Source organism: Corvus cornix, unplaced genomic scaffold (genome assembly GCF_000738735.6).
Source record: "Corvus cornix cornix isolate S_Up_H32 unplaced genomic scaffold, ASM73873v5 scaffold7, whole genome shotgun sequence".
Classification (NCBI taxonomy): Eukaryota; Metazoa; Chordata; class Aves; order Passeriformes; family Corvidae; genus Corvus; species Corvus cornix.
The window spans coordinates 1-137,309 of NW_024108692.1; the positions used below are offsets into that span (position 1 = coordinate 1).

A 137,309-nucleotide genomic window follows, 5' to 3' on the forward strand; every position below is an offset into this window, starting at 1 on the left:
CCAGACCCACTGGCATATTGCATTGGAGGCACCACATTGGAACAGTTGGTCCATGGTGTCACGTTAACAAGCATACTGGGAAAAAGGGACCCATAAAGCTGTAGCTCTTGAAGAGGCAAGGTTGCATTTTTTGTTAAATTGGCAATAATACAGGTTTGCTGCAAGGAGTGCCAATAACTAGACCAACAACCTAAGCACTCACCCCAGTTTCTTTTGCTTTGCATTTGTTGCTCCACTTCCTCATTGATTTTCCCTAGATCTGTCTCCCATTTTTGAAACGTGTCCTCGAGTGAGATCCATGGCACACCAATTAGACATGTGCGAAATGGATCTGCTGCCGACGCCATGGCCAGACAGAAATCTGTCTGGTTCGCCTGGTGAGCCCATGTTACCCACATGTTTTCTCTTTCTGACACTGAAGTTATCACAGCTTTACTCAGGGTGAAAGTACTTGAGAGGAGGAGCCACATGTAGGGCACCATGCCTGGGTTACAGTGGTCTTTTTACTCACTTGCAGACGTCTGATGGCTTCCTTCCCTGTCCACACTTCCAAGTTTTGCACAAACTCATGTGGATCCCTGAATGAGCTAACTCTTATCTGTTGTGGTGGAATTCCGAACACAATAGACGCACACTGCCTAAAACTTCTTGTCTCAGGCCCTTGATAACATTCTCGGCATAAACTACCTCGCTCGTCTACATTCCAAGTTCCCCTAGTAAGCTCTTCCCCACAGCCCCCACAGCACAAGCACAAGCACAAGCTATTATAACAGCATAAACAATTTCTGCGGCGATTAGCATGCACACTCAGTGACTGTTCCCAGACTCCGAGTGGTCATCTAAATGTGAGGTCACTGGCCACCAAGCGAAGGTTCACTTCCCAAAGGTTGGGAACATCCGCTGTACGTGCCATGTCCTGGCTCAGTCGGTCACGCACTCACTGGAGCCGCTTTTGTCAACAGCGGGACTGGGAGCAGGCTTGGTCCATCTGCTAGGAACCCATATTGATCCGGTATCTGTAGAAACACAGCTATAACCTCGACCATTAAATAACAATGGAGCTGGCCTCCCCCATTGTCCCGTCCGTGGGTCTTTATAACAAATTTGTACCCCTGGGGTGGCTTGTAACTTTATATGGCTGTTATGTGTGACTACGGGGGTGGAGCGGAGGGCTCGACTTGAGCCCATTCCTGTAGTTGCAGGGCCGTCTGGACCACACCCTTTCGGGACTCAGTGGGACCCTGTTGTGGCTCGTGCTTCTGATGGAGCTTTTCTTCCATAGAAGACAGAGCACAATCAAAGTGTCATTTCATTTGATGCATTGCCTCTTCTACTTGACAAGCCCATCTTTCCAATGCTTGTGGGTTCACACAAGATCCTGGGGGATGAGCACGTAGCTCATTTGTCACCTCTGTCATTGGTATGTCATCATCTGGCAGAGGAACAGTCTGTGGCTCCAGCCAAAAAGCAGTCTGTGGCAGAGAAGCAGTCTGTGGCAGAGGAACAGTCTGTGGCAGAGAAAGAGTCTGTGGTCCAGGATGAATCTCTGCTGGCAGCGGAGGTGGAGGGGGCAGGCAAGCAGGGTAGAGGCGCGGTTGACAAGAAGGACCGCCTGTTTCACCGCCCATTGACTGGTCGACTGTAACTTCCGCGTTTGCCTTCAGTTTGCTCTGAGGCGCGGTGGCGGTAACTTCCTCTTTTGGCTCTGATTGCAAGAGCTCTTTCTCCTGCTCCTGCAGGAGCTCACTGAGAGTCTCAAAGTGTTTTTCTGCTTTCTGCCCTTTTATCGTGCTCGGGCTTTTAAACAGTTCTCTCAGCCCCCCGTGCTGTGTAGTTTGGGCAGGAGCGACAACCCCAGCCGGTGTTGCAATTGCCTCCACCTCAGCCGCAGCTACTTTTGACTCGGCTTGCATATTTTTCAAGGCATTTATAACAGTTCTCCAGGTGGGCCCTAAGTTTGTCATTTCTTTCCCTTTTCCCTGGATAGTACAGTCCCAGAGGTGATCCCCTACTTCCCTCCACTCGGCTGCATAGAAGAGGAGGAGGGGAACTCACAAATGCCCATGCTCCTGCGCCCATAAAACGAGCTTATTTAGATCCTTTTCCTTGACCTCCTCCCCTCGCTTAGCGAGGAGACTGAGGAGTAATTTCTGTGCTGCCGCAAACTCTAAATCCATGCTAGCAGGGTATCATGGAGGGAAGGTAGCGACCTGTGGAAGGTATCTTTTCAGCTTTATACCAGCTAGGCTAGTAGTTTAATGCCTTAGAAAGTCTCGAGCAGCCTAGAGAGGTAGCACGGGCGATCTAGCACTTTAGTAGCTCTAAAATCGGTACCTATATCAGATGCAAAGCAAATACCATCAGCAGAAGCAAAGAGGGAGAAATATATCTCTCTGCTCGCTCAATTTCCTGCAGTTAGAAGCTTTCAAATGGGACAGACAACAAGAGATGTTCACAGGAAGATAGCTGAGCCAAGAGAGGGCAGGGCCTCCCTCGACTGTCTCTTTTATTAGGAGAAGGGGAAAGGGGAGGACTGGGGGCGGACCCGGGGTGACCGGCCAATCAGACACTGCTGAAGAGTTTGAGTTACATTTGGTTTTGCCCGAGCTTAGAACAAAGGAGTTCGGAGCACATGGCAGGAGCAAGTGTCTTTGGGAGGGGGAGGGGAAGCTCAGAACAGGCAGCAACAGCGACCCTTCTTACCGGCCTGACCGATGTCCTTTGACTCGCAGTCAACACTCTCCGCCAGCAGTGTCTCTGTCGCTCGTTGTCGTCACCCTCCTTTTGGTGATCAGCCAGCGTATCTTCCTCTGAGGAACGGTCCCTGGTCGGGCACCAGAAATAGCCAGAGATCTGCCGGGATGAACCACGCTTCTCATAGAGATATGATGGAACTCCGTTTATTCTATTGCCAGACCCATAGTTATACTCTAATTCCTCAAGCACGCATAAGCAAGCTCCATACTATTGGGTTACAGCTACTGTTCACGCGGCCTTTAATAGCAAGCGATTGGTTACAGATTAATATGCACACGACTAACTAACATAAGTTTTTCTCTTTCTATGGTCAGCATCCCCCTCCCCAGCATCCTGTTGGCTTGCCACATCAGCATTGCTCCTCTCTTTTTTCCCTAGTCAAGGACAGTTCATTAATATAGCTTTGATTGTGCACGTACACATGTCCCTGTTCACTCAGCCATTTCTCTACACTTGCGCTTATGTCTACGCTGCTTGACAAGCAAGGCAAATCTTTGCCTGCGCACGATTTAAAAACTATACTTTGATGGACTGCTTCTAAAATAGAAGGAGTAACTCAGTCCACGATTTTTACGGCAGATTTACGGGATAAAGTAGGAGTGGAACTTTGGAATGCTGCGGCTAACGGTGATAAAAATGCTCCACAAATTATTTCCTCCTGGAAAATAATTTTTGAAGCTTTAAAAGCTCACGAAAAATCTCTTGCTAAAGATAATGAGGGTGCCCTTTGCTCCCCCTCCGCAGAAGTGGAGCCTCAGAACTCTTTACAATTTGAAGAGACTGTGCCTCCTTCACCAAAGGCTTCAGCTCCCCTTGCAACAAAAAGGGAGGAGGGCTCCTCACGATCTATAAAAGCATTTACTGCTGGCTATGGTCCAGCTGACAGCAGCGAGGATGAAGGAGAGGATCCCTTTGACCCCGGATCTATTGATCCTGAAAAAGAGCCAGATTTATTTCCCCCCGATCCTCACGAGACCTGGGTCCACTTGAAACAACAAGCATTAAAAGAAGGGGACTTAGATTTTGCAGACAAGATTGTGGCACCAGTCTTGTATACGGGACCGAGAAAACGGAATGCCCATTGCTTTCTCAGAGATCGAAGAGCTTCGGTGGGCAGCCACAGAGCATGGCATCAGTTCACCGTATTTTGTGACTTTGCTAGATTCTGTGCTTGCAGCTCATGTTATGACACCATATGATTTAAAAACTCTGGCACGGCTGCTGCTATCTCCCGCTCAAAATGCTTTATGGGAAAAGGAGTGGAAAAAAGGTCTACAGGATCTGATTCTAAGTTATGTGGGTCATGCTAATCAGACCCTGGCGGCCCTCACAGTTAGACAGCTTATGGGAGCAGGACCATATATCGACCCTAATGTCCAAGCCCGAGAGATTCCTCAGGAAGCTCTTGAAGGAGTCCGAAACGCGGCTCGCCAAGCCTTCCTGAAGGTCCCTGATGCAAAGACGCCTCAGAAATCATTTACAATCGTTGTCCAGGGGCCCCAAGAATCCTATATGCAGTTTATCGACCGACTTAAACAGGCCCTCAAACGCCAAACTGATAATGCAGCAGCTCATGAAATTTTGCTTCTGAAGCTTGCTGTTGAGAATGCCAGCGCAGACTGTAAAATCTCCTTAAGTCTCTGCCTAACCAGAATCCGACTCTGGTCGAAATGATCGAAGCATGCAATCGTGTTGGCACCCTAGGAACACCAATATCCAGCCATGGCTGCAGCCCTTGCAGCCATGAGAGGGCCCCCTGCAACTTCAGGAGTCTGTTTCAGCTGCGGCAAACCCGGTCATTTGAGAAAGGACTGTTCTGCTCCAAAAAGAGATAAACCTAAAGCCACTCCTGTGTGCTCACAGTGCCACAGAGGCCCACATTCTCCTAACCAATGTCGCTTTAAGTATGATTCTAAGCCTGCTCCAAGGATACCAGGGAAACTGGAACCAGAGTGTGGGACGGTGGCACCACACTCTGACACGGATGCCTCAGCCGCCCCTGCAGATGCCTGCTCCTCAGATGCCTGCCCTGCAGGATGCCTGCTCCTCAGATGCCTGCTCCTCAGATGCCAGCCTCGCAGATGTCCAGAGGCAGCTTCCCTCAAGTTTTCACCCAGCAACTGCAGGGAATGCCAGATTGGACCTACACACCTCAACCACAGTAACGTTAAACAATTCTTCTGTTCATTTGCTCCCTACAGGAATTTTTTGACTGCTAGGGCCCCAAAAGAGCGCCCTACTCTTAGGGAAGTCCTCAAACAGCCTTCCAGGACTTTCTGTTCTCCCTGTAGTTATGGACTTAAATTTTAAAGATGAACTTAAGATCATAGTTTGGACCTCTAACCCTCCATGTTTTATCCCACAAGGTACCTGCATTGCTAAATTAATTCCTCTTCCACATGATTCACCATCCTTTGTAGAAAAATATGGTACCAAGGTGGGAGAATTTGGTTTTGTAAGGACCCCACAAATACTATGGGCACAATCAATTTCTGATAAGCGTCCTACCTGTCAGTGCACCCTGTCATTGCAGGGACAGCGAATAACACTCACTGGTATTTTAGATACCGGAGCTGACGTTACTGTCGTTTCTCAAGATAAGTGGCCCTCTAACTGGGCCCTTATGGAGGTGCCTATGGCCCTCACCGGAATAGGAGAGAGTAGTCGCAGTTATCAAAGTTGCCATTTGATTCAAGTGACAGGACCAGAAAACCACACAGCCTCTGTAAGGCCATTTGTTCTACCTGTGCCCATAGTGTTATGGGGATGGGATGTACTCTCACAACGGGGTTTCAGAATTCAATCGGATTTTTAATAGGGACCATTGAGGCACGCAACACCCTGAAATTAACCTGGAAAACAGAGACACCCATTTGGGTGGATCAGTGGTCCCTACCATTGCTTAAACTGCGTGCACTCACTGAATTGGTCCAGGAACAGCTTCAAAAGGACATATAGTCCCCTCTACCAGTCCTTGGAATTCGCCTGTGTTTGTTATTAAAAAACAATCTGGCAAATGGCGTTTGCTCCATGATCTCCTGCAAAATTAATGCTGTTATGGAGGACATGGGAGCCCTCCAGCCTGGTCTCCCATCTCCTACCATGATTCCCCAAAATTGGCACTTGACAGTCATTGATTTAAAAGACTGCTTTTTTGACATTCCCTTGCATCCTGATGATGCACCAAAATTTGCCTTTTCTGTCCCGAGCACCAATATGCAGGCACCCTTGCAAAGGTATCACTGGGTTGTCCTGCCCCAAGGCATGAAAAATAGCCCCACTATCTGCCAGTGGTTTGTTGCAAAAATTCTCAGTCCCATTCGCTTAGACATGCCTGATACTCTTTTGTATCACTATATGGATGACATTTTAATTGCTGCAGAAAAACAAGAAGTCATGGAGAAAGCCTTAGCCCTTGTCAGTAAGGCTGTAACTCAAGCAGGACTTTGTGTTGCTCCTGAAAAAATTCAGCGTCAACCCCCTTGGAAATACCTGGGCTGGTGAATTAGGACCCAGAGTATTTCTCCTCAACCTTTACAAATTCAAACTAACATTTCTACTTTGCATGATGCTCAGAAACTTTTGGGGACAATTAATTGGGTTCGTCCCCTGCTAGGAATCTCAAACGCAGACTTGAGCCCTCTGTTCGCTCTGTTAAAAGGAGAGCCTGATTTACTATCACCTTGGCAGCTTACACTGGAAGCTCGCCAAGCATTGCAAAAGGTAGCTGATGCTATCTCAAATCGGCAAGCAGCTCGTTGGGCTCCAGAGTTGCCCTTTTCTTTAATCATTTTTAAATCCAGCTAAACAGCCTCATGCTTTAATTTTTCAGTGGGACCCTAACTTGCCAGACCCTTTATTAATTATTGAATGAATTTTTCTGCCACACCACATGTCTAAAACTGTCAGTACCCAACATGAAATGTTTGCTTTGCTCTTTGTAAAAGCTAGACAGAGACTTGTTACACTTGCAGGTGTTGATTTCTGTTTGATTTGTTTGCCTGTTACTGTGTTTATTTACAGTGGCTTTATCAACAGTCCGAAGTGTTTCAGATGGCTCTCACCGATTTCTCTGGACAGCTTTCCACATACCCCCCGAAACACAAGCTCATGGCAGCAGGATTCAATCTCCTGACACAACCCAAAAGAAGCGAGGTTCCCTTGCAAGCATTAACTGTTTTTACAGATGGGTCTGGTCGCAGCCACAGATCTATGATGCCGTGGTGGGATTCTAATCTCAACCGATGGGACTCAGATGTCGCCACTGTTTCAGGATCTCCTCAAATTGCTGAGTTAGCGGCCGTTGTACGAGCCTTTGAATGCTGGTCTATCCCTTTTAACCTAATAACTGACTCTGCTTATGTATGTGGAAAGAGCTGAAGCTGCGGTGTTGAAAGATGTGCCAAATGCAGATTTGTTTTATTGGTTACAACAGCTTGTTTTCCTTTTAGATAACAGACAAGAATCATATTTTGTAATGCATGTTAGATCTCACCCTACCTTACCCAGTTTCATTGCAGAAGGGAACCGCCAACCACCTGCGCAAGTAGTACCTGATCGCTTTTCCCAAGCAAAAATCAGCCACTCATTTTTTCATCAAAATGCTGCTGCACTTGCCAGAACTTTTGCTTTGCCCTCTCAGCAAGCCTCTAACATTGTGGCTGTGTGCCCAGACTGCCAAAGACACTCCTTTCCTTCTCTAGCTGGAGGTGTTAACCCTAGAGGACTCCAGAGCCTCGAAATTTGGCAAACAGATGTTACTCATTTTTCCAAATTTGGCAGGCTTAAATATATACACTCCTCTATAGACACCTTTTCAGGTGCCCTGTTTGCATCCTGTCATACAGGAGAATCAACAAAAGATGTTTGCCATCATTTCGCAAGTGCCTTTGCAGTCTTGGGAATTCCTTCACAGATTAAAACTGATAATGGTCCAGCGTATATTTCCCAGAGAGTTGCAAATTTTCTTGCCCTTTGGGGAGTTATACACAAAACGGGGATTCCTCATTCCTCCACGGGCCAAGCTATTATTGAGCGAGCCCACTGTTCACTAAAACGTCTTTTATTACAACAGAAAGGGGGAATGGGGAATGCTACCCCAGCTGAACGCTTACAGAAAGCATTGTATGTGTTTAACTTTTTAAATTGTTCCCTGATGGATCCCAATCCCCCAGTTGTAAGGCACTTCGGCAGTAACCGACAGTTGGAAGTCAAACAGAAGGCCCCGGTCCCTGTTAAAGACCCAGAGACAGGTAAGATCCTGGGACCTTATCCCCTCATCACATGGGGAAGGGGTTTTGCCTGTGTTTCTACAGAGAATGGCCCGAGGTGGATCCCAGCCAGAGCGTGAGACCCTTCAGAGAATCCTTAAAAGCTTCTCCTGAGGACTTTGAAGATCTCGGTCACCCTGGCACACTATCAGCAGAGACCCCGGCCATCCCAGCCTCTGCCTCAGCTCCAGAGACCACAGAGGACACCTCGCCCTGATCATCAGCTCGGCCAGCTTCTACTTGACTACAGGGGACTTACTGACTTTACACCACTTTTTAATTTCCAGGGACGACCCACTCCAGCAGAAGTACAAAATATAATTGCAGGTCAAGTCTCTCTTCGTGAACAGTACTGGAAACGGTTTAAAGAGAAACTTGGACTTGAGAGCAACCCTATTCCTTGTTTTATTTGCAAAAATTATTCTCATCAAGTGTGGGTTTTGTGTCGGTGTCGAAAGTGTCAGAAGCAGTATCGCATCGCGCTGTGGCCACTGTCTGCAGCGTGATCCTTTGTGATATTCTTATGATAATTGTGTAGCACAAAGGATCACACTGTGGAAAGAGTATGGCTGGCTCCACAATGGTATCTTTGGGAGCCAGACCTGCCTTCTCAGACTAGTTCTCTAAGCAGGGCTCCTTCTCGGCCATGGAGAGGTGGCCGCAATGCCACCCCTCCCAGAACGTAATGTTTGGCTTACGCTTGCTGAATCCTTAAATGAGTCTACGCTGTGCCTGTTCATGACCTCCCCTGGTGACCCTTTCCAAACCTGTTTGGTAGCTATGTCCTTAGTGAAAAGTGAATGGGATACCTTATTCAATTTGACAGTTTGAAGGGAGTGTACTGCCATGGGCCGAATTGAGCCAACCTGGTGGTGCCAGGAAAGTTGGCGAAAAAGGGCTGGTGAATCAGCCGGATGGTACTTTTCTAACGACAGGGGTTTAGGAGGAAATAAGGTCCTTAATTTTTCCCCTCTCCCTATGCAGCCCCAAGAATTGGATATTTTTGGGTCCACACAGTCTTTTGCATGTTTTTATTTAAACTATACTAACCACCCCAGCAGAAAATTTGGCTTAGATGTTTCAGGAACAGGAATTTACACCAGTGCTTCTGCCTGGTGTAATCATACTTTGCCCCAGCCAGTCACTCCTAGAAGTGATGCTATTGGACTGCTGGACAATATACTTTTGATATGTGGGAACAGAGCATGGAAAGGAATACCAGGCAAAGCTATAGGAGGTCCTTGCACTTTCAGGCCACTAACTATGTTTCACTCGTTTTGAGAAAATTTGCCATCTCTGCATAAACTGGTGTGAGCAAAACGCAGCACGCACACATATAGCCAAGATTGTGATGATAATGTTCAATCTTGGAACCTGGGAGCCCGAGTGTTTGCATCTATCATTCCATCTATTGGAACAGCTCATGCTCTGAAAACCTTGAATAACCTTGGCTGCTGGCTTGCAAAACAAACTAATGCTACTAGCTCTGCCTCAACACGCTTGTTAACAGACATAGATAGCGTGAGACGTGCTACACTGCAGAATAGAGCTGCAATTGACTTTTTGCTTTTAGCGCATGGACACGGCTGTGATGAATTTGAAGGCTTATGCTGCATGAACCTGTCTGATCATTCCCTGTCTATTCATGCTAACATCCAAGCCCTTCGGAATAGTGTTAGCAAACTGAGAGTTGTAAATGATAACGACTGGCTTGGAAGCATACTTGGAGGATGGGGACTCACTGGCTGGCTTAAGCATTTAGCTAAAGCAGGAATTTATATTTTAACCATGCTGTTGCTTATGATGTTTTGTCTGCCATGTGTTTTGCAATGTGTTCAGAGACTGATCGATAAGTCAACAAAGAAAATTCTACTCATGGATAAGAAAGGGGGAGATGTGGAGATACAGCTAGAGAGCAGAAGTGAGAGCACTGATAAACTCATGTCAGAAGTGGACGCGCTAACGCTGCTAGGCCGTGAACCATGGCAGGCAGTAAGGCCTATAATGAAACAGTCAGCATAAAAGGCAGTGATAGTTAGTGTGATAGTTAGTGCTAGCTTGTAGTTTTGCAATGTTATTAAGAAACATAGATATGGTTGTTATAGTGATTGCTGCTTATATAACTGCTTATATAACTGCTAAAAAGGTATAAATACTCAGCTCTGTATCAATAAAATTGGCTTATTGCATCCAAGCAATCTGCCCCGTCTCTTTCATTGCCAACCATCTCGCAATACAGCTTTTATATAGCTTTTATGTATCCTCAGTGCTCTTAGCATGCATACTTCAGTTCCTTAAGTCCGATAACTTAGCATAGTCCTAGTATTCTGTTAAGCCAGGAGACCAAACATTCTGGAGGCCTCGCAGTTGGAGGCCACAAAGCCCTACGCTATCCTGAGAAACCAAGGTCCTCTCTACAACACATCCTGTAAACTAAGATTAGGCCCATCCAGGGGAGAATTCCTCAAGATGGGGGAATATCACGCTATTCATTCAAGCCTCTCATTGAAGAATCTTTGTTAGATATGCTAATTTGCAATGTCTATAAATTGTATACATGATCTATCGTGTGTGGGCATTTTGGCACATTCTACCTTGGCAAAGTGGTGCACCATAAGGATCCTTATTAAATACTGAGGTAGAAACCCTTTTTTCCCTTAACCGTGTCTGGCTCTTAAGTTTTTAGACCAGGAAAAGGCATCACAGAGGTGTTTCAGTTGCTTAACACTGCCATGGCCACAGCAAGTCCTTGCACCATTGCTTTGGTGGTCCCCGTCTTTGCCTACTACCCTCAGAATTGGTTCCTGCCCCAGTTATCAGCTCCTGTGCTGCCTTTGCCACCCCGCTGGAAATCTCCGTGTCCAATCGTGTGTTCCTGGAAGTCCAGCTGCTCTCCCCATGCAGTTCTCGGGTGGTGCCAGCACGCAGAGGCTTCGCTTGTGCGCTGTTGGCTCTGCGGTCCACACCACTGACCAGATGGTGGAAGGATCTCGGACGAGTTCCCCGTTTGTACAGCAAATCACACTATGAAAAGCCAGTGTGCATAAAGGAGACAGAAGAGTCCTGCAACTTTATTCAAATAAAGGGAGAGAATCCACTGAAGCACATGCCCATAGGATTTTCTCTCTCAAGGTTTTGGAGAATGCAGCCTCCTTTTATTCTAAACTCCCGGCTGCATGTTGCCCTCTTCTTTTCCCCACTGGCTGGGGTACTGGAAGGTACAACCTTCCTGAACTGCCTACTGCATGCCACCCCTTGAACCTGTCATTTTCTCCCAAAGTTCAGAAACTCAGGCTTGTGCGGTCCCATTTGTCTGTTTCAGGAGTCAAACTGTCTGGGTTCTGTAACAAACCTGCGGCTTGAAGTTGGTAGAGACATCAGGACTCATTTAAAAGACACTGACACCCATACCTTCACCCATGAAATTGCTTGTAAAGACATTAGCACACATCTTTCCTGTCAATAACAACCATTAAACACATATAAACAAACATTACATTCTAGTCCTATTATTTTTGTGAACTTCTGTCTGTGCTGAGCTTACAGGAATAAGTTTAGGCCTATTCCAAAGTTTTAAGTCCTGGTTTCCTGCTGAAGTCCATAGCGTTGCTCTAGCTTGTGTAAGATAAATTGTAAGTTGTCTTCTTGTTTCTTTCTTTTCCAATCTCACCTGCTTAATCATGATCTTCTGGGCTCCTATTCTTTGACTAGCAGCTGCCAGGTTTGGGTTCACTGGCAGGCTGCTCACCTGCATTCTCTCTGCTCCCAATAACCTGATAAAACAGGGACTAAGACAAGGTACAAGCAATAGTTCCGCAAAAGCACAGTTACTAGGACCAAAATTATAATCCAGGCAGTGGAATTTAAACTCTTTTTTTTTTTTCGTCCTTCTCTTTCTTTTTTCTTCTCTGGCCACAAGCACGCCCTCTACCCCTCCTTTTCCATCAAGGTCTGGTATGACGTATTTCTACCACTCAACACCTGATGGTTTTTTCCTCCTCCTCTGTAAACAGCAGGATTTTTATATCTTTTACTTCATTGCTAGGTATTAAAGCAAGCATTCTGTTTTCTTTTTCCATGGTGGCCTCCTTATCTAGTTCCTCAGCCAACTGACAATGTCAGCCAGGGATGGCCTGGATGCCTGCAAGCTGCAGCAATGTTATAAATGTATTGTGATGTTGGCTTTTCGCATGCTACATAATTGTTAGGAATGTATTGTGATCTTGGCTTTTTTTTCATGTTCCTTAATGTTAGAAAAACTTTACCTGGGTTCTGTAATGTAATACATGATACAGAATGTCTGTTGTTTCTGTAGTCAATTTAGAAAAGATAGGCAGAGAAAGCCTTCACATTCCTGGAGTATCTTATCAGAGAAGAAACAAAACCAGAAACCAGAGATCGAAGAATTTATGGAGGGAGCAGAGACGGAATGGAGCCAAGGAGGAAGATAAGGCAGATGAGATGATACACAGAAACTCCAAAGGATTTATGAATCATGCATGATTGTGCTGAATATGCAATAAGAGATGTACTTTTAAAGACGATCTTTTGGATGTAGAGGTGTGCCTTTGGCTTTCTGCCAAAGCACTTGGCCATAATACCCTTTTTGCTGTTGTTTCCTAATTGTCCCTTTTATTAAACTTTCCTTAAAATTTTACTAAGATGCAAGAAGCCAGGAAATTGACTTTGGGACGAAAGATAATAGTGTATACTCCACATGCTGTAAGCACTGTGTTAGGCCAAAAAGGGGGGCATTGGCTTTCCCTGAGCCATATGCTGAAATACCTGACTGTTCTAATGGAGCAAGAAGATGTGGAGTTGAAAGTCACCACACCAGTAAACCCAGCCCAATTCCTGAACAGCCCGATGCAAGGAGAAGAGCACCTAAATTGAGCAAGTTTATGCAAACTGACCAGACCTGCAAGATGCCCCCACTGAAGATCCAGAGACAGAAGTAGCTTTGTGCAAGATGGAAAGCAAAGAGCCGGCTATGCCAATGTCACGTCAACCGAGGTAAGAGAAGCTGCACCGCTGCCTGTGGACACAGCGCAAAGGGTAAAACTCATAGCATTACAAAGAGACAATTAGCAGCAGGAAAATGAGTAAAAACATATAGACTGACTTGAAATGTGCTTTTAGCATTGAGCCATAAGGTTAGAGAGAGGTCTATTAACAGCACAGGGATTTCCAATTGTATATAAACAAGAAATATTATCCCTCCTTGTTGCTATCCAACTGCCCAGAGAAGTGGCCCTACTACACTGCAAAGCACACCAACAAGGGGATTCCCAAATGCATGCAGGGAACAGATTTGCAGATAAAGCTGCACAAGAGGCTGCACAACGAGGCATCCTGTGTTAATACCTGAGAAATCTATTTCACTTCCAGAAGTTAGACCTGGTCATAGCCAGGCAGATTTAAAATTAGCTACTTATCTAAAAGCCCAGAATAAAGAGGGTGGATGGCTAGTAACTCCTAGTAACCAGGTCATAGTCCCACCACAGCTAATATTAGAAATTGTTCAGGAGAAACACCAGCAAACCCACTGGGATTTCGATGCTATGGTGACAAGTCTATGGACTCAGATACTCAGTGTCCATATGACAAATACCAAGTCTGTTACAGAAAAATGCCTGATATGTCTTAAAAATAATCCTTTCAATTAAAAAAAACTGCATCCAGGGATCACTAAAAGAGGAAACACTCCTGGAGATTACTGGCAAATTGATTTTTCTGAGCTACCACGCCGACAAGGATACAGGTATCTCCTAGTATTAGTGGATACCTTTTCTGGGTGGCCAGAAGCTTTCCCCTGCTGCACCAACAAGGCTAAGGGAAGTAACCAAGATACTTCTCAAAGAGATCATACCCAGGTTTGGGGTGCCTTTAGGGATGTCATCTGATAGAGGATCTCATTTAGTATTTAAAATGCTATAGCCACTCCATAAGCAATTTCATTGGGGAAATCCTAAAATGAATTAGAAGGTTTATCTTTCTCTCAGAAGTTCTTACCCTCGACCCCCGTTCATTCATTTCAGCCCAGAGATCAAGTACACATCAGAAACAGTGGACCTTATCTAGTTCTGATGATTACAAGAATGGCAATGAAAGTGAAAAGACTTAATTCCTGGATTCATTGCACCAGAATTAAGAAAGCTCTAAACTCCAGGAGAAACACTGGACAGTGAAAAACATCGGAGTCCTGAGGCTGAAAATTTAGAATATATCTGTAGACAAGTCCCCACACTCCTGCATTCCCTGAGCTCTGCTGCTGAGGAACACATCTGGTGCAGGAGCTGGGTTTGCAGCTGCAGTTCCAGAGGCAGACGGACATGCAGGTTGAGATGCAGGCTGAGCTCTGGCTGGGAGCCCGGAGAGACCAGAAGCCGTGCGCTGCCAACCTTTGTAACAAAGGACAGAAACCCAGTGACCGCAGCAAGGTGGACGGACACTGAGAGACAAAGCAAGAGCCCTGAGCTGCCAAACCTTATGGATGACAAAGGAGAGCAAGGCCTGTGATGACAGCCAGGTGGATGGACACGGAGACACCCAGCATGAGTGGACAACTCAAGAGGAAAGGGAGACTTGCCAGAGGGAAATGTGAGGGGACAAAATGGCAGGAAACAGGAGAGGATAAATGGTGGGAAACGTGAGGGGAAAAGGGTGGGAAACATGAGGGGGGCAAAGGGTGGAAAATGTGAGGTAAAAAATGGGAAACATGAGGGGGGAAGTGGCAGGAAACGTGAGGGGGAAATGGCAGGAAACGTGAGGGGGGAATGGCAGGAAACGTGAGGGGGGAAGTGGCAGGAAACGTGAGGTGGAAATGGCAGGAAACGTGAGGGGGGAAGTGGCAGGAAACGTGAGGGGGGAAATGGCAAGAAACATGAGGGGGAAGTGGCAGGAAACGTGAGGGGGAAATGGCAAGAAACGTGAGGGGGAAGTGGCAGGAAACGTGAGGGGGGAAGTGGCAGGAAATGTGAGGGGGGAAATGGCAGGAAACGTGAGGAGGAAATGGCAGGAAACGTGAGGAGGAAATGGCAGGAAACGTGAGGGGGAAATGGCAGGAAATGTGAGGGGGAATGGCAGGAAATGTGAGGGGGAAGTGGCAGGAAACGTGAGGGGGGAAGTGGCAGGAAATGTGAGGGGGGAAATGGCAGGAAACGTGAGGAGGAAATGGCAGGAAACGTGAGGAGGAAATGGCAGGAAACGTGAGGGGGGAAATGGCAGGAAACGTGAGGGGGAAATGGCAGGAAACGTGAGGGGGAAATGGCAGGAAACGTGAGGAGAAGTGGCAGGAAACGTGAGGGGGAAGTGGCAGGAAACATGAGCAGTCCATGCTGAGGGGCCTCTGGCTAGGGCCTATCCACTAATGCAGCCCCTGTGGGGAATAAAGATGAGGCAGAAGCTGGGCCGTGGCTTCAGGGCTGGGCTTTGTTGAGATCGTGGAGATGTTGTGGAATGGCTCCCGTGCCTGGAGGAGCCACACGGGGTTTTTAGGGAGGCCAGGCTGGGAAGATGCAGAGGGGGATTTTCCCACTGTGTGAGAGAGCAGCTGGAGTCCCTGGAGCTCCCTGGGGGTGGCTGAGGAGCCCAGGGAGCCTCTGCAGACACAGGATCAGCTCCACATTCACAGGACCTGGTCCTCGTGGGGGACTTCAACAGCTCCAGTATCTGCTGCAGGGACAGCCTGGCAGGATATCTCCTTCTTCCAGGACAGGGAGAGTCAGCATGTCTGACTTATTATTCAAGTCTGACATTAATAATATTATTTATATTATTGTCACCTATTTATATTATATTTATATTATTTATATTATAATATTATTTATATTAATGTCACCTATAATTTATAACAATAATAAAAGAGACATAAAATCATTATTGTAACAAATATCACTACTATTTTAATTTATTCCAGTATATTTATATATATTATTATATGGCTACATTATTGCATATTGTATTTTATTTATATTATATCCATATTGTCATATTACTAATATAATACAATAATACAATAATACAATAATACAATAATACAATAAAATAATACAATAATAATGATGATGTTAATAATAATAGTAGTAGTAGTAGTAGTAGTAGTAGTAGAAGTAGTAGTAGTAAAAAAATATTTTGGAGTAAAGCCCGGAAATCCCTCGCTCAGGGGCAGGAAGGCAACAAGCAGCTCTCAGGACAGCCGGAGGAAATCAGTAGCCACGGAAAAACCCAGGTAATTTCTGTCTCTTTCGCTGCCCGGAAATGGGCTTGTGGAGAAAACTTTTGAGGACTTTTGGGATTAAATGAGCCCAAAAAGCTCCAATTCCACATTCCGGGCGGCCGCTCTCGCTCGGGCCCGCCCTGTCTGGGGCAGCCCCGCCCCGCTCTGCTTCCTCCCTGCCCCGAGCCGGGCGGCTTTTTCACTTAAAATCACCGAAAACTTCGGGTTTCTCCGTAAAATCATCAGGTTTTCCCCCAAAACCCAATGAATTCCACGTTGTGGGAAGCCTTGGCAGGAGCCCGGATAGCTCAGTCGGTAGAGCATCAGACTTTTAATCTGAGGGTCCAGGGTTCAAGTCCCTGTTCGGGCGGGCCTTCCTCTCTTTTTCCCAGCCCAATCCCGGGGGTTTCTTTGCTCCCCCCGCCCCTCCCCCCCCCCCCCCCCCCCCCCCCCCCCACGGGGGCGCCCCGGGGTCTCTTTTTCCTGGCGGAGGGAGCGGCGCGGAGGGGTCTGGGACGGGCGCGGGGCGCAGCGCGAGCCGGTCCCATGGTGTAATGGTGAGCACTCTGGACTCTGAATCCAGCGATCCGAGTTCGAATCTCGGTGGGACCTGTGCCTCCTTTTGCGGTCCCCCCTCCCCTGTCCTGCCGTGGACGGGAACGGGGGGTCCCTGCTTGTCATGGGGACCGCAGGGGACACTCGCGTGAGGGCTCTGTGCCCCGGGTCTGCCTATACAGGGGTGGGACATCCCCGCTTCTCCCCTCTTTGGGGACCGTGTGGGACACCCCACCGGGGACTTCCTGTGACCTCCGACAGATGACACCTCACTGGCGAGCTCGTGACATCCCCTCGCCGCGGTGGCACTTTTGACCGCGGTAACCCCAAACACGCATGATCTCAGAATTGCGAAACGGCCATGAGCAAAGGACGGTACCCCGGCAACTGCGAAAAAAATCCTCGGGATGGTTTGGCAGCAAATCGGAGGCGAAGGTGAGGCCGTGCCCAACCTGCTTTTTCTTGGGAAAGGAACGGGAAGATTAATGATCCAGTGATTATGCCCAGGCTGGGCGTTCCGGCATTCCTCAGCTTTTCTGTCGGCAGGGAGGGAAAAGTCCTGTTTGTGTGGCAGGGAAGTGGCAAAAGGCTCCGGTGTGAGGCTGGTCCCACTCGGAGAGGCGTGACGATTCTCCATGGAAACGGGAGAGGAAGGGTTGGAGTGGGGTTTCCACGTGGGAGAGCCAATAAAGTAAAAGGGGGCTGAATTCCTGGTTTTTATAAAGGAAGGAGAAATGCTAGGGATGTTCAGGGTCAGCTGGAGAAATCTGGGGTCAGCTGGGGAATTTGGGGTCCAATGGAGACGGGAGGGGGGGGCCCCACCTGCCCCTCAGGTGTGCCTGGAGCTCCTCCTGGTGCTGACGGAGCTGGGGCTGCTCCCAGAGCCCCCAGTCCACAGCCCAGAGCTGCGGGGGGGTGGGAGGAGGGAGAGAGGGCTAGAGGGGGATGGACAAGGTTGTCTGGGTGTCAGTGGAAGGATGGGCACACAGCTATGTCCCACCTGGACACAGGGACACACAGACACGGGGACACACAGACAGGCGGAGCCCAGTCTGTAGCTGGATGGCAACTGTCCAGTCCTGCTGAGCAGCTAGAAGGATACGAATGGCCAGGCTGGATGGCCGGACAGAGGGACAGCTGGGGTGGCAGGGGCCAGAGAGCCACCCTCAAGTCGGAGATGCTGGGTGCAGAGCCACGCCCGGGGGTTGGGAAGGGAAAACGAAAAAAAAGAAGGAAGGAAAGTAAATAAACACCGAAGCACCAAAGAGCAACGAACTCCGGACCCCGGCAACGCCGCAATCTCGGCACGGCCGGGGCAAAGGTTGGCCGGGCGGGACCTTGGCCACCGGCACCGCGGGTGCCACCGGCGCCCCGTGGCCATGGCGGTGCTGGCGACCCTCGCGGCGGCCCTGGCCGGGCTGCTCCTGCTGCTGGTGCTGGTGCCGGCAGCCACAGCCCAGCTGGTGCCCTTCCTCTGGGACGACCTGGTGGCCTTCGGCACCATGGTGAGGTCAGCGCTGCGCTGCCGCCGCCGCCTGTCCCGCCGTCCCGCCGTCACCCTGCTCGACGTGTTCCAGCTGCACGCCCGGCGCCGGCCCCACCAGCCCCTGCTGCGCTTCCAGGATGAGATTTACACCTACGAGGACATGGACCGGCGCAGCAACCGCGCGGCCTGGGCCCTGTCCCGGCACCTAGGGCTGGAGAGCGGCCGCACGGTCGCCGTGTTCCTGCCCAACGAGCCCACCTACGTGTGGACATGGCTGGCGCTGGCCAAGCTGGGCTGTCCCATGGCCTGTCTCAACTGCAACGTGCGGGGCCGGGCGCTGCGGCACGCGCTGGAGGCCGCCCAGGCCACCCTGGTCCTCGCCAGCCCTGGTGAGAGAGGGACAAGGGGGCTTCCGGGGGGCTTTGGGAACATGGCAGGGTTGTGGTCACCAAGGTCACTGTCGTCCTCAGCAGCCCCAGTGAGAGGGGACTGGGGAAACCTGCCCTGGACAGGGTGGTCAGGGGGCTGTGGGGACGTAGGAGGTGCAAGCCACCGAGGCCACCTTTGTCCTTGCCAGCCCTGTTGACAGGGAATGGATGGGGTGGTTGGTCGGGGGGGCCGTGGGGACAGGGCTGTTTAGGGGGTGCAGCCACCAAGGCCACCACCATCCTTGCCAGTCCCGGTGAGTGCACCTGTGGTGGGGGGTTTGCACGTGTGCGTGTCTGTGGGCCTGGACATGGGTGTGCATGTGTCAGTCCCTGGGGGCACCCATGGGACTGGGGCTCCCTTAGGGGTGATCAGGAACCCCATTTAGGATGACTGTGGGGGCCTGACTGGTTGGGATCCCCCTTTCGGGGTGCTCAGGGCACTCCTTGGGCAGTTTTAGGGGATCTGGGGGATCAGGGAACCCTGTTTGGGGTGCTCAGAGTGCCTCTCAGGGTGTGTGGGGTGTCTGGGGGGATCACAGGACCCCCTTTTGGGGTGCTCAGTGTGATCTTCAAGGTGTGAGGGGTGTTTGGGCAATCAGGGTCCCACATTTCGGGTCCTCAGGGTGCCCCTCGGGGAAGTTTGGAGTACTTGGGGGATCAGGGAGCCCTTTCAGGGTGCTTTGAGTGCCTACCTGGGATCTTGGGGCTCCTGCATGGAATACGCTGGGTTCCTGGGATCCTGGATCTTTGGGGTGCCCACACGATCAAGGTTTGTATTTGGGATGTGTCTGGTGCCCGTTTGGGATGTCTGGGGTGCCCACCTGACCAGGTGCCCATTTGGGGTACCTTGGGGTGTCCACCTGGGGCCCTTGGCCCCCCATCCATGATTCCCAGAATGCCCACCCAACTGACATCCCTATTTGGGATACACTGGGTGCCCATTCAGGATACCCGGGGTGCCCACCTGGGAGCCTCAGCCCACCTATCCATGACTCCGAGGGTGCCCAGCTGACCAGGTGCCCATTTAGGGCTCCCTTAGGCGCCCCCCCAACCCTTTGTGTCCCCTCCAGACTCTCATCCCTGTGGGACCTTCCCCATGTCCAACTGTCCCCACAGAGCTCCGGGAGGCCGTGGAGGAGGTGCTGCCGGACCTGGAGCGTGACGGCGTCCGCGTGTTCTACCTGAGCTCGGCGTCACCCACGCCAGGGGTCGAGGCGCTGCTCCCCACCATCGAGGCGGCCCCCGACGAGCCCCTGCCCGCCCGGCACCGCGCCAGTGTCACCGCCAACTCCAAGGCCATGTACATCTACACCTCCGGCACCACCGGTGAGCTGGGGAATCTCCCAGGCTCTGCACTGGGAGGAGCCAGGAGGAGCTTGCATGGGTGGGTGAGGATGGGCAGCTTGGAGGGGTCTTGGGGGGTCTTCCTCCAACCCTGACCATTGCGGATCCACCTGGACCAGGTGTGTCCTGTGTCCATGGGAGGGTCACTCACCATGTGCCTGGATTTGTCCTCGTTGGGGTGGGGTGGGACCTCCCTCATCAACCCTCAACCCAAACCAGTCCCAGCTCCTGACCATCGTGGGTCCACCTGGGCCAGGTGTGTCCTGTGTCCATGGGAGGGTTGGGCATCACTCACTGGATGACGACCTGGACGAGGTTCCTCGTGGCTCCTCCCAACAAGGGACAAAGATCCCCAACCGCAGTTGAGGGCTTTGCCCTCCCACTCTCCACCCCAGGACCCCCCATCCCACCGAGCACCGTTTCCCACCCTCCGTTCTCCCCCTCAGGGCTGCCCAAGGCCGCGGTGATCACGGAGCTGAAGATGATGATGGTGGCCAGCCTGGGCTGGATGTGTGGCCTGCGGCCCGACGATGTCGTCTACACGACGCTGCCGCTCTACCACTCGGCTGGGCTGCTCGTCGGGGTTGGGGGGTGCCTCGAGGTCGGTACGTACCCCCCGCCCCACACGGACAGGGCGCAGGCAAGGGCCGGGAGGGATGGATGGGGAGGGATGGAGGGATGGATGGATGGATGGATGGATGGATGGATGGATGGATGGATGGATGGATGGATGGACAGCTGGGTGGAAGGACAGCTGTTTTACAGAGATGGATGGATGGATGGATGGATGGATGGATGGATGGATGGATGGATGGATGGATGGATGGATGGATGCAGAGATGGATGGAAGGACAGCTGTTTTACAGAGATAGAAGGATGGATGGATGGATGGATGGACGGATGGATGGATGGATGGAGGGATGGAGGGATGGATGGACGGACGGACGGACGGAGGGATGGATGGACGGACGGATGGATGGAGGGATGGATGGATGGATGGATGGATGGATGGATGGATGGATGGATGGGAGACAACGGCAAAAGAGAAGAAGGGTGGGGTCACCGTCCCTGTGCCATGTCCCCCAGGAGCCACCTGCGTCCTGCGGGCCAAGTTCTCGGCATCCCAGTTCTGGGCCGACTGCCGGCGCTACAACGTCTCTGTCATCCAGTACGTGGGCGAGCTCATGCGCTACCTGTGCAACACGCCCAAGGTGAGGCCCTGCCTGCCCCAAAACCACCCCGGGGGGTCAGCAGTGCTCTGGTCACACCCTGAGGTGGCCCCTCTCATGTGTCACCCCTCAGCGCGCCGATGACCGGGAGCACGGTGTGCGCATGGCTCTGGGTAATGGCATGAGGGCAGAGGTGTGGAAGGAGTTCCTGCGGCGCTTTGGGCCCGTGGCCGTCTGGGAGTTCTATGGGGCCACCGAGGGCAACGCCGGTTTCATCAACTACACTGGGAAGGTCGGGGCCGTGGGCAGGGCCAACACATTCATCAAGGTGAGAATGTGCTCCTCGGGATGAGACACCAGGGATGATGCTGGTGACGAGGGGAGCAAACACCGAGTGCCTTCTGGGGCCCAACGCGGCACCTCAAGTTGGGTTTCAGGCAAGGGAAGGGGTCTTGGATGCACCTCTTGGTGGTGGAGCAAACTGTGACATCCCCGAGGGAAGTCAACACCATCCATCAGATTGGGCTGACACAAAAGCAGAGTCCCCAGAACCCCCTTTTCACACCCAAAATGAGTCCACTCCACCTGGGTGGCCAACACTGACTCAACAGTGTTAACTTGGAGCCTGGTTTTGGGGTGTCCATGGGGACCTGGAGATCTCAGTGCCCCTTTGGTGCCACGTCTCAGTCCCCACCCAGCTGTTAAGCAAAAGCTGCAAAAACCAGGTATTTTCCCCCCTTTTTCCCCACCATGTTGTCCCACAGCTCCTGGATTTGGAAGATGTCACTATGAGTTCATTCAGTGTTTGAATTGATCCGACTAAACCTTATTTAAATAGATTTAAATAAGATTTAATTTTAATGATTTCAACTAAAAGATTTAAAATTAAGGACAATTAAATAGATTTAAATAAGATTTAATTTTAATGATTTCAACTAAAAGATTTAAAATTAAGGACAATTAAAAACAAATGGTTTTTAATCCCCACCCAGGTGTGTTCCCGTGGGTTGGAACAGACCCCAGCTGGCACTGGAAGGAAGTTCTCCTCCCTGTTTTTAATCCCAGGTTTCTCCCTTCCCTCCAGCTCTTCGCTCCCTTCGAGCTGATCAGGTACAACGTGGAGGAGGACGAGCCCGTGCGCGATGAGCGAGGTCTCTGCATCCCTGTCAAAGCCGGTAAGGGATGAACCTCGCCAGGGCCTTATCAGGGGGGTAGACAGGGTTGAGATGCACCAAAACCACCTGTCAGTCCTGATCACCACCATCCTGGGGACTGGAAGCCACCAGAAACCCCTGGAAGAAGCCAAGGCAGGGGTTGAGCAGCCTCCAACCCTCCTCTGCCTCCCCGAAGGTGAGACGGGGCTGCTGGTGGTCAAAATCACCAAGAACACCCCGTTCCATGGCTACGCTGGCGACTCCCAGAAGACAGAGAAGAAGATCCTGAGAGACGTCTTGGCCAAAGGCGATGTCTTCTTCAACAGCGGCGACCTCCTCATGATGGACCACGAGAAGTTCATCTACTTCCAGGACCGCGTCGGGGATACTTTCCGGTAACTCTGACACTCCTCCGTGTGTCTGAGTGGCTGGTGCCAGCCCGAATCCCCCCTCACAGCTCCGTCCCTTCTCCTCCCCAGTTGGAAAGGGGAGAACGTGGCCACAACAGAGGTGGAGGCCACGCTGGCCTTGGTGAGCTTCATCCAGGAGGTCAACGTCTACGGTGTGGCTGTGCCAGGTGAGTCCCACCAAAATAAGGACCTGGGGGTGTTTGAGGTGGGTGACGCGTCCCCAGGTGGTTTGAGCGGCCACCAGGAAGGTTAAAAAGGGACTTTTAACATCCAGAGTTGTTTTGAGCACAAAACATCCCCCATGACAGCCCAAGGATCCCCAAAAAAAGTTAAAATGTGACTTGGTTGCCCAAAGCAAGTGTCAGCTGCTGAGGTGGGTCCACGTGGCCACAAAGGAGGCAAAAATAGGAAGCATTCACCCAAAATGAGCACCCAGCATCATCCACCACCATCCCAGTGGCCTCTACAGTGCCAAAATTGGGACAGACCCACCCAAAACAAGTTTGGCCACACAACAGCCTCCCCAAGAGCCACGGGGGCCTCAAGAAGACTCCAAGGAGATGTGGTTGCCCCAAGTGACCCCAGGCAATGTTTGCAGGGTGTGAGGGACGCTGTGGCATGGCCGCCGTGCGCCTCAAGGATGGGGCCACCTTCAATGGTGACAAACTCTACACCTTCACGCGGGACACGCTGCCCGCCTACGCCGCCCCCCAATTCATCCGGATCCAGGTCAGTGGGACCCACCCAGCCTGGGGGGCTCCAGGGGTCTTTGGGGTGCTGGGGTTGGCCCTCGGATGAGGGTGATCCAGCACGGTAGCGCCCAGTCACGGCAGGGTGAAATCATGGAATGGTTTGGGTTGGAGTGGGCCGTAGAGCTCACCCAGTTGCAATCACGGCATTGGTGTCCCCCCGGTTTCCCATGATGGCGCCGGTCCCCCCGTGCCAGTAACGGCGCTGGGGCTCCCCTGGTGACAGTGGGGGCGAGTCACCCTGTTGTTGGTGGCACCATCCATCCATTCCTGGTGACGGTCACTCGCTATCAACACCGGGGTCACCCTGTGCCAATGATGGCATCATTCCACTCTCCCGATGACAGTGTCGAGGTCCCCCCTTTCCCATGACAGTGGTGGCCACCCTGTGCCAACGGAGGCCACTCCATGCCAAAGACACCCACGCATCCCCCAGTTCTGATGACACCACCTGCAATTCTGCGCTAGCAATGCCAAGGTCGCCACTTCCCACAGTGGCACCTGGGCATGGCCTCGAGGTCCCCCAGTCCCAAAATCCCTGTCCCCAGGACGCTCTGGAGATCACGGGGACATTCAAGCAGTGCAAGAGCAACCTGGTCAAGGAAGGCTTTGACCCCAGTGTCATCCGGGACCGCCTGTTCTTCCGCGACAACGCCCGGAAATCCTACGTGCCGCTGACCCCCGACACCTTCGCCGCCATCCGGGACATGAAGCTCAGTCTGTAGCGGCTCTTCTGGGGGCTCCACAGTGGCCCCAGGGCACTGACAGCCTCGGGGTAATTAGCAAAGGCTAATTTGGGGCTAATCAAGCACTTTGGGTTTCCTTCAGGGAGGTTTTAACCAGGTCGGAGCATGAGGAGGGCAATGGGTTGCTGTTATCCCGCCCCAGCGCCTCCATGCTGTGGAAATTAAACCCTTAATTCCCATTCTTTGGGTGCCGGGCCATTTTTGGGGATTGGACTCCCTCATTTTCCCTTCTGGAAGGGGCAGATGATGCCCCAAATCCCTGGTGTGGGGATAAAGATGTCTGTCCTTGTTTGATCTGGAGTCCCCACAACCTTGTCCTACTCCTGCCCTGGGCTCTGATATGGAACAAATCCCATTTATTCCTCCCCAAACCGACCCAGGGAGCGGCTGGGATCCCCCACATCTCACACCCTCACGACAGCATCGGCTTCTCCTGCCCTTCCCAGCTCCCACCGGGGCTTCACCGACACCGACAGAGCCGATTTGTGCCGGATACGTGACAGGGACACCGTCCCAGCTGCCCGCCCCACACACGAGCCACCTCCTCGATTTATGAAATCACTGAATGGTTTGGGTTGGAAGGACCTTAGAGCCCATCCAGTCCCACCCCCTGCCACCTTCCACTATTCCAGGTTGCTCCGAGCTCCATCCAGCCGGGCCTTGGACACTTCCAGGGATGGGGCAGCCACAGCTTCCCTGGGAATTCCATCCCAGCTCCTCACCAACCTCACAGGGAAGAATTTCTTCCCAATATCCCACCTAAATCTCCCCACTTCCAGGGTGATGCCACTTTTCCTTATCCCGTCCCTCCTTGTCTAAAGTCTGGGCCCGACCCGGAATTCTATTCCAGCCCCTCACTGGAGAATTTCTCCCTAAAACTTCTAGAAATTCCACGAATTCCCACAGATTCCCACAAGTTCCGCATAGAAAAGGCGAAATCTTTATTTACAAACCTTCCTGCCGTGGCCAAGCCTCGGAGAACCAGGAATTCCTCAGTGCCCTCCGTCTCCGAGCAGCTCCACCTCCACCGGCCCCGGGGGATCCTTGGGGCTCCGCCGCGGCTCCGGGACGCCCCTTCTCTCCCTCTGGAGCTCGGCCAGGCGCAGCCGGAGCCGCTGCTCCCGCCGTTTTCCCGCCTGCAGCTGCCGCTGGGCCTTGTCCAGGGCGTCGAGCGCGGCCTCGGCGCGGCGCTTCCAGAGCAGGGCGCTTCCCACCTGGTAGCTGTGCTCGCTCTGGATGTAGGATCCGGCGCGGGGCGGCAGCCGCAGCATGAACAGCGACGGGGACGGGGGTCCCGGGGGTCCCGCGGGGGCTGCGGGGGCTGGGGGGGCTCCCTCGGGCAGAGCCGGAGTGGTCGTGGCTTCCTCGTCGCCCGTGGCCACCAAAAGGGTCTCTGGGATGGCGCCCGAGGGGCCGGGAAGCGCCGGGACACCGCCGTGGTCACCGGCCGGGGGGGGGCCGGGGTCTTTGGTGTCCCGCGGGAAGCAGGAGACGTCGGAGGGGAACGGGGGGGCCGGCGGGGATGGGAGGGGGTCCCGTCTGTGGGGAGAGGAAAGAGGGGAGAGCTGTCATCCTGCAGTGCCCCCCAACATGCCTCCAGAGCATCAGAAGGTACCGGAGAGCCCCGAGGGGTGGGAGAGGCCAGGAGGGAATGGGGGGTCCTGGGGGTGGCAAATGTGGGGGGCAACAGGGAATCCAGAGGGGATGTGGGTGTCCCAGAGTTGGGAGAGGTCTGGGGAAAACGGGGGTCTGACAGGGATGCTGGGGGGAACAGGGAATCCAGAAGGGATGGGTGGGGAGGTTCCCACCTATTCCAAGAAAAAGCAGGGAAGCTCTCTTATCCTGCAGAGCCCCCCAAAGCTCCCCCCAGAGCAGCCAGAGGTGCAGGAAAGTCCCCGGGGTGGGAGAGGTCGGGGGGGAATTGGGTGTCCTGGGGAGTGGGAGAGGTTGGGGAGGAAAGGGGTCCAGCAGGGATGGGGGGGGGTCCCATCCACGTGGAGAATAAATTGGGGAGCCCCATTACCCTGTGAGGCCCCCAAAAGCCCCCAGGACCACCCAGAGGTCAAGGAGAGTCCTGGGGGTGGGAAAGGTCAGGGGACAATGGGGGGTCCGGTGGGGAACGGGGGGTCCCAGGGGTGGGAGAGGTCTGGGGGTCCCGCAGGGTCCAGCGGGGAAGAGCAAAGGGTTCTGCCGGTGCTGGGAATAAACCAGGGAGCCCCGTTCTCCCCTGAACCCCCCAAAGCCCCCCCAGGACTCACTTCCACTTCCGGGCGTTCCGGAGGGGCTTCGGGGGGTCGCTGTCGGCCGGGGGGGCTTCGGCCTGGGGGTCCGGGGGGGCCGCGAGGGGCCCACGGCGAAGACGGTGGGAACAGCCCCTTCCTTGAGGCGGTGGTAGCCACTGGGGGGGGGAAAACGGGGTTCAGGGGGGACCCCAAAACCTGGGGGTGATCCCCAGGAGGTCCTTTAAGTCAAGAGTCTTCAGGGTGAAGCCTCCCAATGTCCTGGGAGCCCCCCAAGCTCCAGGGAAGATCTTGGGGCACCTAAAAATCCCTGAGGGGATTCCTGAAATACCTGGGGGGTCTGTGGCCTGCAAGGGGAAATGGGGAGGGGGCTCTGGGGGGGGGTCCCTCAGGGTGCTCCAGCACCCCCAGGGCCCTGGGGTGTCCCCAACCCCTCACGAGGCACCTCTGGGGTCAGAGGAGGGTCCCTGGCTTGTCCCCAATACTTCACAGGGGGGTCTTTGGGACACCCTGAGGTGTCCCCAGTTCCCTGGCATGTCCGTGACACATCACAGGGGCTCCCCTGGGGTGTCACCAACTCCTTGCTGGGGGTCCCTGAGGTGTCCCCATCCCTTGCTGGGAGTCCCTGGGTGGCCCCAAACACCTTGGGGCATGTGCTTGGGGTGCCCCCAAACTCCAGGGAAGGTTCAAGGGTCTGGGGGGGGGGGGGGAGGGGATGAGCCCCAAAACCCTTCACAGGAGAAGGTCGGGGGGATCCATAGCCCCTGGAGCCTCACCCGGAGCCTGGATCTCACCTGGAGCCCCACCTGCAGCCCCCTGGCCTCACCTGTAGCCCACTACCTCGAAGCAGGAGCTCTCGAAGTGCTGGGAGCAGAAGTAGATGTATTTGGAGGTGGGGTCCCAGCGGCCCTCGCCCGAGGGGTCCCGGCGCCGGCTGTTCTCCAGCCACTGCACCCGGCGGGGATCGTCCTTCCGGGGCAGCCTGGGGGACACGGGGACATGGGAGGGACAGAGGGACACAGGGGGACAGCGGGACACAGGAGTGGGAGGGGACATGGGGAGAAAGAGAGAGATATGGGGGGAAGTGGGACGTGGGGCACACAGGTCATGAGAGGACACGAGAAGATGGGGACATGAGGGGACACAGGTCATACAGAGGGGACACGGGGGGCACCCAGGTCACAGGGGAGGACGTGGGTTATGGGAGGGACAAGGGGTATGGAGGGACAACGGGGGGACAGAGGTCACAGGGGGTCGTGGCAGGCATGGGGGGACGCAGGGAAGACACAGGATGGGGGAACACAGGTCACACAGGTGACACAGGTCACACAAGTGACACAGGTGAGCTGCGAGGCTGCAGTTCCCCCCGCACACCTGACCCCATTTCTGCGGAGCTGAATGACACCTTCCTCCCCCCACACACCTGGAAATGGAACAGTCCAGGCAGGTCCTGTTAAAGGGCACAGGGCTGAGCCATCCCACAAATGGGGGGGGGGGGGAATAGACACACCTGGGACAGCCCATTGCTAAGGGAGGGGGACACGCCTGGGACAGCCCGTTCTAAGGTGGGGGTGACAGCTGGGACAGCCCATTGCTAAAAAACGGGGGGAGAGCGGGAACTCGCACACCTGGGAGAGCCCATTGTTGAAGGGGGAACACACACCTGGAACAGTCCATTGCTAAGGGGGGATGCACACCTGTGACAGCTGGGACAGCCCATTGCTAAGGGAGGGGACGCGCACCCCTGTGACAGCCCAGTGCTAAGCGGGGGGTGACAGGAGGGACAGCCCATTGCTCGGAGGGGGTGGTGTCCCTGCCCCGGGGGTCTCGGGGGGCACCCACCGGTGGAAGGAGATGCCTCGGCCGCGGGTGTCGCGGGTGTCCCGGGTGCAGCAGCCGGCGGCGGAGCAGTGACGGGGCATCTGGGGGAAGGGAGGGTGTCAAAGGGCCGAGACGCCCCCTCCCCAAAATTCCACGCTTCCTCCGCGCCACCCAACCAGCCCAGACACCCTGCAAACCCCCGTGGCGTCAGCCCCAAAATCCGCCCGGGGCCCCCGCCCTTGGTCGGATCTCACTCGCCGTGCCCCCCCACCCCCCCCACACCCTTCTCCGAGGCCGGACCCCCCTCCAACAGCCGGACCCCTCCCCACCACGGCTGGACCCCTCCCCGCCGTGTCGTCGTCCCCCTCCCACGGGGGGACACCATCCCCGTGTGTGTCCCCCCATTTCCCCCCACCCGGGGCCTGTCTCCCCTCTCTCCCACCACCGCCCCTCCCGGGACCTGACATCTCCCCCCAATAGTCGGAACCCCCTCCCCGTGTTCTCTCCCGATCCCAGGCCGCCCCTTTTCCCACCTTTTCCCCATTTTTCCCCCTTTTCCACCCCCCGCCCCGTTCCGGCCCCACCTCGTCGCTCCCATCCCGCTGCCGCCGCGGCCTCCCCTGAACTCTCGCGAGACTCTGCAACTCCGCGAGAACAACCCCCGCACACCCACCCCACACCCGCCCGCCCCGCCCCTTCTCCTCATTGGCTGCCACTCCGATGTGGGCGGGGAGCCACGCCCCCGAGCCGCGCCTCATTTACATCCCGCACTGCTATTGGCCGACGGGGTCGCGCCCTCACCTCATTAACCATTCAAGCCCCGCCCCCCACCGCGGGCGTTCCGCGGCCCCTCCCCACGGCCTTGGGGGCTTTTGGGGGCTTTTGGGGGCTTTCACCGCCCCCAGTTGAGGTAAAAAGGGTTTTTTCCCCCCCGCCGGCCAGACTGTGGGGGGTTTGGAGGGATTGTGGGGGTTTATTAGGGGGTTTCAACCCCCCCAATCGGGGTAAAGAGGGTTTTGGGATCCCCCCCAGCGGGCTTTGGGGGGTCTCGGGGGGTTTTGAGGGGTTTCAGCACCCCCTAATTGGTATAAAGATGGTTTTGAGGCCCCCCCCGACAGCTTCTGGGGGATTTGAGGGCTTTCAAGCTCCCCCCAACCTGTGACTCCAGAATATTTTCAAGCAGCCCCAAACTGTGGCAGGGGAAGGGGGGATCCCCCAAAAGGGATCCCCAGACTGTGTTTTGGGGCGTGGTTCGATCCCGGCCCAGATGGGCTCGGGGGATTTTGGGACCCCCCCCCAAGTCCTCCAGGGCCACTCAAGAGCGAGACCCTCTCGAAGGCACTTTAATGAGTTGGGGACCCTCCCCCCAACAAAAAACAGCCCCTCCAAAAACCCCCCACGAGAGGGGGGGCCCTGGGCGGGCTTTGGGGTCCCGGGGGATTCAAGGGGTTCCCCCAGTGCTGGGGGCTGGGCCGAGCCCCCCCCAGGCGCCGGGGGCAGGTTTGAGGGGGTGGCAGGGGGCGTCCCGCTGTCCTCGCTGTCCCCACTGTCCTCGGAGTCGTCGTCCCCATCCCGCAGCATCCGCCGGACCGTGCGGGACAGGTTCATGGGGTCACACCTGGGGGGCACCGAGGGGTGGTGAGACCCCCAGACACCCCCAACATCCCATAAATCCCATAGAGCCCCCAATAGCCCATAAACCCCACAGAGACCCCCAACACCCCATAAACTCCATGGAGCCCTCCTGGGGACCCCCAATATCCCAGACAGCCCTCATGGAGCCCCCCATTCCATAAACCCCATAGAACCCTCCAGGGGAATCCCAGGATCCCAGAACCCCCACAGAGCCCTCCCCCATCCCGTAACCCCACAGAGAGCTCCTATAGAGATTCCCAATCCCATAACCTCCCTGGAGAACCCCAACATCCCATAAACCCATAGAGCTCCCCTGGGGACCCCCAGCATCCCAGAACCTTCATGGAACTCCCCAATATCCCATAAACCCCGTAGAGCCCCATAGAATCCCGCAATATCCCATTAACCCCATAGAACCCCTAGAGAGCCCCCCCCACCCCATAACAAGCCCATGGGGTCTATAGGGGCCCATAGGGGACTGTCCCCACCTGAGGCGTGTCCTGAGCACGGCCACGTGTCGGGCGGTGGCCGCGGCCCCATCCCCGATGTCCTCGAGCTCCCGGCGCAGGTGGTGGCCCTGGGCCAGCGCTTGGGCCGTCCCCGCGGCCACCGCGGCCACCTGGTCAGCCAGGAGCCGGCCTGCGGCCTCGCTGGCACGGGCCTGAAGGGGACAGAGAGACACTGGGGACACTGGGGACATGGGGACAGGGGGATATGGGACATGGGGCCCAGGTGACACAGGGACGTGGTGCCATCGGGTGTTGGGACGTGGGCACGTGGGGGCACAGGGAAGCTGCAGGGTGACAGCGTGATGGGGGTGACATGAGATAATGGGGGTGAGAGGTGACAGAGGGGGACAGAGGGGGACAGAGAGGGTGACAGAGAGGGTGACAGGGGTGACAGGAGGTGACACGAGATAATGGGGGTGACAGGTGACAGAGGGGGACAGAGGGAGACAGAGAGGGTGACAGAGAGGGTGACAGGGGTGACAGGAGGTGACACGAGATAATGGGGGTGACAGGTGACAGAGGGGGACAGAGGGGGACAGAGAGGGTGACAGAGAGGGTGACAGGGGTGACAGGAGGTGACACGAGATAATGGGGGTGACAGGTGACAGAGGGGGACAGAGAGGGTGACAGGGTGACAGAGGAGGACAGGGCGACAGAGAGTGACATGAAGTAACGGGGGTGACAAGTGACAGAGGATGCCAGAAGGGGGCAGAGGGTGACAGTAGGTGACAGCAGGTGACGTGGGCTGCTGACAGGGGCTGACAGGAGGTGACAGGAGGTGACAGAGGGTGACAGGTGATGACAGGAGGTGACACATGGTGACAGAGGGTGACAGGCGGTGACAGGAGGTGACAGTGGGTGACAGAAGGGGACACACGGTGGCAGCAGGTGACAATGGGTGACAGTGGGTGCTGTCCCCACCTGCAGCCGGTAGCGCTCCCCCAGCAGCCGCTGCTCCTCCGCCTCGGCCACCAACACCCGCAGGCGCCGGCTGGTGACACGCGCGGCCCGGGACAGGGCCACCCGCGCCCTGCAACCAGGGGACACCTGTGTCACCCATGGAGTGACCCACAGAGGGACCCACAGAGGGACCCTCGGCCACCCAGGACAGGGTCACCCACACCTTGTCACCAGGGGACACCCATGTCACCCCACGTCACTCACAGAGTGACCCATGGCCGGTGACACATGTGGGACAGGGCTGTCCTGGGATATCTGGGGACCACCCCGGGACCACCCAAGACCACCCTTGGGTCACCCTGAATCAACCTGGACCACCCAAGGTCACCTGAACCACGATGGGAAATCCCTGGGTCACCTTGGACCATCTGGGGACCACCTTGGACTCCCCTGAGCCACCCTGGGCCACCTTGGTGCCACCCCAAGATCCCCCTGGACCACCCTGGGTCACCCCAGGACTCTCTGGGACCACCCTGGCACCACCCAAGACCACCCTTGATCACACTGGGACCATCTGGGGACCACCTTGGGGCCCTCCGGGTGCCCCCCGTGCCCCCCGTGCCCGCTGACCCCGCCTCACGCTGCAGCAGCTCCTGCAGGTGGGCGCAGCGGGCGCGCAGGGCGGGCTCGGGGGGCGCGGGGGGGTCCCGGGGGTGCTGCAGCCGCTCCCGCAGCAGCCGCTGCTCCTGTGCCAGCCGGGCCCACGCCCCCTGCGCCTCCCGTGCCCGCATGCCCGCGGCCACCAGCGCCCGCCGCAGCTCCTCCACCTGCGGGAAAGGGGGGTCAGAGCCCGAACCTGTCCCCATGGCACCCGCATGGCACCCACACGGTCCCTATGGACCCAAAGGTGCACCCACGGCACCCTCACCTGCCCACCTCCCCCCGCAGGTGCCCCCCTGCCCCCACAGGTGCCTGCTTGTCACCACCCCCCAGACACTCCATGGGCGCCTCTCGTCACCCACCCGCCCCCCGCCGCTGCTCCCCGTGCCCCCCCATGTCCCCATAGGTGTCCCCCGTGTCCCCACCTGGCCCAGCCGCTGGTTCAGGTGCTCCCGCAGGCCCCGGTTGTGCTCCCGCAGCTCCTCCAGCGCCGCCTGCAGCCCCCCGGGGTCCCCAGCATGGGGGCTGTAGGGGACATGGGGGCTGTAGGGGACACGTGGGGACAGTAGGGACATATAGGGGCTACAGGGGACACATCCATAGGGGACTTACAGGGGCCACAGGGACATATAGGGGCTATAGGGGAGAGATGGGGGCTACAGGGACACATGGGAGCTATAGGGGACACACTGGAAGGAGACGTGGCCAGGGAGGGGGCGCGGCCATGCTCACCTGGGGCGGGGGGCGTGGCCCACCTTTGCAGCCACGTGGTCGCGCTCCTGCTCCGCCCGGCGCCGGGAATGCTGGGCCGCCCGCACCGCCTGTGGGCAGGGCCAGCATGGACACACCCCCGAGCCACGCCCGCTGTCCTAGCCCCACCCACCACCATAGCCACGCCCACAGGCTGCTTTAGCCCCACCCCATTGGTCCTTAGCCCCACCCACAGCTGCAATAGCCCCACCCCCATTGGTCTTTAGCCCCACCCCCAGCTGCAATAGCCCCACCCCATTGGTCTTAGCCCCACCCCCAGCTGCAATAGCCCCACCCCATTGGTCCTTAGCCCCACCCACAGCTGCAATAGCCCCACCCCCTTGGTCCTTAGCCCCACCCCCAGCTGCAATAGCCCCACCCCCTTGGTCTTTAGCCCCCACCCACAGCTGCAATAGCCCCACCCCTTGGTCCTTAGCCCCACCCGCAACTGCATAGCCCCACGCCATTGGTCCTTAGCCCCACCCCCAGCTGCAATAGCCCCCACCCTTGGTCTTTAGCCCCACCCACAGCTGCAATAGCCCCACCCCATTGGTCCTTAGCCCACCCACAGCTGCAATAGCCCCACCCCCTTGGTCCTTAGCCCCACCCCCAGCTTGCAATAGCCCCACCCCTTTGCGTCCTTAGCCCCACCCCCAGCTGCAATAGCCCCACCCACAGCTGCAATAGCCCCACCCCTTTGGTCCTAGCCCCACCCCCAGCTGCAATAGCCCCACCCCTTGGTCCTTAGCCCCCACCCACAGCTGCAATAGCCCCACCCCCTTGGTCCTTAGCCCCACCCCCTTGGTCCTTAGCCCCACCCGCAGCTGCAATAGCCCACCCCCTTGGTCTTTAGCCCACCCACAGCTGCAATAGCCCCACCCACAGCTGCAATAGCCCCACCCCCTTGGTCCTTAGCCCCACCCACAGCTGCAATAGCCCCACCTGCAGCTGCAATAGCCCCACCCCCTCGGTCCTTAGCCCCACCTGCAGCTGCAATAGCCCCACCCCCTTGGTCCTTAGCCCCACCTGCAGCTGCAATAGCCCCCCCCTGTCCTTAGCCCCACCCCACCCACAGCTGCAATAGCCCCACCCCTTGCACTAAGCTCCGCCCCTCGTCTTCGCCCCGCCCACCTGCCGCAGCTGCTCCAGCTCCACCCCTCGGGCCAGGCACTGAGACTCCGCCTCCTGTGCCCGGAGCTCTGCCCCCGCCTTGGCAGCACGAGCAGCCTCCAGCTCCGCCCACAGCAGCTGCCCCGCCTCCTGCGGAGGGGAGGGCTCTGGGACAGGCCACGCCCACACACCTGGCCCTGCCCACTGCTCCACCACTCATTCACAGCCACACAACCCTCAGACCACGCCCCCTTTAGCCCCATCATGGCCCACCACCCTGACTCCGCCCATGATGGGACTCCACCCCCTCAGGCCCCTCCCCCCCACAACCCCCCCACCCTCCAAAAAGCTCTGCCTGTTCTCATAAGCCCCACCTCCTTCACAGACCACACCCCTGACCACACCCTCTTTGCCCCACCTCAGCCACACCCCCTGCCAGAGGCTCCTCCCCCTCCCAGGCCACACCCCTGCCCATGTCCCACCCACCCTTTTAAGCCCTGCCTCCCCCACAGGCCACGCCCCCTCTAACCACACCCCTGTCCGAGGCTCCGCCCCCTCAGACCCCCGGCCCCGCCCACCTGCTGCAGGCGCAGCGCTCATTGGCCCTGTCCAGTGCCCGACAGGCTCCGCCCACCCGTGCCTGGGCTCCGCCCACCGCGATCTCCAACGCCCTCAGGGCCCCGCCCTCCATCAGGCTCCGCCCACGTTCTGCCGCCAGGCTCCGCCCCAGTGCCGCCACCTGGTTGGGCAGGGGGTGATTGACAGCCCCAGACCACGCCTCTGGGTGGAAGGCCCCGCCCCCAGATGATGGACAGCTCCAAGCTCTGCCCCCATAGTTACAAGTGGGCCCGTGCCCCGCCCACCTGGATGATTGACAGTCATATGCCCCACCCCCTCCTCAGCAAGAGGCGGGGGCATTCTGTGACTGACAGATGCTGGCCCCGCCCCTCCCAGCAAGCCCCGCCCACCTGGCTGCTGAGGTCCTGCAGCTCCTCCTCCAGCTCCCGGCGGTGCTGGGCCTGCAGGGGGGAGGGGGGGGCAAATTTTGGGGGGACCCAAAATCCAGGGGGTCGCAGGGGACCGGAGGAGTCCTAAAGTCTGAGGGGTCCCAGGTGCTGGGGGTGCCAGGGGTCCGAGGGACTCCCAAAGTCTGGGGTGTCCCAAGAGTTCGAGGTTCCCAGGAATCAGAGGAGTCCCAGGTGTCCAGGGGTTCCCAGATGTCCGGGGTTTCCTGGGGGTCCAGAGAATCCCAGGGGTCTGAGGGACCCCACGTGTCCAGGGGGTGTCACAGGAATTCTGGGACTCCCAGGTGTCCGGAGGGTCCCAAATACCCAGGGAGTCCCAAAGTTTGGGGGGGTGGGGCAGATGTCTGGGGGGTCCCAGGTGTTTGAGGGGTCTCAGAGTCCAGGAGGGTCCCAGGTCCTTGGGGGGGTCCCAGGTGTTGGGGGTCCTGGGAGTCCGAGGTGGTCCCAAAGTCTGGGGGATCCCCAGAGTTCGAGGGGCCCAGGGGTCCAGGAGGTTCCCAGGAATCCGGGGTGTCCTGTAGGTTTGGGGGGATCCCAAAGTCCAGGGGAGAATGAGGTGCTTGGGGGGCCCCAGGGGTCTGGAAAGTCCCAGATGTTTGGGGGTCCCAGGAGTCCGGAGGGACCCAGATGTCCAGGGGGTCCCAGGAATCCGGGGACCCCCTCAGAGCGCTTGGGGGGAATGAACATTCACAGGTCCCCTCGGGGGAGCAGTTTGGGGGTCGGGGGGAGCGGGGGCGGGATGGGGGGGATGTGTCCGTTCCCACGGGGGGGGAGGGGCGCCAAGGGCTCGCGGCCGCTGTGTCCCTGTCCCCGCCCCGTGTCCCAGTTCCAGGCCGGGGGCTGGCGGGGGGCCAGGGGGGCCGTGGATGGGGCGCCGGGGCTCCCCAGCCAAAGGCGGGGCCGGGAGCCCACAAACGCCTGGACCCCTCCACTCCTCCACCCCCTGGGACCCTCCCAGTTGGGGTCGAGGCTTCCCCGGGTGCCTGGGGGTCCCCACCATCACCCGAGCCCCCCCACCCCATCCCTGCGTCCTCCCCACCGCACCACCTGCGTTCCCTCCACTCCATCCCTGTGTCTCCCGCCCTCATCTGGGGGTCCCCGCACTCACCTGGGGGTCCCCCACTCACCTGTGCCAGCCGGGGGGCGCCGCGTCGTCCCCTGTCCCCCGTGTCCATCATGGCACAAACCGGGGGGGCTCTGGAGCAACAGAGACCTTGGAGAGACCCTACAATAACCCCCTCCCCCCCAAAACCGCATCAGCCCCAGGCTGGGACCCCCCCCCCTCCACCCCACCCCCAGCTCCGGGTGGGCTCGGGTCCCTTTGTTGTAGGGGGAAGGTCGGGGGTGCCCGGACTCCGGGGTCCCCTGCCCACCCTGGGAAGGGGGGTTGGGTCCCCTGCCCACCCTGAGGTGGGGGGGGTCCCCTGCCCACCCTGGTTGGTTCCGGACCCTGCGTCCCTCACCTGTGGCCGCCGAGCCCGTGGGACGCGGGGCCGGGGCGCTCCCGGTGCCACCCCCGCCGCGGGCACGGGAGGACCCGCGTGTGGCACCGCGTCCCTCCCCCGGGCTGTACCCGCGGGGAGGGGACAGAGCCCGCCCACCCCCCGGGCCCGATGTCCGGGCGGGTCCGTTCGGCTCCATCGGCTCCAAGAGCCGGTGTCACCCCCGCCCTCGCCCGGGGGGACACAGGTTTCGGGGCACCGCCCCAGGGCACCCGGAATTCGGGTGTCACCGCTGTCCTCGCCCAGGGGACGCAGGTTTCCCAGGGCATCCCGGAATTTCGGTGTCATCCCTGCTGGGGACGTGTCCCAGGGCACAGCGGTATTTGGGTGTCACCCTCACCCTTACTCAGGGGACAGGTGTCCCGGGGCACAGCAGAATTCAGGTGTTACTCTCACCAAGGGGACACAGGTGTCCCAGGGCACCCGAATTTGGGTGCCACCCCCGTCCTCGCACAGGGAACAGGTGTCCCAGGGCACAGTGAAATTAGGGTGTCACCTCTGCCCCAGGGGACACAGTGTCCTAGGACACCCTGGAATTCCAGTGTCACCCTTGCCCAGGGGACATGGGTGTCCCTGGACAGCCTGGAATTCAGGTGTCACCCCCACCCAAGGGGACACAGTTGTCCCAGACCACCCCAAAATTCTGTTGTTGCCCTCACCTGAGGGGACACAGGTGTCCTAGGGCACCCGGAATTTGGGTGTCACCGCTGTTCTCGCCCAGGGGACAGGTGTCCCAGGGCACAGTGGAATTAGGGTGTCACCCCTGCCCGAGGGCATGCAGGTTTTGGGACACCAACCCAGGGCCCCCAGAATTCAGGAGCCACCCAAGGGAGGGATGTTGGGCTAGTGGGAACCACAGTGATGTCGTCTGTGATGTCACCTGTGATTTCATGGTGCTGGCTGTGATGGGAGCAGGGCATGGGACCAGCGGTGATGTCACAGTGCTGCGTGTGATGTCATGGTGGGGATGGCACTCGGTGACGTCACGTGAGTGACTGACCCCCTGTGTGGGCTGGGGTTGGATGGGACAGAGGGGGCAGCAGCTGCACCCGGGGGACCATGGAGTCGTACAAGGGGTCATTGCTGGGGTCACCTGTACAGTGGGGTCAACATGGAGAGACATAGAGTTACACTGGTCAACATGGGTCAGGTCAACCTCCATCACCATGGAGAGACATGGAGTGACACTGGTCCACATGGCTCAACATGGGTCAACACAGGTCAACACGGGTCAACATGGGTCAGGTCAACAACAGTCAACATGGAGAGAACATGCAGTGACACGGGTCAACACAGATCAGCCTGGAGAGACACAGAGTGACACAGGTCAACACGGGTCAACATGGCTCAGCATGGGTCAAGTCAATATAAGACAACGGGGATCGATGTGGATCACCGTGAGTCAGCATGGGTCAACACTGGTCAACAGAGGTCAACAAGGAGAGACATGGAGTGACATGGGTCAACACTGGTCCACACGGGGCACCAGGGATCAACATGGGCCAGCATGGATCAACGTGGGTTAACACAGGTCACCATGGGTCAACGCTGCCCAACAGCCTGGACCAGCAGAGGTCAGCATGGGTCAACACAGGTTAATCCACGGTGATGTGGGTCAAATCAGCTCAACAGGAACACGGCCACCATGGATCAACATGGATCAATGAGGGATCAACATGGATCAATATGGGTCAACTCATGGATCAACGTGGATCAATGTGGGTCAACTCATGGATCAACGTGGATCAATATGGGTCAACATGGATGAGTGTGGGTCAACACAGGGATCAGCATGGATCAATGTGGGTCAACATGGATCAATGTGGGTCAGCACAAGGATCAACATGGATCAACATGGATCAACATGGATTGATGTAGGTCAGCACAGGGATCAACATGCATCAATGTGGGTTAGCATGGATCAACATGGATTGATGTAGATCAACGTGGATTGATGTAGGTCAGCACACAGGGATCAACATGGATCAATGTGGGTCAACTCATGGATCAACATGGATCAATGTGGGTCAACATGGATCAACATGGATTGATGTAGGTCAGCACAGGGATCAACATGCATCAATGTGGGTCAGCATGGATCAATGTGGGTCAACATGGATCAATGTGGGTCAGCACAAGGATCAACATGGATCAACATGGATCAACATGGATTGATGTAGGTCAGCACAGGGATCAACATGCATCAATGTGGGTCAGCATGGATCAACATGGATTGATGTAGATCAACATGGATTGATGTAGGTCAGCACAGGGATCAACATGCATCAATGTGGGTCAACAGACAGATCAATATGGATTGATGTGGGTCAACGTGGGTCAACTCATGGATCAACATGGATCAATGTGAGTCAACACAAGGGTCAACACATCCCAACAAACGTGGGTCAGTATGGAATGACACAGGTCCACACAGAGGGACAGAAGTCAACATGGAGTGACACTGGTCAGCACAGGCCAACACAGCTCAAACCCCACAGTTCCCCAGATCAACACTGGACCAACGTGAGTCAACACGGAGTGACACGGATCAACCTGGATGGACAAAGGTCGGTCTACGTGGGTCAAAATGGAGCAGAGCAGAGTGACAGGGGCCAACATGGATCAACATGGATCCACAGGAGTCAACAGGAATCAGTGTGGGTCAACACGGATCAGCAGGGATCAACACGGATCGACATGGACCAAGAGGAGTCAACGTGGGTCAACATGGATCAACATGGACTGACCATCATGGGCCAACACGGCTCAAGGAACATGGGGGAGCACAGACTAACACTGGCCAACAGGGGCCAGTTTGACCCTATGGGGTCTATATGGATCCCTGGGGGGTCTGTAGGGGATGCCAGCTCTACAGGGATCCCTGAATGGTCTACAGGGGATCCCTGGGGGGTATATCTGGATCCCTGAGGGGGTCTATCAGGCATACCAGCCCTACAGGGATACCTACAGGATCCATGCCTATGGAATCTATAGGGAGTCCAGACCTTATGGGCATCCCTGTAGACATTGACGGGAGGTCTCCAACCCCACTGAGGTCCCCATGGGGGTCCCTGTGGGGGGTCTGTAGGGGTCCTATATAGCTCTATTGGAATCCCCATGGGGGTCCCTATAAGGCTCTCCAGACATTTTGGCGTCCCCAGGGGGATCTGCAGGGGATCCAGGCCCTATGGGGATCCCCTGGGGGACATGTGGGGGGCTCCAGGCCCCATGGGAGTACCTGGGAGGGTCATTAGGGGTCTCCAGCTCTGTTGGGGCCCCTGTGTGGGTCTATAGGGGTCTGTAGGGGGAGGTCCCTATGAGGGTCTGTAGGGTGGTCCTGCTCCGTGGGGGTCCCTGTGGGGGTCTATAGGGGTCTCTAGCCTTATTGAGGTCTCTGTGGGGGTCGCCAAAAGGTCCTGACCCTGCAGGTCCCTATGGGGGTTTATAAGGGTCTGCAGCCCTATTGGGGTCTGTAGTGCAGGCCCTATTGGGGTCTGTAATGAAGCCCCATAAGGGTCTGTAGGAGTCTCGAGACCTCTTGGAGTCCCTATGGGGATCCCTGTGGGGGTCTATGGGGCCACTGCGGTCCCTAGGAGGATCCCGCTCCCGGGGGTCCCTATGGATGATCCCGCTCCCGGGGGTCCCTATGGATGAGCCATAAGGAACCGCGACCCTGCGGAATCCCCCGTCCGCCAGGGGGCGATATCCGCCCCGGCCGCTCCTCCCCGTCTCTATGGCGGGGAGGGGGGCGCGCTGGGGGCGCGCTGCGCCACTCTCTATGGTCCACAGTCGCTTTCCGGTCCGGTCTGGCGGAAGTGACGTCAGAGAGCGGCGGCGGCGGCGGGAGCAGGAGCGAGGTGTGGGGGAGGGGCCGGGGGGTCCCAGGGTTTGGGGGTGGGGGGGAAAGGGTCGGGTCGGGAGATCCCGAGAGGTCCAGGGAGGGGGAGGAATTGGGTTGGGTGGTTCCGGCTGTCGTGACAGGTCGGGAACATTCCGCCCGGTGTCCCTAGGTCCCCCGTGATGTCATCGGCGCTGTCCACGGCGCGTGGTGACGTCACACGCGGTGTCCCCCGTCTCCGCCCGTGTCCCCATCAATGTCCCCACGCCCTGGTGACGTCACAGGGGCTGTCCCCGGCCCCCGGCGATGTCCCCCGCCCCCGGTGACACCCCGTGGAACGTCCCCAGCCCCGCCTCTGTTTCCCCAGGTACTGCCAGCCTCGCCGCCGTCCCGGTGTCCCCACCGGCCTCGTGTCCCCGTGTCCTCACCATCCCAGCGTTCCCGCCATCCCGGTGTCCCTGCTGTCCCTGTCGTCCCAGTGTCCCTGTTGTTCCTGCTATCCCGGTGTCCCCACTGTCCCCGTGTCCACGCCGTCCCTGTGTCCCCATTGTCCCTGCTACCCCCACCACCTCTGGCCATTCCCGTGTCCCAGCTGTCACTGCCATCTCCGTGTCCCCTCTATCCCCACCATCCCCACCATCCCCGTGTCCCCCTCTCTCCCCTCTATTCCCACCATCCCCGTGTCCCCTCTCTCCCCACCATCCCCGTGTCCCTCTCTCCCCACCATCCCCGTGTCCCCGCGGCCATGCCGGAGGCCGTGCACTACATCCACCTGCAGAACTTCAGCCGCTCCCTGCTGGAGACGCTCAACGGGCAGCGCGTGGCCGGGCAGTTCTGCGACGTCACCGTGCGGATCCGCGAGGCCTCGCTGCGCGCCCACCGCTGCGTCCTGGCCGCCGGCAGCCCCTTCTTCCACGACAAGCTGCTGCTGGGCCACTCGGCCATCGAGGTGCCGCCCGTGGTGCCCTCGGCGGCCGTGCGCCAGCTCGTGGAGTTCCTGTACAGCGGCAGCCTCGTGGTGGCCCAGTCGGAGGCGCTGCACATCCTCACGGCCGCCTCGGTGCTGCAGATCAAGACGGTCATCGACGAGTGCACCCAGATCATCTCGCAGAGCCGCGGCCCCGCCGTGCTGCCCCCGCCCCACAAGGTGCCAGGGCCACCGCTGGTGTCACCCCCGGGGCCACCTCCAGAGCTCGAGAGCCTCTCGGAGCCGGTGCCGAGCGGCCACAGCCGCAAACAGCGGCAGCCGCTGCGCCTGGCGCCGGCACTCAAGGAGGAGCAGGAGGAGTTGGAGGAGGAGGAGGCAGAGGATGAAGGGGGCGCCCAGGAAGGTGTTGTCCCCCCAGGTGTGGCCCCCCCACCCTTCCCTGCTCCGGACCCCCCATTTTTTGGAGCCTCCGAGGTTTTTCCCGACGCTTTTCTGCCACCCTGGCCCAGCGACGACGGCAGCGGCGCCTTTGGGCCCGAGCGTGGCCGGGAGGCGCTGGGGGGAGACAGCTTCGGGTTTGGGCCCCCCCCACCTTTGCCACCGCCCTACGAGGTGGGTGTGGAGGGGGGCACTGTCCCCACGGCCCCCCCAGCGCCCCCGGCCGGGCCCCCCGCGGCCCCCAGCCCCCCTACCAGTGCGGCCACTGCCAGAAGAGCTTCAGCTCCCGCAAGAACTACACCAAGCACATGTTCATCCACTCAGGTGAGCAGGGGGCTCACGGGGGCCGTGATGGGGAGGGGAGGGCAGGGCAGGGGTTTTGGTGACACACATGAATCTCGTATGACTCGTGCTGGTGTCCTGCGCCGATCCGTGATGACCTGGATCAGTCCCTTCTGGTCGTGTCAATGCGTGTCGCTCGCTTGAGCCCCATTGACCCACGTTGGCATGTGCTGACCAATGTTGACCCATGTTGGCTTGTACTGACCAGGGCTGGCCTGTGCTGACCCATGTTGGCCTGTCCTCACCAGTGTTGACCCACGTTGGCCTGTACTGACCTGTGCTGGCTTATACTGACTCACATTGGCCTATACGGACCAATGTTGACTCACTTTGGCCTGAACAGACCCATGTTGGCCTGTGCTGACCCATGTTGGCCTGTACAGACCCACACGGGCCTGCGCTGACCCATGTTGGATTGTTCCAACCCGTGCTGGTCTGTGCTGACCCATGTTGGATTGTTCCAACCCATGCTGGTCTGTGCTGACCCATGTTGACCTGTGCTGACCAATGTTGGCCCACACTGATCTGTACAGACCCATACTGGCCTCTGCTGGAGGCTTCACTGGACCAATGGTGACCCACGTTCGCCCCTGTTGATCCACATTGACCCTTGTTGATCCATTTTGACTCACATCTCTTCATGTTGATCCATTTTGGCCCACGCAGACCTGGGTGGATCCATGATGTCCCAGGTCACTCTGTGCTGACCCACTGCTCACCTGTGTTCACCCACATTGACCCATGTTGGTCCATGGTGCTCCATGTTGACCCATCTTGGTTTGTTGACCCATGGTGACCCTCCCCAATACGCGTTGTTCCCTTTTGATCCATGTTGATCCATTAACTCTCATCACTCTGTGTTAATCCGTGCTGACCCTGGTCAACTTGTGTTGCTCCATGTTGACCTACGATGATCCATGGTGGCCCATATCAATCCATGGTGACTTACACTGATCGATCCACGTTGACACACGTTGATCCATGTTGATCTGTATCAATCCACATTGACTCATCTTGACTCTGTTAACCCGTGTTGACTTCTGTTGATCCTTGTTGACCCATGTTGATCTGTGTTGGCCCATATTGACCTGTATTGATCCATGTTGGCCTGTACTGATCCATGTTGACCCATCTTGATCCATGTTTGCCCATATCAATCCTTGTTGACCTGTTGACCATCTTGACACACGTTGACCCATGTTGGCCCACTTTGATCTATGTTGACCCATGCTGATCCACATTGACCCCTGTGGACCTGTTCCAATCCATGTTGACCCCTGGTGACCCACATGGACCTGTATCAATCCATGCTGACCCGTATCAATCCACACTGACCCCTTTTGATCTATGTTGACCTGTGTTGACCGTTGTCAATCTATGTTTATCTGCGTTGATCCATGCTGATCCGTATGGATCCGTGTTGATCCACACTGACCCATATTGACCCGTATCGATCCGTGCTGACCTGTATTGATCCCTGTTGACCCACATTGATCCATTTTGGCCCATGTTGACCTGCATTGATCCATGCTGACCCCTTTTGACCCACATTGACCCACGTTAACTCATATCAATCCACGTTGACCCCTTTTGACCCACACTGACCCATGTTGACCCGTATCGATCCACGTTGACCTGTATTGATGTACATTGACCGCTATTGATCCATGCTGACCCACATTGATCCATTTGGGCCCATGTTGACCTGCATCGATCCACGTTGACCCCTTTTGACCCACATTGACCCACGTTAACTCATATCAATCCACGTTGACCCCTTTTGACCCACACTGACCCATGTTGACCCGTATTGATCTATGTTGACCTGTATTGATGTACATTGACCCCTATTGATCCATGTTGACGCACATTGATCCCTGTTTGACCAACATTGATCCCTGTTGACCTGTATTAATCCACGCTGACCTGTACTCACCCCTGTTGACCCACACTGACCTGTACCAATCCATGCTGACCCATACTGACTCCAGTTGCCCCACGTTTGTGTGTCCACAGGCGAGAAGCCCCACCAGTGCTCCATCTGCTGGCGCTCCTTCTCTCTCCGGGACTACCTGCTCAAGCACATGGTGACCCACACGGGCGTCCGTGCCTTCCAGTGCGGCGTCTGCTGCAAACGCTTCACCCAGAAGAGCTCCCTCAACGTCCACATGCGCACGCACCGCCCCGAGCGCTTCCAGTGCCGCCTCTGCACCAAGGGCTTCTCCCACCGCACCCTCCTGGAGCGCCACGCCGCCGCCTCCCACCCCGTGCCCCCACCGGGGCCGCCACCAGGGCCACCACCGCCACCACCGGAACCTGGACTGAGCACATGGCCGGGTCCGGACACTGCAGGTGCCGGCTCCACTCACACGGCGTGAGGGAGGGTCCCTGCCCCTCGAAGGGCCTTGAGGGTGGGCCTGGGGGCTCCTCTGTGCCCGTGGGTCTGTTGGAGCATCCAGGGTGAGACCTGGAGGAAGCGGCTGAGACGCTCTCCATCAGATTCGGGAAGTTTTGGGGACGTTCCCAGTGACAGGAGAAGGGTAACAGAACACCCCCTTTGGAACATGTGGAACACCCAGGGCTCCGAGCAGTGCCAGAATCACGGAGAAAATCCTCTGGAAACTGTGCTGAGACACGTGGGAGTCCAGGAGGAGGCTGGTGATGGCCAGCGCGGTGTCACGGAGGGTGAACGGAGCCCGGGAAGTTCGGTGGCTCTTTGGGATGCCCACGGTGGGGGGTGACGATATCATGGACCTGCTGCCACCCCCAGAACATCCTGGAACTGAGCTGGGCATGGGGATTGGACAGATGGACCACGCCATGAGTCCAGAGGAGGCCACAGAGGTGCTCAGAGGGCTGGACAGAGTTGAGGTGGCCCACATGGAGAAGGGAACAATCCTGGGACACCTCAGAGCCCCTTCCAGTGCCTGAAGGGGTTCCAAGAGCTGGGGAGGGACTTTGGACAAGGGCCTGGAGCGCCAGGACATGGGGAGTGGCTTCAGGCTGGAAAAAGGGAGATTGAGGTGGAATTTCAGGGAGAAATTCCTGCCTGTGAGGGTCTGGAATGGCATTCCATAGAAGCTGGGCGTGCCCCATGCCGGGAAGTGTCTGTGGAAGGTCCCTTCCCCCCAGACCATTCCATGGTGACTGTGACCCCACCCCAGCCATGGATGGACACCGGGAGGGACGTGGGGTCCCTCCCCTGGCCCCTCCCCACCACGTGGCTCCTGCCCCCCCCAAACAGTGACAATGAACGTGGGGGGTTCAATGGCCCTTCTGGTGCTGTTATTGCCATTTTTTACCCTAAAATCTGCCCCCCACTGATGGCCCCCGTGATGTGTCCCCTGCTCAACGGTGGCATGTGGCCACCAGGAAGGGCCATGGCAACTCGTGGCCAGGTCAAGGGACCAAACTCATCCCTGTGGCCACTGGCCATGTCCTCCCTGGGTCATTTACACTGGCCGTGGGTGCCAGTGGCCACTCCATGTCCCTGTGGCCACCGTGGAGAGGTCACTGCCCACATCATGGGTTGTCCCCAGGTCATTTCCATTGTCTGTGGGTGCCAGTGGTCACCCCACATCCCCGTGGCCACCCCACAGGAGTGGCAGTAGCCACAGGCCGTGTCAGGGTTCCTTCAGAAATCCCCCTGTGGACCCCGGCAGGGCCCCCTGTGTCACCAAGGCCAGCAGGGCAGCACTGTCCTCTGTCCCCCCTGGGTGCCACCCCGATCCTCAGGGACCCCAAAGCCCCCAGGGCACAGCTGGGGACAAGGGGGACACTGGGGACGTGGAAGGGGACAGGAGGGGACTTGGGATGACATGAGGGGACACTGGGTGGAGGTGGGGGGACACTGGGGACACCGTTCCGGGGCCACCAGTGCCCAGGGCCCCTCAGCCATTGGTCCCAGTGCTGCCCAGGGCCCTCCCAGTAACACCCCCAGCAGCCACCAGTGTCCTCCAAGCATTCTCAGCCATCCTCCGTGCTCTCCCAGTAACTCCCAGTGACCCCAGTAACCCCCTTGCTATACTCCCCAGTGCTCCCAGTTCAACCCTGCAGCTCTCCCAGTCCCTTCTTAGTGCCCCCTGTCCCTGCCCAGTTCTGCTGCCCAGCACTCCCAGTCTCTCTTCAGTGCTCCCAGTAACCTCCAGTGCTCCCAATAATCCCCTGTGCCTGCCCAGTGCTCCCTGAGCTCCCAGTGACCCACAGTGATGCCAGTGACCTGCAGTGATCCCAGTAATTCCCAGTGATCCCAGTAATCCCCAGTGATCCCATCAATCCCCCGTCACCCCAGTAACTCCCAGCATTCCCAGTCCCTCCCCCCTCCTGCTTCCTATTGGTTTATCCAGCCGTCGATCGGGGCCTTGGCTCCGCCTGCCCGCGGAACGCCGATGCCGATTGGCCGGTCCATCCAAGAAGTCCCCGCCTTCCCCGGGCTCTTCGGCCGCTGATTGGTTCCTCTCCGAGCGCTGTGCGCGCTGATTGGTCCGTTCCCACTCACGTGCAGGAGGCGTCTTCCCGCCCTTTCTATCCCCGCTCCCCCTCTCCCATTGCTGCCGAGAGCTGTCAATCTTCTCTACTCCCCGCCCTCCAGCTCTTTTATTGGTTTTCCGCGTTGTCAATCGTGCGCAGCGGGCGATGATTGGCTGTGCGCCAGGGCGGGGGCGGGAGGAGGAGGCCGTGCGGCGTTTGAGTGGGACGGGGCAGCCATGTCGGTGCCGCTGCCGGTGGCGGTCGGGAACGGCCCCGGGGCGACGGGAGCGGAGCCGCCGGAGCCCCTGGAGCTGCTGGAGCTCTGCGGCGCCTGCCGGGAGCGGCTCAGCCCCCAGCGGGAACCGCGGTTGCTGCCTTGCCTGCACTCCGTGTGCCGGGGTTGCCTCGGGGCCGCGCCGGGAGCCGCCGGCAGCGACGGGCAGGGTGAGGGGGAGGCGTGAAATGGGAGCGCTGGTGGTTACTGGGGACACTGAGGACCACTGGGAGTTACCGGGATCACTGGAGCTTACTGGGATCACTGGGGCTTACTGGGGGCTCAGAGAGCACTGGGGAGGCACTTGGGTTTACTGGGATCACTGGTGGTCAGTGGGATTGCTGGGGTTTGTTGGGAATGCTGGGGGTTACTGGCATCTCTGGTTTATGGAGGACACTGAGCGTTCCTGGGAGCTCAGGGAGCACTGAGGAGGCACTTGGAACTATTGGGATCGCTGGGAGTTACTGGGTTGCTGCAGGAATTACTGGGAGCTCTATGGGGAGGGGATGACCCCAGTATCCAACCTGGGGGACAGTGTGACCCCATTTGGCAGGTGTCCCACCCCAGGGGACACTGTGACCCCACCGTGGGAGTGTCCTGTCCTGGGGGACGCTCTGACCCCATTGGTGACTCCTTGTCACCATCCCTGTCTCCCTCTCTGGGAAGGGGACGGGGACCTCTCTGGTGACATCAGTGGTCATGGTGGCCCTGGGGCTCCGTTTTGGAGGTCCCCAGCCCCCACCCCACTAATGAGCCAGCATTTGCTGACAAATGGAGGTGACAGAGGAGGGTGTGGGGTGACTGTGTCCTCTTTCTGTCCCCCCCAGTGTTTGGCTGCCCTGTGTGCCACCAGCAGTGTCCCCTCGGTGACATCATGGAGAACTTCTTCCTGCAGGACAGCGGGGCTGGGCCAGCCCTCGGCCAGGGCAGCAGGCAGGTAGTGCCTCGTTAGCGCTAATTAGCGCTGACTGGGGGGAGGGAGGTCCCCCAGTGTGTCCCTTGTCCCCAGAGCTGCACCAGCTGTGAGGACAACGCAGCGGCCACCAGCTTCTGCCTGGAGTGCGCGGAGCCGCTGTGTGAGACCTGCGTGGAGGCCCATCAGAGGGTCAGGTACACCCGGGACCACACCGTGCGGGCCTTGGGTGAGTCTCTGGCACCTCCTGGCACCTCCTGGCCCCTGTCTGTCCCTGTTCCCATCACTGTGTGACACCTACGTGCAGGCCCATCAGAGGGTCAGGTACACCCGGCACCTCGCTGTCACTGTCCATGGCCCCAGTCCCATCCTTCTCACCCTCTGCGGCTGCTCGGTCTGTGCCACCTCCTGTCCCTGTGCTTGTGTTTGTCCTTGTGACTCCAGTCCTTGTCACTGTCCCTGTCCCGCTCTTAACAAGGCGCTGACTCCATCAGCGGATCCATCCTGGTGTCATTCCAGGTGCCAGTCCCAGTGCCATTCCCAGTACCACCCCAGTGCCATTCCTGTGTTCTCTCAGTGCCATCCTGGTGCCATTCCCAGTCCTATCCCAGTTCTGTTCCAATGCCATTTCTGGTGCCTTCCCACCACCATTCCCAGTGCCGTTCATGGTCCCATCCCAGTTCCATTCCCCGTGCCATCCCAGCACCATTCCCAGCCCTGTCCCAGTTCCATCCCAGTACCATTCCTGGTGGCATTCAGGGCCCTCTCCTGGTTCCATCTCGGTGCTGTTCTGATTCTATCCCAACACCATCCCCAGTACCATCCCCAGTGCCATTCCAGCCCCATTCCCACCCCATTCCCAGCGCCATCCCAGGGCTGTTCTTGGTGCCATTCCCAGCCCCATTCCCACCCCATTCCCAGCACCATCCCAGGGCTGTTCTTGGTGCCATCCCCAGTGCCATTCCAGCACCATTCCCAGCCCCATTCCCAGTGCCATCCCAGCCCCATTCCCAGTGCCATTCCTGGTCCTATCTCAGTCCCATTCCTACCCTGTTCCCAGTCCCATTCCTACCCCGTTCCCAGCTCCATTCTTGGTGCCATTCCTGGTCCTATCTCAGTTCCATCCCAGTGCCATTCCTGATCCCATTCCCAGTACCATTCCCAGCCTATTCCACTGCATTCCCATTCCCGGTCCTATCTCAGTTGCATCCCAGTCCCATTCCCACCCCATTCCCAGCTCCATTCTTGGTGCCATCCCAGCAGCATTCCCACCCCATTCCCAGTGCCACTCTCTTCCCATTCCTGCTCCTGTCTCAGTTCCATGCCGGTGCCATTCCCATTCCCACCCCATTCCCATTCCTATCTCAGTTCCATCCCAGCACCATCCCCATTCCCGCTCCTGTCTCATTTCCATCCTGGTGCCATTCCCCGTGCCACTCTATGCTCATTCCAGCTCCTGTCTCAGTTCGATCCCGGTGCCATTCCCGGTGTCACCCCATTCCCATTCCCACTCCTATCTCAGTCCCATCCCAGTCCCATCCCCATTCCCACCCCATTCTATTCCCACTCCTATCTCAGTCCCATCCCGGTCCCATTCCCACCCCATTCCCATTCCTGCTCCTATCTCAGTTCCATCCCAGTCCCATCCCCATTCCCACCCCGTTCCCATTCCTGCTCCTATCTCAATTCCATCCCAGTCCCATCCCCATTCCTGGTGTCACCCCATTCCCATTCCCGCTCCTGTCTCAGTTCCATCCTGGTGCCATTCCTGGTGCCACTCTATTCCCATTCCCACTCCTATCTCAGTTCCATCCCGGTGCCATTCCCATTCCCACCCCATTCCCAGCTCCATTCCTGGTGCCATCCCAGCACCATCCCCGTTCCCAGTGTCACCCCATTCCCACTCCTATCTCAGTCCCATCCCGGTCCCATTCCCACCCCGTTCCCATTCCCACTCCTATCTCAGTTCCATCCCATTCCCATTCCCACTCCATTCCCATTCCCACCCCATTCCCATTCCCATTCCCATCCCGTTCCCATTCCCATTCCCATTCCCAGCCCCTTCCCACCGGTTCCGGTCTCTCGGCAGGCGGGGCGGTGCCGCGGGCCGGGGCCGCGCAGTGCCCGGTGCACCCTGCGGAGCCGCTGGAGCTGTTCTGCAGCACGTGTGACACCCTCACGTGCCGGGACTGTCACCTGGGCACCCACCGCGACCACCAGTGAGTCCCGCCCCCCTCATTTGCATGCCTAATTAGCGCGGCAGTCACCCAGCCCTGGAAAACGAGGAATCGGTTTGATGAGTGAAAGGGCACCTGCTCAGCAAGGCCACCCTTAAAGGTGGCTTTAATTAATTGATTGAGCTGATTAGTTACTGAAAAACACCTGGAGTTGGCCTGCAGGTTAATTGCTCTTGTTAGTTAATTACTGATTTTATAAACAGAACTCGTTAGTTGGGTGGGTACTGAAGGGTTGAGAAAGGTGAGAGTTAATTAGCAGAGGGAGTGTTGGAGTGGCTTGAGCTGGAGAGACCTAATTAATGACTAATCAATTAATTATGTTGTTGGTTGTTTAAATTAGTTTTTAATCAATTAGTTGGGCTTTGTTTATGATTTTGCCAAGTTTTGCTGTTTTTTAAATGGTTTTTTATTGGTTTTTGCTCTCAGACTGATCAAACTTCTGGGGGAATCAATAACTAATTTGATTACTTATCTAAGCATATATCTCATTAGCTTGCTTACCTTATTAATTAGCTCACTTACTTGATCGTTAATGGTGTCAAAAGCATTTTTGTTAGATAAGATCTAATTGCATAAGGTAATGAGGGATTAAATGACAGAGTGGTACCTGGTGCATCTCCTTAATTAAAAACCCTTAATCCACTAACCAAGTGAATTAGATAACTGATGCCTAATGAAGATTAATTAGCTTATTAAAGGTTAATGAGCTAATAAGATTATTTCTCCTTTTCTCTCCCACCTTTTCCCATCCCTTTTCCCCCCCTTTTTCTGCCCCCCCTTCCCCTTTTCCCCCTCCTTTTTCCTCCTTCCCCCTCCTTTTCTCTCCGCTTTTTGTCCTCCCTTCGCTGCCCCTTCACCTCCTTCCCTCCCCCTTTTCCCCTCTTGCCCCCCTTTTTCCCTCCTTTTCTCCCCCTTTTTCCCCTTTTTCCTTTCCCCTGCTTTTCCCTCTTCTTCTTTTCTCCCCCTTTTTGTCCTCCCTTTCCTGCCCCATTCCTCTCTTTTCCTCCCCTCCTTTTCCTCCCCTCCTTTTCCTCCCCTCCTTTTCCTCCCCTCCTTTTCCTCCCCTCCTTTTCCTCCCCTCCTTTTCCTCCCCTCCTTTTCCTCCCCTCCTTTTCCTCCCCTCCTTTTCCTCCCCTCCTTTTCCTCCCCTCCTTTCCCCCCTCCTTTCCCCCTGTTCCAGGTCTCAGTTCCTGGAGGACGCGGTGCGGGAGCAGCGCTCGGTGCTGGCGGCGCTGGTGCAGCGCCTGGGGGACAAACACGCCGTGCTGCAGCGCTCCACCAAGGAGCTGCGTGGCTTGTGGGTGTCCCCCGTGTCCCCCTCCCCGTCCCCCCGCGTGCCCCGCGTCCCCCTGACCCCCCCGTTCCCGGCAGCATCCGGCGGGTGACGGACGTGCAGAAGCGGGTGCAGGTGGAGGTGAAGATGGCCATCCTGCAGATCATGAAGGAGCTCAACAAGCGCGGCAAGGTGCTGGTCAGCGACGCCCAGGTGAGCCCGGGGCCGTCCCCAGCTCGTCCCCGCGTGGCCCGGCCCGGTGACAGCGGTGTCCCCTCCCTGTGCCTGGCAGCGGGTGACCGAGGGGCAGCAGGAGAAGCTGGAGCAGCAGCACCAGGCCATGAGCAAAGTGCAGCGGCAGCAGGAGCACGTCCTGCGCTTCGCGGCGCGCGCCCTCGGCAGCCCCCACAGCACCGCCCTGCTGCTCTCCAGGAGGCTGGTGAGGGGCTGAACCCCCCCAAAAACCCCCCAGATTCCTCTCAGAATCCCTCCTCCACTTCCCCCAAACAGCTCCTGCGGCAGGGGGTGGCACTTGGGGACAGTCGTGTCCCTTGTCACCGGGATGCTGCACTCTCAGAGCAAAGCCACCCCCAGGCAGTGCAGAGCAGCTGGTGAGGAGCCAAACCCCCTCAGAGCCCCCTGGAGCCCCCCAGATTTCCCTCAGAGCCCCCCAGAGCAGCGTGTCGGGCCGGGACTCCCAGGGGTGGCACCTGGGGACAGCTGTGTCCCCCTGTGCCTGGGACTCTGTGCCCTTGGAGTGAAGCCACCCCCAGGATGTGCCACCTCTCACCTGGGCTCAGGTGTCCCCCGTGTCTCCTGTTTTGGGGCTCAGGGGGTCACAGGACAGTACCCAAGGGACAGTTTGTCCCCAGGGTGCCCTGTGTCCCCTGCTGCCACCCCACTGGTGGTGTCCCCCGGGGTGCTGGGGGGGTCATCCTTGGCACGTCCCCTCACAGGTGCCACCAGGGTGCCACATCCCCCCCCTGGGTCCTGCAGTCCCTCTCACTGTGGTCCCACACATCCCCCTGGGTGTCCCTGTGCTGTGACAACGTCCCTCGGGTGCTCTCCCCTGTCCCCTTGCTGTCCCCACGCTGTGCCACCCCCCAGGCAGTGTCCCCTGTGTCCTCCTGAGGTCCCCACGTGCTGCTGTCCCCCCCCTTTCCCAGATCCACTCGCAGCTGCTCCGGGCGCTTCGGGTCATCGTGGAGCCTGTGGAGCCCCAGGGGGACATGAAATTCCAGTGGGACCTGCACGCCTGGACCAAGAGCGCCGAGAGCTTTGGTGAGGGGACACCGGGGAGCAGGGCATGGGGGGACAAGGGACAGGAGGGAGCAGGACGTGGGGTGACAAAGGACGGGAGGGAAGAGGATGGGGGTGACAAGGGACAGGAGGTGCCAGGTGGGAGGTGACAAATGGCAAGGGGGTCCCAGGTGGGAGGTGACAGGAGGCAAGGAGTACCAGGACATGAGGGGTGACTGGGGGCAGGAGGTCTCAGGGAGGGGGTGACTGGGGGCAGGATGTCCCAGGGTGGGCGGTGACGAGGCACAAGGGGTGTCAGGGGACCCCAGGGCCACCCTGACACCCCTCCTCCCCCACAGGCACCATCATTTCGGAGCATCCCCTCCCCCCCTCGCTGAGCCCCCCGCCCTCGCTGAGCCCCCCCCCTGCTGCCAGCCCCCGGAACCCCTCCCCCGCCTCACAGGTACTTTGGGGGGACATTTTTGGGGGTCCCACCCCCCCGGGAGCCCCCTGGTGATGCCCCCCCCCCCCCCCAATGTCCTGCAGGGCCCCCCCCAGGCCACGGTGGTGAGTGGGGGACAGGTGACCCCCGAGCTGCTCCTGCAGGAGCAGGAGCCCCCCTGGACCCCTCCCTGTGGGGCCGAGGGGCCGGAATGTCCCCCCGAGCTGTCCCCCCCCCACCTGGACCCGCAGCTGACCGAGACCCCCGAGCTGGGTGAGTGGGGGGACACGGGGAGGGGGGACACGAGAGGGGACACGCAGGAAGCCCCTGACGTGGTGTTTGTCACCAGCCACCAGCCCCCCTGAAAACACCATCACTGGAGTGAGGAGGTGAGTGGGAGGGTCCCTGTCCCTTGTCACCCCCCTCCCGCCCCCTGGGACCCCCTGTCCTTTGTCACTCCATGTCCTGGGACCCCCTGTCCCTTATGGTCCTTCCCCAGGACCCCCCTCCCTTCTCACAGCCCCTGGACCTCCTGTCCTTTGTCACCCCCAACCTGGTCCCTCCTGTCCCTTGTCACCCCTTGTCTTGGCCCCTTGTCACAAGGGTGACATTTGGGGCTTCCTGGAGCCCCCCTGGTTGCCCTGACAACCCCCTCCCCCCCCCGGTTATCCAGGAGGAAACCCGGGAATTCTCCCAGGGAGGAGAAGTTCGTTAAGAAGCTGCTCATTAAGCGGTAATTAGAGGATGGGGGAGGGGAAGATGGACCCCTGGGACCCCTCTGTCCTTTGTCACCTCTGTCCAGGGCTACCTGCGGCCCCTCCCATCCCATCCCTTCCTAAAGGTTCCTTGTCCAGGATGTCCCTGTCCCCTGTTCCTGGGGTCCCTCTGTGCCAGGGGTTGGCCAGAGCAGCCCTGTCTCTCGTCCCCCTGTCCCCAGGGCTCCCAGGCCTTGTCACTCTGTCCCTGGGCTGCCCCTGTCCCCAGCACTCCTGATTTTTGTCACTCTGTCCCTGGGCTGCCCCTGTCCCAAAGTGCCCAGGGGGACTCCCAGCACCCCAAACTCCCAGGAACTGTCCCTTCTTGGGCTGGGGGGCTCTGACCTCCCCCTGTCCCCCCAGGAGGGGCCCCCCCGGGGCCCAGGGCAGCCCCCTGCTCCCGAAGGTGCCGCGGGTGAGCCTGGAGCGCCTGGAGCTGGACCTGGAGCTGGACCCGGCCCAGCCACCCGTGTTCCGCATCTTCCCGGGGCCCTCGGCCGAGGAGTTCAGCGTCATCGTCATCGAGCAGGGGACGCCGGGGACAGCAGGGACAGCGGGGACGGCGGGGACGGCGGGGACAGCGGGGACGGCGCAGCCACATGGAGCCCTCCGCGTCAAGGTGAGCGACCCCCGTCTCCATCCAGTGTCCACTGTCCCCCTCCCCACCCAGGTGAGCGTCCCCCGTGTCCCCCTCCAGGTTCCCCTGTCCCACTCCCATCCACGTGAGTGCTCCATGTCCCCCTCCCTGTCAAGGTAAGGGTCTCCCATGTTCCCCTCCACTGTCCCCCCTCTCCCCCCATCCAGGCCAGTATCACCAGTGCCCCTCCCCCTCCCGTGTCCCCATCCCCATCCAGGTGAGCATCCCATGTTCTCCTCCCCTGTCAAGGTGAGGGTCCCCCCCTCCCCCTCCGGTGTCCCATGTTCCCCTCCCCGTCCCCCGTGTCCCCTGCCTGTGTCCCCTCTCCCTCAAGGCATCCCCCCGCGCAGGAGGAGCAGCAGGAATCGCCCATCGGGGACACCGGGGACACTGGGGACACCAAACCCGTGGGGCTGCTCCCCCCTCCCCCGGGGGAGCTGGGCCCTGCCACAGGATCCTCCCCGGGCCCGGGGCTCCCGGTGGTCCCGGCGGTCCCAGGGATGCCGGTGATCCCAGGAATGCTGGGGGTCTCGTGCTGCCGCGTGTGCGGCCAGGCGGGGGCCGTGGTGATGTGCGACCGCTGCCAGCGCTGCTTCCACCTGCACTGCCACCTGCCTGCCCTGCAGGATGTGCCCAGGTACGGGATCCACCGGGATCCACTGGGATCTGCTGCCCCTCAGCGCCTCCCGGGGTCTGGGATCCACTGCCCCATGTCACCTCCCTGAGTCCCCCAGTGTCCCTGGGACTCACAGCCACTTGTCACCTCCCTGGGAGCCGAGATCTGCTGGGATCCACTGCCCCTTGTCACCTCTGGATCTCCCGGTGTCCCTGGGTTCTGCTGTCTTTTGTCACCTCTCTGGGTCCCCCAATGTCTGTGGGATCCCTTGCGATCCACTGCCCCATGTCACCTCCCTGTGGATCAGCTGTGACCTCTTTGACCCTGGGCTCTCTGGCTCTGATCCCTCTGGGAATCCCCCTGCTGACCCCAAATGTGGGACCTCCTGTCCCTGATCCCTCTGGGAATCCCCCTGCTGATCCCAAATGTGGGACCTCCTGTCCCTGATCCCTCTGGGAATCTCCCCACTGACCCCAAACCTCATGGGATCCACCTTCCCTGCCCCCCACACCCTTCCCTCAATCCCAGACACCTGGGGGTGTCCGGGCACCGATCCCATGGGATCCCATTCCCGATCCCGCAGCCCCGAGTGGACGTGTTTGCTGTGCCAGGAGCTGCCCCCGCCCAGCCTGGACGTGGAGCAGGGACCCCCCCACAAAATGAGCCCCCTGGACCAGCAGGTGAGTGCAGGGTGGTCCTGGGGGATCCAGCAGCTCCCGCTGGGATCTCAGGATCCCGCTCCCGCAGAAGTGCGAGTACGTCCTGCTGGAGCTGCTGTGCCACGAGCCCTGCCGGCCCCTCCAGCGCCTCTCCAGCTCCCCGGTGAGCCCAGCGGGATCCAGGGGTGTGGGATCTGCTCCCAGCGGGATCCCTGACCCCAGTCCCGATCCCGATCCCACAGGACAGCCGGGACGCCATCGACCTGACGCTGATGCGGGCGCGGCTCCAGGAGAAGCTGAGCCCCCACTACCGGAGCCCCGAGGAGTTCGCCCGGACGGCTGGCGGCTGCTCCGGCAATTCCATCAGCTCACCGAGGTCTGGGAATCCCCTTGGAGGGGCTGGGGGTTCCTCTGGGAGTCCAGCCCCTCTCAAGTTCCCTGCTTTCCCCTCAGGACAAGGCAGACGTTCAGTCCATCCTGGGGCTCCAGCGTTTCCTCGAGAGCCGCCTCAGCACTGTCTTTGGAGACCAAAAGTTCTCGCGGCTCCTGGTGGATCCCGAGGAATCCCTGGAGCTGTCCCCAGGATGCTGATGGCTCCTCCTGGGGTGCTGAAACCCCTCCCAGGACCCCAGTTATCCCCCTGGGCTCCTGATTCCCCCCCATGTTTCCGATTTCCCCCCGGATCCTGCCCCAGAGCCTCCCAGGGCCTGGCGATGTCCCTGTCCCCCATTATCCTGGGGTCACTTGGAAAAATAAAGCCCTGGCTTGGCCTCTTGGATTCTCCCTCATTTCAGTGCTGGATTTGAGCTGGATTTCCTGGATTCTCCCTCACTTCAGGGCTGGATTTGACCCAGATCTCTGGGACTCTCCCTTATTTCAGGGCTGGATTGACCCCTGTGCCCCCCATTTTCCCTTCTCCTTCTGCCCCACCAGTTCCATCCATGCCCCCGCCCTGAGCGGCTGGAGCTCAACTGGGAGCTGGTGGGGTGGAGCTGGGACGGGCAGCGCTGAGAGGGAAGGGACTGGGCCCAGTATGGCCCCGCGGGAGGGACTGGGAGGGGAAACTGGTCCCAGTACACCCCCCGGCCTCAGTAAAGATGGCCGCGCCCATGGGGAACATGGCGGCGCCCATTGGGAGAAAGGGCCTCAAACTCCGCCCCCGGGGGGGATTGGCTGGTGGGAGCCGGGAGGAACCGAAGTGTTCCGGAAAGAGCCGAGTGTGAGGAGCGGGAAAGAGGTCTGGGGACATACGAAGGGGCTGACGGAAAGAGCCGAAGTGTTCCGGAAAGAGCCGAGGGACCGAGATCTGTGCTTTTCGGAGCGCCTCGCTCCGCCTCCTTTTCCGGAAGAACCCGAAGTGCTCCGGAAAACACCGAAGCGGGGTCGAAGCGCCGGAACGAGTCGATCTCCTTCCGGAAGAAGGCGAAGCGCCCTCGGGCTCGCCCGAGCCTTTCCAGAAAGTCCTCCGAGGCCCCGAACCGCCCCTTCCGGAGACCCCCGAGGCCCCCCCATCCTTCCGGAGATCCCCGAAGCGATTCCGGAAACTCCGGAAGCGGTTCCAAAGCGGCGCCTGCGGACCCCGGGGCAGTTCCGCAACCCCCCGAAACGGTTCCGAAGCAGTTCCGGAAGTTGCCAGGCGACTCCGGAGTTTGCCGAGAGGTTCCGAAGCCGTCCGGAGGTTCCCGAAGTGATTCCAGAGACCCACGAAGCGGCCCCGGAGATTGCCCAGCGTTTCTGAAGCGGTTCCGGAGAGTCCCGAACCACCTCCCCCTTTCCGGAGATCTCCGAAGCGCCTTCGGGAGGTTTCGAGCGGCTCCGGACATCCCTAAGACCGCTCAGCAAAGTCCCGAAACGGTTCAGAAGCGGTTCCGGAGATCCCCGAGGCGGTTCCGGAAGTTTCCAAGTGACTCCGGAAACTCCCGAAGTGGTTCCGAAGCCATTCCGGAGCTTCCCGAAGTAGTACCGGAGATCCCCGAACCCTCTCCGGAGTTTCACGAAGCGGCTCCGGAAGTTGCCGAGCGGTTGTGAAGCGGTTCCGGAGAGTCCCGAGCGGCTCCGGAAGTTGCCGAGCGGCTCCGGAAGTTGCCGAGCGGGCCGGCCCTCAGCGCTCGCCCCCGGCCCCCGTCGCCCCCGGACCCCCCGAACCGGAGCCGCCCCCGGCCCGGCCCCGCTCCCTCGGCCCCGGGGGGGGCCCGGACCCGCCCCGGCCCCGCCGCCCCGGCCCGGCAGGATGATCAAGCTCTTCTCGCTGAAGCAGCAGAAGAAGGAGGAGGAATCGGCGGGCGGCACCAAGAGCTCCAGCAAAAAGGCCTCGGCCGCGCAGCTCCGCATCCAGAAAGGTGTGGGGGGAGGAGGCGGACACGTACTGGGCCCAGTAAGGGCCACATACTGGGCCCACCAGGGCCCTCGTGGGGGGCAGGTACTGGTCTCGTTAACGGCCCTGTTGGGGCCCGGTACTGGTTCCAGTAGGGCCTCGATGAGGGTCCGGTACTGGGACCAATAGGGCTCTGATACTGGTCCCAATAAGGCCTTGGTGAGGGGCAGGTACTGGTCCCAGTAGGGGTCACATACTGGTTCCAGCAGGGCCTCCGTGGGGGTCGAGTACTGGTCCCAGTAAGGCCCCGGTGGGAGGCAGGTACTGGTCCCAGTAAGGCCCCGGTGAGAGGCAGGTACTGGTCCCAGTAGGACTCAGAGACTGATCCCAGTAGGGGCCTGGTTGGGTTTGGGTGCTGGACCCAGTAGAGTCAGATGCTGGTCCCAGTCGGGCCTCAGTGGGAGTCAGGTACTGGTCCCAGTAAGGCCTTGGTGAGCAGCAGGTACTGGTCCCAGTGGTCCCTGGTGGGGGCAGGGATTGGCCCCAGTAAGAATCAGATACTGGTCCCAGTAGGGCTCAAGTGGGAGGCAGGTACTGGTCCCAGTAAGGCCTTGGTAAGGCTTAGGTGCTGGTTCCAGTAGGGGTCACACACTGGTCCCACTAAGGCCTTGGTAAGGCTCAGGTGCTGGTTCCAGTAGGGGTCACACACTGGTCCCAGTAAGGCCTTGGTAAGGCTCAGGTGCTGGTTCCAGTAGGGGTCACACACTGGTCCCAGTAAGGCCTTGGTAAGGCTCAGGTGCTGGTTCCAGTAGGGGTCACACACTGGTTCCAGTTAGGCCCCAGTGGGAGGCAGGTGCTGGTCCCAGTAGGGGTCACACACTGGTTCCAGTTAGGCCCCAGTGGGAGGCAGGTGCTGGTCCCAGTGGGGCCCTGGTGGAGGTCAGGTACTGGTCCCAGTAGGAGGCAGGCACTGGTCCCAGTAAGACTTTGGTGAGGGTCCCAGTTAGGTCCCAGTTGGGGTCAGGGCCTGATCCCAGTTAGGCCCTGGTAGCAGGCAGGCACTGGTCTCAGTAAGGGTCAGATACTGGTCCCAGTAGGGCCCCAGTGGGGCTGTTGTCCCAGGAAGGGTCACATACTGGTCCCAGCAAGGCCTTGCTGAGGGTCAGGTACTGGTGCCGGTGGGGGTCAGATACTGGTCCCAGTAAGGTGCTGGTGAGGGACGAATGCTGGTCCCAGTTAGACCCTGGTGGGTGGGAGGTACTGGTCCCAGTGAGGGTCAGGTACTGCTTCCAGGAGTGTCCCAGGAAGGGGCAGGTACTGGTCCCAGTACGGCCCCACTGGGGTCATGCTCTGGTCCCAGTAGGGCCTTCCTGGGCGGGGGGTTGGGCTCGTGGGGTTGTTGTCATGGCCGTGTCACCCGTGTCCCTTGTGTCCCCTTTGTTCCTTTGTGTCCCCATGTGTCACCTGTGTGTCCGTTTGTCACCTGGGTCCCCATGTGTCACCCCTGTCACCCACATCCTTGTGTGTCCTCATGTCCCCAGTTGTCCCCAGTTGTCCCCAGTTGTCCCCAGCTGTCCTCAGTTGTCCCTGTTTGTCCCCAGACATCAACGAGCTGAACCTGCCCAAGACGTGCGAGATCGACTTCTCCGACCAGGACGATCTCCTGCACTTCCGGCTGCTCATCTGCCCCGACGAGGTGGGTCTGGCACCCCCTGGCACCCCCTGGCACCCCCTGGCACCTGTGTCACCCCCTGTCACCTCCTGCCACCTCCCTGGGGCCCCTTGCTCAATCTGCCCTGGCGAGATGGGGACTGTCCCCTCCTGTCCCCCATCCTCCTCCATCCTGCCTGTCCCCTCCTGTCCCCTCCCTCTGTCCCCTCCTGTCCCCTCCCTCTGTCCCCTCCTGTCACCCCCCTGTCCCTTCTCTGTCCCCCCAACTCCTCCTGTCACCCCCATCCCCTCCCCCTGTCCCCCATCCCCCTGTCCCCTCCTGTCCCCTCCCTCTGTCCCCCTATCCCCCATCCCTCCCGCTGTCCCTCCTGTCCCCTCCCTCTGTCCCCCTATCCCCCATCCCTCCCCTGTCCCCTCCTGTCCCCTCCCTTTGTCCCCCCCATCCCCCCCTGTCCCCTCCCTCTGTCCCCTCCCCCTGTCCCCCCCCGTCCCCTCCCTCTGTCCCCTCTCTCTGTCCCCTCCTGTCACTTTGGGGTCCCCATTGTCCCCCTGTCCCCCCCCGTCCTTGTCCCCCCATCCCTTCTCCCCCCGGTGACGTTTCTCTGTCCCACAGGGTTTCTACAAGGGCGGCAAATTCGTCTTCAGCTTTAAGGTCAGTCCTGGACCCCCGCTGTGGCCACCAACCCCCCCACTGTGGCCACCAAACCCCTGCTATGGCCACCAAACCCCCCCTGTGGCCACCAAACCCCTGCCATGGTCACCAAGTCCCTCTCACGGCCACCAAACCCCTCCTGTGCCCACCAAGTCCCAGGGCCACCAACTTCCCTCTTGTGGCCACCAGTTCCCATGGCTACCAGTGGCCATGGGGATGGGGTGAGGGGACCAGATGGCCACTGAGCCCTGACCAGTGGCCGCCGAGCTGTGACAGGGCTCCTGTGGGTCAAAGGTGGTACCTGGGGGCTGGTGGCCACCAAACGCTGACCAGTGGTCCCTGAGGCACTGTGTGTCCCCTGTGGGCTGGGAAGGGGGTTGGTGGCCACTGAGCCATGCCCGGTAGCCCCGGGGGTGACTTGGTGGCCGTGTCCTCCCCCCCAGGTGGGCCAGGGCTACCCCCACGACCCCCCCAAAGTGAAGTGTGAGACGATGGTTTATCACCCCAACATCGACCTGGAGGGCAACGTGTGCCTCAACATCCTCAGGTGGGCTACCGACACCCCTGGGGGGGCTACTGAACATCTAGGGGGGCTACTGAATACCTGGGGGGGCTACCAACACCTGCATGGGGGCTACTGACACCTGGGGGGTAACATGTGCTTCAGCATCTGTAGGTGGGCTACCAAAACCCCTGGGAGGGCTGCTGACACCTTGGGGAGCTGCTGAACATCTGGGGTGGGCTTCAGGACAGCTGGAGGGCCACCAAACAGCTGAGGGGGCTACTGGGGGGGATTCTGATACCTTGGGGCTACCAAACATCAGGGAGGAGCACCAGACACCTGGGGGGGCTACTGAAGACCTGGGGGGGCTACCAATACCTGGGGTGGCTACTGACGCCTGGTGGGGCTGTGGTGGCCGTGGTGGCCACGCTGACCCCTGGCTGTGTCCGTAGGGAGGACTGGAAGCCCGTCCTGACCATCAACTCCATCATCTACGGCCTCCAGTACCTGTTCCTGGTGAGGGGGGACACCTGGGGGCCTTGGGGACACACCTGGGGGCCTTGGGGACACCTCAAGGACACCTGGGGACACCTCAGGGACACCTGGGGGCCTCGGGGAGACCTCGGGGACACCTGGGGACACACCTGGGGGCCTTGGGGACACCTCAGGGACACCTGGGGACACCTCAGGGACACCTGGGGACATGTGGGGGCCCTGGGGACACCTCGGGGACACACCTGGGGACATCTGGGGGCACCTCAAGGACACCTGGGGGCCTTGGAGACACACCTGGGGGCACCTTAGGGACATCTGGGGACACCTGGGGGCCTTGGTGATGCCTGGGGACACCTTGGGGACATCTCAGGGACACCTGGGGACACACCTGGGGGCCTTGGGGACACCTCGAGGACACTGGGGGGGCACCTCATGGGGGCACCTGGGGGGCTTGGGAACATGGGGGGGGCACCTGGGGGTGTTTGGGGACACCTGGGAGGGTTCAGGGGGCCCTGGGGGGTGTGAAGGGGTCCCTGGGGGGGTTGGGGCTGTGGGGTCCCCCCTGAGTTCCCCCCAAAGCCAGGAGCCAACCCCTGGGCACCCCCAAGCGAGGGGTTCTGGCCTCTGGGGGGTTTTAAGGGGTTCTGGGGTCCCCCCCCCCCAGATTTTGGGACCCCCCCAACCCTAAATTTCCTAAAGGGCCCCCCCCAGCCCTGAACCCCCCCAAAAACCAGGAGCCGAACCTCAAAGACCCCCCTGAACAAAAGGTGCTGGATCCCCCCCCCAAAATAGGAGCCAAAAACCTCCGGGACCCCCCAAACAAGGGGGTTTTGGGGTCGGGGGGGTTGTTGAGGAATTCTGGGGGTCCCCTCCCCACATTTTGGGGCTCCCCCAACCCTAAATTTCGCCCTGAGCAGGAGCCGAACCCCGAGGACCCCCTGAACAAAGAGGCGGCCGAGGTCCTGCAGAGCAACCGGCGCCTCTTCGAGCAGAACGTGCAGCGCTCGCTGCGGGGGGGCTACGTGGGGGCCACCTACTTCGAGCGCTGCCTCAAGTGACCCCCCCCCCCCAAAAAACCCCAAAAGCCCTCCCCAGGGACCCCCCGAAAAAACCCCAAACTCCACCAACCCCCCCAAACCAAGGCTGGAGCCCGCAAACCTCCCGTTGGCTGGGGGGGGTTTGTGGGGGCCGCTGAGCCCGAGCGCTGCCTGGAGTGACCCCCCCAAAAAAACCCCAGGGGATCCCCCAAAAAAACCCCAAAGCTCCCTGACCCTCCCCGACCCCCCCCAAACCAACCCCGGATCCCCCAAACCCACCGGGAGCCAGCTGGGGGGGGTTTATGGGGGCTGCTGATCCCGAGCGCTGCCTCAAGTGATTCCCCCCCCCCCCCCAAAAAAACCCCAAAACCACGGACCCCCCCCAGACCAGCCCAGGACCCCCCCCAGACCAGCCCAGGACCTCCTGGGGGCTTTGTGGGGGTGAACCCCCAAAACCCCTCCAGGGCCCCCCCAAAAAACCCCACTGACCTCGAGTGGCCCCAAAAAAAACCCCCAAATTCCTCCCCCCCCAAAAAAAAAACCCCAAATCCCCCCCCCAAAAAGACCCCAGCTCCCCTTGGGACCCCCCAAACCCCGCTGGGGGACGTGGGGGTCGCTTCCTGCAGCGCTGCCTCGAGGGACCCCCCAAAATCCCCAAAAAACCCCAAAACAACCCCAAAAAGCCCCGGCCCCGCCCGCCCCCCCCTATTTATTCCCCCCCGGGGGCGGGGGGGCCCCTCCCCCCTGCCCCTCCCCCAGCGCTGCTCGGCCGAGATTAAAGAGCGAAGGGAACGAACTGGGCCGCACTGGTCGGACTGGTGGGGACTGGGAGGGGGCCGTGACGGGGTTAGACTGGGAGGGGGAGTGTTACTGGTTATACTGGGCTATACTGGGGGGTGTTACTGGTTATACTGGGCTGTACTGGGCTATACTGGGGGGTGTTACTGGTTATACTGGGCTGTACTGGGGGGTGTTACTGATTATAGTGGGCTATACTGGGAGGGGGAGTGTTACTGGTTATACTGGGCTGTACTGGAGGGGTGTTACTGGTTATACTGGGCTATACTGGAGGGTGTTACTGGTTATACTGGGAGGGGGAGTGTTACTGGTTATACTGGGTTATACTGGGGGGTGTTACTAGTTACACTGGGCTATACTGAAGGGTGTTATTGGTTATACTGGGCTATACTGAAGGGTGTTACTGGTTATACTGGGCTGTGCTGGGTCATACTGGGAGGGGGAGTGTTACTGGTTACACTGGGCTATACTGGGCTGTACTGGGGGGTGTTACTGGTTACACTGGGCTGTACTGGGTTATACTGGGGGGTGTTACTGGTTACACTAGGTTATACTGGGGGGTGTTACTGGTTATACTGGGCTGTACTGGGGGTGCTACTGGTTATACTGGGCTATACTGGGGAGTGTTACTGGTTACACTGGGCTATACTGGCCTATACTGGGGGCTGTTATTGGTTACACTGGGTTATACTGGGGGGTGTTACTCGTTATACTGGGCTATACTGAGTTATACTAGGGGGTGTTACTGGTTACACTGGGCTGTACTGGGCTATACTGGGGGGTGTTACTGGTTACACTGGGAGGGGGAGGTGTTACTGGTTATACTGGGCTATACTGGGTTATAGTGGGGGGTGTTACTGGTTACACTGGGCTATACTGGGTTATACTGGGGGGTGTTACTGGTTATACTGGTTATACTTGGAGGGGGGGTGTTACTGGTTATACTGGGCTATACTGGGAACAGGGTGTGAGGATGTTACTGGTTGTACTGGTCTATACTGGGAGGGACCCAGTGGGTGTTATTGGGTTATACTGGGCTATACTGGGGGGTTTTACTGGGTTATACTGGTTATATTGGGAGGAAGGTGTTACTGGTTATACTGGGAGGGTGGCTGGTTATACTGGGAGGGTGACTGGTTATACTGGGTTATACTGGTTATATTGGGAGGAAGGTGTTACTGGTTATATTGGGAGGGTGGCTGGTTATACTGGTTATACTGGGAGGGGGATGCTACTGGTTACAGTGGGCTATACTGGGTTATACTGGGAGGTATGCAGGGGATGTTACTGGTTATACTGGGTTATGCTGGAGGGGGGTAGTACTGGTTTATACTGGGTATACTGGGAGGGATGCAGTGGGTGGTACTGGTTATACTGGTTCATGCTGGGAAGTGGATGTGGGTCTCACTGGTTGGACTGCTTGATACTGGGTATAGTGGGAGGGGGGCGTGGGTGTTACTGGTTATACTGGGAGGGGGGTGTGGGTGTCACTGGTTAAACTGGAATGGGCCCAGCTCCATTCCTCAGCACTCCCAGTATGCCCAGTTCCCTCCTCCCAGTGTGCCCAGTTCCCACTCCCCGCACTCCCAGTGTGCCCAGTTCCCATTCCCAGCACTCCAGAGTGCCCAGTTCCCTATCCCAGCACTCCCAGTGTGCCCAGTTCCCATTCCCAACACTCCAGAGTGCCCAGTTCCCTATCCCAGCACTCCCAGTATGCCCAGTTTCCAATCCCAGCACTCCCAGTATGCCCAGTTCCCATTCCCAGCACTCCAGAGTGCCCAGTTCCCTATCCCAGCACTCCCAGTGTGCCCAGTTCCCTCCTCCCAGCACTCCCAGTGTGCCCAGTTCCCATTCCCTGTATGCTCAGTTCCCTCCTCCCAGCACTCCCAGCACTCCCAGTGTGCCCAGTTCCCACTCCCAGCACTCCCAGTGTGCCCAGTTCCCACTCCCAGCACTCCCAGTGTGCCCAGTTCCCATTCCCTGTATGCTCAGTTCCCTCCTCCCAGCACTCCCAGCACTCCCAGTGTGCCCAGTTCCCACTCCCAGCACTCCCAGTGTGCCCAGTTCCCTATCCCAGCACTCCCAGTATGCCCAGTTTCCAATCCCAGCACTCCCAGTGTGCCCAGTTCCCACTCCCCGCACTCCCAGTGTGCCCAGTTCCCACTCCCAGCACTCCCAGTGTGCCCAGTTCCCACTCCCAGCACTCCCAGTATGCCCAGTTCCCATTCCCAGCACTCCAGAGTGCCCAGTTCCCACTCCCAGCACTCCCAGTATGCCCAGTTCCCTCCTCCCAGCACTCCCAGCACTCCCAGAGTGCCCAGTTCCCATTCCCAGCACTCCCAGTACGCCCAGTTCCCATTCCCAGCACTCCAGAGTGCCCAGTTCCCTATCCCAGCACTCCCTGTATGCCCAGTTCCCTCCTCCCAGCACTCCCAGCACTCCCAGAGTGCCCAGTTCCCATTCCCAGCACTCCCAGTACGCCCAGTTCCCATTCCCAGCACTCCAGAGTGCCCAGTTCCCTATCCCAGCATTCCCAGTGTGCCCAGTTCCCATTCCCTGTATGTCCAGTTCCCTCCTCCCAGCACTCCCAGTATGCCCAGTTCCCAGTCCCCGCACTCCCAGTATGCCCAGTTCCCATTCCCAGCACTCCCAGTATGCCCAGTTCCCATTCCCAGTATGCCCAGTTTCCAATCCCAGAACACTCAGTTGCCCCCAGCCGGCCCGACACCCCCGCGCTGCCAGGGGTCGCCCTCCCGCGGCGGTGCCGCTCTGGCCGCTCCTCTCGCTGCCCTTCCCCGGAAGTGGCCGCTCCCGCCGCTCCTCTGTGGTTCATTCCTCCCCTGGGGGCGCCGTCACGTGATCGAAACCCGCCTGACGCCACGTGATCGGCCTCGCGCGTGACGTCACTGTTTGCGGAAGTGCCCGGGAGGAGCCGGGTGAGGGCCGGGGGCGTTTGGGGGGAATTTGGAGGGATTTGGGAACATTTTGGGGACATTTTCGGGCTCTTGGAGGGATTTAAGGAGCCTGGGTGGCGTCCGTGGGGGATTTAAGGGGATTTAAGGGGATTTCGGGAGGATTTCAGGCGGCGGGAGCGGCTTTGGGGGGCACTTTGGGGCCCTGAGGGGAGCCTGGGGGGGCAGTGGGGACTCTGGAACAGCCCAGGGGTCCCCCGTGTCACAGCCCTGTCCCCCCGTGTCACAGCCCTGTCCCCCGTGTCCGTGTCTCTCCCTCTGTCCCCCAGTGTCCCCGCCGGGTCCCCACTGTCCGTGTCCCCCCCGTGTCGCCCCGCCGTGTCCGCAGTGTCCGTGTCCTCCTCTGGCCCCCCCTGTCCCCGGTGTCCCCAGGGCCCGCGTCCCCCCGTCTGTGTCCCCCGTGTCCCCTGTCCCCGTCTCCCCCATATCCAGATGCCACCACATCCCTGTGTCCCCCCCTGTCCGTGTCCCCCAGGTGTCCCCAATGTCCCTCAGGTGTCCCATGGGTGTCCACAGCGTCCCCAGCATCCCCAGTGTCCCTCTGGAGCTGCTCTTGGGCCGTTGGAGGCTCCAGCAGAGGCTGGGCCATGTCCCATCACTGTCCCCAGTGTCCCCCAGGTGTCCCCAGTGTCCCCAGGTGTCCCCAGTGTCCCCCTGGAGCTGCTCTTCGGCCGCCGGAGGAGCTGCTCCGGCAGAGCCAGCGGGAGCTGGGCCGTGTCCCACCAGTGTCCCACCAGTGTCCCCATTGTCCCATCAGTGTCCCATCAGTGTCCCTAACGTCCCTCAGGTGTCCCCAAAGCTCCCAGGTGTCCCATGGGCATCTACAACATCCCCAGTGTCCCCAATGTCCCTCAGGTGTCCCCAGGTGTCCCACAGGTGCCTCCAATGTCCCCAGTGTCCCCCTGGAGTTGCTCTTCGGCCGCTGGAGGAGCTGCTCCGGCAGAGCCAGCGGGAGCTGGGCCGTGTCCCACCAGTGTCCCCTCGCTGTCCCATCCCCGTCCCCGCTGTCCCATCGCTGTCCCCGCTGTCCCCAGGTGCCGCTGTCCCCATGGAGCTGCTCTTTGGCCGCCGGAAGACGCCGGAGGAGCTGCTGCGGCAGAACCAGCGGGCGCTGGCCAGGGCCGTGCGGGAGCTGGACCGGGAGCGGCAGAAGTTGGAGGCGCAGGAGAAGAAAATCATCGTGGACATCAAGAAAATGGCCAAGCAGGGCCAGATGGTGAGAGGGGACAGCGGGGACAGCAGGGACAGCGGGGGGACATGGGGGGTGGGAGAAGGGGGAGGGGACTGGGGGATGTGGAGGGGACACTGGGGATGAAGCGGGGGACACCAGGGGTGCAGGGGGATGTGGTGGGGTGGGACAGGGCGAGGGGACTGGGAATGGGGACATGGAGGGGACTGGGGGTGTGGAGGGGACAAGGGGACAGGCAGGGACTGGGGACATGGATGGACGGGGGGCACTGAGGGGGACATGAAGTGGACAAGGGGACTGTCCCCTGTCCCTTCCTGCTGTCCCCTGGCTGTCCCCACTGTCCCCTCACTGTCTGTAGATGTCCCGGTGATGTCCCTGCTGTCCCCATGGTGTCCCCTGTCTATCCCTGTTGTCCCTGTCTGTCCCCACAATCCCCGTGACATCCCTTGCGTGTCCCCTCCTTGTCCCTGCTGTCCTTGTGATGTCCCCTTGCTGTCCCTGGACATCCCTGGTGATGTTCCCCCTGTCGCTCTGATGTTGTCCTGATATCCCCTGATGTCCCCACTGTCCCCTGTCTGTCCCTCTCTGTCCCCTGTCCCCTGTCACATCCCTGCTGTCCCCACTGTCCCTGTGTCTCTGCTGTCCCTGTGTCCCCTATGTGACCCCCACTGTCCCTGCTGTCCCTGTGACCCCTGTGTGTGCCCTGGTGTCCCCGCTGCTGCAGTGACAGTATCCCCGTGTCCCCCCTGTCCCCGTGTCCCCCCTGTCCCTGTGTCCCCATGTCCCCCGTGTCCCCACTGTCCCAGTGATGCTGTCCCCATGTCCCCGCTGTCCCCATGTCCCCACTGTCCCCCGTGTCCCTGTGTCCCCCTGTCCCTGTGTCCCCCTGTCCCTGTGTCCCTGCTGTCCACTGACACTGTCCCCATGTCCCCGCTGTCCCCGTGTCCCTGTGTCCCCCATGTCCCCGCTGTCCCACTGACGCTGTCCCGCTGACGCTGTCCCCATGTCCCCCTGTCCCCGTGTCCCCCTGTCCCACTGATGCTGTCCCCGTGTCCCTGCTGTCTTGGTGATGCTGTCCCCGTGTCCCCCCTGTCCCTGTGTCCCTGTGTCCCCACTGTCCCGCTGACGCTGTCCCCCATGTCCCTGTGTCCCCGTGTCCCTGCTGTCCCGGTGACGCTGTCCCTGTGTCCCCGCTGTCCCCCATGTCGCTGTGTCCCCGTGTCCCCGCTGTCCCACTGACGCTGTCCCCATGTCCCTGTGTCCCTGCTGTCCCCATGTCCCCGTGTCCCTGCTGTCCCCATGTCCCCGCTGTCCCACTGACGCTGTCCCTGCTGTCCCCATGTCCCCGCTGTCCCGCTGACGCTGTCCCCATATCCCCGTGTCCCTGCTGTCCCCATGTCCCCGCTGTCCCGCTGACGCTGTCCCCATATCCCCGTGTCCCCATGTCCCCGTGTCCCCATGTCCCTGTGTCCCCATGTCCCCATGTCCCCGTGTCCCCGCTGTCCCCATGTCCCCGCTGTCCCGCTGACGCTGTCCCCGTGTCCCCAGGACGCGGTGCGGGTGATGGCCAAGGACCTGGTGCGGACGCGGCGCTACGTGCGCAAGTTCATCGCCATGAGGGCCAACGTGCAGGGGGTGGCACTGCGGGTGCAGACCCTGAAATCCAACAGCGCCATGGCCAGCGCCATGCGGGGCGTGACACGGGCCATGGCCACCATGAACAGGCAGGTGAGTGCCGCTGGGGTCACCTGGGGCGTGACACGGGCCATGGCCACCATGAACAGGTAGGTGAGTGCCGCCTGGGGTCACCTGGGGCGTGACACGGGCCATGGCCACCATGAACAGGCAGGTGAGTGCCACCTGGGTCACCTGGGGCGTGACACGGGCCATGGCCACCATGAACAGGCAGGTGAGTGCCGCCTGGGGTCACCTGGGGCGTGACACGGGCCATGGCCACCATGAACAGGCAGGTGAGTGCCACCTGGGCCACCTGGGGTGTCACCAGGGCCATGGCCACCATGAACAGGTAGGTGAGTGCCACCTGGGCCACCTGGGGTGTCACCAGGGCCACCATGGACAGCTGGGTGCGGTCACCTGGCTCATGCTGACACCATGGACACGGATGGGGGGCACTGGGGTCACCTGGGCATCCCCACTGCCACACTGGTGTCCCTGGGGTCACTCTCTTGTCCCCTGGGTGTCCCCTCAGGGTTCCCGTTGTCCTCATTGTCCCCTCATTGTCCCAGCTGTCCCCTGATGTCCCCTGTGTGTCCCTGATGTCCCCCTGTGTCCCCAGCTGAAGCTGCCGCAGATCCAGCGGATCCTGCTGGAGTTCCAGAAGCAGTCGGAGCTCATGGACATGAAGGAGGAGCTGATGAACGACGCCATCGACGACGCCCTCGGGGACGAGGACGACGAGGACGAGAGGTGGGGACACCTGGGGATGCTGGGGGACACCCTGGGGTACTCAGGGGACACCCAGGGGACACCCAGGGGACACCTGGGGATCCCTGGGAGACATTTGGGGACACCCCAGGGACACTCGTTGACGCTTGGAGACACTCGGGGGACCCCTGGGGACACCCAGGGGACACTTGGGGGACACTCACGGGACACCCGGGGCCACCTGGGGAATGGGGGTTTGGGGACACGGGGATGGAGCGAGTCCCAGTGCGTCCCAGTGCGTCCCAGTGCGTCCCAGTGCGTCCCAGCGCTGTCCCTGTGTCCGGCAGTGACGCCGTGGTGTCCCAGGTCCTGGACGAGCTGGGGCTGAACCTGACGGACGAGCTGGCCAGTGAGTGGGGGAGGGGGTGCCTGGGGGGTCCCGGGGCGATTTGGGGGGGGATTTTGGGGGGGTCCTGGAGGGATTTGGGTGGGTCCTGGGGGGATTTGGGGGGGTTGGGGGGGGTTTGAGGGGATTTAAGGGGCTGGGGGGGGGAGTTTTGGGGATGTTTGGGGGGGTCCCAGAGGGATTTGGGAGCATTTTGGGGAGGGGCCTGGGGGTGTTTTGGGGGGGTCCTGGAGGGGTTTTGGGGGGATTTTGGGGGTTCTGGAGGGATTTGGGTGGGTCCTGGGGGGGCTGGGGGGAACTGGGGGGGTTTGGGGGGATTTAAGGGGCTTCGGGGGGGAGTTTTGGAGATGTTTGGGGGGGTCCCGGAGGGATTTGGGAGCATTTTGGGGAGTTGAAGCAGCCTGGGAGTGTTTTGGGGGGGTCCTGGAGGGATTTTGGGGGGATTTTGGAGGGTCTGGAGGGATTTGGGGGGTCCTCGGGGGATTTGGGGGGGCTGGGAGGGGTTGGGGGATTTAAGGGGCTTGGGGGGCAGTTTTGGGGATGTTTGGGGGGTGGTCCCAGAGGGATTTAGGAGCTTTTGGGGGGGAGTTGAAGGGGCCTGGGGGTGTTTTGGGGGGTCCTGGAGGGATTTGGGGGGCTCTGAAGGGATTTGGGGGGGTCCTGGGGGGCTGGGGGGGGTTTGGGGGGATTTAAGGGCTGGGGGGGGGAGTTTTGGGGATGTTCGGGGGGCTTCTGGAGGGATTTGGGGGAGATTTGGGGAGCTTTTTGGAGCATTTGGGGGCATTTTCAGGGACGTTCCGGGGGATTTAAGGAGCCCGGGGGGGGAGGGGGGGAGGGGGGGCACTTTGGGGCATCCAGGGGAATTTGGGGGGATTTGGTGGCGTTTTGGGGGCGTTGGCCGGGATTTGGGGACATTTGGGATATCCCGGGTGGGGATTTGGGGGGAATCCGGGGACATTTCGGGGCAATCCGGGGACATTTCGGGGTGTTTAAGGGACCTTGGGGGGGAGGACCGGGGGCGTTTTTGGGGCGGTCTCGGAGGGGGGGGGGGGGGTGGATTTTGGGGTTATTCCCGTGGCATTTTGGGGCCGTTCACCGCGATTTTGGGGCTATCTGGGACATTCCCGGCGGGATTTTGGGATGGCCCCTGATTGGCCCCTCCGTGTCCCCAGCGCTGCCCCCCCCGGGGGGGTCCCTGGCGGCGGGGGAGGGGCGCGGGGGGGCCGAGGCCGCCTCGGCCGCTTTGGCCGATGCCGACCGCCGACCTGGAGGAGCGGCTCAAGAACCTGCGGAGGGACTGAGACCCCCGGAGTGGGAATTCCCCCTTTTCTTTAGGATTTCCCCCTTTTTTTGGGGGATTTCCCCCTTTTCTTTAGGATTTCCCCCTTTTTTGGGGGGATTTCCCCCCTTTATTTTGGGATTTTGCCCCTTTTCTTTGGGATTTCCCCCATTTTTTTTTGGGATTCCCCCCCTTTCTTTAGGATTTCCCCCCCTTTCTTGGGGATTTCCCCCTTTTCTTTGGGATTTCCCCCTTTTCTTTGGGATTTCCCCTTTTTTGGGGGGATTTCCCCCCTTTCTTTGGGATTTCCCCCTTTTCTTTGGGATTTCCCCCCTTTCTTGGGGATTTCCCCCTTTTCTTTGGGATTTCCCCCTTTTCTTTGGGATTTCCCCCTTTTCTTTAGGATTTTCCCCTTTTCTTTAGGATTTCCCCCTTTTCTTTGGGATTTTCCCCCTTTCTTTGGGATTTCCCCCCTTTCTTTGGGGTTTTTTGGTGATTTTGGGGGGGCATTTTTCTCCCCTTTATTCAGATTTTTTGGGGGGGATTTTCGAGCCCTGCCGGGGGTCTCTGCCCCACCCCGGCACCCCCGGGACCCCCTCCTGCCCCTCCCACCCCAGAGTGGGATTTCTCCCCCTTTTCTTTGGGATTTTCACTCTCTTTTTAGGGATTTTTGAGCTCCCCCCGGGGGGATTTTCCCCCTTTATTCCGATTTTTTGGGTGGTTTTGGGGGGGCTTTTTTGGCCCCCTGGGTGTCTCCGATCCCCCTCAATGGGATTTTCCCGCTTTATTTGGGATTTTCACTCTTTTCTAGGAGATTTTCAGGTCCCCCGGGAGTCTTTCCCCCCTTTTTGGGGTCTTTCCCCGTTTTTTTGGGATGTCGACACTACTTTGGGGCAAATTCCCCCCTCCCGGGGTCTCCCCCCCCCCCGCCTTTTTGGGGTCTTTCCCCCATTTTTTGGGGTGTTCCCCCTCCCCCAATAAAGTTTCGTTGAACCCGCGGCTGCTCCGGTTCCCTCCTGGGGGTCCCAGTTCGGGACTGGGAGCACTGGGAGGGGGCGGGGGGGGCTCAGTTCGGGATCTTTGGGGGGTGGGGGGGAAATTTGGGGTTCCGGGGGGGGGTTGGGGTTTTCGGGAAGGATTGGGGAGGGGGATTTGGGGTCAATTTGGGGTCCCGGGGGGGATTTGGGGTCCCCGGGGGGGATTTGGAGACGTCACTTTGGGGGGGGGGAGAGGGGGAGGGGCATTTTTGGGTCAGAAACCCCCCAAACTTGGAATATTTTTGATCTTTTTATCTGAATTTTGGGGTGTTGGGCTGATTTGGGGTCTTGGGGGTGATTTGGGGTTCGTTTTGTGGTGTTTTGGCTCATTTTGAGGACTTGGGTGATATTTTGGGATCTTTCGACTCATTTGTGGGGTGGTTTTGGTGATTTTTGGGTGTTTTGGTGATTTTTGGGTTGTTTTGGTGATTTTTTGGGATCTTTCGACTCATTTTTGGGGTGTTTGGGTGATTTTTGGGGTGTTTTGGTGATTTTTTTGGGATGTTTTGACTCATTTTTGGGGTGTTTGGGTGATTTTTGGGGATGTTTTGACTCATTGTTTTGGGTGTTTTGGTGATTTTTGGGGTGCTTTGGTGATTTTTGGGATGTTTTGACTCATTTTTGGGGTCTTTCGGCTCAGTTTTGGGGGCTTCTGACTCATTTTTGAAGATGATTCCTTAGAAAAAAAAGTGACTTTTTAAAAATCTCACCACTGGGCAAACCAGGAATCCCCGGATTTCTCCCAAAATCTCCAATTTCCCAGCGGTGTTTTGGGGTTCTTTGACCTTCTTTGGGGCCCGAATGTTAAAAAAAGCCCCGAAAAGTGAAGTGAAAAGTCCCCAACAAGCGGAAAAAAATCCCCCACAAAATCCCACTTCTCTATTTTGGGTTTTTTTTTGCATTTTTGACGTTTTTCCTGGGGGGTTTTGGGGGCGTTTTCGGGGCTTGAATAACGCGAAAAACACCAGAACCGGCTGAGAACACCCCAAAAAAAGGGGATTTACCTGGAAACGGGAGCACAGGTGAGGGGGGACCCCAAAATGTGGAGTTTGGGGAGCCCAAAATGTGGAGTTTGGGAAGGAGGAACCCCAAAATGAGGAACTGGGACGTGGGAACCCCAAAACTTGGGAGCTTGGGAGTCCCAAAATGTGGATTTTGGGAAGGGGAGCCCCAAAATTTGGATCTGGGAACTGGGGGAGCCCCAAATGTGGGACTGGGGAGTCCCAAAATGTGGATTTGGGGAGAAGGGACTCCAAAATTGGAGCTGGGGAATCCCAAAATGTGGGGCCGGGGAGGGGGAAACCCCAAAATTCGGATTTGGGAACTGGGGGAGCCCCAAGTGGGATCTGGGAGAGCCCCAAAATTCGGATCTGGGAATTGGGGAGCCCCAAAATCCGAATTGGGGAGAAGGGACCCCAAAATTGGAGCTGGGGATCCCAAAATGTGGAGCTGGGAATCGAGGGGAGCCCCAATATTTGGAGAACCCCAAAGGTTGGAGCCAGGGAGCCACAAAAATGTGGAATTTTAGGGGGGGAACCCCAAAATTTGAAGGGAGGGGGAGCAAAAAATGGGGATTTTGGGAAAAGGGACCCCAAAATTTGAAGAGGAGAAACCCAAATTGTGGATTTTGGGAAGGGAAGGATCCCAAATTGTGGATTTTGGGGAAAGGGACCCCAAAATGTGGATCTGGGGAGGGTCGTGGCCCCGGGGCTCCTGAAATTGATGCGATTTTGGAAGAAAATCCCGGATTTTTCCACAGGCTTCGTCGGCTCCGGAGCGATGCCGACGCTCCAGGTACGGCCGGGTCCCTTCTGGAATATTCTGGGAATTTTTAACCATTTCTGGGGGGAAAAAAGAAAAAAAAGGGGGGGGGGGGATTTTTCGCAGCGCCCAGAGATTGCAATTTTTAAAAAATTCCATGAAATAACGAAATGAATGGAATTCGCTCCGAAATGGAGGAATTGGGGGCGCGTTTCCTGCCCTTCCCTTTCCCGGCTTTTTTTCCCGGAGTTAAAAAGTGGAACTGGACCAATCCGGGGGGGTTTCAGCCCAAAACCCGGCGGGAAAAGGGGATTCGGGGCTCGGGAATTTGGGATGGGGGAGGTGACGCCTCCCGGGTCCCCCCCAGCTCTTGGCTGCCGCCGCCCTCCTGGTCCTTGGCACGGGAATTCCGGGAATTCCGGGAATTGCGGCGGTGCCAGCCCCGGGAAGGAGCCCCGCGGAGCGCCCCGGTGAGTCCCGGGATGGAGCCCGATCCCACAATGTCCCAGTATATCCCAGTCCCTCCCAGTCCTCTCCCACTGACACCACTTTCCCTCCCAGTGCACCCCAATTCCCTCCCAGTCTCTCCCAGTCCCATCTCAGTCTCTCCCAGTCCACTCCCAGTGCATCCCAAACCTCTCCCGGTCCATCCCAGTCCCCCCCGCCCAGTTCATCCCAGCCCTCTCCCAGTACATCCCAATCCCGTCCTGGTATATCCCAGTCCCCTCCTGGTCCATCCCAGTATATCCCAGTCCCCTCCTGGTGCATCCCAGTCCCCTCCTGGTGCATCCCAGTATATCCCAATCCCCTCCCAGTCTCTCCCAGTCTATCCCAATCCCTTTCCAATCCCATCCCAGTATATCCCAATCCCCTTCTAGTCCATCCCAGTCCATCCCAGTATATGCCAATCTCCTCCCAGTCCCATCCCAGTCCATCCCAGTATATCCCAGTGCCTTCCCACCATATCCCAATCCCCTCCCAGTCCCATCCCAGTCCATCCCAGTATATCCCAATCCCCTTCCAGTCCCATCCCAGTCCATCCCAGTATATCCCAATCTCCTCCCAGTCCATCCCAGTATATCCCAATCCCCTTCCAGTCCCATCCCAGTCTCTCCCAGTATATCCCAATCCCCTTCCAGTCCCATCCCAGTCTCTCCCAGTATATCCCAATCTCCTCCCAGTCCCATCCCAGTCCATCCCAGTGCCTTCCCAGTATATCCCAATCCCCTTCCAGTCCATCCCAGTCTCTCCCACTAAATCCCCTTCCAGTTCCCTCTCAGTCCATCCCAGTATATCCCAATCCCCTTCCAGTCCCATCCCAGTCCATCCCAGTATATCCCAATCCCCTCCCAGTCCATCCCAGTCCCAGCCCCCGACCCACGGACCCCCTCAGTTTCCCCAAACCCCACAACTCCTCGTTCCAGCTCCCGCCCGGCTCCTCCGCGCCAGAAGCGCTCCCAGGACGCTCCATCCTCGCTCCAGTGGGTGCCTTTCCAGGGCCAGCTCCCCGCCGACGCCGTCTCCAACTGGAACCGCCATTCCGGCCGCCTGGAATACGTCTGCTCCACCCGGGCTCACAGGTGCAACCTCGGCGCCTACGACCCGGAGCGGGGCCCCTTCTGCTTCTCCCCGTGGCTGGAACAGGAGGAGAGACACTCCAAATTCCACATCCTGGTCAACCCCGGCGGCTTCGAGGCGCTGGATTGGGTGGACACGTCCTTCGGCAGCACCCCCGAGGGGCCGTGGAGGGCTGTCCCCTCACCGACCTCTTCGTGGGCCGGAGCGAGGACGGGCTGGGAAAAGCCTCCAAGGAGCAGCAGGCGCTGTTCGTGGCCGTGCAAGGCGAGGAGATTTGGTACAAGTGGTACCAGATCCTGGTGGTCCGGCAGGGCCCGGCCGACGTCTCCATCGCCAACGTGTCCTACAACGGCAGCGCGGCGCAGGAGCTCTCCGAGGACGCGACGCTGGCCGAGGTCCTGGCGAGGAACGACGGCTGCCGGGCCGCCCTAAAATCCGTCACCTTGGAAGAGGCCACGGAGATGGAGCACGACTGGAGCGCCGAGCTGCCGGCGCTGGCGGCCGCGCACGGAGTGCTCCGGGCGGCCCCGCTGCTTCTCACGGCGACGGGATGGGATTTAGGGAATGTCACGGCCGTGCCGTGGGCGGGCGCTGCCAGCACCACCGAGTTCGTGTCGCGCGTCCACGAGGTCCGCGAGGAGATCCCGGCGCGCTCGGAATGCGCCGTGGTGCTCCGGGGGCTCCGGCGCGACCTCCGCGTCCCCTTCTCGGCCTGGCTCACCCGGGAATTCCGCTCCGGCCGCCAGCACCGCGTGGTCATCGCGGGCTGGGTGCGGAGCCGGGCGGTCACGGGGTCCGCGCCGGCCTCGAGCGCTGCGGGAGCTCACCGAGCTCCCACCCCTGCCCGCATTAGGGATGGGGCGACTCCTGGAGTTCGGCTTTTCCCGCTGGTTTTTCCCCCAGATAACCCCCGCGGAACGCGACGGCAGCAGATCCATGGAAACGCTTGGCTTCGGCGCGATTTTCCCACCTTTGTGGCTTTTATGGCATAAACCTCATCCCGAAATGCAGGGAAATGTGGTTTTCTGGCTGTTTGTCTCCCAAAGAAGTCCAACAACACCGGGAAACCCAGGAAAACCCTCGGGTTTGGGGGATTTTTTCCCAATCTTTTTCAGTTTTGTGCCACAACCTTCACCCCTGCCTGGAACAGCACAGGGAAATGTGGCGGAATTTCCTCTTTTCTCCCAGAAAACCTCAAACACCACCCTGAAATCCAGGAAAATTGCCGCATTTGTTGAGTTTTTTTCCAGTCTTCTTCATTTTCATGGCAGAACCTTCATCCCTGTCTGAAACCACAAAAAAAAAATGCGGCCTTTTCCAGTGGAATTTCCAGTTTTCTCCCCAAAAAAACTCCAGCAACAATGCGGAATCCAGGAAAATCGCTGGGTTTGGTGGTTTTTCTCCCGTATTTTTGGTTTTCGTGGTATAACCTTCATCCCAGTCCCAAACCACGTGGCAACAATGCAGGAAAATGTGGCGTTTTCCATCTGAATTGTCATTTTCTCCCAAAAAAAAAACCCAGAAACCACGGAATCCAGGAAAACGCTGGTTTTGCCCTCAAGAGTCTCTGTTTTTTGCCCCCAGATTCCCCAAACTGGCACAGGATACAGGAAAATCCATTTCCTACATGATTTCCCCCTTTTTCTTTTTCCATCAAAATTTTCTCTCTCCAGCTGGACTCTCCCTCCCCCTGGAGCGGGATGGACACAATTCCCATTCCCTGTGTCCGTGTTGGTTTCTCCCTCTTGTTTCTCATGAAAATCGTTTGCAGAGCAAAAAAAATCCCACGTGTGGAGTCACGGATTTTGGAAGCAAAGGGATGAGGGAAAATGGGGAAAAAGCCAAAATAAGGGATGCAAAGGGACCTGGGGGAACTCCGGAGGGGGGAAAAAGCCAAAATTCAAGGGATAAACCCCATTCCAAGGCCGGGGGAAAGTCTGGGATTTTTTGGGGGGTGTCTGGGATTGGGGGAGGGTCTCTGGAACAATCCAGGCTTGGGAGGGAGAGAGGGGTTGGGGGTCCTGGAATTCTGAGGGGGTCCAGGGAGTTGGGGGGGGGGCAGGGAAATTGTGAAGACCCCAAATTCCTGGGAGGGGTAAGAAGGGATTTGGGGAGACCCCAAATTTCCTGAGGGGGATGTCCCTGAGAGGGATGGGAGTGGCAGGGATTTGCAGGGGATGCAGGGATTTGGGGAGAGCCCAGAATTCCCTGGGGGTGGGAGGGGTGTCCCTTACAGGGCACAGGGATTTGGGGAGATCCCGGATTTCCTGAAGAACAGGAATTTTTGGCTCTCACCCCCCTCCCCCCCACACGAGTTGAACCACGAGGCCAAGAAGGGACAAAAATCCATTGTTCCAGGGAAGGAGGGGAAAGCTGGGGGAGGGCAGAGCCTGAGACCCCCGGGAGAACCTCGGGAGAACCCCCAGAGACCCCCTGGAATGGCCGGGTGGGGTCGGCCAATGCTGGTGCAGGACAGGGAGTCCTGGGGCCACCAGGTCACGGGAACATCCCACCCCCTGTGTGGGACCTCTGGGAGCAGGGAATGGGATCATGGAGCCACCAAGTCATGGGGACCAACAGCCATGGTCCCACCACCCACGCTGGATCTCCGGGAGCAGGGAAAGGGATCGTGGAGTCAACCAGCAGCTCATGTCCATCCTCATCCGTGTTTGATCCACTCTAGGACAGTCCTGGGACCACCAGCTCCTGGGGGACACCAATCCCACCCATGCTGGACCTCTGGGAGCAGGGAATGGGATCACGGAGCCACCAGGCCGTGGGGCACATCCCTCACCTGTGCCCCATCCCCGGGATCAGGGAGCCAAGTCCTGGAGCCTTGGGCTCATGGGGCCCATCAGTCATGGTCCCACCATCCCTGCTGGATCCCTGGGAGCAGGGAAAGGGATTGTGGAGTCAACCATCAGCTCATGTCCATCCTCATCCGTGTTTGATCCACTTCAGAACAATCCTGGGGCCACCAGGTCCTGGGGGACATCCCTCACCTGTGTCCCCTCTCCGGGACCAGGGAGCCAAGTCCTGGAGCCACCAGGCTCGTGGAGCCCATCAGTCATGGTGCCACCACCTGTGTTGGACCTCTGGGAGGAGGGAACGGGATCATGGAGCCGCCAGGTCATGGGAACATCAACTCATCATCCTACCACCCCTGCTGGACCTCTGGGAGCAGGGAATGGGGTCACAGAGTCAAGAGGTCATGAGAAACATCCCACCACCCCTGCTGGACCTCTGGGAGCAGGGAATGGGGTCACAGAGTCAAGAGGTCATGAGAAACATCCCACCACCCCTGCTGGACCTCTGGGAGCAGGGAGCGGGATCCTGGAGCCACCAGGTCATGGGAGACATCAAACATCAGCTCACGTCCATCATCATCTGTGTTTGACCCACCTCAGGGCAGTCCCGGGGCCACCAGCCCCTGGGGGACATCGCTCCCATCTCCGGGACCAGGGAGCCAAGTTCTGGAGCCCCAGGGCTCGTGGGGCCCCACCACACCCCCCATCCCCCTTCCTCCAACCCCCCCCAAGCTCCACCACCCAGCGCTGTCCCCCCACGGCCACCAACGCCCCCCGCCCATCGCCCGCCCGCTGTCACTTGTCCCTGGCCGCCGCCCGGGCGTGGATCCGCGTGTGCCGGGCCAGCGAGGATTTGTTGCTGAAGCTCTTCCCGCAGTGGCCGCAGGGGAAGGGCCGCTCCCCGGTGTGGGAGCGCTCGTGCACCGTCAGATCCGCCAGGTACTTGAAGCTCTTGCCGCACGTCCGGCAGGGGTAGGGCCGCTCCTGGGTGTGGCTGCGGCGGTGCATGGTCAGGTTGGACTGCTGGCTGAAGCGCTTCCCGCAGGCCGGGCAGGGGTACGGCCGCTCGCCGGTGTGCGAGCGCTGGTGCTTGTTCAGGTCCGAGGGGTTGGTGAAGCTCTTCCCGCAGGCGCCGCAGCCGTACGGCCGCTCCCCGGTGTGCAGGCGCCGGTGCGTGGTCAGCGTGGACAGGTGGCCGAAGCGCTTCCCGCAGGCGCCGCAGCCGTACGGCTTCAACCCCCGTGTGCGTCCGCTCGTGGGTCTTCAGGTGCGTCAGGCGGCCGAAGCTCTTTCCGCACTGCCCGCAGGGGTACGGCCGCTCCGGCGGCTTCTCCGCGCTCCCGGCGTCCTCCGTGGGGTTTCCCGTGGGAGCGGTGGGGTCCCGCTGGGTTTGGCGCCGGGGGGGTCCTCTCCGGGCGGGAATCGCGGCTCTGGGGACGTCGGGTGGGGTGTTGGGGTTGGGGAAGGGGCAGCTCTGGGGCTGTGATGGGACCTGTGGGGGAGAGGATGAGGTCCATGGGGTGGTTCCCGATGGGGAATGTCCGGCTCCGGCCCCTCCATGCTCCGGTGCAGGTGGGGAGGGTCCGGCTCCCACCACTGACCCCCAAATCCACCCATGGGAGGCCATCAGGACCATGGGGAGAAGGGTGAGGTTGGACCTCCAATCAGGCGGGGTTTGACCCAAGGAGACGGTTTTGGAGCCCAAGGAGATGATTTTGTGCCCATTGAGATGTTTTCGAACCCAAAACGGATTTGACTCAAGGAGATGGTTTTTGACCCAAGATGGTTTTGAGCCAATGAGATGGTTTTTGACCCAAGACGGTCTTTGAGCCACTGAGATGGTTTTTGACCCAAGGAAATGTTTCGGAGCCCAGCAAGATGGGTTTTGAGTCCAAGCTGGCTTTTGAGCCTGAAGAGATGATTTTGTGCCCAGGGAGATGGTTTTGAACCCAATGAGATGGTTTTTGACCCCAAAAAATTGGTTTTGACCCAAAGGCACGGTTTTGAACCCAAAACGGTTTTTGACTCAAGGAGATGGTTTTTGACCCAAGATGGTTTTGGAGTCCAAGGAGATGATTTTGGCCCGAGGACATGGGTTTTGACCCAAGAAAATGGTTCTGGAGCCCAAGATGGTTTTTGATCCCAAGGAGAAGGTTCTGAACCCAAAGAGATGTTTTGAAGCCCAAACAAGATGGGTTTTGAGCCTAAGAGATGGGTTTTGACCCAGTGAGATGGTTTTGTCCCAGTGAAATGGGTTTTGACCCCAAAAAGTTGATTTTGACCCAAGGACATGGTTTTGTGCCCAAAGAGATGGTTTTTGACCCCAGGATTTTGGTTTTGGCTCCACTGAGATGGTTTTGACCCCCAGAAGACAACTTTTGGGGCCACTGAGATGGTTTTTGGGTCCCACCACCTCCAAGCTCCCCCAGCTCCAGTGGCAGCACCTTCACCCCGTTTTTGGGGTGGGTGAAGGGTCTCCTGCCCCCATCCCCGTACCTCCTTCCCGCAGCTCCTCTTCCTCAGCCACCACCTTCTCCTTGCCCGGAGCCGCCTCCTCCCAGGGGGATTCCGATGGGGACAGGGGGCTCGGTGGGACCCCCAAAGCTCCAGGGTCCTCCATGTCCCCGGGGGCCACATCCTCGACCTTCACCCGCACGGTGACCTGGGGCACGCAGGAACAGGGACACAGAGCTGCTGAGGGGATTTGGGTGCCCAGGACCCCCAAAAGATGCCAAGGAGGTTTTGGGGCCTGGGACCCCTAAAAGCTGCAGAGGGGATTTGAGTGCTGGGGATGCCCAGGAGTTGTGGAGGGACTTTGGGTGCCTGGGACCCCTGAAAGCCCCAAAAGGGTTTTGGGTTCCCAGGACCCCCCGAGACGCAGAGGGGATTTTGGGGACCAGGACTCCTGAAAGCTGCCAAGCGGCTTTAGGCACCCAGGACCCCCTTTCCAGTCTCTGCTTGGGGGCTTCCCTCTGGAATGAGCTCGGAATCCACGGTGGGGAGGTCTGAGGGGGTGGGATGTAGTGGGAGGAATGGAGGGGGGGGGGGCGATTATTCCCAATTTCGAGACCAGGAGCCCCTCGGAACCCCCCCGCCCCATGTCCGGACCCCTGCGCCGCTCCGCTCCCACCTGCTGCTCCCAAATCCCGGCGGGATCTCCGTGGCCCAGCTGGAAGCTCTCGGCCAAGGCCACGGCCTGAGCGCAGGACTCGGGGTGCCGGACCCACACCCAGCTCTGGATGTCCTCGGGGAGGATGCTCAGGAACTGCTCCAGCACCAGCAGCTCCATGATCTGCTCCTTGCTGCGCACCTCGGGCCGCAGCCACCCCTGCGACAGCTCCCGCAGCCTCCGGCAAACGTCCCGCGGCCCCGCCGCCTCCTGGTAGCGGAACTGCCGGAACCGGAGCCGCCGCATCTCGGTACCGGCCCCCCCGGACCCCGCCCCGGGACCCCCGGGAAGGGCCGGGACGAGGCGCCGCGTCCACTCGCCGCGGGGCCACCGCCGGCCCGAGGGTCCGCCCGTGTCCCCCCCGCCGGGTCCCCCCCTCCGCGGGGTCCGGGGGTCGCAGCCGCCAGCGGGGCCGGGGAGGGGGGGTCTCCATCCTGCCGAGCTCCGTCGTGACCCCCCCGAATATCCCGATGCGGATCTGGGGAAGGGGGGGGACAGGGGATGGTTAAGGAAAGACCCCTCCCCCACTCCCATCCTGGCGGTCCCCCCAGCTTTACAACCCCCCTCGCCTTGAGGACCCCCAGGACCCCCCCATCAGCCCCACCTGACCCCCAGCCCCCCCCGACCCCACCTTGCCCCAAAAGCCCCCAGACCTCTGTAAAGTTCCCCCCCCTCGGAGTCCATCGCGACCCCCGTAATTGGGGTCCCGAATCCCCCCGGCCCTGGGGTTCCGAAACCCCCCTAAACCTGGGTCCCGACCCCGCAGCCCCCCCAAACCTGGGGGTCCCCACGCCCCCTCCCTGCCCTGAAACCCCCCAGACCTGGGGGTACCACAGCCCCGCACACCGGGGGTCCTGGACGCTGCCCCATTCAAACCCGGGGTCGCGGAGCCCCCCCGGACCCAGGTCCCGGCCCCCTCCCATTCCTGAAGCCGCCCCAGCCCTGGGTCCCGCAGCCCCCCCGGACTTGGGGTCCTGCCCTCCCGCCCCCCAAACCCTGGGGGTCCGCAGCCCCCTCCCCACTCAAACCTGGGGTCCCTCCCGCAGCCCCCCCGAGCTGGTCCCGGCCCCTCGCCCGCCGCTCGCCGACACAAAGGGCCGGAGCGGCCGGGCGCGGCCCCGCCCCCGAGGGGTCCCGGGGGGGTCCCGGGGGGTCCAGGGGGGTCCCGACGCCCCCAAATTTCTCCCCCCCCCCCCAAATTTCCCCCCCCCGGTCCCGCCGTACGTCGGGGAGGTGGCGAGGAACCGCGCCTCTCATTGGGCGAGCGCGCTGTCAGTCACGGTAGGCCACGCCCACGCACGGGGGTTGGGGCTCTGATTGACAGCGCAAATAGCCAATGGAAGAGCGAGATAGGGCAAAGAGGCGGGACATGGGCGGGAGGGCACGCCCCCAGTGTGCTGCGGGGTTGGGCGTGATTGACAGCTCCAAAAGCCAATGGAAGCGCGAGAAGCGGAAGGAGGCGGGGGCTTGGCGGGAGACCACGCCCACTCTGTTCGCCCGCGGCGGGTGGGGCGGGGGTGACCCCAAACCGGGGGGGGGGACACAAAGGGGTCCCCCCAAACACCCCAGAGGGCACACAGGGGATCCCTCGACACTTCTGGAGGTTCCTGGAATTCTCCCGGAGGAGAATTCCAGGGAAAACCGGGAAAACCCGGGGTTTTTAATCCAGGGAAAATCGGTAAAAATGGGGGTTTTATGAGGCAAAAAACCAGTAAAAAGTGGGGCTTTTGTCCAGGGAAAACCGAGGAAAAACGGGGGATTTATCCAGGAAAACCAGTCCGGAATGGGGGTTTTATGCAGGGAAAAACCAGTCAGGAATGGGGGGATTATCCAGGGAAAATCAGTCAGGAATGGGGGTTTATCCAGGGAAAACAGGTAAAAAGCGGGGGGCTTATCCAGGGAAAACCCGGTAAAAACTGGGCTTTTATCCAGGGGAAAATCCAGTCAGGAATGGGGGGTTTATCCAGGAAAAACAGGTTAAAAGTTGGGGGTTTATCCAGGGAAAACCGGTCAGGAATGGGGGGTTTATCCAGGGAAATCCAGTAAAACGTGGGAGTTTTATCCAGGAAAATCCGGTCCCAATGGACTTGAGGACAAAACCCCCTGGGCACTCCCCAGAGCCCCCCAGTTTCCCCCAGACCCCTCCGCTGCAGATCCCAAAACTCCTCCAGAACCCTCCAGGGACCCCCAAGATTCCTGGGTGGGAATTTGAGCCTGGAAAAGGAGAGAGAGAATGGGAATCTTTGGGTTTAGAGGGGGGTTTTTTTGGGTCATTTATTTGCTATTTCTGCAAATTTAAAAATACCCCAAATTTAATCTGGTTCGTTCCTGACACCGACTGGGAACTTGGGGGGTCCGGGGGTCCCGGAGGAGTTTCGGGAACTCCACAGGAGTTTCTCCCTCAGGTTCTTCCCGGTTTTTCCAGCTGAAGGAGACGGGATCGAGCCCCCTTCAACCTCCTCAGAGATGCCAGGAAAAAAAAGGCCAAATTAACCCCCATTTTGGGCAAAATTCCCTCTTTTATCTCCTTTTCCTGCCGCAAATTCTCCCACCCGAAGTTTCAAAGTTCTCAAAACTGCGATATTTTTTTTTCGCCTTTAAAACAACTTTAATTCATTTCTTGATACAAAAAAAATCCCGGAGAATTTGACCATCCCAAAGCCCTGGATGGGATTGAGCCCAACAAAAGCGGGGAACACGGAGCACGGGGAATGTGCCCGGGAGAACGAGGAGGGGAAAGCTCCAAACACACTTAAATTCACACATTTGTAACAATCGCGGTTTGGAATGGGAACAGGAACTCCTCCAAAGGATTTCTGAACCTCATCCCAGCTTTCTTTCAATCAATTATTTCTTTTAAAAAATGTTTAGAATTTTCTCTTTTTATTCTCCTCTCCTCTCCTCTCCTCTCCTCTCCTCTCCTCTCCTCTCCTCTCCTCTCCTCTCCTCTCCTCTCCTCTCCTCTCCTCTCCTCTCCTCTCCTCTCCTCTCCTCTCCTCTCCTCTCCTCTCCTCTCCTCTCCTCTCCTCTCCTCTCCTCTCCTCTCCTCTCCTCTCCTCTCCTCTCCTCTCCTCTCCTCTCCTCTCCTCCTCTCCTCTCCTCTCCTCTCCTCTCCTCTCCTCTCCTCTCCTCTCCTCTCCTCTCCTCTCCTCTCCTCTCCCTCTCCTCTCCTCTCCTCTCCTCTCCTCTCCTCTCCTCTCCTCTCCTCTCCTCTCCTCTCCTCTCCTCTTCCTCTCCCTCTCCTCTTTTTTCCATCCTTCTCTCCCTCCCTCCTTTCCATCTCTTTTCCCATCCACGGTCTCAACTTTCCCCAGATTCAATTTTCCATCCCTGACATCCAGCATTTGCCTCTTCCCTCCTTCCCACGGAGCCCTTCCCTCATCCCCTCCGGATTTAAAGCGGCACCGGCATCGGCACCGAGCGGATCCGGAGCGTCCCCTCTTCCCCTTGGGACACAAACGGGAAGAACTTTCCCGAGGGATCCTCCCCGGCCCCCAGCGACATCCCCGCCACCAGATCCTTCTGCTCCACATCATAAAATTCCAGCCGCTCTTCCTCCGAGTCCAGGAACAGCCCGAGCGCGGAGAGACCCCGGCTCTGCTCCCTGAGCAGGCGGCTGCCGCTGCCGCTGGAGAAAAGCTGTCCCTGGGATGCGCGCAGAGCCCAGCAATGCCGGGAATGCCGGGAATGCCGGGAATGCGGCCCGGCAAGGCTCGGTCCGTCCCGCAGCACTCCCAGCGCCCAGTCCCGCTCCCGGCCCAGCTCCACTTCCCAGTAGCGCTTCCCGGCTCCCAGCGCGTCCCTCGCCACCAGCACCGGCACCTGGAGCGGATCCTGCGCATCCCCGAGATCCAGGGGCCGCGCCTCGGGATCCAGCGCCACGGGAACTGCGGGGAACGGGAAGGATCCCATGAGCGGAGCGGCCCCGGGAGCTCCCGGCGGCTTCCGCGAGGGATTGGGACATTCCCGGGGAGTGCAGGGGATGCGGCCACTGAGGAACCGAGGGGCCACGGAATCCCTGAATCCCCAAATCCCAGAAACCCCAAATCCCAGAATCCCAAAATCCACAAATCCCTGAAACCCTGAATCCCAGAGTCAGTGAGGTCCTGGGATGGCTCAACAAGGAATTCAAACGCTCCCTGGAACAGGGGATGTGGCCATTGAGGAATTGAGGGGCCACGGAATCCCTGTGTCCTGGAATCTCCAAATCCCAGGGTCCCTGAATCCCAGAATCCCCAAATTCCTGAATTCCAGAATCCCGAAATCCCATTCTCTCAGAATCCCGGAGTGGGTGAGCTCCTGGGCTGACTGAACAAGGAATTTTAACATTCCCCTGCCGTCACTGAGGAAACGAGGGGCTGGCCTCGGAAACCCTGAATCCCTGAGTCCCTGAGTCCCAGAAGCCTGGAATCCCCAAATGCCTGAAACCTTGGGTCCCACAATCCCTGAATCCCCAAATCCCAGAATTCCTGAACTCCAGAATCCCAGAGTCCCACACTGGGTGAGGTCGTGGTGTTGGTCAAAATGGAATTTTAACATTTCCCAGAACAAGGAAGCGGCCACTGAGGAACTGAGGGAACAGAATCCCTCAATCCCTGAATTCCTGAGTCCCCAAATCCCAGAATCCCTGAAGCCTAGAATCCCTAAATCCCAGAGTGGGTGAGGACCTGGGGTGGTTCAACAAGGAATTTAAACATTCCCTGGAACGGGGGATGTGGCCAATGAGGAACTGAGGGGCCACGGGATCCCTGAATCGCTGAATTCCCAAATCCCTGGATCCCCAAATCCCACAGTGGGTGAAGTTCTGCATTCATGGAATGGTTTGGGTTGGAAGGAGCCGAAATCCCATCCAATCCCATCCAATTCCATGGGCAGGGACACCTTCCACTGTTCCGGGCTGCTCCAATCCCCTCCCAACGCGGCCTTGGGCGCTTCCAGGGATGGGGAATCCACAGCTTCCCTGGCAATTCCATTCCAATCCATCCCCGCCCTCACAGGCAGGGATCTCTTCCCCAGATCCCCCCCAAATCTCCCGTTTCCCCGCGGGAAGCCGCTCCCTGTGTCCCGCCATTCCCTGCTCACCCGCGTGGCTCCGGGCTTCCCAGAAATCTGCGGGAAGGAAACGGAAAGGGGAATTTCATGGATCTGTTGGGCAGCAATTTCAGTGATTGCAATGAATGAAAGGAATTGATTGGACTGAAATGAGGCAATAAAATGGAATTTTTATCCCACTTACCCAGCTCGGCTCGGAGTCGCTCTGGAAAGGAGAGAAATTCCAGTTATTGGCACTTCTTCACTGGGAGTTTTCCAGGTCAGACAACCCCAATCCATGGAAAATCCCGCCACACCAGGGGTTGGTATTTGAATTTTTGAATTCCAATTCAGCATAAAAAATTAGTGGGGTTTAATTAAAATAAGCGGGGTTTATATTTGTGGGTTTCAATGAAATTATCCGGGTTTTTATTTGTGGGGTTCTGTATAATTATATCTCATATAATAGATGAGATCTAATAATATATAGCCAAATATAGTAATAAAAAATAGAGTATTATATAATAACAACATTCTATTATATAGATTATGCAACTATATCATTTATATGCAGCACATTAAATATAATGTATGGGGTATATAACACCTCACTGCTATGATATATAATATACATCTATTTTACATATTATGTGTAAGGTAGTATATATATTATTGTATATGGCATATAATATAAGAATATATAAAATTATAATACATTATATAATAATATATATTATAGCACATAAATTTAATGAAATACAATATAATATAATGCAGTATAATAGAATAATATAATTATCGCGTTATATTATATTGTTATATAGTATAATTATATTATATACTATATAATATATTATTATCTATATATATATATAATATAAATATATTTTATTTATTATAATTTATTTTCAGATTATATGACATTTTTAATATAAGCACTTTAAGAATTATGTGCAATATGCATAATATATGATTGCCATATAATAGAAATACAAAAATTCTATTTTTAGAATTTATATTATGTGATATATTAATATATTATGTCTCTAAAATATATATACTATAATACATATAATACCTGCAATATTATTATAATACGTACAATAAGATGTAATATATAGAAATATACAGTTATATATAATGTATTACTATTTATTGAAAATTCAGGAGTGAAATTAAATAATTAAATAAATAATTAAATAAATAATTGAACAAATTTAATTTAGGACCCAAGCTTAGAATACAAAATAATTAAATCTAATTCCGTAAAACGTAGGAGTAAAATTAATTATATTTCATTTAAGAGCAAAATTAATTTAATTTAATTTAATTTAGGTGAAAAAATGATGGGGATTTAAAGTATTTCTTTGTCCTCAATTATTAAAGCTCTGACAAGGAGTTCTACCGGAAAATAGGAAATGAATCAACTGGAAAATCAAACGATTAGAAAAGAAATCCTTTGGAAAGAAATCCATTTGATTTTATCCTCATATAACGATCCGCATCTCTTTTTGGGATAAAACAGCACCCGGGAAGAATGAAAGGAGCAGGAGAATTGTTCTTACCCAGCTGTGCCTTCGAATGGTCTTTTTCTGAAATAATTGAGACATTAATTGATAAATTTCTGTTAAAAACTTCAATTATGACATGGTTTTGACCACTTTTTAGTCCCTCTTTTTTCAATAAACTTCAATAACATTTTAAAAATTAATCAAATAAAAATCAGTAAATCAAAATTAAATGAAAATTCATGCATAAGGATTAATTAAATAAAAGTAAGTAAAGATAAATTAAATGAAAATTAATTACATAAAAATTAATAAAATAAAATAAAATAAAATAAAATAAAATTAAATTAAATTAATCCTCCACCTCCCAAATCCACTTTCCAAAAATCCCTTTCTCACCAGCTGGATTTTGGAATATCCCTCAGGCCCCTCAGGAAGAGCCCCAGACTTGTGTCATTTAAAGACTTCCATAAATTAGCGTGGAAATAAATTTCAAATAATTCATTAAGGAGGAAATAAACATGAATGAATTAAAGAGGGAATAAATTCCAGTTGAAATCATTGAGCTCCCAGCAGTGCCTCGGTGCTGCTCCCACAATTTCATGGGGAATTGAGGCTGAAGAGCCAAAAATTTGGGGTGAAATTTAGCAGGAAATGGGTCAGGGAATCATGGGAAGGTTGAAACATAATAAAATATTAATAATTAACATATTGTTGTTCAATATTTTACTTATGCAATATTTAATCATTTTGTAAGGTAATTGTTATATAGCATATTATAGAATACAGTTATGTACATTTATATTTTATAAAATTGCAGCTCATTTTATATTAATTAATACGTAATTATATATTATAATACACTAAATTATAGTCTACTCTATGGCATTCTATTCTAGATTAATTATATGAAGTAATTAATATATAATAAATACACGATCGATTAATTATATATTAACATACGTATTAATGCATCATCGATAGCATTCGTTATATATTATATATTGAACATCATCTAGAAATATGTTAATATGTTATTTTAACTACGATGTGTTGCAATCATAACGCCGTTGGTAATTCTATTAATTTATCATTTTTACTATTCCGCCATCCCGTCCCTTGGAGCGTCCCAACACTTTTAATATTTTATTCAATTATTTGAAGTCCATTATCTTTAGGGTGGCTGCAATGAATGGCCCTGCGAGATCTGCCCGAATTCGGGCGCCGTTGAGGGCTCAGCAAATCAAAGCTGCGACCAACGGCGCCCAAATCCCGCTGGGATTCCCATCCCAGCAGCCAGAACCCCTGGGATGAATCGTCTCTGATTCCCGGGAATCTTCACCTGTCCCCGCCTCCTTCCTCGAGCGCTCTGCAATCAGAGAGATCCAGGAGTAAATTATTGATCACGGCAAACATTTCTGTATTCCTACTGATTTCACATTTTTGAATCTTTTATTTATTTTCATCTTTGACGTGGGTTTCTATTTTATATAATTTATATTCATATCTCAGGCAATAGATATTTATATATTAGATTTGTGTGTTGGAAGTTCTATTATGGTCTATTTCATATTGTGTATTATACATTTATTAGTGAAATATGAATAAAATATTTCTATACAGTTTATCTCGATGTATTCTGTAAATTATATTTTATACACACTCCATTTTTATACATTATTTTTATATATTTTATATACGATACATTATCTATTTCTATTTCCTTTCATAAATTTCCATTTCATATAAAATAGATTTCTACAATAAATATATATAAATCCAGACATGCTTTTAATAATATTATTTGCTCTATATTTGCACATTGTATAAAATAATTGTATTAGTTTTGAAACAAATTTATATATAATAGATACTATAATTATAATAATATAATATAATATATAGTATATTATATATACTATATAGAAACTTATTATATATTATATATTATTATAATTATATATAAAATAATATCTATAATATATATAATTGTTATATTACAATATAATATATATTAAAAGCATAATATATATAATTTTTATAATATAATAATATAATAATAACCATAATAACAGCATATTATAATGGTATTATTTAATATAATAGATTATAATAATATCTTAGAATTGTATTTTGAAATATTAATATCTACATTTATACATCATAAATCGATATAAGAATAGAAATATATTGCAATATACTATACGTATAATATAGTTCTTCTCTCTCACACATATTTATTGTCTCATATTAAATATCTCATTTCCGTTTCTATTTAGGGGTTTTATGGCGTTTTTCCCTCCTCACCTGCTTTCCCGGTTTCCATTAAACTGCCTGGAAAAACAAACAATCCCCATTATTTTTTAACAAAACCCATCTTTTAAATATGATTCCAAATTCTCTCATTTTATAATGAAAAATGTATTCAAAATCCACAATCCCAGGAACTTCATTAATATTCTGTAAATATCCCATCATCCCGGTGTCCTGAATCCTGAATTTAATTCTCCACCAATTAAGTTTTTCCGTCTCCCTCTCAATCCCACATTTCTGAATCTGATGTGGAAATGTTTCTTTTAAGGTCATCAATAATAATAATACTTCAAAAATAATAAAAAATCATAAAACTAATAAAGATAATAAAAACATAATAACTATTGTTGTTAAAATTAATAATTAGAAGTGAAATAAAATATTTAAAATAGGAAAAAATTAAATAATTAAAAATCAAATCAAATTTAAAACATTAAAGTAAAAGAAATATATAAATATAAATAAATAGAATTAAGTGACATTTATTTTAAATTAATTTATTTTTAATTTAACATTTTCATTTGGATTTGGGCTTGTGGTGAATTAGAAGTGGGAATACTCACGTTTCATTTTATAAACCGCGGCCCCGAGAATTCCCAAATCCACACTTAAAATGATGAGGGAAGAGATCATCCAGGGGGATGTGGAAGGGAAGAAGGAATCTGGAGAACAGAAATGGAATTGTGAGATGAGGGAAAACAGGGATCTCCAGGTCACTGCAGGGTCCTGGGAATGTCCACGGGAATGTCCCAATCCCTCCCTCCCTCCTCGTGTCCAGGTCATTGCAGGGTCTGTGTTCTCCCACTGGAATGTCCCAATCCTTCCCTCTCCAAGCTAAAATGGATCTCGGATGCACCAGAACACAACGAGGGATTTGTTCCCACATTATTCATCTTCCCACAGGTCACCGGCCTGGGATTGGGGCTCTGGGATCTCTCCAAGGGCAATGGACAGCAGCCACCACCCGATCCCGGCTGATCCCGAGGCCCAGGATCGTTCCGTGGTCAATGGAGACACAAGGGACAGCAGCCACTGCCCGATCCCGGCTGATCCCGAGGCCCAGGATCGTTCCGTGGTCAATGGAGACACAAGGGACAGCAGCCACCACCCGATCCCGGCTGATTCCGAGGCCCAGGATCGTTCCGTGGTCAATGGAGACACAAGGGACAGCAGCCACCACCCGATCCCGGCTGATCCCGAGGCCCAGGATCGTTCCGTGGTCAATGGAGACACAAGGGACAGCAGCCACCGCCCGATCCCGGCTGATCCCTCAGGGGTCACTCACTTGCAATCCGGACTCGGGATTCCCGCGTGGTGTTGAGCACCTCGTTGACCACCCTGCAGGACACTTCCCGGTCCGATCCCGGCTCCAGGCTCATGGAACTCACGACATCAAAGATGCCGGAGGAAGGGCCTGGAGTGCTCCAAGTGGTCACTTCCTCCGGCCGCGTCTGGCCTTGGCTGTCCAGCCAAACCACAGAGGGCGCCGGGAACCATCCCTGGGATCTGCAGGAGAGGCTGATGCCGTTCCCAGCGTGTCCATCCAGGAAAACCGAGGGCTCGGCACCCTGAGCTGCACAACGGGAAAAATCCAGCTCCAACAAAGGGCACACAAGGAATTCCCTGAGCAAACGGGATATTGGGAAGAAATTCTTTACTGGGAGGGCGGAGAGGGGCTGGAATGGAATTCCCAGAGGAGCTGTGGCTGCCCCATCTCTGGAAGTGTCCAAGGCCAGCTTGGACAAGGCTTGGAACATCCTGGAATGGTGGGAAGTGCCTCTGCCCATGGAAGGGGATGGAACAGGATGAGATTGAAGGCCCTTCCCACCCAACCCATCCCGGGATTCTCTGGCTCATGGCAGGAAGTCTCCATGGATTTCTCCATGATAATGTGCAAATTAATCAGATTTCTAATTCTAATTCCCATTAAATTGCTGGGAAATGGCTCTTCCTCTCCATCCTGGTTCCCGCTGGGATGGAGTTAATTTCTCTGAGGAGCTGCCTCAGATTTGGGAATGATGCCAACCATCCATTGTTTTTCATGGCTTTTCTTTCTCTCTCTTTGTGTCATTTTCTTTCTCCTCCCAGTTTTTCCTGTTTTGATTTGGGTTGATTTCAGTTATTAAACTGTTCTTATCCCAACTCAGGAATCTTCCTTGGAATTCCTCCCTGCTCCCCCAAGGGAAGGGGAGTGAGGGGCCGGGAGGGGCTCAGCTGCCAATTGGGGTGAAACCATTAAAATCAGGGATTTTGACACCATTTCCTGTTCCATTTGTGTAACTTTCCCATCAATCCAAAGACACCTTTGGAATGACTTTGTTCTCTCCACAAAAAAGCTGGAATTTAGCTCAGGTAGGATCGCCCTGATGGGAAATTTGTTACTGCAATAAAGTGGGATGACACCGCGAGCAGGTGACAGTTGGGATACTGGGTGGAAAATAGGGCAGAATTTTCCAGCTCTTTCCCTTCCTGGACAGAAATTCTTCCCCTCGGAGATATTTGTATGGACTGATAGGATATTTTTATGGATTGATTGGATACCTGTATGGATTAGTGGGATATTTATACAGATTGATGGGATATTTGTATGGATCCATGAGATATCTGTATGGATTGATGAGATATTTCTATGGATCGATGGGATATCCGTATGGATTGATTGGATACTTGTATGGATTGGTGAGATATTTCTATGGATTGATATTTCTGTGGATTGATGGGATATCTGCATGGATTGATGGGATATTTGTATGGATTGATGGGATATCTGTATGGACTGATATTTCTAGGGATTGATAGGATATCTGTATGGATTGATAGGATATCTGTATGGATTGATGGGATATCTGTATGGATTGATGGGATATCTGTATGGATTGATATTTCAATGGATTGATGGGATATCTGTATGGATTGATATTTGTATGGATTAATGGGAAATCTGTATGGATTGATATTTGTATGGATTGATGGGATATTTGTACGGATTGGATATCTGTATGGATTGATATTTGTATGGATTGATGGGATATATGTATGGATTGATATTTGTATGGATTGATGGGATATTTGTACGGATTGGATATCTGTATGGATTGATATTTGTATGGATTGATGGGATATCTGTATGGATTGATATTTGTATGGATTGATGGGATATTTGTACGGATTGGATATCTGTATGGATTGATATTTCAATGGATTGATGGGATATCTGTATGGATTGATATTTGTATGGATTGATGGGATATCTGTATGGATTGATATTTGTATGGATTGATGGGATATTTGTACGGATTGGATATCTGTATGGATTGATATTTGTATGGATTGATGGGATATATGTATGGATTGATGCGATCCCTTCCCAACCTTCCCTTCTCCAGATTACCAGGCCCAGCTCCCCCAGTCTCTCCTCATCCAGACCCCTCCTCATCCTTGCGCACCCTCTCCAGTTGATCCCTGTCTTTCTTGAATCCTGGAATCCAAAACTGAACTTCCTGAGCCAAATTGTGGCCGGGACAGACCCCAGATTTACCTGAGACTCAACAAATCACCTCTAGGAAAACAAGGATGGGAACAGTCGGAATGCGGACCCGCATTGTTCCACAGCTTGGTAAGAAATCCATAACCCAAATATCCCGGGGAAATTCCCGGGGATGCCTCTGACTTCATGGGAAAATGCAGGAATTCCTTCCCTGGCACCCACCTGCCACATCCAGTTCCACCATGACCTGGTCGTACCAGTTCTCTAGGAAGACACTGCAGGTGTATTTCCCTTGGTCCGAGGGACGGACGTTCTTCAGGAGAAGGGAGAGATTTCCCCGGTGGAATTCCGATGGGAAAAACCTCCGTCCTGCTCCGATAGCCCTCGAACTCCAGAAATGGATTCTGAGGGGTTTTCCCATCAAAAGTGGCCACTGCACTTTCTGTGGAGCTCCCAGAGAAGATCCACTGGATGGAAAGTTTCTCCGGGATTATTCTGCCTTGTAACTGGCAGGGCAGGACGGCTCCATCCCCGACGACTCCAAGGACGGGGCTGTCAGGAGGAATTATGCTGTACTGGCCTGCGAGGAGAGAGAGGTGGGAAAATTGCCCATGCTGGGATCATCCAGCCCTGGAATGGTTTGGGTTGGAAGGGACCTTGAACGGCCTTGGGAGTTGGTGCTTATCAACGTTCCCATCAGCGCTTCCTGTGGGAAACTGGGATGTGGGAATGCCAGGAAAACGAGCTGGGAGAACAAACAGATTTAGGCTGGGAATGAATTCCCTTCCTAAATAAAATTGGGATTGGGACAGAACCAGGGATTACCTGTGACCCCGGGAATGATCTGCAGGAAAACAAGGATGGGAAGAGTCACTGCTGGCTGGAATCTGGATCCCATCGTTCTGCAGCTCGGGAAGACATCAATAACCCAAATATCCAGGGAAAATCTCACCAGGCTCCTGCCAAGCACAGACACACAACGGGAAGAGGGAATCGAACCAGAGCCGTTGGTTTCTCTGCATTTATGGGGAAATCCTCCGAGGTGTTTCAGCCCCTTTGAGGGAAATCAGGAAAAGGGCAGGAGCAGCTGTTTGTAATGAAATTCCGGCAGTTGAGTTGTGATTCCCAGACTAAATCCAAGCCCAGGCAGATGTGGATAACCTCGGGCAGGGGAGAAACGGAGCCAGAATTCCTTAAAAAGCTCCTTCACTTCCCAATCCTGCTCCCAAGCATCCACTGTGCCCTGAAACTCCGCACGTGGATTCCCTGACTCCTGTTGGCCTCATGGAAAGTTCTGGTGCCAGGTGGAGGAAGAAGCCGGAACCTCCGGAACGGATCCTCAGAATTCCCTGAAGGCGAAGAATCCCCAGCTCTGCTCCCAGCTCTGGATAGGCTCGAGCCCCTCCGGGTCCATGCTGGACCTGGAGATCCCAGAATGGAGCCCAGAATTCCAGGTGGGGCACAGCGGGACAATCCCTGTCCTGCTCCTGCTGCCATTCCCAATCCCAGCCGGGTCCCACCTGGACACACCTGGGCTCATCCAGGGCCTTTCCCAGCTTCCCAGGCCCTCTTCCCACCTCCTGTCCCAGTCCCTTCCCTGGGCAGGACAGAGCTCCTTGGACATCCCACTTTGATTCCCTGAGTTCCTCCCGGCATGGGATTGGCAAATGCAACCCGGGCGATAAAATCATGGAATACCCCGAGTTGGAAGGGACCTTTCCCAGATTTCCAGCCCCTCTCCCCCACGCTGGAGCCTTGGTTGTCCTGCAGGAGCTTTTCCCACTCCCGCTCCCATCCCTGTGGGGGCCCATCCATGTCCAGCCCCGCATTCCTGAGGAAAGCAGAGCATGGAATCTTCTAAAGGCCAAGCATGGGGCAGCAGAGAGCTGAAAATGAAAGTAGGGATTGGGACTGTGGGATGGCAGACCTCCCGCACTGATGTTTGTGTTGAATGATTAACCCCAGTGCAAATTCCCTTTTCCGAGAATTCGGATGAACAAAGGAAGAATAGAAAGGATGCAAAGTTCCAGAGCCATTCCTCTTCGGTTTTCAATTCATTTCTGTTTTATGCTCCTTCAAACAAAACCTCTCAAAAAAAAAAACCAAAACAAAAAAAGGCTAAAAAATTAATTTTAAAAAGGGAAAATCAAAATAAACTCCATGGAAATCACAACCAACATTTCCATGGCTCATTCTGTTAAAAAAGGTCCCAAATCCCAGTATAGGTTTGTTTTAGGCATGAGCAGATTGTTTGATTCATTCAATTAAGGCAGCAAAGAAATTAAAATGAAATGATCTTTAACAACTTCCCTTAAAACCACCCACAAATAACAGGAATTCCCATCGAGGCAAAAAGAAATTCCAACCTGGAATCGTTCCCGGGGGGATATCAAGAACAAACCACCAGCTCAGTGTTCTCCAAAAAACCCCTCAGCGTGGACATTTCTCTTCCAGCCAGGCTTTCCTGAACAGCCAGATCCCGAATATCCATGTTAAATTCCACGTGGATCATGGAATTGGGGAATTTCTGTATTCCCTGGACACGGATCTTTTCCACATCTGTGGGGGGACAGACTCCACAAGTTCCTGCATTCGATCCTGTGAGTTTTGAAAAGGGACTTTGACCACAAAAGACTTTTTTGTCCTCGGGTGCAGCGTTCCAGCCAATCCCGACGGCCGGAGCCGGACATTCCAAAGGCTCTGTTTGCCGACAACATCTCCATCCAAAGGGCAGCAGGAAAACGCTCCAAATCTGTCCCCAAAGCTGCAGGAAAACCAGAACCTCCCCAGCAGCATCTTTGCAGTGTTTGAGATTCGGGCGTTGCTTTATCCTGCCAGGACGTGCCGCGGAAATCGTTCCCTCACACCCGGATCTCGCCCAGACTTTTCCCAGATTTATCCATTAAAAACACTCAAAGAAATTCTCCTTCACTGGTTCTGAATGGCACAATTCTCGGTATTCCATCTCCTATTGGTTATTGATCCCTTCGCCTTCAAGGCTGATTTCCTTCTCTGGTTTCTTATCGGTCTTTTCCCAGCCCCGGGGATCTCCAGTGGCACCGGGGGCTGACGTCCGTTCATGTCCATTCATCTCCTCTGGATCTCCTGGCCGCTCCCGACCTGTCCACGCGGAACTCTCGGAGTCTGGGAATCTTCTCTTTGCTGGCTGGAGCCCATCAGGCCTCACCCAGCGAACCCCAAACCCTCGGTGAACGGAGTCTTTGAAGGAGGAACCTCGGTTTCCACCCGTCCTTGGCAAAGGGGAGCAAACCCAGCACTGGGGTGATTTCAACTTCTTAAAAGTTGCCTCATTTCCAACACGGCAGCTCCTTTTCCAACCTGGTTTTCCCAGAAATCAGAAAACAGCAGGAATGGGAGCTGGAGAATCCCAACTTGGGGGTGGAGGGTCCCAGTGGGAGGACTCGGAGCTAAAATCGGGAATACACAACACAGAGCCCAGGGGGGAATCCACAGATATGGAAAAATCTGTGGAATTTAGAGCTTTAAAGTTCCAAGATTTTCCAGGTTTGGTTATTCCTGCACCAGTTTTATTTCTGGATTAGGGAGAGGGGAGGAGTCAGAACTGGCAGGGAGATGGAAAATGATTGGATTTACGAGACTCTCACCCTTCAGGACTGATTAACGTCCAAATGGGGCTCGATTCCTGTTCAATTCAATTTCTGTGTCCAAAACTGTTGGAGGCCATACCTGGATGTAAAATTTGGGAATTTATTGTGATCCCAGGTGGGATCAAACACTGCCAGGACCCAAAGCCCAAAGCTCCAGACCTGTTTCCATCCCGCTTTTGATTAATTTCTCTTTTGTGCTCCTTCAAATAAAGATAAAACCTCTCCAAAAAAGGCTGAAAATTAATCTAAAAAGTGAAAGACAAAATCAACTCCGTGGAAATAACAATCAATGTTTCCATCACTGATTCCATTAACAAACGTCCCAAATCCCAATTATAGGTCAGATTTAGCCAGAACAAGATTGTTTCATTCATTACCTTAAGGCAGCAATTAAACTAAAATCCCGATGCAATTCCCGACTGGAATTTGGCCATTTTGCCACAGACAGCTCCAAATATTTTTCCCAACAAATCCTTCAGAGACTGAAAGGCCAAAATTGATCCAAGGCAGGGGTGAAAAAAGGGAATAAAATGGGAAGAAAGAGCAGCTTTGGGATCATTTTACAGCCGATTTATTACAAATATTCCGTGTAACGTTTCCATGCTTTTCCTCCATTTTCCATGGCCTATTTTTGCCCCCGGACACCTGAATTCCCTCATTTCCGTGGATCGGGGCTCTAAAGCAGCTGTGGCTGGTGAGGGAAACAGCAGGAGCCCGAAGTGAAGCACTTCCCAGGCCTTTTAGGACCAGTTTGGAGTCTTCTCTAGGGAGGAAAAAGGGATCGAATTCCAGGTTGGGAGCAATCCAGCAGAACCCTCGGGATTAGCCTGCGCTTGGAAAGGGATATTGCAGTTCCAGGGGCTCGGAGAACAGAGCACACCCATAAAACGGGGCTGGAATGTCCAGAGAAACGCGGCAATCCGGGAGCTGAGAGGAGGGGCCGGAATTCCTGCTTGAACTGCGCCGGGAATGATGGATCATCTCTCCTTGGAGTGGCAATTACTGGACATGGGGGTGTTGTCTGCATCCCGGCGTCACGGACACTCAGCATTGCACGGAATCCCAGAACCACTCAAGTTGGGAAACTGGGATCACCGGGCCCAGCCTTGGACTCAGCGCCACCTTCTCCCAGATGGTCCCGCTTTCTTCTCCCCTTTATTTCACAATTCCTGGCATTCCAAGCCATTCCAGCCTCTGCTCCTCTCAGCTCCCAACCCTCGCCACAGAACTTTGGCTCCACCACCTTTTCCCTTTCATTCCACAACCCGTTCCCTTCCCCATTTCCTTTCCACTCTTGTTTTCCTTTCTCCCCATTTCCCACTTGCTTTTCCCTTTCCCAGCTTTTTTCCTTCCCCCCTTTCCCACCTTTCTTTACCTTTTCCCCGTTTTCTCCACATTTCCCCATCAGCCTTTCTTTAACTTTTCCTGCATTTTCTCAACGTTTTTCCCTCTTTCCTTCTTTTCTTTACCTTTTCCTCCCTGTACCCTTTTTTACCTTTCCTCCCCTTTTTACGACTTTCCCCCTTTTTCCACCTCTTTCCTTCCTTTTTACTTATCCCCCTCCTTTTTTTCTACCTTTTCCCATTTTCCTTCTTTTCTGCTTTCCCCCTTTTTTCCTTTTTGTTTTGCCTTTCCCACCTTTTTACCTTTCCCCTCTTTTCCCACCTTAGTTTTTTTTCCTTCCCCCGTCCCCCTTTTTTCTTCTGCCCTTTTCCCTGTTTTCCCACTGTTACGAACGTATTGTGACGTTGGCTTTTCGCATGTTACATAATTGTTAGGAATGTATTGTGATCTTGGCTTTTTTTTCATGTTCCTTAATGTTAGAAAAACTTTACCTGGGTTCTGTAATGTAATACATGATACAGAATGTCTGTTGTTTCTGTAGTCAATTTAGAAAAGATAGGCAGAGAAAGCCTTCACATTCCTGGAGTCTCTTATCAGAGAAGAAACAAAACCAGAAACCAGAGATCGAAGAATTGATGGAGGGAGCAGAGACGGAATGGAGCCAAGGAGGAAGAGAAGGCAGATGGGACGATCACAGAAACGCCAAAGGGTTTATGAATTATGCATGACGGTGATGAATATGCAATGAGATGCACTTTCAAAGCCGATCTTTTGGCTGCAGAGGCGCCTTTGGCTCTGCCAAAGCCCGCGGCCGTGATTCCCTTTGTGCTGCTGCCTCCGAATTGTCCCTTTTATTAAACTTCCCTTGAAGTTTCACTCAGAGCGAGCCTCGTTTTTCACACGATGTTTTAATTAATCTCTAGATTAATGCATTAATTTTAATATCGATGTGTTGGCGAATAAATGAATAGATTGGTTTGTTAAGTCACCAATTAATACCTGGATGGGTGTTAATATTTGCTGCCATTAATATTAATATTTATTTCTTAGTAACTAATTAAAATTAATTCATTAAATTCAAAAGTCATTAATTAAAAATTAATTAATATTAATTTAGAGGAAAATGTCTTCTCTAATGAATAAGTGTATTAATATATAATTAATCGTAATTTGTTATTGATTGTAATTAAGATTAGTATTTATAGCCCTTATCTGTTACAATCAATTAAGAATTAATTAAATATTAATTAATATTAACTAAATAATGTTTATGAAATATTATTATTAGATGCACATTAATATAGTAACAGTAAAATTAATGGTCATAGAAATAATTAAAGAATTAAAGAATTAATTAAATTATTTTATATTTAGTGAAAGGTTGATGATTATAAATATTAATTAATATCAATATTAATTATTATTAATGTTTATGGTCATTATCTGTTAGGGTTAATTAGTTGTAATTATTCATAATGCATATTAATATTTCTAATCATTATCTATTACAATTAATTACAAAATAATAAGATAATAATTAATATTTAATAAGTATTATCATTCATCTATTATTAATATTGATTAATAGTAAGGAAATATAAATATGTTAATATTGAAATTAGTAATTAATATCAATACTTTAAAATAGTAATTACTGAATTAATTAAATAAATTATTATTTATTAAAAGATCAATTACAATGAATATTAATTATTAATAATATTTATAGTGGTCGGCTAGGGTTAATTAATTGCAATTATTTGTAATTTATATTAACATTTAGAATCCTTATCTATTGCAAATATTTAAAAATAATTAAATATTACTTCATAATATTAAATATTAACATTTATTAATAATAACACCACTAATATGAATAATACATCGAGACATTATTATTAAACTTCATAATTCATATCAATATTTTAAAATAATAATTAATTAGTTAAATATATAAATACTTAATAAAAGATTAAATATATAAATAATAATTAATATTAATGTTTATAGTCATTATCGGTTAGGGTTAGGGTTAATTGTAAGTATTTGTAATTAATATTAATATTAATTAATATTAATATTTATAGTCATTATCTATTACATTTAATTTCAAAATAATTAAATATCAATTTTTTTAAAGATTAACATTTATTAATCATTTATATTAGTAACATTGATAATCTATTAATATGTTAATTTAGAAATTAATAATTAATATCAATTTTTAAAAAATCCATAATTGTAAATTAATTAATTTTTTTAAAGATTAATTACTATAGATATTAATTAAAATTGCTATTTATAGCCTTTGGTTAGGGTTAATTAAGTGTAATTATTCATAATTAGCAATAATATTTAGAATCCTTATCTATTGCAACTAATTCCAAACTGCAATTAATTATCTATTAACACACCCATTAGTAAGAGAATAAATTGTTCTCTCAATTAGTATTAATAACAGAATATTAATACCCTGCTAATAAGAATCCATTCATGATATATTAATATTCCGATTTCTAGTATTAGGGGCATTAATAATCCCTCATTAACATCAATAATATCCTTAATAATCAATAATTAGACCCAGGTATTGATCGATGCATCCGTTCATTTACTTATTTATTATTTATAGAAGTAATTAATGAACCGTTATCCAGCGTTAATAAAATAGCGCACGTCGGGTAATGACCTATTAATATGCTTATTTAGTAATAAATGATCAACACATTGATTAATGAAATAATTATTAATTACTAATTATTAATAAATAAGAATGAAATATTTTATATCTAATTATTGTATAAATAGAACTAATAATCAGTAATTAATAACAATGACCGAGTAATCATTAATAAGTAGAGAAAAAATAATTAAAAATTAATAATAATAAATAATCAATAATTAATAACAGTTACATATTAATCATTAATAAATAAAATAGAAATAATACGTAATACTTATTGATCAATAATCAATAATAATTATCTATTAATCATAAATAAATAAATAAATAATTGCTATAATGAATAATTAATATCAATTATTTATAACAACGATATATTAATTATTAATACGTAAATATTAAATTTTAAATATTGAATATTCGATAATCAATAATCAATAATTAATAATAATGATCTATTAATCATTAATAATAAATAGTTAATAATTAATAATAATTTATAACAATGATCTACTAATCATTAATGAATGTATAATCAATAATAAACAATTTAAAATAATTAATAATAAATAATAACAACTATTTATTAATTATTAATAAGTAAATAATGAATGTTAAATATTGACAAATAAAAATTAATAACTAATAACAATGATCTATTAATCAATAAATAAATAAGAAATAAGAAATAAGAAATAATCAATAATCAATAAATAATCGATAATCAATAATTGCTAACAAAGCTGTATTAATCATTAATAAATAATAAATAATAAATAGCAATAATTAAGAGCAATGATCTATTAATCATTAGGAAGAAAAGAATAAAGAATCGTTTATAAGAACTAATTAACAATTAATAACGGGTTATTAATTACTAATGAATAGATTGATTCATTAATTCCCAAGCCCAGCCCGGGGCCGGATCCCCGCAGGTGCCGCCTCCCGCAATTCCCGCGGCTGGAGGAGCCCCTGGGCCGCCCCTCCCCCCACTCCCGGCGCTCCCCCAATCCCGGCGAATCCTCTAGAAAAGCTTTTCCATGGAATTTCCTCTCGGGAGCGCCGCAATTCCCGCTTTTCCCAGCGCCTCGGCAGCGGAAATTCCCAAATTCCGGGAGAGCCCCGGGGGGTCCCGGCGCTTCCGTGTCCCGGTCCCGGGGGGTTCGAATCCCGATCCCGGTGGGTTCGATTCCCGATCCCGGGGGGTTTGAATCCTGATCCCAGGGCGGTTCCAATCCCAATCCCGGGGGGGGTTCAATCCCGAGGGTTCGAATCCCGATCCCGCAGATTCCCGGCCGCTCCCGCCTTTGCCTCCTCCCGAGGGCTCCCGGGCGCCCTTTGGACCACCCGGGGCGGCTCCGGGGCCGCAATTCCGGGTCCAAAGGTTCCCGGGGCCGGCGGCGGCTCCGGCCGGGAGCGATTCCCGGGATCCGGCCTCGGCTGGGAATCAGGTGGGTGCTCCCGGCCCTCGGCCGGACCCGGCGCCTTCTCCGGGAATTCCTTGGATTTGGGGGTCTAGGGTTTGTGGGAAATCCGGAGCTGCGGAGCTTCCCTGGGTCCTTCCCGGGATCCTTCCCTGGATCCCATCCCTGGATCCCTTCCCTGGGTCCTTCCCTGGATCCCATCCCTGGATCCCATCCCTGGATCCCTTCCCTGGATCCCATCCCTGGATCAGATCCCTGGATCCCATCCCTGGATCCCTTCCCTGGATTCTTCCCTGGATCCTTCCCTGGATCCCTCCCTGCGTCCCTCCCTGGATCCTTTCCTGGATCCTTCCCTGGATCCCTCCCTGCGTCCCTCCCTGGATCCTTTCCCTGGATCCCATCCCTGGATCCCATCCCTGGATCCCATCCCTGGATCCCTTCCCTGTGTCCCATCCCTGGATCCTTCCCTGGATCCCTTCCCTCCCCTTTCCCTTTTTCCCCCTTCTCCCCCTTTTTTCCCTCTTTTTTCCCTTTCCCCCCTTTTCCCCCCTTTCCCTTTTCCTTTCCTTTCCCACCTTTTTCCTTTTTTTCCTTCCCCCCCCTTTCCCCGTTTCCCCTTTCTCCCATTCCCCCCCTTTTTTCCCTTCCCCTTTTCCCTTCTCCTTTTTCCCCCTTTCCCTTTCCCCTTTCCCCCTTTCCCACCCTCCCCTCCCCTTCCCATCCCATTCCCACTTTTCCCCCTCTCTCCCACTTTCCCGTCATCTTCAGGGACTTTCCCCACCCATCCCAAGAGATTCCCAAGGAATTCCCTCCCCGCCCCATCCCAATCCAATCCCAGGGAACGGGGCCTGGGAGCCGGACCCCAATCCCTGGATTCCGTCCTCACCCCTGGAATTTCCCCTTTCCCACAGGAACGGGAATGGGAACAGGAATGGGAACGGGAACGGGAATGGGAATGGGAAGGGGAACGGGAATGGGAACGGGAATCCCGCTGCTGCTGCTGCTCCCGATGCTCCAGCCCGCGGCGGGTGAGTCTGTGGGATCGGGGAGTGGCTCGGATGGGAAAGGAACTTTGGGATCGCCCAATCCCGTGGGCACCGGAATCCCCGTGCCAGGAATGCTGAACCCAGAGAATTCCGGGAATATCAAACCCAAAGAATTCTGGGATACTGAACCCAGAGAATTCCGGGAGACTGAACCCAAAGAATTCCGGGAATGCTGAACCCAAGGAATTCTGGGAATATTGAACCCAAAGAATTCCAGGGTACTGAACCCAGAGAATTCCAGGAATATCAAACCCAAAGAATTCCAGGGTACTGAACCCAGAGAATTCCAGGAATATCAAACCCAAAGAATTCTGGGATACTGAACCCAGAGAATTCTGGGATATCGAACCCAAACAATTCTGGGAATATCAAACCCAAAGAATTCCAGGATACCGAGCCCAAAGTAATGAATGAACCATTCATTAATTAATCCGTTAATATCATCATTAATAAAATATCGAATATTGAACCCAAAGAATTCGGGAATGTTGAACCCAAACTACTTCGGGAATGTTAAACCCAGAAAATTCTGGAATGTTGAACCCAAAGAATTCCAGGAATGTTGAACTCAAGGCGTTCCGGGAATGTTGAATGCAAAGAATTCCGGGAATGTTGAGGAATATCAACTCCGGGATATTGATCCCAAACGATCTGGGGATGTTAAACCCAAACAATTCCCAAATATTGATCCCAAACAATTCCGGAGTGTTGATCCCAAACAATCTGGGAATGTTAAATCCCCCGAAATTCCAGGATGCTGAACCCAAATAATTCTGGGAATATTGAACCCAACAATTCCAGGATCTTAAACCGACAAATTTGGGAATATTGAACCCCAAAAATTCTGGGAATGTTGAACCCAAACAGCTCTGGGAATGTTAAACCCCCAAAATTCCAGGGATATTAATCCCAATAAATTCGGGAATATTGAACCCCAACGATTCCTGACTGTTAATCCCAAACAATTTGGAAATGTTGGACCCCAAAAATACGGGAATATCAAACCCAAACAATCCGGGATGTGAATCCCAAACAATTCCAGGATATCGAACCCAAACAATTTGGGAACATTAAACCCCAAAGTCCTGGAATATTGAATCCCAGCAGTTCTGGGATATGGAACCCAAAGGAATCAGGAATGTGAAACCCAAGCAACTCCAGGAACGCCGAACCCAAAAATTCCGGGAATGTTAAACCCCAAATATTCCGGGATGTTGAACCCAAACAATTCCGGGAATGTTAAACCCAAAGAATTCCGGGAACACTGAACCCGAACAACAACTTTGGGAATGTTAAACCCAGCAAATTCTGGAATATTGGACTCAAAGAATTCCGGGAATGTTGAATGCAAAGAATTCCGGGAATATTGAACCCAGAGAATTCTGGGAATATTGAGGAATATAAACTCTGGGATATTGGACCCAGACAATTTGGGAATGTTGATCCCAAACAATCTGGGAATGTTAAATCCCCCGAAATTCCAGGATGTTAAACCCAAAGAATTCTGGGAATATTGAACCCAACAATTCCAGGATCTTAAACGGAAAAATTTGGGAATATTGAACCCCAAAAATTCTGGGAATATTGAACCCAAACAACTTTGGGAATGTTCAACCCAGAAAATTTTGGAATGTTGAATCCAAAGAATTCCAGGAATGTTGAATGCAAATAATTCTGGGAATGCCGAACACAAAAATTTGGGAATGTTAAACCTCCAATATTCCGGAATATTGAACCCCAACAATTCCGGCCGCCTCGGAGCGGGAACTCCGGGATTTTGCTGTCCCTCTGATCCGTAGGGAACGTCCACGAGCCTCTGCTGATCCTGGAGGGGCCGGAGCAGGGCGGGATCCGGCTCCGGTGCCTCTCGGAGCGCCCCTTCTCCGACGTCCAGCTGCTGTGGACGGACGGGAAGGGGGAAAACCTGACGGGAATTCCGGCGCCGACGGACACCGGGAGTGCCGGCAGCTCCCTGCTGCTCCGGCCGGGATCCGGGAACGCCGCGTCCTGCAGGATCCTGGACCCCCGGCTCCAGACGGCCTCGGAATCTTCTGTCGTCGTCGCCGGTGAGACGCTGGGAAAACGGGAATCGTTCCCAGTTATCCGAAGTTTTCGTGGGATGATGAAGGAGGTTTTAAAGTTTTCCAGGGATTTCCTGGACTTGGAGCCACTGGAAGGTCCTGGAATGTCCTGGATGGTTTTCCATGGGCTCGGGGATGAGTCTGGGGATGGATTTCCCAATTTGGGGATGGGGAATTCCCAGTTTGGGGATGGGGGAATTCCCAGTTTAGGGATGGGGGAATTCCCAGTTTGGGGATGGAAAATTCCCAGTTTGGGGATGAAATTCCCAGTTTGGGGATGGGGAATTCCCAGTTTGGGGGTGGGGAATTCCTGGTGCAGCCGTCCCAGGGTTCCCTGGCCAGTCCGGGATTCCCGGCGTTTCTTTTCCAGACGTTTTCTTCCCGGCCACGTCCCCCTGGCTCCCGGCGTTCCTGATGCTGCTCGTCCTCGGCGTCTTCCTGCTGCTGGCAGCCGCCTACAAACTGCGCCGTGAGTGCCGCGCTGCCGGCAGCTCCCGCCATTCCCGCCATTCCCGCCATTCCCAGAATTCCCGCAATTCCTGCCATTCCTGTTCCCAGAATTCCCGCAATTCCCACCATTCCCATTCCCCCCATTCCCATTCCCACCATTCCCAATTCCCACCATTCCCAATTCCCCCCATTCCCATTCCCGCCATTCCCGGAATTCCTGCCATTCCTGCAATTCCCGCCATTCCCATTCCCTCCACTCCTGCCACTCCCGCCATTCCTGCGATTCCCATTCCCGCCATTCCTGCCATTCCCATTCCTATTCCCATTCCTGCCATTCCTATTCCCTCCAGTCCCGCAGTTCCCACGACTCCCATTCTAATTCCCACCATTCCCGCAATTCCCGCCACTCCCACCATTCCCGCAATTCCTGCCATTCCCATTAATCTCATTAATTCTCATTAATCTACCACTAATCAACTGGTAATTAACTGCTAATTAAGAATTAATCAACTGTCAATCAACCATTAATCAACCGTCAATCAACCATTAATCAACTGTCAATTAGCCATTAATTAAATGTTAATTAACTGTTAATTGATGGCTAATTAACTATTAATTAACTGCTAATTAACCGCGAATCAACCTCTAATTAACTGCTAACTAACCATTAATCAACCATTAATTAACTGGCCATTAATCAACCATTAATCAACCGCAAATTAACCATTCATTAACCCTTAATTAACCACTAATTATCTATTAATCAACCGCTAATTAGCCATTCATTAACCCTTAATAACCACTAATTAACACTTAATTAGCCCTCCCTTCCCCGCTAACGAGCCTCTCCCTCCGTGTCTCCGCAGAGAACCAGCAGCTCCTGGCTCGCGAGCGTGAGTCCAATTCCCCGGCGGGAAAAGGCGGAATTTGGGATCGGCCCCGGGAATTCCGGCCTTGGGGAGGGTCCAGGGTGGAGATTCCCCAAAAATCGGGAAAATCCGTCTGTTCTGGAATGGGAATGGAGCGGGAAAGAGGAAATGAAAGAATTGAAGAGCAAGAAATGAATGAAATCAAATTATTGGGAATAAAGGAGAAATGAAAGAAATGAGGAGGAGACGAGGAATGGAAAGGAATGAAAAGGAATTGAAAGAAATTAAAGGAAAATAAAAGAAAATAAAAGAAATTAAAAGGAATTAAAAGGAATTAAAAGAAAATAAAAGAAATTAAAAGGAAAAAGAAATTAAAAGAAATTAAAAGGAATTAAAAGAAAATAAAAGGAATTAAAAGAAATGAAAAGAAATTAAAAGGAATTAAAATAAAATAAAATAAAATAAAATAAAATAAAATAAAATAAAATAAAGTAAAAGAAATTAAAAGAAAATACATTAAAAATAGAAATAAAAATGATCTAAAGAAAATATCAAATAAAGCAATTAAAATAAATAAAAGCAATGAAAAAATGAAAAAACTAAAAAGAAAATTAATAAATAGAAGTAAAATAAATTGAAAGAAATTAAAAGAAATTCAAATAAAATACATTAAAAATAGAAATAAAAACAATAGAAAGAAATTATCAAATAAAGCGAAAAATGAATTAAAAGCAATAAAAAGTAAATAAAATAAATTAAAGAAAAAATCAAATAGAAAATATAAAACTAAGATAAAGAAAAAGATGCAAAATGAATGAAAATAAATGAAAATAAATGAAAATTACATACATTAAAATAATTGAAATAAAAATGATATCAAGAAAATATAAATTAAAGCAAATAAAATAAATAAAAGCAATTAGAAAGTCCTTAAATAAATAAAAATAAAGAAAAAATAAAATAAAATCAATTAAAATAAAATAAATAGAAGGTAAATAAAATAAATTAAAATGAAATAGATTAAAAGGAATATAAATAAAAATTATATGAAGAAAAAATAAAATAAATAAAATACACAAAATAAAAAATAAAAAAGAGAAAATAAAATATAATAAAATAAATAATAAAATAAATAAATAAAATAAATAAAATAAAAACTATGAAAATAAAATCGAGAAATAGAAGCGAACTTAAAATCTGAAAATAAATAAACAAGCAAAAATAGAAAATAAAGAAAAATATGAAATAAATAACTAAAAATGAATTAATGAAGCCATAAAATAAATACAACATAGAATTTAAAAAAAGAAATTAAAGTGAATCAAAAGGAAACTAAAATATAAAATCCAATTTACAAAAGCTAAAATAAATCAAATACAAAATCAAATTTAAAAATCACTATAAAAGGAATCAATATAAATAAGAAAATTTTAAATATCGGTTCCATAAAATACAAAATAAGATCAATAAAACCAAAATAATCGGGGGAAATAAAAATAAAATGTAAATAAGTATCAAAAATAAAAAGGAAAGAAAGGAAACAAAGAAATAAATCCAAAATAAAATAGAGTGAAATAAATGAAATGAAATGAAATGAAATTGAATTAAATTAAATTAAATTAAAGAAAATAAAATGAAGTGGAGTGGAGTGGAGTGGAGTGGAGTGGAGTGGAGTGGAGTGGAGTGGAATGGAATGGAATAGAATGGAATAGAACGGAATAGAACGGAATAGAATGGAATGGAATGGAATAGAATGGAATGGAGCGGAATGGAATGGAACGGAACGGAATGGAATGGAATGGAATGGAATGGAATGGAATGGAATAGAACGGAATAGAATGGAATGGAATGGAGTGGAGTGGAATGGAATGGAATGGAAGGGAATGGAGCGGAATGGAATGGAACGGAATGGAATGGAACAGAACGGAATGGAATGGAACGGAATGGAATGGAATGGAATGGAACGGAATGGAATGGAATGGAATGGAACGGAATGGAATGGAATGGAATGGAATGGAATGGAACGGAACGGAATGGAACGGAATGGAATGGAATGGAATGGAATGGAACGGAATGGAATGGAACGGAATGGAATGGAACGGAATGGAACAGAATGGAATGGAACGGAATTCTCCCCTTGATCCGCAGGGAACGCGCCATCGCCGTTCCAGCGGCTGTTTTGGCGCTCCCAGAGTTTTCCGTAATTCCCGTTTCCCTTCCCCCTTCCCAGGGAAGAACCAGCAGGAGATCCAGGAGGGTGAGTGCGGGACTCGGCTTTCCCTGGGATTTGGGGCCCTGAGAAGCGCCCGGATCCCCCCGGAATTGCCCGGAAGCGCCGGGGGCGGGCGGGACCGCGGGAATTCCTGACGGCTGATCCCAATTCCTTACAGAGATCGAGGATCTCAAGGGGGAGCTGGGTAAGAGCCGGCATTAATTATTCATTAGCTGCTAATTAACTAGTCATTGGATGCTAATTAATTATTCACTAACTGATAATCAACTAGCTATTAGATACTAATTGATTATTCATTAGCTGCAAATTAGTTATTCATTAGCCTTAAACCAATTGTTTATTAGATTTAAAGCCATTGTTTATTAGACTCGGACCAATAATTCGACTTAGACTAATTAGTTCTTAGACTAATTATTTATTATTCTTAGACTATTTATTAATGAGATTTATTCTAATTGTTTATTAGACTACTTATTGGACTCAGATTAATTATTTATTAGTCTATTTATTAGACTCAGAATAATTATTCATTAGACTCAGATTAATAGTTTATTAAATTTACAGTCATTATTAGGCTCAGACTAATTATTAGACTTAGACCCATTGTTTATTAGCCTAATTGCTGATTACACAAACTCTAGTTATTTATTAGACTCATGCTATTTATTAGACTGGTTAATTATTTATTAGACTCAGAATAATTGCTTCTTACCCTTGGACTAATTATTAGCTCCAGACCAATTACTAGATTTAGACCAATTCTTTCTTAGACTTGGATTATTTATGAGATTTAGACTAATTATTAGATTCAGACTAATTTTTATTAGACTTAGCCCAATTATTATTTATTAGACTCAGACTATTTATTAGACTAATTGTTTATTAGACTCAGAATAATTTTTTATTAGACTTAGACTATTTCTTTATTAGACTTAATTATTTATTAGACTAATTATTAGGCTTAGACTGATTATTTATTAGACTTAGCCCAATTATTATTTCTTAGACTCAGACCAATTATTTCTTAGATTATTTATTAATCAGACTCATTCTAATTATTTATTAGATTTGGACTAATTTATTAGGCTCAGCCTAATGACTTCTTAGACCCAGAGTAATTATTTAACTCTGACTACTTGCCTGTTAGACTGAGACTAATTAGTTATTAGACTCAGACTAAATATTTATTAGCTTTGGACTAATTATTTATTCTTAGATGAGGTATTTGTTAGACCAGGACCAATTATTTATTCGACTTGGACTAATTACTTCTCAGATTCAGACTAATTATTTATCCGACTCAGACTAATTATCAGACAGACTAGTTATTAGACTTCAACTAATTACTTATTAGACCCATTCTAATAATTTATTAGCCCTGGACTAATAATTTATTAGACTTGGACTAATTACTAGACTCAGAATAATTAATTACTTATTAGACTCATTCTAATTATTACCTTACAGCAATTATTTATTAGATTCGGATTAATTATTTATTAGACCAAGACTATTTATGAGAATAATTCTAATTATTAGACTGAGACTGGAAATTTATTAGACTTAGACTAATTATCAGACAGACTAATTATTAGACTTGGGCTAAATATGTATTAGACTAATTGTAATAATTTATTAGACTCGGACTAATTATTTACTAGACTCGGACTAATTACTTATTAGACTCACCCTAATTATTATCTTACCCCAATTATTTATTATTAGGCTCGGACTAGTGATTTCTTAGACTGAGGCTAAGTATTTATTAGAATAATTTTAATAATTTATTAGGCTTGGATTAATTATTAGGCCCAGAGTAATGGAATTCTTTCCCTTAATCCCAACCTCAATTTTCGCCCCCAAACTGAGCCCAAATTTGGGGATTTTCCTGATTTTTGTTCCTTTCTTTTCCAGAGGAGGAGATTGGAAAATTCCAGAAGGGTAAAAAAGCCTCGAGTTTTCCTCCAAATCCGCGATTTTTGGGATAAAATCCAAGGATTTCGGTGGAGTTCTGAGGGTGGAGCTGGAAAATCCCTCGGGATTAATTCTTTAATTAATTATTAATTAATTCCAAGAGAGATAGAAGGGATAAATCCGGGATTATTTGGGGGAAAGGGGCCTAAAAATAATTGGGATAATTCCAATTAATTTAAATTCCTTTGGGAGCTGCTTCTGCTGGATCCGGAATTAATTTTCTAATAATCAATTAATATTTACCTTGATTTCCTGGAAATGTTTGGGAATATTTTTTGTTTAGTAATAACTGAATACTGAATAGTTAATTAGCAATAATGAGTGCTTACTTTCTTAATAATTAATAATTAATAATTAATGTTTACTTGGTTAATAATTATTAATTACTAATTAATGCTTACTTGATAATTTATCAATAATTAATAACCAATGATTAAAAATTAATAATTAATAATGCAAAATAACCAGTAATTAATGACTATTAACTAATAACTAATAATTAATAACTAATTGTTATTTAATTGTATTTGAGCAAGCTTCAGCATCGACAGGTCCATTATTCTCTACAGATTAGAGATAATAATTATTATTAATTAAATACATTTTAGATCTATCTTGTCTCTATATTATTAATTAATATTGAATACCTAATAATTATTAATTGATATTTAATATAAGGTATTTAAATGTCTGTTATTCTGCAGAGATTAAACATAATTATACTTTATATCTATTTATAGAAAATGAACACCTAATTACTCCTACTAATTATATTTCATGATTAGATATAATATTTATAAGCAATTATTTCTTTTATACTTCTATAACATATAATCGATAACATTATTATTATTTATTACATAATTAAATATTCTATCTAAAAGACATTAATTATTCTATATAAACTATATATATAAATCATATCAACAATCAATATAAATCCTAGTAAAAGTAAATATTAATGATATTAATAGTAAATATGAATCATTTAAAAGTTAAATATTAATTATATGATTATCAACCATTAATTAACTCGTTATCTCTCCAATTATTTCTGATCTTGATAATTATCTCGATATTCACACCACTTCCCCGGAATTCCCGCAACAATTCCCACTCCCAAATCCCGATTTCCTTCTCTGCCCCCGCAGAGAACCAGGAGATGGAGAAGAAAATCGGTGAGGAAATGCCGGAATTCGGGGAGTTTGGGCGAATTTGGGGAATTTGGGGGAATTTGGGGGAATTTGGGGAATTTGGGGAATTTGAGGAATTTGGGGAAGTTCGGGGATTTGGGCTCTGGAAAAACGTTTGGAGCTGATCTGGGGCTGCTTGGGGAGGTGGGACTGGTGACAAAGGTGGGACATGGGGACACCTGGGACAGGTGACTGGGGTATGACCCAGGTGACCCAGGTGGCTCAGACCTGGCCCAGGTGGCCCAGGTGGCCCAGGTGGCACAGGTGGCACAGACACACCTGGCCCAGGTTTCCCAGGTGACAGAGGTGACACAGGTGACACACCTGCCCAGGTGACCCAGGTGACCCAGGTGACCCAGGTGACACAGGACACCTGGGACAGGTGACAGAAGTGACCCAGGTGACACAGATGACACGCGCCTGACACAGGTGGCACAGGTGGCACGGGTCACACACAGGTGGCACGCACAGCACACAGAGGTGACACAGCTGGCACAGGTGGCATAAGTGACATGGGAACACCTGGGACAGGTGACAGAGGTGGCACAGGTGACACAAAGGTCACTCAGGTGTCACACAGGTGACACAGGTGTCACTCAGGTGTCACTCAGGTGTCACTCGGGTGTCCCACACCTGCCCAGGTGTCACTCAGGTGTCACTCAGATGTCACCAGGTGTCCCACACCCACCCAGGTGTAACTCAGGTGTCACTCAGGTGTCACTCAGGTGTCACCAGGTGTCCCACACCTGCCCAGGTGTCACTCAGGTGTCACTCAGATGTCACTCGGGTGTCCCACACCCACCCAGGTGTAACTCAGGTGTCACTCAGGTGTCACTCAGGTGTCACTCAGATGTCACTCGGGTGTCCCACACCTGCCCAGGTGTCACTCAGGTGTCACCAGGTGTCACTCAGGTGTCCCACACCTGCCCAGGTGTCACTCAGGTGTCACTCAGATGTCACTTGGGTGTCCCACACCCACCCAGGTGTCCCACAGGTGGCCCTGATGGCTCTTTGGGCTCTCTCGTTGCAGGGCACATCCAGGCCCAGTTGGGTGAGTGGGACCCGGCCCCGATTGCTCCACCCCGCCTGGCTCTGCTGGCATGCAAATGAGCTGCCGGGTTAATGAGCGTTAATTAGCATTAATTAGTGCTCCTTTCTGCACAGGATTCAGACGGGCTCAGAGTAATGCAGGTGAGTCCTGGCCTCCTCCTCCTCCTCTTCCTCCTTCCCCTCCTCCTCCTCCTCTTCCTCCTCCTCTTCCCGTCCTCCTCCTCCACTTCCTCCTTCCCCTTTTCCTCCTCCTTCTCCTTCTCCTCTTCCTCTGCCTGTTCTTCCTCCTCCACCCATTCCTTCTCCTCCTCCATCTCCTTCTCTTCCTTCTCTTCCTCCTCTTCCTCCTCCTCTTCCTCCTCCTCTTCCTCCTCCTCTTCCTCCACCTTCTCCTTCTCCTGCTTCTTCTCCTCCTCCACCTCCTTCTCTTCCTCTTCTTCCCATTTGTCCACCTCCTTCTCCTCCTCCTCCTTTTCCTTCTCCTGCTCCTCCTCCTCCATCTCCTTCTCTTCCTTCTCGTCCTTCTCTTCTTTCTCCATCTCCTCCTCCTCCTCCTTCTCCTCCTTTTTCTGCTCCTCCTGATTTTCCTCCTCCTCCTCCTTTTCTTCCTTTTCTTCCTCCTCCTCCTTTTCCTTCTCCTTCTCCCTCTCCTCCTCCTTCTCTTCTTTCTCCTTCTCCTCCTCTTCCTCCTGCTCCTCCTCCTCCTTCATCTCCTTCTTTTCCTCCTCTTCCTCCTCCTCCTTCCCCCCAAATTTTCCCAAAAATCAGAACTTTGTGCTCTGTGGGGGTTTTTTTGCATTTAGATTTTGCACATCCTAACACATAGAAAAATCCCAAATATTTGATTATTCTATATTGAACGGTATCAAACGATATCAAATTATCCCCAACGATACCAAATGATATCAAACGATATCAACCATTGGTTTTCCCTCCTTCCCAAGTCTCCCTGACCCTGGACGAGCACTGCAAACACCCCAACCTCGTGATCCAGGGAAAATCCTGGATCGTCACCTCCAAGCCGGGATCCAAGATCCATCCCAAAGCCGTGGTGGTGGCCCGGGAAGGCTTTTCCGAAGGGAAGAGCTACTGGGAAGTGGAGGTGGGCGACGGATCCGACTGGGAGCTGGGCGTGCTGGGCGAGGAGATCCGGGATTCCCTGCGGAACAACGGTGGCCGCTTCCCGGAGGAGACGGTCCCGGGGCTGGAGTATTCCCAGGGGGAATTCCGCCTCCCCGGCGGGAAGCTGGAGCGCAATTCCGGGAGCTGCCGCGTGCTCGGGGTCCTCCTAGACCAGGAATCCCGCACCCTCTCCTTCTTCGACGCCGAGGAGAAGCAGCGCCTGGGACTCCTCCCCTTGAAACTTCCCGGGAATCTCTTCCCGTTCTTCAGCCCCAGCTCCGACGGGAAAGCTCTGGGGATCCGCCCCGTGGGGGTTGGAGGGCCCCAGCAGTGACCTTTTAATATTCGCTTTATTTTAATAACTGAATTCCCTTTTGAACGTCCCAATTATTCCCTTTAAAATAGTCCAATTGTTCCTTTTTAATATTCCAATTATTCCCTTTTAATATTCAAATACCCCCTTCTAATATTCCAATTATTCCCTTTTTAGTATTCCAATCATTTTCTTTTAATAGTCAAATTATTCCCTTTTAATATTTTAATTATTTCTTTCAAATGCCCCAATTAGTCCCTTTTAAATATTCAGATTATTCCTTTCAAATATTCAAATAATCCTTTTAAAACGTCCTAATTAGTCCATTTTTAATATTCAAAAAATCCCATTTTAAATAGTAAAACCACCCATTTTAAATAGTCAAACTATTCTGTTTTAAATATTCTAATTACTCCTTTTTAAATATTCCAATTAGTCCTTTTAAAATATCCTAATAACTCCCTTTTGAATATTCAAATTATCCCCTTTTAAAATATTCCAATTATTCTCTTTTAATATTCAGATACCCCACTTTTAATATTCAGAATATTCCCTTGTTAGTATTCCAATTAATTTCTTTTAATATTAAAATTATTCTCTTATAATATTTTGTTTCATTTAAATGTTGCAATTAGTCCTTTTATAATATCCCAATTAATCCCTTTCAAATATTCAAATTATTCTTTTAAAACATCCTAAGCAGTCTCTTATTAATATTCAAATTATCCCTTTTTAAAACATTCAAATTATTCCCTTTTATATTCAAACATTCCCCTTTTAATATTTCAATTTTCTTTTAATATTCAAACCATTCTCTTTTAATGTTTTAATTATTCCTTTTAAATATCCCAATTAGTACCTTTTAAATATTCAAATTATCCCTTTCAAATCCCCTAATTAGGAGTTGGGAATGGGCAACAAATCCCGGTCTGTGAGGCCAGGAGGAGATCAATGAATAATTATAAATTCGTTAATTAATTTAAATCCATTAATAATGACTAATAATTAATTAACCATCAATGGAATTATAATGTAAACCTATTAATTAATGAATTAATGAATCAGAGGGTGAGAAAGGGAAATAAAACCCAGCAGAGTTCCCAAAGTTCCCCAAACAATTTTCAGGGATTCAGGAATTTCGGAAAACCCCAAAGTGTTCAAATATTTCCCTTCTCTTCCCGTTTTCTTCCGGTTTCCTGTGGATAAATCCCGGATTTCTCTCGCTGGTTGTTACATTTCTTGGATATTTGGTTTGGAATAATAAATCCATGGGAATAACTCGCTGCTGTGTCGGGAATCCCTGGAATTTTCTGATCCGTGGACCCTCAATATTTGAATTATTTGATTTTTTTAGATCCTATTTTATTTTATTTTTCCTATTCTAATTATCTTCTAGATCCTAATTAATTTTATTTGAGATTTTAATATTCCCCACTTTATTTGAATTATTTCATTTCTATTTTCTAATTATTTCCTATTTCCTAATTATTTTCTCTTTGATATTCGAATAATTCTCTTTAATTTTCTCCCAATTATTTTCTCTTTTATGTTCCCATTATTTTATATTTAATATTTTAATGATTTTCCAGTTTTTATCCAAATTATTTTCTCTTCTGCATTCCCATGATTTTATCTTGTATCCAAACTAATTTTTCTTTTATATTCCAATTACTTTCTCATTAATATTCAAGTTACTTTATAGTTAATATTCTAATTAATTTATCTTCCAGATTCTGATTGTTTATGTTTAATATTTTAATTATTCTCCATTTTAAATTCTTATTTTATCTTCTACATTCAAATTATTTCGTATTTAATATTTTAATTAGTTTCCATTTTTTATTCTCATTATTTTCTCCGGTCCTAATTATTTTACCTCTTATAGTCCAATTGTTTTCACTTTAATATTCAAGCTATTTTATTTTTAATATTCTAATTATTTCCTCTTCTACATTCAAATTGTTTTACATTTATTATTTTAATTATTTTCTGGTTTATATTCAAATTATTTTATCTTCCATATTCTGATTATTCTGCATTTATTATTTTAATTCGTTTTAATTTTTTATTTTAATTACTTTCTTTTTTATATTCCAAATATTTTATCCTTCCCATTCCAATTATTTTCTCTTTTATAGTCTAATAATTTTCTCTTTTATATTCCAATTTCTTCCTCATTAATATTCTAATTATTTTCTTCTCTATTGTAATGATTTAATCTTTTATGTTTTAATAATTCTCTTTCATTTTCTCACCAATTATTTTATCTTTTATAATGGAATGATTTGAATTTTTGATATTCGAATTATTTTATTTTCGACATTTGAATTATTTTCTATTTCATATTTAAATTATTTTCCATTTTTTATCCTAATAATTTTCTCTTTCTCTTCAAATTATTTTCTATTTTCCATTTTAATTGTTTTCCATTTTTAATTTTAATTATTTTCTCTTTTCGAGTAGAATTATTTTATATTTAATGTTTCATTTATTCCACATTTTTATTCTAATTATGTTGCCTTCCAGATTCTAATTATTTATAGTTAATATTTTAATTATTTTCCATTTTAATTCTAATTATTTTATCATTTGTGTTCTAATTATCTTTCTCTTATAGTCCAATTATTTTCTCTTTTATATTCCAATTACTTTTCATTAATATTCAAATTTTTTTCTGTTTTATATTTTAATTCTTTTCTCGATTCTAATTATTTATATTTAATATTTCATTTATTCTTCATTTCTTATTCTAATTATTTGCCCTTGGAGTTCCTAATTTTTTATATTTAGTATTTTAATTGTTTTCAGTTTTCCATTCTAATTATTTCCTCGTCTACATCCCAATTGTTTTATATCCCAGATATTTTTTAACATTCCAATTATTCCCCTCCTATATCCAAATTATTTTCTCTTTTATATTTTTATTATTTTCTGTTTAATATTCCAATTATTCCCTTTTTATTTTTAATATTCCAGTCATTTCCTCTTCCCGATTATTCCCACTTGCCCATTCCCATCCCATCCCATCCCAAAGGACGGAGTTCGGGATCGGGGAAAAATTCCGCCTCTATCGACCCCAGGTGAGGAATTTTTAGGGGGAAAAAAGGGAATTTTTGGTCTTTTTTGCCACCCAAAACCTGCTCTGGGAGTCCAAGGTGGGAATTCACCTTTGCCATGAAATTGTTGGAATAAAATTCCCATTTCCTGGGTTTTGGTTGGAGTTTTTGGCTGCGTTTTTTAGGGTTTGGTGGGTTTTTTGTTTGTTTTGGGTTTTTTTTTAAATAAAAGGAAATTTCCGTGGAAAAATCCGGGCTGGATCTGTTAAAAAAATTTCCCTAAAAATCTCCCAGGTAAAGAAACGATTCCCAAACCCATTCCCAGGGGCGAGGGGAGGATAAAGGATGGGAGCAATGGGAATTCACCGATGTCTCGGTTTGACAGACGGGAGTTGGCCGAGGAAGGCAGGAACCTCCTTTGGAATGGAAAAGAAAATTGCAACTCCCTTCCCTCTGAGTTATTATAATTTTGAAATCAAGGGGCTTTCAGGCAGAGATGTGGGAAATAGGAATAACAGTTCTTTACTATTATCTATCGATATGTGTATAACCAGTCAAACAAACAGCAATAACTCTGGCAGTAACAGCAATCACAAACCCAGTCCCAGCCTTCTCGGCTGCCGGGCCCTTTCCCCTCGGGTGCAGTTCCGCTCGCAGCCGGCAGGGGCGCTGGCGGCTCCCGGTGAGCAGGGCAGGTGCGATGGTTCCCCCGCGGCTGCAGGGGGCGCTCCGGAGCGAGCTCGGGAGCACCGCGGCACTGGCGGCCTGGGATCCCGGGAAGGATGGAACAAAGGCTTCACAAACCGCTGGGCAGCTGATCCCGGTGTCTGGCCGGACCCTCGGGAACAGCAGGCTGGAACGGCAGGGACAAGCAAAATCCCAGGGGGCAGACGAGATGGATCAAACTCCGGAGCTGCAGCGGGAAGCCCCGGAGGTCTGGGCAGGCAGGGCGAGCGGGGCTACAGAGCAGCAAAGGCTCGAAGCAACGGCGGGGGCAGGGCTCGGAAATCCCGGGGTTTCTCCCTGAGGCACCCAAGCAGATGGTGAAAAGGTCCCTCTTTTAGTAAGGTGGGTGTCAGGGTCCCAGTGTAGCAGCTGCTCCAGTGAGCAAGCTCCGCTCACGGTAGAAGGAAGGCAGCCGAAAAAGCAGAAGTGTGCAGTGCTGCCGAATTGCCTCCACCACGATGGCAGCCTCTGTCTCCATCCGAACGCCGAGAACAGCAGCCCACAAGGTCAGGTGAAAGAGAGCAGCCCATCGGTGAGGAGATTGACAGCTGGGCTGGAAACCTCCCAGAATCAGACCTGAAACCAGGCAGAATTTACCCACGAGAATTTTACAAGGAAATTCTGCAGCTTCAGTGAACCCCACAGAGAAGGCCAAGAAGATAATCAGTGAGAGAAGATGTTCTGGACACGAGGGGAGGATGTTCTGGTTATGGGATGTTAAGAGTGTACAAGGAAGAACGTGTGGGTAATATGTAACAACGATACCTTTGCTTGTACAGCTGATTGTTTTCCAGCCTGAACGGTCATTGTTTGTTAGACAGCCTTGGCACTGTTTGTAAGCAGCCAATCTCAACAGGCCACAGCCACTGTGAAGAGCTGTAAGAGCGGCAGCAGAGAACATAAAAAATCTTTCTCTCTTCCTCGACTATGGATTACGAGCAGTGTGTGCTGTTCCATCCGCCTCGACAAAGCCACAGCACTCGGGTGTGGTGTGGGTGTCCAGGAGATCGCATGTCCAGGTGTGATCAGCAGGACACAAGGCTTACAGGAGACACAAACTTTTCTGCAGCAGCTGAACATGGGGCTTGAAGCAGGAAAAGCTCTAAAACAAGGAGGAGGGAGGGAAAGATCTCTGCCAAGCCAAACAGCACAGGATTGTTCAGCTTTGTATCAGCAGTGCACAGAGAGCAGATGCCCACTGCAGGCAGCAGTGAGGGCCCACTGAGTCAAACAGGGGATCTCTGCTCTGCAAAGCACTTGGGATTGCAATGGAGTTGGTCTTTGGGAACTGGAAGGAATCCCTGGTGCAGCTGCCCCTCTTCCTCTGGCTCATCAGTGCAGCTGTGAGATGTGAGGCTTTGGGAAAGGAGGAGCAGAGCTGCACATGGGGCACCTGTAAGATCTGCTGCTTTCTTGCCTGAGCACATCCTGGGCTGGGGGCAAGGGACAGAGGCAGAGAAGAGGAACAGAGCAGCCCTTGTTGCTCAGCAGGGCCAGGAAGTTCTGCTGGGAGAAAGGAGATGGTCAGAGAGAGAGTTTAAGGGTTCACTGGAAGCTGATGTCTTGGAGCATTTCCCTTTCCCAGGCTCCTGCCCACTGCTTCAGGAACTCCCAGCAGCACCTTCCGCTGTTCTCCTCTGATTCCCAGCAAAGCCAGCATGAGGATGAGCAGGAGAGCCAAGCTGAGCCAGGTTCATCCCTGGTGGAGCTGCATGGCTTGGGGAACCCTGTCCCAGGGACCTGAGCCCGCCTGTGCCTCTGTGCTGACACCACCTGAGAACTGAGCGGGGAGAGCTGCTGGAGTTCCAGGCACACCCGAGTGGAGAGGGAGATTTCTGTGGGGTGGGAAAGGCAGAACAGGAGCTGATAACTGGGGCAGGATGGAGCTGTGAGGGGGGTGGGCAAAGGAGGACCCACCCAAAGCAACGATGCAAGGACTTGTTGTGCCATGGCAGAGCTTTGGGAGTGCAGGTGTGTGGAGACCTACACAGAGTGTTCTGCCTTTCTGCTGTTGTGTCTCTGTCTGCCGTAAGATTTTGGAAAAAGCTGTGGAGATGAGAAGCTGTCAGCAGTTTGTCCTGCATTATCTCATCCTTCTTTGTTTTAATAAAATTTTCTATTCTGTCTCTAATTGGATCTTCATACTTTTCATCTCATAATTCTTTAGAAATCTTTTTGAATTCTTTAGTTTTCTTTTCATTCACTGTACAGACTTGGAATAATGGTGTAAATGAAATAAACACTCACTATTAAAAACATGGAAAACAATGCAGAAAAATAAAGAGAAAGCAATTGTTAGAGGTCACTATCAGTGGAATTTATTGTAGTAACTGAACGTTTGTTAGCATTTAAAATTTCACAGCGACTCAGGTATTTTTTGCTCACAGCAACACCAGAGCCAAGGCAGCTCGTTCCCTGGCCGGAAGCTCTGCTCTCAAGCTGCTGGGCACAGCACAGCCCCGCTGCTGTGGTTTTCCTCCCCACACTCGCAGCCTGCACAAACACAGCAAAGCAGAGAGGAAACCTCTGCAAGGGGCTCCTCCTGCACAGCTCCTCTCCCCCAAGGCAATTCCTGCCCTGGGGCTGTTTCACACCCTGGCTGAGCTTGCAGGTACCTCTGGAATTCCTCTGCTCCAACCCCACTGCTCCAGTCAGGCTGATTGCAGGTGCTTGCCCAGGATCAGGTACATCCAATGCAGCTGCCTACCCCAACAATCAAGTTTCCAGTGGTTTCATGTGATTCTCTAAATCTGCCCTGAGTGACTCCCCTGGCCTCAAGTTTCTGTTCCTGAATTCCTGCAGGGCAATGGAGCTCCTGAAAGTAGAAACATCCTGGCTCACCAACCTGAAAAACCTCTCAAACTGCCCTGAGCACAAACCCGTGGGTGAGGCAGCTCTCCTGTGGAGCAGAGCTGTGCCCTTCTGGGGCTCCATGGATGGACAGCCCGGGGCAGCTCTGCTGTCACCAGAGGTTTGTGTGTGAGCAGCTGAGTCCAGCACCCGCTGTCCTTACCATGAGCTCAGGACAAATGAGAACAACAGGACTGGGGTTAACACATCTTCATGTGAAACTATCCAGTTTCACTTTGATGTGAAAAGAAACTTTACTGAGATTTAATTTGTTCTGGTTGTTGTTTCCTCTCCCATGATGTTCCCAATATCAGCTGTGAACTGGGAGGGAGGAAAGACTCTGGTCCTTCCCAGTTCACACAGAATGGCTTTTCCCTTGGAACAGAGAAATGAAGGGCTGGGCTCTGGTCACAGACCTTTAGCAGTGCCCTGATGGTCAGTCCCTGCCCTGAGAGAGCCTCCTCTGCTCTCACAGTTGGCAGAACTGCACCCATGAGGAGAACACCAGCCCTGCAAAGCCCAGCTCTGTCAGTGAGACAGGCCCATACAGCTGTGGTGAATGTGCACAGCCCCAGAACCTCCTCCCTGAGGACACTTTGGTGTCAGGGGGGGAGATCAGAGCAGGATGGTCAGTGCTGGCCTGAGCAGCCACAGGGGTCCAGCAGCCCTCTCCAGCCTCCCCCAAAGCGGCACAGCTGGAACAGCCCAGGGGCTCTCTCAGCCCTTCCCGTGTGTCTCCAGGCATCCCACACGGAGCAGCAGGGACAGAAGGGCATTAAGTGCCGTGGTGATGCCATGAAGATTTTTGCCTTTTCTTTTATACCCCTGTTATACCTTTTACAACTTCTGTATTCCTAGTGCTTTTTGCCTACATTCTTGGACTTGTTTGTTAAGCTAAGAGACTAAACATTTTAGAAGCTTCGTAGCTAGGGATCAGTGTGCCCCAGACCGCAAGGTCCTCTCCAGAACACATTCTGTAAACCAAGATAGAACCATCCAGGGGAAGGTTCCTTGGGGAGGGGGGGCTCACTTGAGCCTCTCATTGGGGAATCTTTGATAGATATGCTAATTAATAAAACCTATAATGTTATACCCAATGTTGGGGGGGAGGGGGAAGAAAGACACGGACACAGAGATAGATTCGGCGGGGTACATCTCGATGCATACGACCTAGACGTGTACACCTAAGGATCCCTAAAATAAATACCAAGGTAAAATCCCTTTTCCCCTTCTAACCGTGTATGCCTCTTGATTTTAAGACCAGGAAAAGGCATCAGTGGAATCAAGTAAAGAACTGAAATAATGCCCAAACGAGACAGGTCCGGGAGGCCTTTGTTGCCAACATTGTCACTTGATCTGCGTTCCCCTTGGCTGAAATGGGGTTGGCTCCTGGCAGGGAGAAGGGCACTTGGCCTTTGTGCTGCTGAAAAATAGCAGCTTCTGGTTTGTGCTGAAGATAAACAAGGCCCTCACTGGATGAACACGTAGCTCAAGGGAAGAAGTACCCAAGCAAACCTCACATTTTTGGAGATCAGGAACCTCTTGTACGACTGGCTCTTACATCAAAAATGTGTGCAAGGTATTTTGGGATCTCCAAACGTCCGCAATCTGCTTTCAGAGAAATGTAGGTACAGGGCAGTCCAATGCAATGTGAGCAGGAAAGGATTTGGGTCCCCCTTGAACAGCATTTTACACGTGCCCCACAAGTCACACATGGTGAGAGTCAGCACAACATCCGAGCACTTGGGACCACAATCAATTTGATTGCCTATTTGATTAAGTAAAAGATGGAGTGCAAACAGGCAGGAGGGGTGAATCCAAGGGAATGACAGCTGCAGAAACTGTGCATACATCTCCTTGGTCCAGGCTGACAGCTCCTGGTGGCTCCTGTGGGGAGGGGATGGAGCAGGTGGCACTGCAAATGTCATGCACGGGGATGTTTTGGTCTCAGTGAATTTCACAGCCCAGACATGTCTGACTCTCCCAGTCCTGGAACAAGGAGATATCCTGCCATGTTGTCCCTCCAGCAGATATTGGAGCTGTGGAAATCCCCCACAAGGACCAGGCCCTGTGAACGTGAAGCTGCTCCTGTCTGTCAGGAGAGGCCTCATCCCCTTGTTCTCCCTGCTCAGAAGGTCTGGAGCAGACTCTCACTCTAACATCACCTGGAGCTCTGCTCTCTTTAATCCTCACCCAGGAGCTCTCCCTTGGCTCCTCAGCCATTCCCACAGGAGCTCCATGGACTCCAGCTGCTCTCTCACATAATGGACAATTCCCTCTCCTTGTCTTCCCAGCCTGGCCTTCCTAAAAACCCACCATCCAGTTGAGATAAACAGAATTGCCCAATCAAAATTTATAAAGAAATAACATTTATTATGTGACCAAAATATCGGTCTCAAAAGCCACGATCGAGAAAAGCAGCACCGAGCCCGGGGTCGGAGCTGGGTGAACACACATAGATCTGATCTCTATCACATCAGAGCTCCCAAGTTCACGGGTGCTGCTTCAGCTGGTTCCTTCTTATACAGTTTTTGGGCAGAGTCCGAATTAATTCTATTCTTCTCGTAATTTTAGCATATTCATGAAGTTTTCTTGTCCCGGAGTTGGGCTGCACAAAGCCTTTCCTGGGTCTGATGAATTGTCTATCTTGGGTGATGAGTGGGCCATTTCTGGTGATGGAAGGGCCATCTCTGGGTCCTGGAACAGTTATTTTTAGTTCCCGGAATGTCTGATTCCTTATCAGATGAGATGTAGATATCAGAGTGTGGTGATCAAGTCGTCATGGTGCAAATGTCCCGGTGATAAAATCCAACCCCACTGAGGTGGAATCCTCGATTATTGTGAGAGAACTTCTTTTAGTGTTGTGAAATTTTTCTCTCAGCCAGGCTGGTGGAGGGATTTTGAAACTCTGTCTCTACATGGTCTGATTACGTTTCAGTTTTATACATAATAGCACGAATTACAGACTTTATTTATAACACAGTCATGGAGCCATTGCACCCCACTGCCCTTAGCCCAACAAGATCAAAGGCCCCACACCACACCCAGGGCTCCGCCTCCTCCTCTTTACTCCCCACAGGCACTGCCCCAGTGGATAGGTCCTTCCCAGACCCCCTCAGCACAGGGACTGCCCAGAAAGGGCTTGGGGGTTTCTCCCCAGTGGAGCATTGTCAGCACTTCCTGGTGAAAATGCCAGTGCTGGAGGTGACCCTGCTGGAGCCTGACTTGTTTGGTTTTCATTTCTGTCCCATCACCCTGTGGCCTTTGCTCATCAGCCCTGTCTGTCACTCCCTCACAGGATGGCCAGTCCGTCTCTCCTTCCCCCATCATTCCCAGTTTAAAGCCAACTTTGCAGGCTCACCCATCCCATTGGAAGAAGCAGCTGTTCCCTGCTTGGTGAGGGGAGTCCCAGCTGTGCCCAGGGGATGCTGAGCTGCAAACAGCGCCCATTGCTCAGAGAGCCCAAAGCTCCTCTGCTCAAATCAGCATCACAGCCAGTTCTTGACCTGTAATATCAGCCTCCTTCTCCTTGCACCCTGTCCACCTTCCACTGCAGGATTGTGGAGAAAATTGTGACAGCCCCCATGGCCTTGGCTACCACCCACAGAGCTGTGTAGCCACTTGGGCCCATGCCCAGTTTGCCCAGGCAGAATCCCTTGGATCCACGTGCAGAAGAGCTGGGAGCAGCAGCGAGGAGAGGGCACAGCAGGGTGGGAACAAGGGCCAGGAGGGCTTTGCAGGGAGGAGGCTGCCCCAGAGGGACAGGCACACACGGCTCGTGCTCTGGGCTCGCAGGGTGCGGAAATGAAAGCGGGGGCTCTGCAGCCGCAGTGGCCACAGCGGGGGCTGAGGCAGGGCCCCCGCTGGCCACAGCCGCTCGGTGTGGGAAGGTCCTTCCACCCTCAAAGATGCAGCAGGACCAGTCCCAGGCACGCTGCAAGCCCCGGGCCAGGCAGCTCTTGCAGCGCTGGGCAGAGCTCAGCCCACAGCAGACGCTGCAAGGAGAGGCTGTGGCTGCAGTGCCCCAAACAATGCTGGCCCAGGGGGGATGTGCCAGGCTGTCTCCTGCTCGCCCGGCCTTCCTCCTCCTCCTCCTGCTGCTGCTGCTGCTGCTGCTGGGTGAGTTGGGGATGGCTTTGCCTTGGGGCTCAGCACTGCAGGGCTGCTGAGCGGGGCAGGACAGGGCCCGTGCTGGGCCCAGGGCAGGCCCCAGGGGAAAGGGTGTGTGGAGCAGCCGTGCAGCACTGAGGGGCAGAGCTGCTCTGGGGAGGGCAGCAGGACCAGTGCTTCCTCCAGCTCCCATGCACCTCTGAGCAAAAGGGGGCAATCTCCAATTCCTCTAAATTGGTTCTGTTCATAGTGTGAGACATGGGAGACGCTAAAATGCTTTAGGGAGCCAGCAGCATCCATCTGGAATCAGAAGCCAATCCACAATCGGCTTAAAGTATAAATCTGGGAGATCAAGCAGATGCAGTCCGGAGCCCCATGGGTGGGAAGGTGCTGGCCCAGCAGACTCAGCAATGGGAACATGGACAGGGGCACGGGGCTGAGCTGGGCTGCTGCCCATCTGACCAAACCCCTCTGTGCCCCACAGTGCAGGTGCTGCTGTGATGGCCCAGGACATCTGCAGCTCCCCAGGGCATGGTGAGTACAGGGATAGGTCCTGTAAGGGGAGTTGTGTGGGACTGGAGATGGAAAGGGAGAACATCTTTGTCCCCCATGTGTGAAGCCCTGGAGGGGAAACTCTTTCCCTTCCTGCCCTGACACCAGTAACACTGTCCCGAGCCATCCCTGTGCCATCTCTCCAGGTGACCTCCCAGCTCCTGCCTTTGACATGACCCCCACTGCTGCAAAGGAAGGAGAACAGGTCATATTGCAGTGCCAAATTTCTTGGAAATCTCCTGTCACCAGAATCATCTTCTGCAAGGACGGGGTGCAGGTGCACAGCCTGAAAGCCCAACAGGGACAGGGGAACTACGTGACCTTTTTTCCTATGACAAGGGAGAGCGCAGGGACATTCACATGTGGATACCAGCAGAAGGACAACAGCAACCGAGTGAGGAACTCTGCCCTCAGTGCTCCCACAAACCTGAGGGTCACAGGTGAGTCGTTGCACTGGGGCACACACAGGAAACATTCACAGATCCCCCAAGACCCCAGGGGAGGGAGGGGATGCTGCCCTGCCCCACGGCATGTCCCTTGGAATGCTGGGGGTCAGGGTGCACTTCAGCACAGCCTTGGGCACCAGGGACACTCCTGCCAGTCCCAGCAGAGCATCCTGCTCCTCTCCTGCCCCAGCATCACAGAAAGGGCAGAGTGGTGGTGCCAGAGCTAATGCAGAGCCACAGCTGAGCAGGGCATTCATTTATTGATCCCCACAGTTGATAGAGGGTGGATCAGGGGGTCCCTGCAGTGTCTCAGTCTGTGCAGGACCTGGGGCAGCTGCAGATTCTCTCCCTGTCCCTTTCTCCTCCCAGGCAGCAGGTCCAGCTCCCAGGCAGGGACATCCACTGATGGTGAGTGATTCCCTCCCTCACACCCAGTGTCCCTCAGCACTGGGCCAAGACTGCCCAGTTGTCAACACCAGGACATTGGGAGGTTCATAAGCTGGAAGTTTGTTTTCCTCTAAGGCCATTGGCTGTTCTCTGCTTCCTCTTCTCCAACAGATCATGTTCCCACTGCTCCTCGTCCTGGCCCATCCCACACCTTTCCCACATGCGTGGTGGTGGGAGTGGTGACCATCTCCCTCCTCCTCCTCACAGCTGCAGCCAGCTACTGTGTCCTGAAGATCGGTGAGTGATTTGGGGAAATTGAGGGTAAACCTTGAGGATGAAATTGCCCGCTGTTGCAGGGCTGCTGCTGCCTGACCCACAGTTGTTTCGTATGGCTGCCTCCTAAAGCCCATGTCACAGGAATCTGAGCCTCTCTGGCCCTTCTTTTGCTACCTGGAGAGAGCAAAGTTTCTTGGATGCGGAAGACTACCTCCAGCATGATTGAGCTCTAATTCAAAGAGGGAAGGGAGAGACCAAATGCATCCCTGCCCCAGGCACACATTGGCTCCCATCCTCTGGGAACAAGGATTGAGGCTCTGAGCTGCCCTGAGTGCAGCCAGCACAGCTGCTCCACACTCTGGCTGAGCACAGCTGCTGAGAGCTTGGGAGAAACCAGGCTGGGAAAAGGCAGTGAGGGCTGTGAAGGCTGGGACAGAAAAATCCCTCTGCCAGCGAGGTGTGGAGGTTCAGCCCATCATCTTCACTGCTTGGTCCAGAGCAGGGAAAGGCAGGGCTGTGCAGGAACTCTGCCTCCCACCTCTGCCTTTCTTTTCCTTGCAGGGGCCTGCAGAGAGAGATGCCAAAGGTGAGCAGCAATCCCTGGGGGCTGCGGGGCTGGGGCTGATGGAGACGAGGGCATCCAGGACACTCTGGGACTTGTACGTGGGGAATTTCCAGGGCTTGGCTTGGGAGGGCAACACGTCCCCACAAGGCCTGGCCAGGCCAACATGGCCACACCCAGCCCTTCCACCAGGCACAGCCCTTGCCAGGCCCATCAGAAATGTATTCTGAATGATTTAAACCAAATATATCTCTGTGACTTGCACATGTATTTACAATGTCTGATGGATTAATTAATATAAAATCGATTCCGGATATTGTACATGGGGACGTGAGCACCTGCAGTGAAGACATCTCCATCCCTCTGTGTCCAGCGGAACACGTGTGTCCATCAACCACGGGATCTACCATCATAAAGTCACCCCAAGACATTCCACCCCTTATCCCGTATCGTCGGCTCAGTGCCCAAACGAACGTATTCTAACCCTACAGACACACGTTAATACACACACACACACACACATACACACATGCACAGCTGTGCACAAACAGTGACAGTGACCCTCAGCGAGCAGGGGTACACAGGCATTCCACACTCCAGGTGGTTCTCACCCAACAATCAGATCTCCCTGTGGTACACAACGTGTTGTTCCATCTCTCTGCATCACCCACCATGTGCAACCAGGTCCCTGAGCAAAGACAACCCCACGGATGGGTTGGTCTGTACTCGAGGCAGAATTTATCCACACAGGCTTTCCTAACAGACCTCTGACATGCACTACTGGGACCTTATCTCCATCTGTTGTATGCAGGGATTCAGATTGGGCTGGACCAGCTCTATTGGTGGGACCTCGGGTGTTAACTAACCAGGTGGCCTTTGCCAGATGCTGCTCCCAATATTTGAAAGTTCCCCACCCAGTGCCTTCAGGGTGGTTTTAAGCAGTCCATTGCACCGCTCAACCTTCCCAGCTGCTGGTGCATGGTAAGGGATGTGGTACACCCACTCTATGCCATGTTCTCTAGCCCAGGTGTTTATAAGGCTGTTCTTGAAATGAGTCCCATTGTCAGACTCGATTCTCTCAGGGGTGCCATGCCTCCAAAGGACTTGCTTTTCCAGGCCCAGGATGGTGTTCCGGGCAGTAGCGTGAGGCACAGGGTAGGTCTCCAGCCGTCCTGTGGTGGCTTCTACCATTGTGAGCACATAGCGCTTGCCTTGGCGGGTTTGAGGCAGTGTGATGTAATCAATCTGCCAGGCCTCCCCATACTTGTATTTGGACCATCGCCCACCGTACCACAGGGGCTTCACCCGCTTGGCCTGCTTGATCGCAGCGCATGTCTCACAGTCATGGATAACCTGGGAGATACTGTCCATGGTCAGATCCACCCCTCGATCTCGTGCCCACTTATAGGTGGCATCTCTGCCCTGATGGCCTGAGGCATCATGGGCCCATCGAGCTAGGAACAGTTCTCCTTTATGTTGCCAATCCAAGTCTGTCTGGGACACCTCTATTTTCGCAGCCTGATCTACCTGTTTGTTGTTACGATGTTCTTCATTAGCCCGGCTCTTGGGGGTGTGAGCATCTACATGACGGACCTTCACGGATAGCTTCTCTACCCGAGTGGCAATGTCTTTCCACTCTTCAGCAGCCCAGATTGGTTTTCCTCTGCGCTGCCAGTTTGCCTTATTCCACCTTTCCAGTCAACCCACAGAGCATTGGCTACCATCCATGAATCAGTGTAGAGGTAGAGCTTTGGCCACTTCTCTCTTTCAGCTATGTCCAGAGCTAATTGAACAGCTTTGAGTTCAGCAAATTGGCTCGATCCACCTTCTCCTTCAGTAGCCTGTGCAACTTGTCGTGTGGGGCTCCATACAGCTGCTTTCCATTTCCGGCTAGCGCCTACAATTCGGCAGGAACCATCAGTGAAGAGGGCATATTGTCTTTCACTCTCTGGTAGCTTGTTATATGGTGGGGCTTCTTCGGCACGCGTCACCTGCTCCTCTTCTTCTTCAGAAGATAACCCAAAAGTCTCACCTTCCGGCCAGTTCGTAATTATTTCCAAGATCCCAGGGCAACTTGGGTTTCCAATTCGGGCGCGCTGCGTGATGAGGGCGATCCATTTGCTCCAAGTAGCGTCGGTGGCGTGATGCGTGGAGGGAACCTTTCCTCTGAACATCCACCCCAGCACCGGTAGTCGGGGTGCCAGGAGGAGTTGTGCCTCTGTGCCGATTACTTCTGAGGCAGCCTGGACTCCTTCATAAGCTGCCAGGATTTCCTTCTCTGTGGGAGTGTAGTTGGCTTCAGACCCTCTGTAGCTTCGGCTCCAGAATCCCAGTGGTCGGCCCCGAGTCTCACCAGGCACCTTCTGCCAGAGGCTCCAGGACAGACCATTGTTTCCCGGCTGCAGAGTAGAGCACGTTCTTCACCTCTGGTCCTGTCCTGACTGGGCCAAGGGCTACGGCGTGAGCAATTTCCTGTTTGATCTGGGCGAAGGCTTGCTGCTGTTCAGGGCCCCAGTGGAAATCGTTCTTCTTGTGGGTAACCAGGTAGAGAGGGCTCACGATCTGGCTGTACTCGGGAATGTGCATTCTCCAAAAGCCTATGGCACCTAGGAAAGCTTGTGTTTCCTTCTTGTTGGTCGGTGGAGACATCGCAGTGATCTTATTGATGACCTCGGTAGGAATCTGCGGACGCCATCCATCTTGCCACTTTACTCCCAGGAACTGGATCTCTCAGGCAGGTCCCTTGACTTTGCTCTTCTTAATGGCGAAACCAGCTTGCAGGAGAATTTGGATGATTTTCTCTCCTTTCTCAAATACCTCCGATGCTGTGTTCCCCCACACAATGATGTCATCAATGTACTGCAGATGTTCTGGAGCCTCACCCTTTTCCAGTGCATTCTGGATCAGTCCATGGCAGATGGTGGGACTGTGCTTCCACCCCTGAGGCAGTCAGGTCCAGGTGTACTGCACGCCCCTCCAGGTGAAGGCAAACTGAGACCTGCACTCTGCTGCCAGAGGAATGGAGAAAAATGCATTAGCAATGTCAATAGTGGCGTACCACTTCGCTGCTTTGGATTCCAGCTCGTACTGGAGCTCCAACATGTCTGGCACGGCAGCGCTCAATGGTGGAGTCACTTCATTCAGGGCACGATAGTCCACAGTCAATCTCCATTCCCCATCAGACTTGCGCACAGGCCAGATGGGGCTGTTGAAGGGCGACTGGGTCTTGCTGACCACCCCCTGGCTCTCCAGCTCATGGATCATCTTGTGAATGGGGATCACAGCAACTTGATTGTCCGATACTGCTGGTGGTACACTGTCGAGGTAGCAATTGGTACTCTTTGTTCTTCCACCTTCAGAAGGCCGACTGCAGACGGGTTCTCTGATAGCCCAGGCAAAGTGTTCAATTGCTTAATGCCCTCTGTCTCCACAGCAGCTGTTCCAAAAGCCCACCTGAGTCCCTTTGGGTCTCTAAAATACCCGTTCCGGAGGAAGTCTATGCCCAAAATGCACGGGGCCTCTGGGCCAGTCACAATGAGATGTCTCTTCCACTCATTTCCGGTCAGGCTCACCTCGGCTTCCACCAAGGTCAAATCTTGTGATCCACCTGTTACACCAGCAATAGAAACAGATTCTACCCCCACATGCTGCGATGGGATTATTGTACACTGCGCACCAGTGTCAACCAAGGCATCATATTTTTGTGGTTCTGATGTACCAGGCCAACGAATCCACACAGTCCAAAAAACACGGTTTTCCCTGACCTCTACCTGGCTAGAGGCAGGGGCCCCTCTATGCCTGGTTATCCTTCTTTCCCTGGGCCTGCATCTTAGAGGTTCCTTCATGGGAATTGGACATGCCATCGTCTTTTCCATCATTTCCGGCCGTTTGGCTACAAGCAACTGGAGCTACTTCGTTTTGGTAGAACTTCCTTTCTGAGACTTGCGCTCCTTCAATTCACGCGCTCGTGCTGCCAGAGCAGACGTGGGTTGTCCTTCTCACCTCCACATGTTTTCCCCACTATCACACAGGAAATCCCACAGCTCACTTCGTGGGATGTTCCTTCTCTCTCTGTCTCTGGGGAACGTCTGCGTTTGGTAACAGAATCTCTGGTCTGTGCTGCTGAGATTTGGAGAAGGCCCTCTTTAATCTCTTTCTTGAGGTCCTGGTATTCTTCTGTATCTTATCTTCCACTTTCTGCAGATGTGTTTCCACAGCTGCAATTCTTGCATGTGTTGGGCCATGCACAGAGTCTGCATATGCTCGGAGCTTCACTGCCATATCCCGCACAGTCTCATTCACACCGTAGTCCGGTTTCATTATTGCTAAAGCAGAAGCGTATTCTGGTGGCCCAAGTCGTACGAGTTATTGTCACATCACGGGTGTTCATCTTACCCTGTCTGGACTCCTCAATCCTGGGTCATTCGTGTAGACAATCTCTACCACCGCCAGTTCTCTCAAGCGTTGGATCCCTTGTTCTATGCTCTTCCACGGGGTTTGTTGCACACAGAAATCGTCTGGGCACAGGTATCTTTCCCCCACACTTCTCAAGAGCCGTGTCCAAAGACTGAGAGGGTCAGGCCACCTTACCATCCCTTGGTCGATAGCTGGATCATGTGACAGGGATCCCAAATGCCTCGCTTCAGTACCGTCCAGAATCGTATCATCACCTGCAGCATCCCAAGTACGGACCATCCAACTTAGTACGGATTCATCAGACTGTCGGGTGTAATCCTTTCTTAGGCTGTGAAGGTCCTTCATGGACATGGACTCAGTAATGGTTTCTGGTTCTGAGTCAGTTGGTGGCTGTGAGGATCCTTCACCCCCATCATCCTCATCTTTCACTGGGCGATCAGTTTTGGTTGTGTGCTTTTTCCTCGTGACAGGAGCCACTGTCAATGGCTTAGACTCTCCATCTGGTTTGGGCTTGCTGTCTGGTTTGGCTGCAGCCTGAGTGACTGCAGGGGTGTCTGCAGGCTTTGCTGATTGATCTTCCTGCCCCTCTGCCTTTATCTGCTGCTCTACAGTACCTAGCAGTGTGTGATAGGCATAGGCCAAAGCCCAGCATATTGCAATGAGCTCTTTCTCATTAGAATTGTCACTGTATTTCTCTTTCAGATATTTCCCCACCTCAGCTGGGTTCTGAATTTGTTCAGGGGGGAAATTCCAAACAATCAGGTCAGAGAATTTCTTCAGGGTTTAGCCAATATCCTCCCATTCCCCACACCACTCAGGATTTCCCACCTCTGGGTCAGGTGTCTCATCAGCCCCTCTGGACATCTCAGCCCAGATTCTAGACAAGCTGCAGATCACAGAGAGGAAGCCTACCAGATAAAATACCAGGAGGGTGGTCTCTTTAACATCCAGGGGAAACGGAACATTCTCAAATATAATGTATCAAATTTAAAGGGAAGGGAGATGAAAGGCTGGGAAACCCCATCCCCTCCTCCTCTAACAAACCGGGTGCAATTACTAATAAACCCCCAAAACAGGCTACTGAAACTAGGGCTGGGGTTAGGACGGAGAAACCACAAATCATACACACTTTGAACAGCTGCCTGTACCTCTGTTAACTTTTTATAAATCATTATCACCGAGCCCAGCAGAATAAAAATCTGGATCGGTGCCCCTGCTGGGTGAAAGTTCTGTACCAGGGACAAAACCAGAGCAATCCATGGGTAGGCAAACAGGCCTAGGGACCAGAAAGGCATTGGTACCTCGAACCAGAGAGACATTATGAACTCAACCAACATGGTGACTACTTTACCCCAATACAAAGTAATTAAAACCAAAATGTCATTATCACACTTCTTCACTTTCCTTCGGGCCATGCGCTGGGAGCCAAGAATTATTTGTCCCGGTTTGAGACAAATTCGGAGGAACGTCCAAAATGAAGGTCCTCTGATAGAAGGCAGGTTACAGCCACCCTCCCCCACCAGCTTCGGAAAGAATTTTCCTGGGAGGAAAGTGGAAAAAAAGAAGTTCTTTATTTAACAAGCAGAGTGCAGACAGGCACAGAAAAAAGAATAATGCTAAGGAATATAAAACCTCTCGCTGTGGAGAGAACGTGGTAAAATTCAAAGCCCTTGTGGACGTGGCTCTCTCCTCTCCGGAGCTGGGGTTCGGCATGGGCCCCTCGGGGTGAAGGTGTAGGGCCTCCCGGTGATGTTCTGGTGGTGCTGAACAGTCCAGAAGAGAAGAAGCCAAAGTCCCAGGGAGAAAAACTTTCTTGCCTCAGCTTGCAGACTAGCTGAAAAGCAAAGGAGTTGAACTCTCTGTCTCTCTCCTGAGAAAAGGAACCGAGAGCTGGGAAAAGCAGGAAGGTGCTTTCCTCCACTGTGTAGCAGCCAGGAACGCAGGGGAGTGTGTGTCTGTGTCCTTGAGCACAAACCGCTCGGCTTTTTTTATTCTGCCTTTCTCTCGGACCCAGCTTAGAGACACAGCAAGGCACAGGATTCATGTCTGGCACAGGGCAGACGATGGGGGATGCAGTATCACACAGTCACCCCAGGACAGCCGCAAAGGAAGCTCCTTCTCCATCCCTTCCGCCGGCTGCACCCGCCGTTGTCCATGTGGAGAAAAGACGGCGGGACCCGCGCCACAGCGCCCCCTGCAGCCATGGAGGAATCACCGCACCCGCCTGCCCGGCCGGGAGCCACCAGCGCCCCTGCCGGCCGTGACCGGAACTGCGCCACAGGGGAAAGTGCTTAAAGAGTGAGAAGAAACTGTTTATTGGGCTGTCTGCTCTTGTTTGTTTTGCTGCCACTGTTGTTGTTTGCTTGCCTTGCTATCTATAGACACACTAGTGAAGAACTGTTACTCCTTTTCCCGTATCTTTGCCTGAAAGCCCCTTCATTTCAAAGTTTTAACAATTTGGAGGGGATGGGGTCATATTTCCCATTCCTAGGGAGGGTCCTGCCTTCCTTGGCAGACACCTGTCTTTCAAACCAAGACAGAAAGCTGGTGGTGCAGTAAATCTAGAGGGTCCCCCATACCTACGGGTGATAATGGCCAAATTGGGTGTAAAGGAACCAGACAGCCGAGAACTGGGCTGGCCCTTTCCCTGCAGGAAGTCCCGCTTTAGAAGGTCACTAGTGGCTCTGTGGTAATTTTGCTTACCAAGGGCTACCCAAGAACTCAGCTGGGATGTGCTGTGTTGGGGTTGTCCGCCCGTTGTTGTTTCTCCTCCTTGGGGAGGAGGGAAATCAACCAGGCCTAAGGGTGTATGATGATTTGGAGTGCCAGAAACGGTCAACAGATGCATCAATAACCGGGAATAGCGCTCAAAAGTGCCAAGGTGATGAGTGGACCCCCAGTGCATTCTACAAAAACATGGCCCAGCCACATGAAATCCCACTGGGGTCTTTGATGGAGCCAGAGAACCAATTTACATTTGCAATCCTATCATTCCCCTGCAAGCCGTTCAGGAAATTATCACCAACGAGACGGCCGTGCCCTGGATCTGCTGCAGGCCGGGCCACAGCGATGTGCACGGCCGTATTCCAGCACAGAGTGGCTCTGGACCGTTGCTGGTCTGAGGAAGGCGGAGTTTGTGGGAAATGAAAGGACTCGAACTGTTGCCTTAAGATAGACGGTACTGGGGAGATAGGGAAGGAAATTCCCAAAGGGATGCACACACTGGCTCATGTCCCAGTCCAGACCTGGGATTCCTGGGACTGGGACCTTTTCTCTGGCTGCCTGGGGGACCCCGAGTGAGACATATTTTGTTCTTCGTGTTCTGCAGTTTGAGCGCGTTGATAATTTTGGGCTGCGTTGTTCCGTGCTTGGTTCAGTCCACTCAGGCTGTTGCTGGAAAATGGGTGCTGTGGTGGAAACTTCCAGAGATGATGTAAAATATGTGAGAATTGTATCCCTGTCAGCAAATCAACCGACTAAATTCCAATTGTTTAGATGTTCTTACCTTTTCTTCCCTTTTCTGAACTTTCCCCTTACCGCTACAGGAACCGTGTTGAGTCACGGGGCGCTGTGTGGGACTGATTGAATTTAGAATAAGAAAGCCCAATCCCGCCCACAACCACCGCTGTCCCGATCCTGCCCACAGCCCTGGCTCCCTGCCACCTTTCCTGGCACTGCCGCGTACCGCGTGTTTTGCCATTTGTTGGCCACAGATCCCCGCTGTTCGCTGACTGTGGGAGTCACGCCCTGCGCCAACTCACCCGGCTCACAGCTCCCTCACCCCACTGCTGACCAAACATCGATGGTGCGCCCTGAGCGCCATGGAGGGAACGCTCTGCCTCTGGCCCTGGCTCTTTTCTCTGCCTTTTCTATTCCCCTCTTACGTCCATGTCTTTTCTTTAATCAATAAACACTTCACAGGTTTAATATTGACCTCGTTTGCTTCTAATTTCACCCTAGGAATCCTTGGAATTCCCTCGATCTCACTCTGGGATGGGACACCCCCCACGCCACCGGATGCCAGGAAAAAAGGTCATACAGACCCAATTTTGGACCAAAAGCCCTCTTTTAACTCCTTCTTCTGCCACAAATTCTTCAAGATGAAGTCTAAAAGAAAAGTTCTCAGAACAGCAATTTTTTAATCCTTCAAAACACTTTTAATGAATTTCTTAATACAAAAAGAATACGTAAAAAACCCAGGAGAATTCCACCTGCCCAAATCTCAGGATGGGATTCAGCCCAACAGAAAGAGGAAACACGGAGCCCAGGGTATGCACCCCAGAGTGGGAGGAAGGAAAAGCTTCAAAACCATTTAAATTGAGACACCGGTGAAAATTGTGGCCTGGAATGGTAACAGAGACTTCTCCAAGGGTTTTCTGGATCAGATCCCAATTTTCTTTCAACCTGTTGATTCTCTTTCTTTCTTTCTTTCTTTCTTTTTCTTTCTTTCTTTTTTTCTTTCTTTCTTTCTCTCTTCTTTTTTCTTTCTTTCTCTTTTTTCTCTCTCTTTCTTTCTCTTTCTTTCTCTCTTTCTCTTTCTTTCTCTCTTTCTCTTTCTTTCTTTCTTTCTTTCTCTTTCTTTCTTTCTTTTTTTCTTTCTTTTCTTTCTTTCTCTTTTCTCTTTCTT

At 53.2% G+C, this 137,309-nt stretch overlaps 13 protein-coding genes and 2 non-coding genes across 24 annotated transcripts; 11 read left to right on the plus strand and 4 right to left on the minus strand.

The window, feature by feature from the left end:
- The first annotated feature begins 16,542 nt into the window (after window positions 1–16,542).
- Window positions 16,543–16,615, plus strand: TRNAK-UUU. Its single transcript has one exon. It is a non-coding gene; the product is annotated as a tRNA-Lys (tRNA).
- A 170-nt stretch (window positions 16,616–16,785) lies between these two features.
- TRNAQ-CUG lies at window positions 16,786–16,857 on the plus strand. Its single transcript has one exon. It is a non-coding gene; the product is annotated as a tRNA-Gln (tRNA).
- Window positions 16,858–18,107: 1,250 nt separating this feature from the next.
- Window positions 18,108–24,578, plus strand: SLC27A5 (solute carrier family 27 member 5). The gene is made up of 10 exons (XM_039572656.1): window positions 18,108–18,675; window positions 19,831–20,040; window positions 20,505–20,663; window positions 21,145–21,269; window positions 21,361–21,555; window positions 22,312–22,402; window positions 22,578–22,776; window positions 22,861–22,958; window positions 23,390–23,520; window positions 24,089–24,578. Exons 1-10 carry the CDS (start codon window positions 18,180–18,182, stop codon window positions 24,263–24,265), a joined length of 1,881 nt encoding a protein of 626 aa, XP_039428590.1. The 5' UTR covers window positions 18,108–18,179; the 3' UTR covers window positions 24,266–24,578.
- LOC120412274 (THAP domain-containing protein 7-like) lies at window positions 22,128–29,006 on the minus strand. The gene is given in 7 exon segments (XM_039572657.1): window positions 22,128–22,981; window positions 25,240–25,825; window positions 26,545–26,596; window positions 26,599–26,684; window positions 27,353–27,508; window positions 28,369–28,448; window positions 28,932–29,006. Coding segments are annotated over 5 exon segments (921 nt in total). The 5' UTR covers window positions 28,932–29,006; the 3' UTR covers window positions 22,128–22,981; window positions 25,240–25,278.
- Window positions 29,007–29,334: 328 nt separating this feature from the next.
- On the minus strand, window positions 29,335–36,789 carry LOC120412284 (actin cytoskeleton-regulatory complex protein pan1-like). Of its 5 annotated transcripts, none has more exons than XM_039572672.1 (11): window positions 36,400–36,789; window positions 36,064–36,174; window positions 34,880–34,930; window positions 34,490–34,650; window positions 33,933–34,061; window positions 32,807–32,872; window positions 32,477–32,576; window positions 32,022–32,218; window positions 31,413–31,521; window positions 30,471–30,643; window positions 29,335–29,965 (listed from the first exon to the last, which is right to left on the minus strand). In XM_039572672.1, exons 1-11 carry the CDS (start codon window positions 36,724–36,726, stop codon window positions 29,488–29,490), a joined length of 1,902 nt encoding a protein of 633 aa, XP_039428606.1. In that variant the 5' UTR covers window positions 36,727–36,789; the 3' UTR covers window positions 29,335–29,487. The 5 variants fall into 5 exon arrangements, with proteins under 5 accessions (XP_039428606.1, XP_039428605.1, XP_039428609.1 ...); XM_039572671.1 differs by having other exon boundaries at window positions 32,477–32,594; XM_039572673.1 differs by having other exon boundaries at window positions 29,337–29,965; window positions 32,477–32,594; window positions 36,064–36,133; window positions 36,400–36,747.
- Window positions 36,790–40,225: 3,436 nt separating this feature from the next.
- Window positions 40,226–45,260, plus strand: ZBTB45 (zinc finger and BTB domain containing 45). Its single transcript, XM_039572666.1, is given in 4 exon segments — window positions 40,226–40,295; window positions 40,644–41,871; window positions 41,874–41,966; window positions 44,001–45,260. Coding segments are annotated over 3 exon segments (1,305 nt in total). The 5' UTR covers window positions 40,226–40,295; window positions 40,644–41,021; the 3' UTR covers window positions 44,363–45,260.
- A 1,378-nt stretch (window positions 45,261–46,638) lies between these two features.
- On the plus strand, window positions 46,639–56,287 carry TRIM28 (tripartite motif containing 28). Its single transcript, XM_039572654.1, is given in 19 exon segments — window positions 46,639–46,898; window positions 47,556–47,665; window positions 47,720–47,870; window positions 49,731–49,860; window positions 51,059–51,175; window positions 51,250–51,364; window positions 51,444–51,590; window positions 52,318–52,432; window positions 52,750–52,853; window positions 52,937–53,105; window positions 53,182–53,221; window positions 53,506–53,565; window positions 53,951–54,257; window positions 54,575–54,861; window positions 55,424–55,520; window positions 55,588–55,662; window positions 55,742–55,829; window positions 55,832–55,875; window positions 55,953–56,287. Coding segments are annotated over 19 exon segments (2,502 nt in total). The 5' UTR covers window positions 46,639–46,690; the 3' UTR covers window positions 56,091–56,287.
- Window positions 56,288–57,561: 1,274 nt separating this feature from the next.
- Window positions 57,562–62,531, plus strand: UBE2M (ubiquitin conjugating enzyme E2 M). Its single transcript, XM_039572655.1, has 6 exons — window positions 57,562–57,838; window positions 59,415–59,509; window positions 60,098–60,136; window positions 60,580–60,683; window positions 61,091–61,154; window positions 62,051–62,531. Exons 1-6 carry the CDS (start codon window positions 57,730–57,732, stop codon window positions 62,189–62,191), a joined length of 552 nt encoding a protein of 183 aa, XP_039428589.1. The 5' UTR covers window positions 57,562–57,729; the 3' UTR covers window positions 62,192–62,531.
- A 1,934-nt stretch (window positions 62,532–64,465) lies between these two features.
- On the plus strand, window positions 64,466–65,901 carry LOC120412278 (vegetative cell wall protein gp1-like). The gene has a single exon (XM_039572664.1). It carries the CDS (start codon window positions 64,473–64,475, stop codon window positions 65,826–65,828), a length of 1,356 nt encoding a protein of 451 aa, XP_039428598.1. The 5' UTR covers window positions 64,466–64,472; the 3' UTR covers window positions 65,829–65,901.
- A 1,078-nt stretch (window positions 65,902–66,979) lies between these two features.
- CHMP2A (charged multivesicular body protein 2A) lies at window positions 66,980–71,306 on the plus strand. The gene is given in 6 exon segments (XM_039572665.1): window positions 66,980–67,156; window positions 68,678–68,857; window positions 69,426–69,556; window positions 69,862–69,923; window positions 71,093–71,178; window positions 71,180–71,306. Coding segments are annotated over 6 exon segments (669 nt in total). The 5' UTR covers window positions 66,980–66,988; the 3' UTR covers window positions 71,222–71,306.
- A 2,709-nt stretch (window positions 71,307–74,015) lies between these two features.
- LOC120412264 (natterin-3-like) lies at window positions 74,016–76,482 on the plus strand. The gene is made up of 4 exons (XM_039572638.1): window positions 74,016–74,030; window positions 75,495–75,739; window positions 75,781–76,368; window positions 76,479–76,482. The coding sequence occupies exons 1-4, from the start codon at window positions 74,016–74,018 to the stop codon at window positions 76,480–76,482; spliced, it is 852 nt and encodes a 283-aa protein (XP_039428572.1).
- Window positions 76,483–79,138: 2,656 nt separating this feature from the next.
- Window positions 79,139–82,091, minus strand: LOC120412282 (zinc finger and SCAN domain-containing protein 31-like). Its single transcript, XM_039572667.1, is given in 4 exon segments — window positions 79,139–79,636; window positions 79,639–79,874; window positions 80,879–81,044; window positions 81,513–82,091. Coding segments are annotated over 4 exon segments (1,434 nt in total). The 5' UTR covers window positions 82,086–82,091; the 3' UTR covers window positions 79,139–79,177.
- A 2,678-nt stretch (window positions 82,092–84,769) lies between these two features.
- LOC120412276 (butyrophilin subfamily 3 member A2-like) lies at window positions 84,770–96,562 on the minus strand. The gene is given in 12 exon segments (XM_039572659.1): window positions 84,770–85,438; window positions 86,634–86,660; window positions 86,788–86,808; window positions 88,148–88,174; window positions 89,433–89,459; window positions 90,398–90,424; window positions 90,967–91,065; window positions 91,689–91,976; window positions 94,113–94,254; window positions 94,256–94,470; window positions 94,716–94,849; window positions 96,257–96,562. Coding segments are annotated over 11 exon segments (1,440 nt in total). The 5' UTR covers window positions 94,789–94,849; window positions 96,257–96,562; the 3' UTR covers window positions 84,770–84,944.
- Window positions 96,563–102,916: 6,354 nt separating this feature from the next.
- Window positions 102,917–116,584, plus strand: LOC120412277 (butyrophilin subfamily 2 member A1-like). Of its 4 annotated transcripts, XM_039572660.1 has the most exons (12): window positions 102,917–102,997; window positions 103,882–103,998; window positions 105,816–106,082; window positions 106,468–106,566; window positions 107,414–107,440; window positions 109,647–109,673; window positions 109,807–109,833; window positions 111,564–111,590; window positions 112,775–112,801; window positions 113,847–113,867; window positions 113,981–114,007; window positions 114,811–116,584. In XM_039572660.1, the coding sequence occupies exons 2-12, from the start codon at window positions 103,890–103,892 to the stop codon at window positions 115,320–115,322; spliced, it is 1,170 nt and encodes a 389-aa protein (XP_039428594.1). In that variant the 5' UTR covers window positions 102,917–102,997; window positions 103,882–103,889; the 3' UTR covers window positions 115,323–116,584. The 4 variants fall into 4 exon arrangements, with proteins under 4 accessions (XP_039428594.1, XP_039428596.1, XP_039428595.1 ...); XM_039572662.1 differs by lacking the exon at window positions 112,775–112,801; XM_039572661.1 differs by lacking the exon at window positions 107,414–107,440.
- Window positions 116,585–125,853: 9,269 nt separating this feature from the next.
- On the plus strand, window positions 125,854–128,600 carry LOC120412268. Of its 3 annotated transcripts, XM_039572652.1 has the most exons (6): window positions 125,854–126,052; window positions 126,533–126,577; window positions 126,742–127,035; window positions 127,411–127,449; window positions 127,600–127,725; window positions 128,266–128,600. In XM_039572652.1, the coding sequence occupies exons 1-6, from the start codon at window positions 125,965–125,967 to the stop codon at window positions 128,292–128,294; spliced, it is 621 nt and encodes a 206-aa protein (XP_039428586.1). In that variant the 5' UTR covers window positions 125,854–125,964; the 3' UTR covers window positions 128,295–128,600. The 3 variants fall into 3 exon arrangements, with proteins under 3 accessions (XP_039428586.1, XP_039428587.1, XP_039428585.1); XM_039572653.1 differs by lacking the exon at window positions 127,411–127,449; XM_039572651.1 differs by lacking the exons at window positions 127,411–127,449; window positions 127,600–127,725; window positions 128,266–128,600 and having other exon boundaries at window positions 126,742–127,321.
- The last annotated feature ends 8,709 nt before the right edge of the window (window positions 128,601–137,309 follow it).

What these genes read in the sequence shown, in the direction of transcription:
- SLC27A5 (XM_039572656.1), top strand. Translation starts at nt 18,180, where the DNA reads ATGGCGGTGCTGGCGACCCTCGCGGCGGCCCTGGCCGGGCTGCTCCTG. An exon ending in CTACACCTCCGGCACCACCG is followed by an intron (nt 20,041 to 20,504) that starts GTGAGCTGGGGA and finishes TCTCCCCCTCAG; the next exon opens with GGCTGCCCAAGGCCGCGGTG. An exon ending in CCCAATTCATCCGGATCCAG is followed by an intron (nt 23,521 to 24,088) that starts GTCAGTGGGACC and finishes CCCTGTCCCCAG; the next exon opens with GACGCTCTGGAGATCACGGG.
- LOC120412284 (XM_039572671.1), bottom strand. Translation starts at nt 36,726, where the DNA reads ATGACACCGAAATTCCGGGATGCCCTGGGAAACCTGCGTCCCCTGGGC. An exon ending in GCGCCCCCCGGCTGGCACAG is followed by an intron (nt 34,931 to 36,063) that starts GTGAGTGGGGGA and finishes TCCCCCCTGCAG; the next exon opens with GCCCAGCACCGCCGGGAGCT. An exon ending in TGAACCAGCGGCTGGGCCAG is followed by an intron (nt 32,219 to 32,476) that starts GTGGGGACACGG and finishes CCTTTCCCGCAG; the next exon opens with GTGGAGGAGCTGCGGCGGGC.
- UBE2M (XM_039572655.1), top strand. Translation starts at nt 57,730, where the DNA reads ATGATCAAGCTCTTCTCGCTGAAGCAGCAGAAGAAGGAGGAGGAATCG. An exon ending in GCAGCTCCGCATCCAGAAAG is followed by an intron (nt 57,839 to 59,414) that starts GTGTGGGGGGAG and finishes GTTTGTCCCCAG; the next exon opens with ACATCAACGAGCTGAACCTG. An exon ending in TGCTCATCTGCCCCGACGAG is followed by an intron (nt 59,510 to 60,097) that starts GTGGGTCTGGCA and finishes TCTGTCCCACAG; the next exon opens with GGTTTCTACAAGGGCGGCAA.
- LOC120412278 (XM_039572664.1), top strand. Translation starts at nt 64,473, where the DNA reads ATGGGCCCAGCTCCATTCCTCAGCACTCCCAGTATGCCCAGTTCCCTC.
- LOC120412264 (XM_039572638.1), top strand. An exon ending in GGCAGCACCCCCGAGGGGCC is followed by an intron (nt 75,740 to 75,780) that starts GTGGAGGGCTGT and finishes CGTGGGCCGGAG; the next exon opens with CGAGGACGGGCTGGGAAAAG.
- LOC120412277 (XM_039572660.1), top strand. Translation starts at nt 103,890, where the DNA reads ATGGGAACAGGAATGGGAACGGGAACGGGAATGGGAATGGGAAGGGGA. An exon ending in GGATCTCAAGGGGGAGCTGG is followed by an intron (nt 109,834 to 111,563) that starts GTAAGAGCCGGC and finishes TTTCTTTTCCAG; the next exon opens with AGGAGGAGATTGGAAAATTC. An exon ending in GGAGATGGAGAAGAAAATCG is followed by an intron (nt 112,802 to 113,846) that starts GTGAGGAAATGC and finishes CTCTCGTTGCAG; the next exon opens with GGCACATCCAGGCCCAGTTG.
- LOC120412268 (XM_039572651.1), top strand. Translation starts at nt 125,965, where the DNA reads ATGCTGGCCCAGGGGGGATGTGCCAGGCTGTCTCCTGCTCGCCCGGCC. An exon ending in GCTGCTGCTGCTGCTGCTGG is followed by an intron (nt 126,053 to 126,532) that starts GTGAGTTGGGGA and finishes CCCACAGTGCAG; the next exon opens with GTGCTGCTGTGATGGCCCAG. An exon ending in CTGCAGCTCCCCAGGGCATG is followed by an intron (nt 126,578 to 126,741) that starts GTGAGTACAGGG and finishes CCATCTCTCCAG; the next exon opens with GTGACCTCCCAGCTCCTGCC.